Source organism: Dicentrarchus labrax, unplaced genomic scaffold, assembly GCF_905237075.1.
Source record: "Dicentrarchus labrax unplaced genomic scaffold, dlabrax2021, whole genome shotgun sequence".
Classification (NCBI taxonomy): Eukaryota; Metazoa; Chordata; class Actinopteri; family Moronidae; genus Dicentrarchus; species Dicentrarchus labrax.
This window is the reverse complement of record NW_026136701.1, coordinates 24,941,944-25,086,122: the sequence shown is the minus strand read 5'-3', so window position 1 is coordinate 25,086,122 and position 144,179 is coordinate 24,941,944. Positions and strand designations below refer to the sequence as shown.

The following is a 144,179-nucleotide window of genomic DNA, read 5'->3' as shown; positions in this document are numbered from 1 at the left end:
ATGCTTTTTAAACACACTCCACTCTGTATGATTCATTAAATAAACCTTGTTCTATTGTGTATCTCAGACCGCAGGGAGCACTTTACTGCCACACAGTTTGGCTTTTAGCTTATCTAATGGCGCTGAATGTATGTCATCACTATCACTTACAGCAAAGTCCCTGAGACAAAGCTTGGAAAGAGGCGGTCCCCCACCCCCGCTATGGGGTCATGATTATGTTATTTGATCCCATAGACGCTCAACAATTGAGCCAAGTAGCCTGATAATGCTGTTTGACATAATCCAGACTGCATCAAATACATAAAAAAGGTTTGTTTGAAGGCATTTTTTAGTTTCTGACACCGGAAGTATGCGGAAAATAGTCAAATTTCCCAAATCTACTTCATTTTTTTAAAGAATAAAGCTTATTTTGGGCATTTTGTTATTGACAGAAACAACTGAAGAGTGACAGGAAAGCAGGGAGGGAGATGGGGGATGACACAGAGAACATCGTGTGCGGGTTCCTCTCTCACCCGCAGAGCCATCTTCATCTTCACGGTGCAGCTCGGTCCCGAGTTCTTCAGGGGGAAGCGCTGGTTCAGCGTCATGTCCTCCGCCTCCAGCAGGCGGCTCAGAGGCAGCTTTAACGTCCCCAACGAACACTCGTGTTTCTCATCCTTCACCTGAAACAAACACCATGAAGTCAGTCACGGCTCATAATCCCAGATTTAACTGCCGATAAACGTGATCCACCAACTGAAGTTACTAAAGACGTACCTCAACCTCCAACTCCTGGCTCTTGGGGTTGTGGATGAGGAAGGTGAAGGCTTCCTCCCACACCGGCTCATTGGTCTTATATCTGGTCTGGAAGAGGACGCAACAGAGAGGAGGAAGAGGGAAAATACCAAAACTATAGTTAATATACAAACAGTTTAGTTCCATATTGAACATTTTGGAGAGAAGACTGATATCAATCTTGTGTCTGTGTGTTAAGTACAGAGCTGGATGTGGTAATCAGTGAGTTTTTAAGCATTTTGACAGAGCCAGTTGCTGTCTCCTCTTGTTTCCAGTCAAACTATTAAATATTTGCTAACTGAAATGTCCTCAGTGAATGAGAAGTATTACGTTACGTCAAAGCTACGTCGGCTGTAGTTCCAGTGCTTTTTGAGATAAGGTCAGTACTGAATGAATGAATGGATGGATGGATGAATGAATGGTGGTGGGTGTCGATGTGGATCATGTTCCGCTCTCACCTTGCTGTCGTAAGACTTGTGTCCGACTGTGAACTGGACAAACGGACTCGGAACGCTAGTCACTTTTTTACCGGACTGCAAAAGAAGAAAAACAGGTTTTAACAAACAGGAAAGAGCGTCTGAAATGTTTTTTTTTTTACTTAATAGAAACACAAAAATGTATTTTCAGTTCAACTAGAAACTCATTTCTTTAAAAAAAGATGCTGACGGAGTAAACTGAGTCTATAACTCTTGGTTAACCCTGTTTGAGCATCTTTTTCACCAAATATAATAAACTTAAACATGCTATTAGTCAGTACGCTACTCACTAAACCTCTAAAATGTGTATTATACTGTTAAATGTTTTTACGAGAACAGGAAATATACAGTACAGTAAGTTTTGAGCGTCGTTTCTGGGCGTGTGATATCACATCAACTACCCGCTGCTAATCAACACATTTCAGCACTGTATGGCAAAATGTGTTACTTTTATGGGAAGGGAGATGAGCAGTAAAGGACACCAGGTAAAGTGTGGAAACCCCAGATCAGTTTTAAAAGAAAAGATCAATTAAAAGTTTCAGGAGGTGTAAATGTACTTTGGATCAAAGAAAAGATCAATTAAAAGTTTCAGGAGGTGTAAATGTACTTTGGATCAGGATGTTGTTATTGACAGCACACATTGTTAGACACGGTGCACAGTTTTAGTCAACAAAACATGATTAGTGGAGTTTGTTAATGATTTCACACCAGTCAGAGAGTAAGTGCAGTTCCAGTAGCAGCAGCGCCCCCTGCTGGGTACATCACCAAGTGAGCTCTCTTCATATAAACTTAATGAGCTTGATATTTCCAAAAATCTCCAAACTTTCTCCCAAATGTACCCTTCCTAAGTCCCGCCCCCTTTTTGTCTCTGTGCTCCAGTAACAGTTCAACAATCCTCCATCAGATCCTCCGTCAACTGTCTCCTTTCCTGTGTTTAGATATGCTAAGTGTTGAAGAGAGTTAAAAGATGGAAGCGACATTTAGTCACAGATAAAGTTAAAGCTAACTTAAGATGTGACGATATGTCGCTTTTATCTTTAAACCATCTTCGAAATGTGTTCGACGTAGCACAGAGCATGTCTGCGGACAGGAAAGGAGAAAGTTCACCGAGGTTCCAGAAGGAAGGATCAACTCAACAAAGGATTCATAGTCATGTTTTAAAATATAAACTAAAACCAGGAAGTTTAATAAAGTTCTATGTGAATAATCCTCTGCATATACCTTTCACAATAAAACCATCGACCAATTTATATATGGCTTTTATTTTCAAAGGTTATATGTTGAATCAGTTCTGTGAACTTTGGGTCTAAAACTGTATAATTAAACAGTATTGTTATAATAAGGTATAAAGGTGATTATGGACATATATACTGTTTGCTTTATTTGCAGTAAACTACCTTTAACGCTGTGACTATGTGGCCAAAAGGTATGCAGACACTTCCAATGAAAGGAGATCTTAAAGCTGCAGCATACGAGGGTATTTTAGATGTGATATGAACATGTGCACAAAGTCTTAAAGAAACCTAACAGGCCCTGCACGGAGCCCTGATCTCCACCCATCCACACACACATTTGGGATGAACTGGAACACCGATGTGAGCCGGACCTCACTCATGCTCGTGTGACTGAATGGGAGCAAATCCCTGCAGCTCAGACTGCAACCAGAAGAGCGGAGGCTGTTAACGCGTCCACATACTCTTGGCCACACAGTGCAGGAATATAAATGTTTGCGTATGTAAGCCCCGTGTGTTCCTCTGTGTGCCTCCTCGGTGTCTGAGCGGTATGGGTGTGCTTCGTTTACCGTGTCGTTACCTTGATGGCCTTACTGACCGAGGCCTTCTTCAGCCCCGCTTGGTTGAACTCTAACGGATTGCGCTTTGATTTTCCCCCAGGGACAAGGCAGGAGAGAGTAAACAACACACACACACACACACAAACAGACACACACACCAGCAGGTTATTAGGGAAAAGAGGGGGGCATGCAGGGAGGAGGAAGAGCACAGGACCAGGACCACCGGCATCACCAAACGTCAGGACACAATGAAGACAGACAGAGAGACAACATGGACAATCACATGGTTAATGTCATTCCCCAATTAAACCTGGACATGGAAACTAGAGTCAAACCAATACTGGACTCAGACGTGCAGGTTTAAGAGTAAAAAAAGCATCTAAATAATATTTTTAATAATTAATTTGGTGATTATCTCTCAAATGTGTCGTTGCAGAGTTCAATTTTAATTTAAAAACAACAGAATATACTAAATTCTAGATTCTTCAGCATATAAAACATTCATAAACTGCAATTTGTTTTGGTTCTCTGCACATATTTGTGCCAACATCTGCCCAGTTTGAGCTAAAGCGTATTGGTTGGACTCGAGTCAAAATACCACAGCATCAGATGGGAGTCATTGATCGACATGTGGAGAGTAAAATGAAGAAGGAATCACTCTGACGGACGAGGAGAGGAGATGTTGCTGTTGTGGTGATAACATTTCTATATATATTGGTATGAAATACGTTGATATTCCATCATCAATACACAGAACAGCTGATAAAAACTGAGCGACAGGTATGAATGCTAATGCTAATGTTATCTCAGGGGTTCAACATGCACGAGTGAGTCTTTAAAAACTCAACGCAGCTCATGTCAGATGGTCGATGTGATGATGTTTTTTTAAAGCGACACACAGACTTATTGACGCGTCCGCAGTGACACCTGCTGGCCAACACTGAGAACTGCATTCAGTGTCTGTATCTGTAGAAATGTCTGTGTATTCCTTTAAAAATGGATCCGATGTGCTTCAGTTTTTCATAGAACTCCGTGCTGCCCCCTGGTGGGCGGAGTTAGGAGTGAAACCTCTCTCTCTCACACTCACACACACACACACACACACACACACACACACACACACACACAAACTGGGCTTGTTGAGGGAGGATGGAGGGAAAGCAATCCACAGAGAATTCAGCCTCCCTGCTCTCAGTGTCTCAGTGATCAAACAGCATTCCTTCCTCTCACAATAACTAATCTGCTGCTGCAACACATCGTACAAATCACTCTTATAGACTGTTTAACCTGTCAACTAACAAATAAATAACTCTAACAAGAACTCATTTCAGCTAAAGGGTTGGTTTTCTTTAAGCCCTATTCACAGGGAACTGGTTTTATCTGGGGACTTCTGCCATGTCTGTAATTGGTTAAGTCTAAATTTCACTGCTGATTTGGAATCATAATTTTCTATTTATTTAAGGTATTAAACTGGTATTTTAATGTACCGTATCAGAACCCACTCTTTAAGAAATCTTCTTCCAGGACCTTGGTCAACGTTACTCTCGCTTTCTGGTTTCCTGTGATTTGACTACAGTTTACTACCTCAAACATAAGTTTACGTGGACGAGTCAGGGGCTAAAATACCGTTATAATCTATCCAGGAAAACATAGATTATTTCCAGTTGTTTCCATGACTGAAAAATAAGTCTTGTAAATATCCAGGTTTTCCAGGATGTGTGGGAACCCCCCTGGTAAAGTTACTTTTTAAATGAGCAGAGAGGTTTCTGGTAGCTGCAGCCTCACACAGCAGCAGATTAGAAATTTAGAAATTCAAGTAAAATACAAAGTTAACTCCGGTGTGAATGCGCCACATGAAACACATATAACAGGTCATATTACAGGTCAACAGCACAATTCTTTGCCCAAAGATATCATATCTACTGTAAACAACAAAACAACTTTTAGAAAGCAAATAAAGAAATATATCAGAGCATGAGAACATTCCCCTGCAGGTATACTGACTGTTAGAGCTCAAGTTGTTTGTTTTGTTCTTATGTTAATTGCATTGTTATCTGCCATCACTTCATTCTTGTCTGCACTCATTAGTGGATTAATCTACTATTATTATTTAAATGTTGTATTTTCTTATTGTGTGCTTGTCCTGTGTTCCTGATGTTTAGGACCCCAGGAGAACCATACATGTGCTTTTAATGGGGATCCTTAATAAACAATAAACAACAATACATGGACTTCTGATCTCAGAGACAGCTACAGGATATAAAGTTAAACCTAGAGCTTTATAACAGCACCCATACGGGAGCATTGGTTGTTTTATCCCTTTAAAAGAACATCTTCTGAGGAGAAAGTGAAAGACAGAGAGTGTCTGCTTCCTGGGTAGTAACCCATCTGGAACTATATCAGTGCAACTAATCCTGTCAGATCAATAACTGCTTATGAGGGACGATAAAAGAGGAGGAAGGATGCTTTTGATAGTTCTAAAACATAAACACTCGATGTTCCTCCGCTCTGTAATCAGTCCAACTCCAACAAACAAACAGCCACGACAAAAATAAATGATATTAAAGAACTTCAACTCATGCACAAGTAGGGATTCATGCTCACGAGGCAGACGGTTCAAACCGGCGTTTTGTTTTTTAAAACCAAACACGAGCAAAAGTAGAAAAAGAGAAAGGAACATGACGTCTAGCAGAGGTGATCACACCTTGGCACTGCTCGGCCAAAACTAGTCTAGGATGCAGAAAACAGCCAGCGCACTCACAAATAGGGTCCTATAGAGAGAGGCAGTGTTCTCGCAAAACACCAGGCCCGCCGCCCGCCTCTCTTTTAAGTAGCCAGAGCCCAAGTTCCCCTCGAAGACGCTCTTCAGAGGGGAGGAGGGGGAGGAGAGGGGAGAAGCAGAGAAGAAGAGGAAGGTGAAGCCTGTAGAGTTCAATCACTAACAGATAAAATTCTCTGTGCTGGAAAACACTGTGAGACAGGACAGACTCCATCTTTTAACTTAAAGGTGCTGCGACAGTCTCAGAGATCATTTATTAACAGCGGTGGAGGAGGAAGTGATCAGATCCTTCACTGCAGAATAAGTACGAAATACTCGATGCCCTAAGTAAAAGTGTGTAAGTAGAATCAGGAAAATGTATTTAAAGTATTAAAAGTTAAAGTACCAGGGTCGCTGGGGGCGCTGAGACAAAGTCTGTCTATTTAATGACGTCCTATAAAATACTAAATGTTTTTTTTTTTACACAAATTGTATAACTTTGAACTTTTTAGCAGCTAAAACTGATAAAAAAACAGGCTCAAACCTCTTTCTTGCCATAAATCCCAGTAAAAAGAGTTAAATAACATTATTAATATATAACACGATCTGTTGTCTTTTTACTGCACCTTTAAGATGAGATGGAGCGAAGAGCAGAAAAGAAGACGAGTGAGAGACGGAGGTGAACAAACTGTGTCAACTGGAACCAAAAAGCACTTCATCCATTCCCAGGAGCGGGAATCAACATTCTGTAATGATAATTTCACCTCGCCGCGGCTCAGCTCGTGTCTACATTTAATGTTCGTTGACTCTAAGGAGAGACTGTAAATCGTTACTGCAGGTGCACTCTGGGAGGTCGGACCCGACTGACTTACAGGCAGGTTTCTGGCTGAATCCAGGAAGACGACGAGCAGCGCCGACGACAGGCCGTCGTTGGCGTGACCGCGATCGGCTTTGATGCTCATCAGCGCCTGTGAGGGGACGATAAAGAGCACGGTCAATGCTAATAGCTCAGCGTGTTTGACCATTCTGATGAAGGGCTCGGTTCAGGCTGTGGTTCGGTACCTGGTCCAGCTTCTCAGGTGTGGGCAGCAGAGATAACCACTCCAGCCTGAGGTGCAGCTTCCCCGTGGCCACATCCTCCAACACAAACCACTGAAGACAAACAAATGTTCCTTGTTGATATCAATATTATAATTAACACCTAATAGCGCAGAGAGATAAAGGGAAGGAGAGAAATACTATCAATCAATCAAACTGCTATGTTTTATGTTTTATATAATGTGAGCAATAACTCAACAGATGAAGTTTGTTTCTATTCCTTTGATGATGTTTGGTTTGTACTGGTTGGTCATTCTAATAAAAAAAGAGGCAAAAAAAGTCATACAATTTGATTTTTGAAGCTAAAAACCCAAATAAACTAAATTAAAACAAGAACACAGGAGTTAGTGTCCATCACGGCAGAAAAACAATGTAACTTTCAGTGCAGAGACGCCACAATGAGCAACATGTCCGCTGCTTTAACGTGGAGCCGACTGCTGGAACTCGGAGAGGAAGAGCTGCAGATTACCTCATCGACCTTCTGTTCCTTCTGCAGCTCGCCCAGATCGATCATCAGACTGAAAAACAAATCACAAACGAGACAGAACTTTCACTGAGGGGCTCCTGAACGAGGCGTGGCGGCGAGTTAACTGAAATTAAAGTCAGACACACACAACGCTGCACTCGTTAAAGCTCGCCGTGAGCTCCTCGTCACTTTCAGGGGAGGAAAAACCGCTAGAAGGTAACTGGAGTGTGAAATCATATTACATACTGTACACTCTTTATGGGAAATAGGACTTTTAAAGCACAGTATACAGAATAAATACAGTTAATCCATCAAATATAATATAATCTATGTGAGCAGCTTTTTTGTGGATTTATGACAAAATGACTGTTACAACTGATTGTCTGGAGGAGATTTGGCTTTGATAATAAAGTCCCTTCACTCATGCAAAGATACATACAGACAGTAATGTAGTGTGTAAGTAAGTAAACAGAGGCGGGTGGAGGAGAACGCGAGGTTAGATCAGGTTACTCGTGGATCAGGATGAAAGGAGCGGACGTACCTTCCCAGGAAGTCGTCTTTATCAGTGTCTTCATCAAACAGCTCCACATCCAGATTCTGTCCTGAGTGATCGTAAATCAACGCCTGAAAACACAAACACACACTTTAATATTCACAATTTCAGGCCACATTGCGTGAAAAAAAAATTTTCAGCAACGAGCACGGCTGTCAGCTGTCACACGTTTCTTCCTCTCCGCCATTCTTGTTGCAAGTTTGACGTCACAGTTTCACAATGTGAACCACCAGCAGAAGGAATCGGTGAGCTCGGAGGGACACGATTCCAGTGGATCGGACTGTTCGGAAGCAGTTTTTCTTCCAAGAGAGAGTTTTTCTTTCAAGATGAAACGTTTTGAACTTGGGCCACAGAAGAGGAATTCTGCAGACTTCATACGCAGTTATGTCTTAATGTTGAGGTCAGCATTTAACATCTCGCTACGTTTTGTTTAGGCGAAGAAAAAGGGTTCAGTTCCTGATAAAGTTCTTTAAAAACTAAAGACTATAATTTGGTAAAAACAGAAACAAAAAAAAAAGACAAAATCCAACTTTGTGCCTTTTCTTAGTGAGTATTAGTGCATTTACTATAAATGTAATGTGTAGACCATAGTAATTTATCGTAAAGTCACAGTTAAGACTGCACAATGTAAACTTGTAAACTCACCATATATTCTTAGTAATTTAAAAGATACATAAAAGTTGCTTGGTTGTGAAATAAAATCCTTTAAGTTCAGGATAAACTCTGAATATCACTTTATTGTTTTATGCAATATTGTTATTTATCTAATTCAAACTGAATGGAGAGATTATTGTAAATATCCGTCCCTATTATAGACAGACGTTTGGGCAGAGTTATAATCAATATCTGTTCGTAAATCTTTTCCACGCTCAGACTGACTCACCTCGTACACTTCGTTCCATTTTGGGTGGACGGTCTCGTGGATGACTTTGCTCTGGAAGAGCTGGGTCCCGATCTGGAGGACTCCGTACGGGTCCGACTTGCCTTTGATCAGCCCCCCTAGGAACTTGTCTTTACCCAGCAGGTCCTGGGCCTCGAGGAAGTGGATCCTCAGGACGCCCTGAGGAGACAGAAGAGTTACAGAGAGCGTAAGGACGAGGCTGGACCAGCAGAGGGCGCTAACACAGGAGGAACAAACAAAACAGCTTTTAAATGAGTTTATAGTGTGTGTGTTAGTTTCAGTGTGTGTGTGTGTGGGTGTGTTAGTGTTGCTGTGTGTGTGTGTGTGTGTGTGTGTGTGTGTGTTAGTGTTGCTGTGTGTTACCTTGGGCATGGGGAAGCGTAGCTGGGCCAGCTGGGCCTCTCCCACCAGGGGGATGGTGATGCGGTTGGGCAGCACCAGGAAGCTGTAGATGATGTCCTGGAGGATGTTGTCACACAGACCACTGAGACAGATGGAGGAGGAGGAGGAGGAGAGAGAACAGGAGAGTGATGAAGAATGGAGGGAGGATAGAGAATATGTGAAAAGCGTTTTAATCTCTCATCCTGGTTGTCATTCAGCTCTCAGTGCTGAAGGAGTGTTAAGACCTGCAGCTGTCCACAGACCGGCCTCGTACACGTCCAAACACACACACACACACACACACACACACACACACACACACAGCAGCGAGTGTCCTTATGTGACACAGCGCACTCCTCTCTGGTTCCACACACTCACAACCAGCATCTATATGAGAGACATAAAATAAAGTGTGTTTCCATAGTGACCATTTAATTAATTCATTATTTAATCCAGCAACTATTCTGACGATCAATTCATCGCTTGACACATTTTTGCAGGTTAAAACTTCTCACATGTGAAACTTTGATGCTTTCTTTAATCCTACATGAGAGTAAAGAGAATATTATTCGAAAGAATGACAGTGTTACAGGCATTTTTCACTATTTTCTGACATTTTATAGAAAATAAATTAATAAAAACCGAAGCAAAAAACACGATGGTCAGATGAAGCGATAAGGAAAGTAGTTTGTATGGAAGCTGAGGACAGAGAGTGTTTAGAGTAACGAGGACACTGTCTCAGGAAACAGAGGTTGCTGTTGAATTTAAGCTGTAAATTAATGTCTCTCTGTTGTATTGGGCTGAAAGAAGAAGTCTTAAAAAAATGGGAAAATAAAACCCAAATTATTCACGGCTGAATGAAAAATTATGTTTATTTCATAGTTTGGGTGAACTGACCTTTTAATAAAACAGTTTTTTCATGTCTGAACATGTAGCAAGTAGATTTTAAAGCATAAATATGTATTAACATTAAATATCCTCTAATATTCCACCTCTACACACAGCTGAAGCTGCAGTTCGCCTTATCTCCTCTAGAGGGCGGCAGCAACCTGCATTAAAGCACAGCTGCGTCGCTTTACTACAGAAACAACCAGCAACCCTCTCCAAAGAGCTGATCCTGGGTCAGGTTCAGACTAGAATTTGCAATGCAAAGTTGATTTTGGTGTTGACATGCTGATTCCTGGTCTGCACGCTCGCTAGAACACGCAATTATCTCCACATAAATGTTACACAACCTCAGGACTTCCTGCTGTGTCAGGACAAAATGCAAATCATCAGTGGGGGAATAATGATGGGTACCCTCTCGCTAACACACAGGAAGAGAGTGAGGAGGGTGGGGTGAGGGCAGGTCTTCACACACACACACACACACACACACACAGACACAGGCTGGGGTTTTCCTGCAAACTTGTCGAACAAGGAAAGCTACATTTCACAGGGCGGAGTCTTTTGGAAACCGCAGCGAGTTTCTGAGCTGAAAACAAACAAACAGTGAGCCAGCAGGAAACAGCAACGGGTCAATACAGAGGAGTGAGCTCAGTTAGCAGTGTGATAACGGCGCTCTGCAGGAGGAGGTGTTCACCACCTGTGGCCCGCCTTTCAACCTCTCTGTCAGTAATCTGCTTGTTGTCATTTGCTTTAAAAATTAATGTCAAATTATGGCTGAAAGTCCAATAAAACATAAAATCAACAATACAGAAAAATCTGAGGGGAAAGTGAGATCTTAAATACGACGGAGCATTAGGGCCATACTAAGAGGAAAAATAAATAAATAAATTACGACAATAAAGTCGTAATAATACGAGAATAAAGTACAAAAGAAGCTATTTCTTCCGAGTCCGTGTGGTTCTTTCTTTGAAAGAGACACAGTCGTTTGCACAATCGTTTCAAAGTCCTGACACTGATAATAATTTGACGCTGATGAGCCAAAAGATTAAGTATTTCCTTATTTGTGAAACCGATACCAAAGAATAACTTCACAAGATGCTCAACATTCCTCATTTTAACGCAGCGGGAGGAGTTCTCATAAAATTACGACTTTATTCTTGTAATTTCCCCCCAAAAAACCCATTTCACCCCACACCCTCTGGGCCCTTACCCTCGCTACCCATGTAGCCTAGCATAGCCCATGTGGGGCCCACGTCTCCTTGCTACCTGCTCACTATCATAATGATTATGTTAGCATGGTGACCCCTGGATCAGCCTGATGTTTATGATGATGGGTGAATGAGGTGTTCTTAATACTGGACCAGGACCGGTCTCTCTCAGCTCTCCATAGTGGACTCAAAGACCCTCAGAAAGTAGGATGTACACTATGTTTCGTGTGTATTTTTCTGTTCGATCTAAAGTTTGTTGCTGTGTCCCCTCGAGGTCGATGCTCAACTGAAGAAAGTCTGGAAACCCTTCTCCCAAACCTCCCCAAACATCACGTCCTTCCATAATCACGTTACTATAAATACCAACACTTAGCGGAGAGAAATAAAGGTCATAATCCATTCTGTGATCCGGTGGTTAAGGTAATGGTTTCAGCAGAAGGGCCTGAGAGCCTGAGAGTCCGCCCTGGCTGCGCGTCCACTGGGAACCTCTCTTCAAAGCTCCGGCTTCATTTTGTCATTATACCGTGCGGGAAGGATGTGCTCCTGCACGCTCCAAAAAGCACCGAGTGCTCGGCGGGTTTTCAGTTTTCCTACTGTTCTGGGTTCAGAGTAATCAGATGTGATATTTTCTGACATGGACTAAAAAAAAAAAACCTGCTTCACTCTCTAACCTGTTACCACAGCGGTTCAACCCACAGCAGCTCTCTCCGGTTCGCTATTAAAGTGTTGAACCAGCAAAACTGGGCTGATTTTAAGTGAAATATCTGAAGGTGTAAATCTGTGTGTATTTCCATCCACTACTGAACCATTATGCTAATATATTCTAGTGGACATGGCACAGTTACATAATTAATGGTGCACCAGTATCACACTTAAAGAAGTTATGTCATTTATATTTGTATTTTGGGCTTTCTGGTGGAGTGGAGGCTGCAGCAGCTGGAAGAAGAAGCAAGTACAACGACATCAATGTCTTTTTATTGTATCTCTGGTATTCCTACTTTTATGTTTATGCAGGAGTCAAACAGCAATATCTGCTGTACTGTGTTGTGTTTTATATTTCAGCTCATATGTTGGACTAAAGAGAGAAAGAACCAGGCAGTTAGAAAGAGCTGAACCGTGGATGTATAATGGGAACTAGATAATGGGTTTGAAGATGGCTCCTATTCACAACTCTAAAAAAGCTTTTTCCTCTTACTGGTTTGCACTACACATGAGCACTGACGTCTCTTTCCAGAGCCTTTCCCACAATGAGACGAGTTCACACAGAGATAAACTGATTTTCTAGGGTCTGAGAAAGCAACAAATAAATATTAAGTAAGTGTAAGTGATTCAAGGTCTCAGTTTTGTAGATGTCTCTTTATTAAAGGGACTCTTTGGGGAGATGCATAAAAGGTCACTTGTAAGTTTTTGACCTCTAGTAGCGCTACGGAGCAGTTTCTCTGAGTGGGTTCCTCTTTAGTTTGTCTTGCGTCGTCGTAGTACACATTTCTACCAATGGTTTCACACTATTCCACTGATCTAAAGGCAGATTTAATGTGGCAAGAAAGGCAGCGATGCACAGGAAACGCCTCGGAGAGGAGAAGAGTTATCGCTGGTGTAAATGGGTGTTAACACAACGCAGGTTTCAAATGTCAAAAATCTGCCTCAAGGATACACAAAATGTGTTTCTGAGAGTGAAACTGAATGTAGAAGAACTCCTTAGGGAAGATTTCCTGGAACTTAACGGACAAACTCTTCTCCGATAGAACAAACATGGAAGAAAACTGAAAACGCAGATGGCGACTAAGGTTGTTCAGAGGTATGTAGAAAGGATTCTTGTGGTTTAAGAGGAATGTAATATAATAAGGTGCGTCTGTGCTGCTCAAATTCCTTTGTCGGTTGATTAGAATATGAAATAAGTCACACATGGTTGATGCTGAACGGCACTGTGTCTCATTTAAAGGAGAAATTACAATGAATACGCTGTAAACTCATTAACAGGCATCAGAGTGTGTCCAAAGCTCACAGGTAGGTTTCAGCTAGAGCCTGATCACATGACGCTAAATCATACAATATTTTCTAGTGGTAATATTCCCACAATGCAATGCCAGAAAAAAAAGTCTGCAAATAAAAGTTTACACAGAACTAAACTATGTGTTTTTATGCCACATATAGCACACTGAGACCCAAACATAGGGTGTGTGAGGACACGTCCACACAGAGACAAAATAGACACAGGAATGACATCATGTCTCTATTACACACACCCACACACACACACACACACACACACACACACACACACACACACACACACACACACAGCTGCTCTCTCTAATAGCCAGCTAGCTCCCTGAGGAACTGTGTGAGGCCACCTGGCCATGATATCAAAGGAATCTGTGTGTGTGTGTGTGTGTGTGTGTGTGTGTGTGTGTGTGTGTGTGTGTGTGTGTCCAGGATGTGGCTGCTCGGCTCTGAACAACACAGTAAAATTATTAATTCTAATTAAAATCAATGGAAGCAAAGACCAATAAAAAAATCACACAGACAGACAGCAAATGAGAATGCACAATTTCCAGAAAACACACACACACACACACACACACACACACACACACACACACACACACACACGCAGTTACTTACTTGACACCGGGAATGTCCAGCATGTTCGTGAGTCCTGTCCAGTTGATGTCCAGCAACTGAGAGAGAGAAGAAATATGAACTAGAAAATTCCTAAAGCAATTTTGATTGTGCCTTGCTCTGGCCCATATGTTAATACCATGTCTACGTCAACCGCTAATCGCTAGCTGTGCGCTAATCCTAGCTAACAGCTCATCGCTAGCTCTGCGCTAATCCAGCTAAGTCAACCGCTAATCGCTAGCTAAGTGCTAGCTTTGGTTAATGTGTTTAATTGTATTATGCTCCTGAAGAAGTGCTAATGTAAATTAAGGAACAGCTCATAGTAGGTAAAATATTTAAGGTGTATTGTTCTTATTTTGTGTTAATATTAAAATCATTCAGCTTTAAATAGTTTGCTTGTTAGCCACCTTCTAATTATCTTTAGCTAGCCAGCTAGCGCTAGATTATTAATGCCATGTAATCCTCCCTATAGCATATTGATAACCTGTCATCCTCCTTAGCTAGCGCTAGCATATTAATATCATGTCATTCTCTTTAGCTAGCTAGCTAGAGCTAGCACACATAAACACATAAACCAAAGCTAGCGCTTAGCTACGTGCTAATCGCTAGCTAACCGCTAATCGCTAGCTAAGTGCTAGCTTTGGTTAATGTGTTTAATTGTATTATGCTCCTGAAGGAGTGCTAAAGTAAATTAAGGAACAGCTCAGAGTAGGGTAAAATATTTAAGGTGTATTGAACTTATTTTGTATTAATATTAAAATCATTCAGCTTTAAATTGTTTGCTATTTAGCCGCCTGCTAATTATCTTTAGCTAGCCAGCTAGCGCTAGCTTATTAATGTCTTGTCATTCTCTGTAGCTAGCTGTGTGTGTGTGTGTGTGTGTGTGTGTGAGCAGGCTTCGGTTGTCATGGCAATCAGGGGAGCCCACAGCAGCTGGCACTCTCTCGTCTCTAACTCCTCAGAGAACAGAAAACAATTAAAACGAATCCCCTCAAAACATGGCCAGGAACGACCAAATGAAACCGAAAACCGTGGGCGTCGCATCTTGTTGACTATAGCGCTGCCAAGTTTTAGTGGTTTAAGTTAAAAAGTACCTGGGAGATGAGAGAGAAGAGGTTCAACGAGCGTCTTTCAAGATTTGTCATCTAAAATTAACATGGGAGTAGATGGGGCCGTGAGAGGGCGTTGCTGGCCATCAGTGCGCCTCCCGCCAAAACTATTTGTCTGACAGCTTCAACAGTGGTATCACTGCGACCCCAACGAATTTACCTACGTTTCTATCTATAAATTATTTCTGTAGATAAATTTGTGGCCATGACAGCAGTGTTTCTCATTTAAAACCCCAAAACCTTATAAAATATACTAAATAATTCCTAAAAAAACATATTAATAATACATATAAATAAACACCATAATAAAATATTAATATTAAACTTATTTTGGTTAATATTAAACTGACAGCTCGTGTTTCATGACATTTATAATATATAATATATATAGTTTTAGTCTAGTGTGTAGTTCATCGTATTCTCATCCGCTCCTCACCGCTGCGTCATGAGTCAGCAGAGCAGCCGAGGAGCTTAACTCTAATTCAATCGACCCGATGATCAATACGACCCGGGCAGATTGGGTTAGCTTCATACCGACAGGAAGTATGCGGTACGGTACCCGTCTCACTGTCTTAGGACATTACATTAACAGATAAACAGCTGTTAGATGCTGCAGTAGATGAGAAAGGGAATATTGACCTGCTGATGGAGAATATTAATATTAATGAGCATTAATCTGCTTTTACTGCAGCAAACATCTCCTGATAGAACTTTAAATGAAAGGTAAGTAAAGCAGCTGAGATTCACCTGAGAGACTTTAAAGGGTTCTCTGCATGTACACACTGGGAACCATTGGAAATAAACACAGGAAGAGCCAGGGATCGAAAACCCTGCATCGTGGAACCGAATTCAACGCCTTCATGGCCGGGACGTGGAACCCTTGTGCTTCGGACGCCTATTTTCAATCTTTTAAAAAGCTGAGTGGTTTGCTTTATCTCCAGTTAACATTCAGAAATCTCCAGACGTTTGGTAGACAGAGATCTCTGATCTTCTGGTATCGCAATACTAATTTATGAGCGTCTGTGTGTGATGTCCTCGACTGCAAACTCTCCAAAAAACTCTAAACTTTAATTCCAACAATGTCTATAACCTCTCGGGTGGATAACAAAGAAAACAAACCCGGCTGACAGAGAATCCCATTAAAATACTGAACTGTAATGGAGTCTATAAAAGACACTGCTCACTACAACGCTTTCACAATTTCAATAATTCAACATAAGCTGTTCATATTGACTTTTCAAACCCTGCGAATGAGCCCTCGAGTTGTTCAAGAACAAACAGAACAGACTACACAGTGATAGGTGTAGGTGTATTTGTTGGCATTACCCAGAAAACAACGTGCAGATCAGAGTTTGCACAGGTGAACAGAACCCCTGCAGGCAGTAACCCATCCCCCACACCCAGTTTCATACAGGAAACCTCCACACAGCCAGAGTTCTCATATTCAGAATGGGAGCTTACCCTGGTTTTCTAACCCAGTTACCATGAGGCTTATGTACTTCCACATAAAAACTGGGTTACCTGAGGAACCGGATTATGAGGAACATTATGTCACTGGGTCTGACCGGAACCTCCAGCAGTCATTAAGGGAGGCTCAATCACAGCAGCGATACCTGACAGACCCACTGGATACCACAGTTACTGCTGCTGTTATATTACCAGCCACAGTTGTAGCAGCAGGAGCAGCAGAGGTGGAGTAATAAGAACAGTAGGTACAGTAGTAATGGAAGACAAAACATGGCCAAAAGTATGTGGACAGCCAAACATTGCACCCATCCAACATTATATTAAACTGAATATTTTGGGGACAGTTGTTCTCTGATAAAACCTTTATGGGCTGTGGAAACTGTGACTGTTTTCTGATGTTGTGAAGATCAAATGACTAATCTATAACACAAACAATTGTTTGTTTACGGATGTTAAGGGACTCTTTGAAGCTAATGCACAGCAGCATTCAGCAGTTCATTAAAAGGATAGTGTTATTTATGTTGAATACAATTTAATTAAATATGACCTTCATTATTTTACGCTTGACTTTGCATGTATTTGTAATATCATTAAATATGTTGTGATATTTATAGCTAAATATTGGAAAAACCTTAAGATTGTGATATATTATTATAGTAATATCTAATAATATTCATAATTAAGACTGCACAATACAGTAAAAAGATTGTATGGTGATTAATTTGACAGATATTGCGATGTGATTCACAATGTTCACTGAAAAATCTATTAAAATCCTGATGATGTGACATTTTAAATGGATAGCACATTATGGAGCGTCCATTTGTGAGTCCACATGATTTTAGGGCGGGTGTATAAGTCTGGATGGTGAGCGAGCAGCGACTACCCGGCCTGAGACAGGGAGGCTCTCCGTCCCTATAATCAGGACTATTTGATTTTCAGAGAGTAAACAAATCGATCAGAACTGATTTGTACGAGTATCTGTTTCATATTGGGAACCAGCTCTCAGCCTGCAGTGCTCCTGCAGAGGACCTGGACCCACTGCTGGTCGCCGTTCAATCATCTCCACACACACACACACACACACACACACACACACACACACACTGCACCGTCTGGCTCACGAGACAATCAGCAGACTCACGTTGGGAAGGCATCCAGCTGAAAATAACACGAGTCCGCCGCCGACCATAAAAGGAGTGTGAGCACGGCGCCGGCTGTCAACGTTAACGTATAATGTGGACTTAATGTGGAAAGACCCGATGTCAGCGAGTTTGTGTGTTAGAGCACATCACTGACATTGAAAGGTGGAGGGATCTGTGTATGAGTAAGGAAGGAGTGTGTGTGTGTGTGTGTGTGTGTGTGTGTGTGTATGTGAGTGTGTGTGTGAGTGTGTGAGAGAGATTAAGAGTGACCACAAAGTTGAAAAGGTTATAAAAGAGGCTTAAAATGTCAAATGCTGGAAGCTGTTAAGGCTGAAGTAAATGAAGAGCAAGAAACTGCTGAAATATTTCTGTAAATATCTTAAATATCGTAAAAGTAGCAATAAAACAGTGTAGAAATACTCAAAATCTTCTCAAAGTACCAAAACTCATCTGCAGAATCATCCATTGTAGAATAATATAGATTATATTAATGGATTATAATTATTGATGAATGCATGAGTGTATCACTTTAGTGTTGCAGCTGGTGAAGGTGGAGTTAATGTTAATCCCTAGAAACTCTGCTGGATCTGAAGTAAAGACCTGCAGGTGGGAGATGAGCAGCTCTCAGAAGAAAAGGTTAAATCTTAATCTAAGATCCCTGAAATAGTAGTTTTCTACAGTGGTACAAACCAAACCCTGGCTCTAGATAGGGCCACTGTAGTTTCTCCTACTCACTTGGAAGGCACACTGGTCCTTTAAACAGAACTGATAATGGACTATGGACTTTTTAAAAAGATGTTTGTAAATTCTGCAGAGCAATTTAATGTGAAAGGTCACCTATTTAGTAAAGCCTGTACTGTAAACACCAACATGTTGTCCTCACTGTGCAGAGACTGAAGCCTCAGGCAGTCTGGTGTAAGATTACTGAAGTGTTTACAGCAATAAAAGTCTCTCCATTACATAATCACTGCGAGGTCTGTCTCGGCCCTTTGAAACAACTAACGATGAGTGTTCTGGTTGTTCTGTATTGTTCCTGTTCCTTTAACGAATTATTTATTTAAGAGAACAACAGTGTAAGTCAACAAATGCACAAAAACCTCCAGAGTTCAGCAGCAGTAAATGTTGAAACGTTTCGGTGGTTGCTCGCCGCTCCCTCTCATTTAGTCTTGCAGACGGTATTTTGTACAGACTTCCTTCTCATTTTCCCGCCTGCAGTGTAGATATTCAGAGCAGTGGGGCAGCTGCCTTTCATCTGTGTGTGTTCAGCAGTGTGTTTGTGTGTGAGGACGGGAACGTGGTTGTGTTTGTATGTGTGCACGAAGACTGTTTGGACCGTCTACAGTCGCTTATAGAGGCTACAACATGCGGCGTAGCACAAAACGGCGTATTCTGTGGGTATAATGGCTCACCAGCACCACCGATATCAGACGTACAATAAAGCCTCGAGGACCTTTAACCCAACATCCAACAGGAAGTCGGAAATTTTTAATTTAGTGGTCATCTTGCACTTGTAGTTTAACAAACTCCTCCTAATGATTTGATCGGATAGGCTTAAAATTTGTTCAGTGTACTCTAAAGACCATCACGATGTACAGTTATCAAACTTTACTCGAAGGGCGTGTCCGTGGCGTGGTGCCAAATTTGTTGTAACTTCAGTGTAATTTGTCCAACCTGCACTAAAATGCACACGTTTGATAAAAGTCCCGTCCTGAACACATCTACATGCAAATGTTCAGGTATAGTCATAGCGCCACCTGCTGGAAACAGGAAGTAAGCCTTGTATGGCAGTCATGGTCTGATTTACGGGACATTTTGAGTGGTGTGCGAGTGATACACTAGAGTACGGCCCATTCACTGCTTTAATTTGTTGCTTTTACATTGCCAAATTTCACTTAACTTAGTTGAATTAGCGAGCTAACGAGCACTATTCAGACTTCATTCCAAAAACAACCCTGTTCTGGAGCATTTATCTCAGTTATCTGTCCAGAAACAATACACAAACCAAGAGGGTCTTTAACTCGTCCAGTTTGCACTCAACAGGCAGGATTTTTGGTCATTTAAAAAATTCCAGTCAGCAGGAAAAAACAGGCAGTTTGTGTTTTCTTGTCTGCGAGCCGGCGACTGCAAGAAATTGTGTGAAGGTTAACCTATCAGTCAGGTTTCCTTTGTCAGTCAGATCTACAGGAAACACATTGTAGGACAAATTACCAAGAACAGGCCTAAATATCTTTAGTTGTACGGGTCAAGCTCCTAAAACGCTGGATCCTACACTTCCCATAATATAACTCCATTGTGTCTTTACATATATCCTTCCTTCCTGGTGGGTGTCCATGTTTTTAATCCATATATCTAGTTTGTAACAGAGTTAAATATTTAAAGCTGGGCTGCTCGAGTGTTGTTACTCAGACTTATCCTCAGAGGGGAAAAGCTTCCTCCAGAGCTGTAGAGGGACGCCCTGTATCTATAGCACTTACTACGACCAATAAACTGCTCTCGGTGTGTGAAATTGGCTTCTCTTTAATCTTTATGTGAGACTTTCCCGTAACCTCGGTGCAGATATGTGACAAATTGAATGTACAGCACATGTGACCGCTGGCGTGTGAGCGTATGACTTTCTGTGGCCTAGTTAGCGCTCTAGATGTAGACCACAGTGGACCACAATGCCGCTGTGCCAGAGTGGCACAGGAAGACAATGAAGGCAGTGGGAGGGATTTCACAGAACGAGTCTTATAAAAAAATAACTGTCACTAAAAACAATGGTACATAAGATATAATAATAATGCTTTACGTTTTATTGTACACTTTCAGTTTTGGTTTTAAAATTCTCTGAAGGCTCTTTGATGACGGTGCTGGTTGTCTTAGAAACCATTTAAAATACATAAACAACCCTGTTTCATTCATTTTCTAATCTGTGAGAATTACTCAACATAGATATATAATGTTTACTGCTAACCAAGCTAACCACAATGCTAGCTGCCTGGAGCCAATGTGTTGTTAATGCAATATTCTAAATAACTGTTAATTGGGTTAACTGACTTTATGTTTATGTTTACTGGATTATTTATCGTGTACTTCATATTGATCTTTCACTGGTGACACTTCCTGACACAGCTAGAAAACACTTTGGTGAATCTTGTTGTTTCAGTGTCTCAGTTTTCAGTTTCACATTAAAAGCCTCCAAGGTTTTAATGGAAGCATTATTGGAAGTGTGTTTCGCTCGCTGCGTAGCTGAAGTGAAGGCAGAGCAATATGTCATCTACAGCGAAAATTAACCAGGTGTGGCTGACAGAGATTTTGAATACAGTTGGATTTGTTTCCTGTGTCAGTTCAAACTTCCTTTATAGAGACATTTAAGCTCCGAACACGATACAGGAAAGGGAACTCCAATTCATGCTATGTTTTAAATAATAATCTTGTGTCAAAGTCCGTTTACCTGCTTTTTTCTGGAGCATTCAACCACATCTAAAAAGAAGAGATGACTCAGTCATGGTGAAGACAAATGACAAAAAAACCCCGAATGACACACATTTAGTTAAAAGCTCTGGAAAAACACAGTCAGTATAACTGGAGTCAAGATTATTTTGTTGAGCTACTATTTCAAAGAATTAGAATGAACTGTTAAGCTCATTGACTACTGCAAGGACAAAAAAACATCGATAATCAAACTATAAGAACTTTAATATAACCACAGATTGTTTATATGAAACCACAGCAGCAGTTTGTTCATTCATCCTTAAACAGATTTCCACATAGAGGGCACTCTTTAAAGAACTTTGAACCTCATTGCTGACAAGATGTACAAATAATACATTCCAGATAAAACCAGACAATGACTGGTATGTGAATCTAATGACATCGCTGAAACAATGCACCACAACAATGCGCCACGCTTACCAGTCAGCTCAGGAAGAACAAAGTTATCTCGACGACTTAATAAACTAACTGTTGGCACAGAATGTCACCGAACGTGTTAAAGACATCCAAAATAGTCAAACAGTTCAACAAAGCTGCAGGAAGCTGAAGCTGCGTTCAAGTTGGAACATGTAAAAGCTGCTTTAGTGTTACTTTAAACAGCACAGACTCCCATATGGTTGGGATTTAATGACACAACTAAAACTATAAAACCACAGGGAATATTTAAAGGTCAACGTAACTGCAGTTCCCATTGGACTGATAGCAGCAGGGCTCATCCAGTCATTTGTGAAACAGACAATCCAGTGAAAGATACCTCCTGTGTTTTTATGAAAACAGAAATATCTTATTATATTAATACCGTGCTAATATAACTTGACTAATTCACCTGTAATGAGTTTTTCCTTTCTTTGTGACGTGTTTAGATGCTTTTTCAGCTAAAAATTCAATTATGTTTTGAATCGTAAAATGTTCACCATATACAGTACGACTGTGTTTGGGGCACTTTGGTTTTAGGGTTTGTTTAAATTTTTACAGAACACACTGAAACAAGAATAAGAGTTGCCATTGATCCTGCAGGTATTTGGTTATAAAGAAAGTAAATGCAAGTATTGAAAATTTTAGATCAGATGATGACAACCAGATTAACAAATATCCCCCCCACCTCTCTCCTCCAATTGCCAATTAAAGGCAATAAAAACCTCCCAAAAATATATATATGAAAATAGTTTTTTTTATTTCAGTCTGTAACAAAGTGAAGGACCGACAGATAGACGGATGTTGCCATCCCTCGAGCTACACAGCTAACATGGCTGTAAATTAAGTTAAAACAGTTTAACAAAAACTATTAAACCCTCTACTGAACCGTTGTGGTACGACATCAAACGAAAACAAAAGCAAGACACTGATCAACAATCAGCTGATCCAGGCCTCCAGGACACATTTCAGCATTAGCCAACACTCAGAGATAAGCTGGCTGATGCTGAGTGACACCGATACTCGACTTCCTGAAGAGACACCAAGTGGTAAAACGTGTTGTTTTGACTGTTATTTATCTTCCGATATTGTTTGGTTTGTACTAAAGTCAGCGTGTGATTTTATAGTGAACCAAACTGTGGTGTTTTTAGTTATTAATATTTAGTTTTCAGTCATTAGAATATAGCGGACAGGTGGTTATAGCACTGTAAGGCAGTTTAGTGAGCGGTGTTTGGACAGCATGGTGCCAGGTCAAAAGAAGATACACTGCAGACTCAGTGGCTGAGAAACTTGGATCTTTAGGTAACTATAAGGAGCAAGACAAAACTCCCATTTAAAGGCACACTATGCAAGATTTTTACCTTAATATAACAGCTTCGAAGTCATTTCGATGGTAAACGAACTCGTAGTATAGAGAATCATCCCGATAGCAAAGCTGGAGAGGGCCAGCAATGCAAGTCTGAAAGGGGGCGTCCCGCCACATCTCGCGAGATTCACAAATTGCTTTACGGCGCGAAGTCACATACATCAGAGAAACCCCCAGTACAGTGACAGTACGCCACCAAACAACCCGGCCTATATCTGATGTGACAGAAGTGGTGTCAGTTCCTTTGTGGCATGAGATGTGAAGATGCATCAACTCACCTAACAACAACGCCTAAACAGCGGCTTATCAGTGAACTCCACCCAGATGCAGAAGATACAAATGAACACAATCTTTCTGGACGCCTGGTGCAGCACAAAAATACATCCAGACCAAATCCTGAAATTATTTCCCCTCTCTTCCGATAATCTGAACCTGAGTTTTCCTCACGCTGACAGTTGATGATAGAAGAAAAAGATAGAATCATTCTTGGCTGCAGACTTCTACTGGTAAAACCCCACAAATGTTAAAACTGATGTCTCCTTCTAACTTCAGACTGAAAATGCATTTTTATGGAGGAGAACTTTAAAAATTCACCGTTAAAAATTCTGTTTGAGGCTTTTGATGGTGGTTCTCTTTTCTGTGGGTACCACCAGTATCAAAGTCTGAATCTGGAAGATGAAATGTGCTGGGCACAGGAAGGAAGAGAGCAGTCAGAGAGAAGGAATGCACTGATAAAGGGAGGTCTGGGGCCGGGCAACGTTCAGGAAGTGGATGTTGTTTGGTAGAAGTGTAATCGGCTGGGTCTGCGCAGTATATGTCACTGCAACATCTCTGCTAGTTATCACACCAAATTCTGTAACTTCTGTAAGAAGGGTCGGGGGTTCAAAGGTCAAAGTACTCACCGGTTTCTTGAGGAAAAAGACGGACAGGGCTCCGATCAGAGGCATGTCCCCCAGCAGAGGCTCCATCACGACTCTCATCGTTCCGTGAAGCTGCACAGACGACAACAAACATTAAGAACCAGTCAGTAAGCTCTCAGTGAGTCTGCTGTGTGTTTCAGTGTATCTCCCTGCAGCCTCAGATCCTCGGGTTCCTCAGTCCCGGCTCAGGCTGTTCCCTGCCCCGAGGGTCTGAGGCTGCTGAATTGGTGACAACTTTTAAATCACTTCTTAAAACATATCTTTAAAAACCATATATTAGTGATGGGTATTTTATGCTTTGAATTTTGTATCTTACAACTGTTTAAAACTATTTTGGTTTTGTTTTATCTGTTCTATTGTTGGTACTTGTTTTTTTATTCTTTTAATTCTGCCTCACTTCTGTGTGATTAAATTTCTCTGACTTTATTTTGCCTTATTGCCTCCTGGAATGTATTTAATCCTGGCTCCATGTAAGACACTTTGTACATTTGATTTGAAAAATGCTGTATAAATAAAGTTTATCATTATTATTATTTATGTTCATTGTCTTTTTAAGATGCTCACTGTGTCAGAACATCGTGATCGAGGTGCTTTTTGTTCCTGCAGTGAGTGGGTTAAGGAGATGTTTCAACCACTCATTGCTTGTGATCTTTAATGACCGGCATGACCCTGAAAAGGGAAGGAAAGGCCAGAGATGGACACAGGCGATAAGGAATTTCCACAGCCATGGTTTCAACACACTGTGTTCAAATGTTCTTTAAACACAAGCAGCAATACAAGAACTTAATAATTTAACATATGACTAAAATCAGAAACGATCTGATCAGAGAAAAAGCGAACAGGACTATAAAAGAGTTGGAACCAAACAACCCTAGAGGTTTGATAGTCAACCCGACTCGTGAGGCGTTTCACACACAACTTTCACTCTGGCTGAAATGATTGTTTTCTTAAAATACGTGTGGGCCTATGTAGAGAAGGGTGTTATGGGTAACAAAGAGTTGACGAAGCCCCTGAGTGAAACACATTGCTCTAATCAGTGTTAATAAAAGCTCCTCAGTTACATCTGTAAGTGTTGAGTGTGCAGTCTCCTGTGGTTTGTGTTTTTACTGTAAATAAACTGTTGTACTGGCCTGAGTGTAAAGCAAGCTGATGTTGGTGATATAAAAAGGAAAAATTACCCTCACGCACATCCACCTACGTGCACCCTGAAGAAGCCTGTTCCCGCCTTACCACACAGCCGTACCGCTGTGGTGTTTGCGTCCTGCGGCTCGCCGGTGTTTCTCTTTAACGAGTGACGCTGATAACTGGTGAATACGTTAACTAACTGGCAACTTTATTCGGATGAAAGTCGTCAGTTAACAGGGTCATGACCCAGGAGGCCGAGGGGGTGCAGGTACTGAGGATGAGACATTATTCTTACTTATAAAGTATAAATTGTTGGTAACAGAGCTGTTGATCCATCCTTAGTCACAGCGACCCCGCCCACATTTTCACTTGGGTGTTAATTTCAGACCCTGTTCTTTGTTTTTGAGAGTACCCGAATATCCTCCGTCTATCTTTTAATGCTGTCTCGAATCTTCATTTCTCTGTTTTGTAACTTCACTTAATTTTGTAATGAAATCTGCAACGTGTCGGCGTCATGCCTTTCATAAAAACAAGGCCAAACCCTTCATCAGACATTTGGCTGCTCCCGCCGATATCAGACTGAAATACTGGCATTGTGGTGGAGTCGAGAGGTAAAATCTGGGCTCGAATCAGTCAGCAAAAGAAAAGCTCTCGAACGAAAGAAAGGGATGATTATAGCAGAGGAAAAAGAACCGGAGCAGGTCGAACTGAAATCACAAACAACGGCTGATAATTGTGAAGAAAAGTGAATGTTTCCCCGCGGAGCTGCAGTGACTCAAACCTCAGATATGTAGACTGCCCGTCTGCAGCACCAAATTTGGTCCTAACTCACTCTGAGTAATCAAATACCAACATTTTGCTCATCAGAATGGGTGCTGTGGAAAGACTGAAGATAGCTTTTCTGTGTATCCCCTCCTGCCCCGGATGAGGACTCTTTATAAACCCCGTGCAGCAGATTATCCTGCATCAGGATCCATTTAACCAGAAGATGAAGAAGAAAGTTACTGATGCAGTCTGACATTTAACAGGAAGAAAAGCCTTCCTACATTATGACTCATCACTCACGATGAGCTCTAAGTTAACATCTTTAGTGTCTGATCTACTTATTTCTCTGCAGCAGCCTATGAGAAGCTGACAGCGACACACAGATATTTACTCGAAGTCGTTTCTCTCTGTAAATCTGTCAAACTCTCCTCTACACTTTCTCTCTCTCTCGCTCCCTCCCTTTCTCTGATCCCTGAACAGCAAATATGGCCTGATCCCTCTGCCAACAGCTGAGTGGATAACGTCTCCTTTATCAGTCCTGAGTCAACACATTATGTACAAATGTCTCTGGAGAGGTCACAGGTCAGTGCAGGGGTCACGGTCGAAGGAATGAGGGCTACCACCAGTAAAGGGCCACTTCTGTCTGACAGACTCTTTTTTTCTATGAATTTGGAGTTATAGCTCAGTTTTTGAGGGTTTTAAACATTGGTCATATACATTATTTGTCTCCCTGGTATTTATATGAATTATTTTCAATTTTTTAGATTTATAGATTTAAATATAATTTATTGTTGTTAATGTTGTGTTGTTCTTTATTGTTCTATACTCTTAAAATTAGTCTTAAAATGCTTGTTCTTTGTTCCATTGATGTTTGATGAGTTTCAATGTGGTTCAATTAGTTTTAATTAACTGATTTAAACTCAGTCAATCTGTTTCATTATTACTTTTATAGTATCTATAGTATTCTGATACTGCTGAAACAACGTGTCAGTTAATAAACAGTATTAAAATGGGTTGGTATGGTTACTGTTTCACTGATACCTGACACGGCTTACAGAGTATCTTCACATGACATTAAAATATGTGTTCATTCATTTTCTATTCAATATAATTAATGAACTCATAGTTTCAGCACTAAGTGAAACAACAGAGCTGCGTCTGTTAGTTAATCTAGTAACGGAGCAGGAAAGAGAAGAGACCTGCCACTTCCTAATTCACTCTGTGTGAGCCTGGCTGACAAAGCTCATGACACGGCATAAAACGGCGTGTAACATCCACACTGCCGTCGTACCTGGATGCTTTTGATTCCAGCTCTGCAGTAGTATTTCTTGATGTCCACGTCGATCTCCGTGTTCCCGACAAAGCTGAAAGGAGGATTAATGATATAATGTGAAAGAGAAGGATACATATCGTACACTCATGGCTTCATGTTCAACAGAAAGACTTTTATTCTGAAAGGAAAAGGCTGGTGTTATTCTATTATTTTGTTATTGTCAACAAATCCCACTGACAGAAACCAACAATGTGCTCGTCTGTCTCTCAGTACTTTACCTTATCTGCTCCTCTCAACCCATTCGTGATTACTGAAGGTAGAAATCTTTAAAAACAGCTCGCAAATATGTTGTTTTTGTTTTTTTTAAGGCTCAGAAATGTCCTAAAAAAGCTTTGCACAAACGTTCCTCAAAATAAATAGTAAATAGTGCGTTTAAGACTATTTGCACTGCGACAATGGCTGACGAATCAAGCCTGCAGGTCTCTATATAGCTAATTTCCCCACTTATAACAACTGTACAGGGGTAGATTATTATATAACTCACCTGTATTTATAATACAGGTGAGGCGACACTGAGCTTCATCCATTCCTAATCATACAGTCTATCTTATCAAGTCATTGTTGGTTTTTCATGGGGTATGTTGACAATAACAGAATATCGACAGCCTTATGAGTCTGTGGATGTGAGAGCTTTACTGCGTACCTGATCTGCAGGTCCATGATGACCTGCCTCTTGTCCACATTCTCCGTGTAAACTTTGACCCCGTTGACTCTCAGCGGCTGCAGATAAAACAGATAAAACAGGAAACACAAGTGAGCAAATCTTTCATAAATCTGCCCAGAGTGGAAAAGTTGGATTGCAACTCTTCAGATCTGCTGTTCATCGCCTACGTACGCCGCTCTGCTCTGAAATGTGAGCGCAGTCTGGCTCAGAACGAGGCTTAAGCCAGAACAGACAAACAAAAGACAGCTTGGTACAAACAAGAGGAGGAATGCTTTTCATAACAGATTAAAAACCCAGATTCACTTTGCTGCTTTTTGTCCTCCTGCAAACAAACGCTCTGAAACGGAGACGAAACGTTCAGTTCAGGGAAGTTCAACAGCAACAAAGTAGACGGAAATAGAAACACGCCAATAAAAGATCTTAACACTGACACTCAGCAGCAGTATTAACCAATAATACCTCATTTCACACGTTTTATCCTCAGTAATACAAATATCTGATAACTTACATACCAGTATTTCATATTTCTCAGTGTGTTTTCCCTTTAAATTAAATGATGCATCACAGTGAACATTACCAGGGTTCACACTCTTTTTTAACTAATCATTTCCAGGAGTTTCTCTTTATTTCCAGGAAATTTGGTCATTTTAATCAATTACCAGTGTTTCCATGACTGGAAAACCACTCTCTAAATTTCCAGCTTTACGTCTGCTTTTATTGTTGCTATAAAACAGTAGTTGTTAGTAGTGTAAGATGTAGGGCTGCAGCTATTGATTATTTACATTATCCATTATTTTGCAGATTATAGATTCATTGTTTGATAAATAAAATGTTAAAAACCTTGAGAAAAAAGTCCAAGATGATGTCTTTAAATGTCTTGTTTAACCCACAGATATTCAGTTTAATATGATATAAAACACAGAAAAGCAGGAAATCTCCATATTTAAAAGACTTGACATTTAAAAAATGACTTTGACTATTACTCAATTACCCAAATAGTTGGCAAATAAATAAAGTTTAAGGTTTGCACTGTTTATTGTCTTGTTTTTGCTTTCTGCGCCTTTTTTTCATGTGTGAAAAACTTAGTTTCAGTTTAAACTACAATAAAAAGAAGTGCTGTGTGCGTTGTATGTCGTCACGTCGTCACCTTGTCGCCCATGTCGATCTTGGTGAAGCAGAAGGTGCTGAGATGAGGGTTGGCGGCCTTCACCGCCGGCTCGATGGTGTCTCTGAACAGCTTGTCCACAAACTGGCAGATAAACGGCCACATCTGTTTCACCGTCTGAGGGAGAGACAGAGAATCAGTCCAGATCCCACAAAGAGCTCGTGACCACATTCCCTGTGACGCCGATACACGCCTGCGATGGTTTTTACTGCGTGCTGCTCGGTGGACTTTTAACAGGCTCCATCCCGAGGAGGAATTACTGCGTTCTCTCTTTATGTGTGGGAAGAGACGGGGAATGAGCTGCTGTCTCATTGTTTGCAGACTGTAGAGGTTGATGTTGCAATGTATTCATTAGGTCTAAATGAGAAAGGGACCAGTGTGTTGTATTTACACTGCGCCTGTAGACGGACTGCAGTACTAACCATTGTGTAAAGCACTGATAAACATACAGCAGAAGGTTCCCACTCTTTCTAAACAATCATATTCCAGGAATTTTCTTGACATTACAGGAAACACTAGCTCATAATAAATAAATAATGCAGGGTTCGTGATGTAGAGTCTCAGGTTCTTTACAGGTAGGAGGTCCATGTTTATACTGCGCAGGTTTTCAGACTAACAGCCAAGTTTCAAACACAATATGGAGTCCACAGTTACATTTTCCAGCTGTTTCCACTGTAAAACTGGTCTCTTAATGTCGTTAATATGCCGTAGTGCTAGGGATTATCACCCGTATTGATCGCCTATCAGCCCCCTCGCAGATAAATGATGGCAATCCTGATCTTTGGAGGAGTCTTTCTTATTACAGCTTTAAATCAGACCCTCTGTCCATGTAAACAACAATAAAAGACAAACACAACAGGACATTAAAAAGCTCTTTTCCTGCTCATCTGCATCCATTAACGTCTGACTGGAAGTCCACCTGGACATTTACAGTAAGTGATGCTCTCTCTCTCTCCCCTCTCTCCCTCTCTCTCTCTCTCTCTCTCTCTCTCTCTCCCTCCCTCTCTCTCTCTCTGCAGGGAGGCGGTAGCACTGGGTCAGGGTCTAGCACAGCTCCAGATTCAGATCCTATTTATATATCCTACCTGTCTTTCTCTGTAAGCTAACAGGTTAACAGCACCTGATGTAGAGCAAACCAGAGAGAGATAAAGGTAATGAGAGTGTGTGTGTGTGTGTGTGTGTGTGTGTGTGTGTGTGTGTGTGTGTGTGTGTACCTTGTTCAGCCACTCCACTCTCTCCACATCTGGATAATGGACCTGTAATGTGAGATAGAAAGGTTAGGAGTTAGATGATTTAAATACAGAATTCCCATCATCACCCAAATGTAGAATTCCACAACTTTTCCATGTTTTTTTCAGGCGCGAGCAGTACGGTTCCCCTTCAACGTGGAAAAAGAAGGGACACCTTGGCAGCAGCCTCATGCCGTAGGGAGGACACAAATCCTCCCCCATTGAGATGGGGGGTGTCACACACTTTATTTCTGCATTCTGGTGAATCTTTATGCACAGTTTGTCCTTTTTACGCATCAATTTTAAAATCATCTGCTGCTCTCAACATGAATGTTGCACCCGGTCACAGACACGGTGCAAAATGATCCCGATATGGGATGATCCTGGATTATATACAGGACAGGTGGCAACCCTGCACTGCAGTCTGCTTCAGTTAGTACAATCTGCAGTGTAAATCCAGACTGAACAACCTCTGACTCTCTCTCTCTTTTTCTTAGAGCAGTGTGATACGTGTACATTTTACATGTTCAGCTGTCATTTAGGGCGATTTCTAATCAACACACAACATCAGCAAAAGGAAATACTATATTTCTCAGTCTCTGGACTCACTGTGGTCTCTTTCCTTTATTGAGATGAGACCAGTTGCCAGTTTATTAGGTTCACCTAGCTAAAACTAATGCAGCATAATGCATTTACACCCCGCCTTCAGGAGGGTTGTCATGCTGTCTCTGAGGCTGTACTTTGTGGTGCTGTTAATGATCGTCTATATGGAGGAGGGTAGACCAATATGTGTGAAACATACACATTTCTAAACCTTAAATTAAATGAGGAAGAGAAAATAAACCAAACTCTGCAGCATTCAGCCGACTGCAGCTCATTACAGCGGTGAATGAAGCTTTAGTGGAGCCTAATTACTGCAGATACACCGCATCCTCTTTCTTATGATACTGTATTATAGAGCTTGTTCTCGTTTTTCCAATGCCAGTTCTCTCTGGCAGAGCACCCAGCTCAAAGCACAGACAGATATTCTCTGGTCCAGCTAGTGAAAGCACGCACACTGTCAGACACTTCACAACCACAGACATTACAAAAGGATGGAAACCCGTAATAATTCAGTAGCTCTTTGTTCAGTTATTCTTTTTTGGAATAACTTTCTCTACATGAATATCATATTTGGTTTTGTGTTTTCTCAGATTTTAAAATCACTCCGTTAGCAGCTGATAGCAGAGGCTGCCATGTACAGTAAGGTGTTCAGTGTGCTTCCTCGCCAAAGCGCTAACGGTGACACTCACACTCACACAGCCATCGGAAGTCACTTTGGGCTCAATGTCTTGTCCAAGGACTCGAATGGACTGGGTGGGATCCAGGAATCAAACTCTCCAATCAACAGGCGAGCTGCTCAACCACCAGAGCAACAGCTGATGGGACTGTCGTTAGGTTCGCAGGTATTTTACATCTACATTTAGACCCGATGGTGGCGCTACAGGAGAAGATAAGGAGTCGTTAAAGTTCAAATCCACCCTGAGGGGTGAACCGAATGTCACAGCAATCCATCCAATAGTTGTTGTAAACATTTCTCTAAAAACCACAAAGTCTCTGGAGGAAAGGTCAGACACAACATCTCATTGTAGTCCGTCCAACAGAGTGCGAACCAAAGCGGTGGACGGACGGACAGACTGACATCCACAGAGCCGAGCTGCTAGCATTGGTGCAAAGAGACTGATGTGTGTTTCACTTTCATCCTACTAAGTGTCACTCTCAGTCAAATGATGGATGTCTCTCAGACAAATGAGGCTCTTTGAAGTGTGTGTGTCTGTATCTGCTGACGACCTGAGAGTGAACGCCACCGCCGCCGCCGCTGTCAGCGCAGCAGCTTTAAAGCCGCCGTGGAGGACGGCGAGTTCGCTGTGACAGACCGGTTACATAACTGACACACTGGGAGGATTGTGCAGAGACACATTTGAATATAGATTACATTCAGGTGGAACAGGAAGGCTTCGCTCTCTAAATAAATAAATAAATAAATAAATAGTGTGTGTATGTGTGTGTGTGCCTCCTCATTTCACTGTTCTGCATTCACCAGAAAATGATCCATGATATATTATTACAAACTATTATTACGAAACAATTGTTAATATGATTCTAAAATCTACATTATGGTTACTGTAGAAACACAGTACATTACATTTTTATCTATATTACTGTCAAATAATTACTGTATGCTACTGTGAATTCACTGCAACGTAATTATTAGCCTGTAATTTACTGTAAAAGTACAATAATATAATTTACAGTGTTGTTTTACTTCCAAAATGGGTCTTTATTTGTTATTATAATAGTTGAGACACACAAAAATGCTTTATATGTGCATTTTTTATGTGTAAAACCTAACGACAAACGTATATTTGGGTTATTTGTGGGCACTTCCAATACATTTTAATGCTTGATTTTAGGTTTAATTCAGAATTCTGTATTATTTCTGTATGATTTGTTATACTGTATAATGTATTTAAACAATTTTAAAGTATACTCCGCACTTCAGCGTTCTCTACACGCCACTTCAGTACTTCTACAAGTGAATTACAACAACAAGACTCTTGTATTTTACACCACCACCCTTTATAAGTCTGCTACCTGTAACGTGCTTCCTCTGCTCGGGGGATGAAGGAGTACCCACTGCCGCCTGTATCTTCTCCAACGAGAACGCAAGGTCACTCTGTCTCACACTAACATGGTGCATGTGGCACATCCAGGGAGTACATACAGGACGGTCCACGTGCACACAGCCGTGTACATAAACAAACAAACTCACACCGATGCCGGCGTCAGCGTCACGATGTCTTCCTCTTTGGGTTAAAATTCCAGTTATGTGCTATTTATAGCACGCTGGCGACAAAGTCTCGTTCAGTGCTGATGGATTTCACGAAGCGTGTCAGCGTCTGATGAGCTGTTTATCTGCAGGTATTACACAGTAAAGTGTGTGTGTGTGTGTGTGTTGAGTTACTGCTGCACTGTACTACCTATCACAGTATTGGTTTAACATGGAGCCATGACCTGGAATAACATTAACTACGGAAGTGTTTTCTGCTTACAATGAGAAGAATAAATCAGATAACTACAATGGCATCATGCTGAACAGGCATGATGCCATTGTATAAATCTTTCATAAAGTCCTCCACGGCTCATTAACAGATAAAAAAGAATAAATATAAAAAAATATCTGAGTTAGCAGCCAACTGAGATCACAAAGGAGGATCCTGAACAAAAATAGATCTTGTTTTAACAACAGAAGTTGGAGCACATATAATAAGAAAGGTTTCTTGTTTTAATCATTGACAGATTTCCTGTTATAATACAAAGTTTCTTGATCAAACAGAAGCATTTGCTGTAAAAACTCAAATATATATCTGACTGGTATTTCTGCCGATATCATAGATATATCAGTACTGGTGTATAACTCGGTTAATATGTAGAAAATGCATTATAGAAGTGATACTGTCAGTCAGAGGTGAATAATAGACCCACTGTCTTCATTATTATGTTGTTGTAAAACGTCCTGCTCAGTATATGTCAGGGGGAATTTAATCAAAAACCTTTAACATTTATCTTAATGTGAAAAACAAACACTGACCGATATTTGGTTATCAATTTTATTAAGCTGTCAAACATTGATACTGGCATTGGGCCAGAGCTTCAGTCCATTTTTGGAGACAGTAGGACAAAATTATATATCTAAGAGCCTCAGTGTGACTTGTAAATATGCCCCTCGCTATTTTTTTAAATCATTATCCCGGGAAACGACAACGATTGGTCAGATTTGCAGAAAAGTTCAAGCTCACGCAAAATTTCCAGGGAAATCGTTGCGATCACAACATCCAAACTTCCTGGAAGGTCTGACGAAAAGGCCCAAAAAGATGAATCCATTCTAGGAAGAAAAGATTTCTTTACGACACAGACATCACGCGACTTCCATGAGAACCCCTGCCAGTGTCAAATTACTCAAACACAGGAAGTCAAATCTACCAGCTGACCGCGCCCCGAACATCAGGAAACACTCATCTCTGTCATGATGTCATGGGAACCCACAAAGTGACATCAGTTACTATCATTTAAGTTCAGTCTAGAGGACAGAGGAGTTACTGGACCGGGCAGGAACCTGCGCCACCAGTCGCACACAGTCAGCTACACTGGCTGCATCTGCTGCGACTTGAAAGATCTCAAAACAAACCCCAAGGAGCTGGAACCGCGGAGCAAATGGAGGAAAGAATGACTCATCTGAGCAATAAAACAGGCGGCGGCAGGAGCTCAGTTTTCTCCCCAACAACAGAGACTGCACGAGGAAAATGTAACATAAAGGAAACTCTGAACAAATGAAGAAGTGCAGTTAAAACTCGAGCGACAACCTGACATCCACGTGAAGTAAACAGGAAATAGGTACTAATGGAGCAGCCGACGTGACTCAGACAAAACTGAGGGATAAAAGTCGAGGCGGGTACAGAGATAAAACAGAAGAAGAGAAGTGTAATAAAAGGCTGTGGGATAAGAAGACAATAATGTATGTATTTGTATCAGAGTGACAAAGCAAGGAAACTGGTTCATTTCCTGGGAACTCTTTACAGCAACAATTGGATTTTCCAGAGAGAAAGGAGGGCAAAGGTTTCTTCAGGTCATTCTCTCATCTGCGCTCAGCAGAAAGCTATAACTCAGTTCACCCTCGTCCTTCCTAATCCCACCCAGTGGCTCACAATGACTGGTACCAACGTAACTACATTTCCATATGGAATAAAACCTGCAGAAGCTGTGATAGATGTGGTATTACCACCCCAAATGACGACAAGTAAAGCTTACTCGCAAGCACTGAGACAAGCCAACAGAGCAAATGAAGCTAAGAGAGCTAACAGGGTTTTCTTTTTTAGACCCCACTGCCACATAACTGAGCTAATGGATGCAACAGATTTCTTTTTTGGTTTAAAAATACTTGCAAGCGTACACTCCAGGTGTATGACTTTGTCTGAACGGTATAGTTCCTCTATTTATTTCACAATCCACCATGACACCTTCCCAGACTCCCAGACGGTGATATAGAAACTGCTATGCGATGTCTGTGCAGTGCATCTGATAAGCTTGCAAACTTATGGATGCATTACGCAAACCGGCCTCCCTGGATCGTGTTTCATCTGCCTGCAGCAACACGCCCACACCAAGCCCCAGACGGTTGCATTAACACGCAGTGCTGTTTTCAATCTCAGTGCCCCCGTAACCTCAAACAGCGAGCAGAGACAAAAACCTGCTTTCTGTAGGGGAGGTTCAGTATGAGAGGCTGGGAGCTCTCTGTCCAACTGATCTGGAACAGGAAGTCCTATTCTGCTCATAGACGTCGTTACGTGACTCACAGCTGAAGCACTTGGGCTGGTACGACACTCTCCAGGTTCAATCATCAGTACAAAAGATTAAGAAACTTAAGAAAAAGTCTCTGTTTTACTGATGGAAAGTCGAAGGTACAAGCAAAAAAAAGAGTCGGCAAAAACTACTAATAATAACGAGCTAAACCTCGAACTAAAGGTGTGTTAGAAAACTTCTCCGTGCTAACAGTGGCCGGCTCGTGGGTAGTGAGATTTGATGATCCTCAAAAACAAAGTGGAAATAATTCAAACTGGTGCCGAAGAGCCCCGTGTTTCTGTGTTTAGTGACATTAAAGACATCCTTTAAAGGACAAACACTTCCGGGAACCAGCGGCCGATCCCTCTCCACAACTCCACCGGTGATCACGGTAACGCCTGAAGCTTTCCTCCGAGTTACGCACATGTCTCTTTGTGTCAAAGCGGGTCAAGTGGGTGAGACTCACAGTCCAACTATGTAACAGCTGTTTGGAAATCCTAACCTCCCTTTCCCAGCCACACCCCCCCCCCATACAATGCATGTGTTTGTGTATGTGAGAGAGAGAGAGAGAGAGGTGTGGAGAGGATGAATAATCCTGTCGAGAGCTGCTGGAATTTATCCATTTAAACTGTAGCTGACGAGCTGAAATCATTTTATTTCCTGTCATCCTGCTGCTCGGGTTCCGGTGGGAGGACGGTGGCTCTCCTCTCTCTGAGGTGACAACCAAAATAACAAGAAAATCTGCTCGATCAGCTTCTCCTCAGACAGCAGGAGGCGCTGAAAGGTGCAGGAAGACGCAACCTATGTGACGGCTGCTCCGCGCTGACGTCTATATTTAGAGAGAGAGAGAGACGAGCTGTGGTAGGCGTGAGGAGGAGGATCGACCGCAGACTGATCAGTCGAGGAAATCCAGATCTCTACTGTAGAACCAGACTAGATATAACACAATCTGTATACGTATGTTATTGATAACCTCCTGTGGACTGCAGTGGATTGACAACAGTGTCATTTAAATTGTGTGAAGAAAATAAAGCTTGTTGTGGATGATTAGACTCAAATGGTGCATCATCAATAAGCCGATGAATAGATAAGTTATCAACTATTAATCAGCAACTATTCTGTTAATCGATTCATTATTTTGACTTTTTTTTTTTTTGAGAAAAAATGTCCAATTATGAGTATTTCCTGGTTCCTTTGGTCCTCTATGACAATTAACTGAATCCGAAATCTAAATGTGGACAGAACAAGACATTAGAGGACGTCACCTAGGGTTTGGGGAAACAATGATCAACATTTTCTGACATTTTATAGACCAAATGACGAACGGATTAATCGAGAAAATGGTCGACAGATTAATTGATAATGATAATAAGCGTTAGCCGCTACAGAAACAGAATAAGGTTCTGTTGGGCTTCCATTAATCAGTTGGAAAACATTCAGTTTTCAGCACTTTTCCTCTTCAAGCTTTAAAAACTGTCAGCACAGCTTTTGAGTATATATATTATATTAATTTAACACAGGAGTATCTGCGAGCGTCAGTCTACAGTCTGAAAGAGCTCGTGCTGGTTGAAGATAAATGTTTATGATGAGTTGTGTTGTTGAAAGCTGTTTTTTTGCTCATTCACTGTGTTTTTTGTTGTGCGTTTTCTCTATAAAACCTGTGACAAGCTAAATTTCCCTCGAAGGACAACACGGTTTGAATACATTTGAATGGAAACTGAACATTTGGCAGCGTCGTACCCTCGTCCCCTCTCAGCCAGTGAGTGACCGGACTGTCTGTAGAACTGCTGACGACTCAGTATCTGAGGCCAACGATTACATTTCGATTTTTAAAAACCTCTCACCAGTTTCTAGAAAGGTTACAGTATTGACGTATACACTTAAAACTAGATTTTCTGTTCATATTTAACATTGCTGCACTGAACTGTCTCAACATGTCTCAACGTAGGACTCACTGTGGGATACCTGACACCTAAATGTGGAAACCTAGAGGAAAGGTTTGCCTGGAGGACAATAGTTGTGACTCATCTGCAAAGCTGATGTTTTATAGAAATACAACTGATTTAATGACTTTACTTTAAATGCAAAGCAATCCAGAAGAAAGCTATCAAGCTGAAATCTACATATATTGTTGTAGTACACACTTTATGCACATTATTGTCTATTAGATGGATGTTGCCAACTATAACGAGGGAAATGAGGAAGTGTATAAAGTTTGAACATACTTTTGAAGAGAGAAATGTTCTCAATACTACCAATAAACAGTCTCTTTGCGTAGTTAATTATAACTTAAACTAAATCTGACTGTGATCCTGCTGTGAGTACCAACTAGAGTCTGAGTGACGTTTCACTTGGCTGATATCACAGACATACTGGTATCACTGTATACGTTATCCTACATGTGCCGATATGTGCCGATTGAATGCAGAAAAACTTGCTTGTGGTAACATACTGTTATCCCTGCAAAGTTTAACCTGCAGGGTGCGCTGTGATTTACAATACTTTACAATACTTACAACAACAAGTGTTTGATCGTTTCAAATTAAAGTTATTTGTTTGAGAAAGCAGCTTTCTGAGTACCTTTGCAGTCATATCGGTGCACAATCCACATAGAAAAGCTCAAAAACTCTTCACTGTATCTGTAATTGGTGGACAAGTTCTCAATTAAAACAACGACTATGAGGGTGACAGTGATCTTTAACTGTGTGTTGGGTCTGTTTACATCCATATTAAGTCGAGACTGTAGGAACTGTGGGCCTCCATCGTAGGAGAGGATAAAAAGGGCCAACCATCTGCACTCAGTTCAACAGATGTGGATGTAAACGCCCTCAAATAAAGACCAACGTCAGCACTTTCAGCCTGATAGTCACTGATGTGCTGAAGAACAGAGTTAAACAGGCTTGGAGGTGGAAGCGGGACAGAGCAGCACATTGTTTCCATTCACTGCCGCGGAGAGCTGAGCCCCGCCCTTTGGCACATCAGAAGAACAGGGAGGCCCCACCCACGCCATGTCATACGAGCACACCGAGAGCGAGAGAAGGTGGAGAGACAACAGAAAGAGGCACAGAAAGAGAAACAGTTACCCTGCGGTCCCAGTAACTTTCCACGTCTGTCCTTCGTCTGTTTCAAACCACACAGAGGAAAAGGGTTGAGTTCGCCTCCTGCACCACATCCACAATCATCCACAGACATCCCCATCCTACAGAGGAACCGGCCCAGTACAGCCAGCCACCTGAAGATCTCCAACATTCGTGCAAACAGCTAAATAATCCAGATTTCATACTGCTGGGTTTTGTAGTTCCTGAGCTTTCAGTCGCACCGAAAACGGAGAGAAATGATCAACTTACTGTCTCAATAATATATTGGCTTATCTGTTAAAGTCATCAGGAAAGTCAGAAACATTCAATGGGGTTTCATAACATTATAAATTAAATACCTTTGATTCGAGCTGCATTTCCACCCAAAGTACCCTGAACTTTTAGTGCCAGGAGCTACTTCTGAAGGAGCTAAAAGGCTCTTTCAGCCCGCTGCTGTCTGCGTTTCCGCCGCGGTATAAAGACTTATGAAGATTAAAGAGTAAAAATGGAAAAAATCTGAAAGTACTACCACCCCGAGCAGGGGCTTTTTTATGGGTAAAATATGGAAATGCAGTTTGGATGTGAGTCTGGAGTTCCTGCGCTGCTTTACACTGTGATAAAATACTTTATATATTGATTGGATTATGTAAATAATGTTACTACCTGGGCGTACCCGGCTTGGATTTGCATTACAGTTACTGGCTTTCATTTGTCTGTTATGGTTTTCCCCCCGGTTGACCTTTGCTCCCCCGACACTTCTTCTTATTGTTAAATGTGATAAAGCAATCAATCCAAAACCAATTCAACTGGCTAACAGCTTCAAGGGTTCCCGCTCTTTCTAAGAAATCATTTTCCAGGACTTTTCCAGGACATTTTCCAGGGGTTTTTCTCCTTTTGTCTGACGGTACAGGACAGCGCTTGCTCACAATGGGACGCTCCACGTTAGCTCGCTTGGAAATAGCCAAATACCAAACCAAAATACATCTGCTTACGTGTTAAAAGAAGTTTAGAAAGTAGTTTGCTGCACATAAACTTAACAATTATCATCCACAACAACAGATGTAATCTGACTGAGTGGCTAAATTACAGGATATTTGGTCATTTTATTCCATTTCCGGGTGTTTCCACGACTGGAAAACTAGTCTCTAAATCTCTTTGGGTTTTCCAGATATTCCAGGACGGCCTTACATTAACAAGAGTCGGGGAGGATAACCACAACATCTCTCTCTCTAAAGACAGAGACGCCCGTCCTAAGCCTGGAAAAATCCTCCACATAAATGTCTAGTGCTCTGTGCTACTGTGACGGAGGTATTTCAGTGACACCCAGTCAAAACACTCAGTATCAGCGTATTATACAAACGTCTGGCTCTGATATATATTTATATCTCTCATATATCAGCTGTAGTATTGGATTCAGCTCCACGGGAATGTGGTTGCACTATATAAACATTATTAGGCAGCCGTAAAACGTCCAGACCAACAGTTTACTGACCTCATTCCTCTTCAGTGAGGCTGCTGTTGCAGACATTTCATCATACCCCGACCCCATCCATCACTCCCTGACACCCAGCAGTCACCTGGGATTACCTCTGCTTCTACAGTGTTTATATGTTCCTGCAGTTGTAAATCCATTTAACATAAGAAATGTAAAGTTCAGTCAATTCTAAATACACAGAACTGATTGGACACACTGATATCACTTGTGTTTGAGCATGAAAATGTGACAATTTGACAAATAAAATGTTATTTTCAGCCAAAGTTCAGGACAAAAAAAAAAAAATAAAATTATATTTCCTGTCATGCATTTTAATCACATTAAGAGCTTTAAAAGGTTGCACGCTGGATTCTTATCTCTGATCCGTTCGTCACAAACTTTATGATTTTCCAGCTTGTATGGATCAAAGGATTACGGAGCAATCGAGTTAATGGTGGATGGACGCAGTGAGTTACAGAAAACTGAGACTGAAACGACGGCGTAACTTTGATATTAACGTTTAAGAACTGACTGCGACCGTTATCTGTGGAGGAAGACTCTGAGATGTGGTTGAAAGCAGAGCTGCCACTAACTAAATCATTGTTTTCTCCATTAATCTTTTGGTCTACCAAAAAAAAACAGTGAAAAATACCCAACACAACATCCCAGAGTCCACGGTGGCGTCACCAAATGTCTTATTTTATTTAACCAACAGTCCAAAAACCCAAAGATATTCAGTTTATTAATGTAAGAGGAAGAAAAGCAGCAAATTCTTACATTGAAGAAGCTGGAATCATCCATTTTTTTTTACATTTTTGCTTGAAAAAATTTATCAAATAATCTTTGATCTGGACTTTGAGTTTATTTTGTAAACAATAATGAAAATAACTGTCAGTTGCTGCTTTAACATTCTTATACTTTGGCTCATGAAGACATTATCTGTTAGTCAAACTGTAAATTAAACTATTGTTTTACCCTTTATAGAAGATTTGTCGTGGTGTTGCATTACGTACAGTGTCCATAAAACATCCACATTAATAATTTACAGGCCACAAATGTTTGTTTACTTGTTGCTTATGAAAGCCACAACAATTGCATGACCTTCTACACCGCTGCCTCCACTTCAGAGAGTGTCTCTTTGGTTGTAAACACGCATTATTTCTGATCTTTAAAAGCTCTTATCTGTGTGTACGTTGATTTTTATGAGCCAGTCGGTGGTGAAACTCATCAAAACTGTACATTTTCCTGAAACTGAGCCAGTCCAGATGCATCAGTGTGAGTCTGAGAGCAGCGAGGGACTCAGTTTGTCTTCACCGAGATAAAAGTGTAGCATTACCTCAGGCGTTTGTTAACTACGAGCTGCTGCCCACGCCGCCTATCAGGCCTCATTCTAGGCATATTTTCAGCGAGCGCGAGCCAAGGCGACGGGCTCTCCACCAAAAATCCATATTTCGGTGATGAGAACAGTTGCTTTACACTGCGTGCCAATACGTGCAGATGTGGCTCATTGTGTTCATTATACAGAGTGCTGGTTTTATACAGTGTGTCTGCTGCTGACCAACTGAAGGGGAAACTGTATGAAATCAGCCCAGATAAAAACCCACCTGTCGCTCCCTGTGTTCAGTCTAAATTGAACAGAAGTGATGCATCCTTTAGACAAATAAATGCAATGAACAGAACTGCCAATTAAAACAAAAGTACTTGTTGAATTTTTGTGCTAAAATAGTCGATTAATTAAACAATTAACAGAACATTACGACTGAATACATGTTGCTGGTTTTTTTTCTTGTTTTTATATCATTATAAAGTGGAAATCTTTGGGGTTTTTGGGTGTTGATTGTGCAAAAAAAAGTCACATTATGATATTTCTGAACATCTTCTGGGACTTTATAAGGTTTATAATGAATCACTTGGTTGATTATACTTGTTTTGAGCACATTCCTCATGTTACAAACCCAATGACACACAATGAATTTATTGAACGTACCTCTCGGACTGAGGGCTAACGTTTAAATAATCTCTTAAAAATTACAATTAACTGGTCTTTTGTTAGTACAACGGCAAGTAATTAAACATCAGTTAGAGATTAGATTATTTTCTGAAAATGTTGTTAATCTTGGTATTCACCTGCCACCTGAAGAGAAACATTTAATTTCTGCGTTCTGCGTTTTAATTCATGTGAACTGAAGTGAGTGAAGTGCTCGAGAAGCTGCGGTGGACTTATAATTACTTTTTGGAAGTTTTACAGACTATATTATTTCCACTAATGACGTCAGATTAAACACAATAGTGGTTATTAATGGTGGTTATTGGCTGCAGAGTTCTGACTGAACTGCATTATGTGTCTCTCTGTCTTTCTATGAGCTTTTAATCATTGAGGTTTGAGGTTAGTGTGTCAGAGGGGAAACAGATCAAGTATCTTCTATGAGTGACGGGGACAGACTGACACCGTCTGAGCGTCTATCAGGGGGTCAGAGGTCACTGCTGATTGTCTGGCTCATTATCAGAAGGACACATTAACCCTTTGACATCCTTTCACTGGTTTCTCAGTTTCCCTTTAATCAGGCTAACAATGAGCTGTCAATCAGCATCGTTTGCTTCACACATTCAAACGTCATTAGCTGTGTCGCTGGGGGTTAAAACATCTGTCGCACACAGAGTCGGTCAAACAGGGAACATAAAGACAAAAGATAAGCCTGCTGACTCACTACACAACAACCCTGACAGCTGCTCTACCGTGTGGCTGCGTACGGCGTGCAGCATCGGGCCCGCGGGGCTGCTGCTGAGCGCTGTGTTTCTCAAGGTCTGTGTGATAATGGATGCGTTGATGGGACGCTCTGTGACAGGAGGGAGGGGCGCTGTGTTTGGGTCTGGCTGCCATCCACTCAGCCTCTCTCACAGTTTTCTGCCATCATCATCACCGTCGATAACAGAGAATATTACTGCAGAACGCCTTTTTATTACAGCGGCACTGAGCCTGTGTGCAGTCTGGGGAACGGGCGATAAAATGCATCGTGATTACATAAAAGATCTTTAAAAGTTCAGAATCAGATTGTTAAAGACCCGACTGCATGAGATGCCATAGATCAAGTGTCAGTTGTTAAACTATTAATCTTTAAAATAATGTTGAAAGTCAGTAACTACAAGATAAAAACATTTGAAATGCTCCTTTTTATTATCTATTGTCCTCAGCAAATAAACCTGTTTTTAAAGTAACACAGCGTGGTAATATGAAAACCACACAGCGGCCACTTCATCAGGTACGCCTGTATGATCAAATGCAACCGAATACTCTTCTGATCGCTCCTGAAGGCGTTAATACAAGCATGTTCCCACACATGTAACTCTGTAATCCAGCAGACAAACAGGGACACTTCTCACACAGCCTCTTCAGCGGGGTCTCCTCTCTCGTGCGGTACTTTAACTTTAACAGTAAGAGTTTCTGTCTTTGAGCTACAGGCAGGAGTGTGCGAGGTGCACCTGAAATAAACTCTCCAGTCATTGTGGATTTAACAAAGCTTGGAAATTACAAATGGAGCCACGCACTGCTGGAGCAAAGCTTCCCATCCATTTCCCTGCTGTTAAAAAAAAGCTTTTGGGAAAACATGGTGCTCTAATGAATCTCCGTCAACACCGACTAAATGAACTCACTGGCAGAGTTAGCTGACGAGCTATTGGTTGTTTTAAGTACACACCCTGCTAGGAACTAGTCATTTGGGCTGGGTGAACTCACCACATGTCAAGACCAAAGAATGTAATAGAGAGAGAGAGAGAGAGAGAGAGAGAGAGAGAGAGAGAGAGAGAATGGCAGCTATGTGGAAGGCGTGTGTGGCCGGGCAACCTCATCTTTTCTTCATACCGGTTCCTTATTGTGGCGTACTCTGACGGGCAACCGCACCAACAGAAAGTGAAAATCAGGACAGGTTTCACGAGCTTTAATGGTGGCAGCCCGCGGAGGCTCAAAGGCCAAGTGTAAATTATTCATAGAGGACTTCAGGCGGTGGTCAACGGGATTGAAATGATCAAAAAGAGCCCTGAAACTGAGCCTGTGTGACCTTTCTGACGTCTATTTGTGAGACAACAAAGACTGTTTCTGTGCTGTAAGATGAAAGTGTCAGAGTATGATGCGTGCCTTTATTCCTGGTCGTCCAAGGTAAAACTGCACCATCTGAGAAATGTTCTGGAGCAACTCATGGGCTCACGCTGTCGGCCGTTTTGGAATATCTAACCTGCCAAAAGCTATTTATTTTCTGCTTTCGTTGCCAGCTCCACTGCCCAAAAACTGCCAACTCCACCAATAAAATCATTTAGGATCATTTCTCATAGGAGTTTTCACACACAAGAGTTTGGAAAGGTTAACCACTAACCCGAACGAGGAAATGACAGGGTACTGGTCTGATTGTTGGATTGGTTCTCTGGTTAGTAAGTAGGATAGTGTTATTCCCCCAGTACATTTATTCTGAGTGATGAAAACCAGTGGGACGAACAACTACAGCTCCATTTTTGGCCATGGCAGTAAATCTCTATCAGCACAGTTTGGCAGGAAAACAGTGGATGTTGACGTCCTTCCCTCGGCTGGAAGGACAGCCGAGGGAAGGAAGGGAGACAGCGATAACACGGGGGTAACAACGGAGGACCTACCCATGGTGGCAGCTCGGCAGTGGGCACACTCTGCTTCACCACTTTCTCCTCGTGCTCCAGGAACGCTAAGGCCCGGTTTATCCTGTAGTCCTTGCTGCCGTGGTTCTTCCTCCAGTAGAACAACATGGCGAGTCCGATCAGAACCCAGCTGAAGCTGAACTCGAAGTATCCCAGGATGTAGATCGGGAAGATGATGGCGAAGGTCTTGCCGAATTTAATCCACATTTGGGTGACGTCCGTCAGGGACGACTGGGACTCTTCCTCCAGCTCCTCCGGGGACAGAGGCGGGCCGATGGTGGAGCCCACCGGGGAGCTGGGCGCCGCGATGGGTCCGTTCACCCTGGCGCCCGGTCCCGCCGAACCCTCCATCCTGTTACTCATTTCCCTGCTGGAGAGAGAGAGAGAGAGAGAGAGAGAGAGAGAGAGAGAGAGAGAGAGAGAGAGATTTAGTGTCTGGTCACACAGCAGAGGCCTCATGATGCAAGATTATCTCCAGCGGTCAAAGTTCAAACAACTATATCACAGACATGCAGCAGTTAGAATAAAACAGCATTAAGCATGACAAAGAAACAACAAGCCGACTATTGAGCCTCTTAAATGTACTAATGTATTTAATATAGGTGTAAATGCATGAAGAATATAGACATAATATTCACTTCCTGTTAACCAAAATAAAACTGCTTGTATTTCAGAATATTATTATATATTACAAAGGTGTAATTACACTGTAATATCTACTGTGAAGTATCACTGAAGATCTTAACATTTGAGAATATAATTCGTTATATATTCATTAATCAAACAAGGATATAACACATAATTATTCAGTAATAGGACAACACTATATTTCTTCAATAAATTGGGATTAAAAAGTTGCAAATGACTGATTAACGTCACTAAAACCTCAAATGGCTCCACATTAGACCAAATATTATTTTATTATTTTATCTGTAAACTACATTAAAATACTGTTCTTATCGTTTACAGATTGTTTTCCCAGTCTTTACTGCATATCCATACAGGCTGCTGGTTGAACTGTCATGCCTGCCTTCCTGTATGGAGAGGACGTCATAACGAAACTCCCTTCACAAAAATGTCCATTTCTTTTAAACCTTTATTCCTGGGAGAACTGGCAACGGTACGCGCCTAAAACAGAGGATTTTACTACATACTACGAAGCATTTAGAGGCGATCTCTAATTCGGCATACATCCAATACACCTAAACACTATAATTTAGTGAGTATTTCAACTTTGAAAAGTGCCTCAGCCGTTGTCAGCGAAAACAAACCGCCGTGGCTGGCAACGATTAGTGTAATGAATAACTTACAGGTTGTACTAAAATACATGTTGTTTGGTTTGGTTGTATGTGTGCCGAATTAAAGAGCACCCGCTTCTAAATCCAAATATCACCTCGGTTACTGGTTACGGTGTGTAAAACGTAACCGTTAAACACGGCGACTCTTAACTGCCACGTTTTTTGAACGGAGTCCGTCGTGACGTTCTCTCCACAAAGTGACACGTATCGGGGGGGGCTTAACCACCAGCACTGCGTACACCAAACACAACTTATTCCTCCACGTTAAAGAAACACACTCACCGTTATCCACCTGCGACATTCGCGTTATCCCGTATAAAATAAATAAACCGAGGTTCACTGTGGCAGCCCGGTGCTCTGCATGGCGGCCAGCTAAACTCTGATTAAGCCCGTCTCCCCTTCAGCACATCTCGCTGTGAGGGCGGCCAGTCCGTCGGTGTCAACCAGCCCGCAGGAAACTGTCATAGCGGGAAAGAGGTCAGCCTCCGACGGGGAGGGAGCTTCGAATGCAGCAGCTCAGCGGCGGTTCCCGGCGCCATCTTGCGGCGGAAATAACGGTTACCGAGTTTAGTGTGAATCCGCCGTCAGTGTGTCACAGACGTTAGTGTTTTAGTTTAGTGACTGCCAATGTGACTAAAAACGATTATAATGAGAAGGTTTCTCAACACAATGAAAAGGGTTCTGTTATTTTGAGATATTAAGTCATTATTTTGAGATATTAAGTCATTATTTTGAGATATATGTCATTATTTTGACCGAGTTTAGTGGAACCGCCGTCAGGTGTCACAGACGTTAGTGTTTTAGTTTAGTGACTGCCAATGTACTAAAAACGATTATAATGAGAAGGTTTCTCAACACAATGAAAAGGGTTCTGTTATTTTGAGATATTAAGTCATTATTTTGAAATGTATATTATTATTTTGAGATATTAAGTCATTATTTTGAAATTTAAGTTATTATTTTGAGATATTAAGTCATTATTTTAATATATTAAGTCATTATTTTGAAATTTAAGTCATTATTTTGAGATATATGTCATTATTTTAAGATATTAAGTCATTATTTTGAAATGTATGTCATTATTTTGAGATATTAAGACATTATTTTGAAATGTATGTCATTATTTTGAAATTTAAGTCATTATTTTGAAATTTAAGTCATTATTTTGAGATATTAAGTCATTATTTTGAAACTTAAATTATTATTTTGAGATATATGTCATTATTTTGACCGAGTTTAGTGTGAATCCGCCGTCAGTGTGTCACAGACGTTAGTGTTTTAGTTTAGTGACTGCCAATGTGACTAAAAACGATTATAATGAGAAGGTTTCTCAACACAATGAAAAGGGTTCTGTTATTTTGAGATATTAAGTCATTATTTTGAGATATTAAGTCATTATTTTGAAATTTAAGTCATTATTTTGAAATTTAAGTCATTATTTTGAGATATAAGTCATTATTTTGAGATATTAAGTCATTATTTTGAGATATTAAGTCATTATTTTGAAACTTAAATTATTATTTTGAGATATATGTCATTATTTTGACCGAGTTTAGTGTGAATGTGTGCACAGACTTAGTGTTTTAGTTTAGTACGCCAATGTGACTAAAAACGATTATAATGAAAGGTTTCCAACACAATGAAAAGGGTTCTATTATTTTGAGATATAAGTCATTATTTTGAGATATTAAGTCATTATTTTGAGATATTAAGTCATTATTTTGAGATATTAAGTCATTATTTTGAAATATAAGTCATTATTTTAAGATACTAAGTCATTATTTTGAGAAAGTTTCTCATTATAATGACTCAAAGAATCTTTTTTCCCCTGTCACACTGACAGAAATGGGCTTCCATACAATAATAATTCCATAATGGTAATCTAGTCCAGGGTTGACGATTATAAATTTAATATATCCTATTTACATTTATGCTTACGATCTCAGACAACAACTCTTTTTTGCACAATACTTTGGAAACATTAAACTTGGCAGATACCATATACATAGGCTTACTATATTCTACTTTACTGTATTTAATACAGACGTGTTACTCTTTGTACATTCCCCTGTACTGCAGTGCATCACTGTTTGAATTTCCCCTGCAGGGATCAATAATTTTATTTTATCTTATCTTATCTAGACCTCTGGTCCAGTGTGGTTGATGGAGAAAAAGCAGCGACAATCTGCTCCTTCCTGTTATAATTAATAATAATTAATAGTATCAAGTATTTAGTCTCTATATTAATTAATAAAGTTTGACAAATAGGTTCCAGTTAATTGTTTAATTATAGGTATTTTCTATATATATTTATCTACTCTTCTCAAAGCCTCCAAAACACTCCTAAGAATTAAACTTGGAATATACTGAATCATTGACTATTTTTACTGTTTTATGTTTGTTTCAACTCTAATTTTCCCTTTATAGCCTACATACATATATATATATATATATATATATATATATATATATATATATATATACAGTGTACATATTATACAGGTGATCGTACAGGTGATTGTAAAGAGGCCAGTCGGGTGTTTTAAAGAAGATAATTTAGTCTGTAAAATCCAAAGAGGCCATTAAATAAATGAATTTAGAAGAGATTTAAGGTGCCGTGCTGGTTGCACAGAGGACCTTCCTCCACTAGATGTCATGGTAGAGTGTATCACAGCTGATGTGTAGTATAAATCTATACAGACAGTTAATTATATTTTGGAGGAAAAGAGGGACAAGTATCATTATATACTGTAATTATATAGTTATTGTTCTGTTGTTTACTGAGGAGAAACCCAGCTCAGCATAAAGCGAATTTAATAACTATTTTAATTGTGTTACGGCTCAAAAACAAGTGCAGAACAACAATCAGAGGAATGAAATCTATTTTTAAAATCACTCAGGAATTCAGCGTTGAAGCTGCTCGCAGTGTCCTTTTCTCTGGGAAGTGAATGAAATCAGCAACAAAAACTTTAAAATAAAGAATTCAATTATGGAAAAGAACAGAAAAACCTTCACACTTCGCAGTTTGTTAATACAGGCCAGCTCCTCCCCGACTGTCTTTATGTATTATGCTCCTGTCTTTATTAGTAACATAACATTAATATGGACTGAATGTTCAATCAGTGTCCATGCAAGTTGGAAAGTCTTTTTTTTGGAAAGTTTCATTGGGTAGTTAAAAGTTGTGTGGGGGTTAAAGGAGGAGAGAGAAAGAGGAACAAGGAAGGAATAAGACGTGTGGGGGAAATGTTCTGGCAAGCACCTCAGATCAGTTGTTCCTTTAAAGAACCTGTTTTCTATCATTTAGTAAACTGACTCTATTGTGACATATTTTATTGATATTTCATATTATATTAAAACATTGAACTCAGTAACTGCAGGAAGTTTGCGTGAAACGAGAGATTTGGATGAATTTTGAGCAGATTATTTCCTGTTTTGGGAACTTTTTATCCAATTATCTGTCTGTATTGTGTATTTTTTTTAATTATTTTTAACAATCACACAGACTTAATATGCTTTTTGACAAATTCATAGTTTTCTTGTCCCTGACGGATGACCGTTGTTCTATTAGACACTTTACTTTACTACACAGAAGTGAACCAAATGCTGAGATATCAACCTACTGTGTGTATTTTTTAGGTTTTCTAGCGAGAATCAAGAAAGCCTTGCGACCCCCTGTGAAGCTTTGGCGACCCCTAGTGGGGACCCCGACCCCCAGGTTGGGAAACACTGCCTGTAGTCAGATAAGCCAGTCACAACTCTAAATGGGTTGGATAAAACATATTGCATAAGTAATAGTTTATTATTTATTTAAATTAGATGTAAAAGTATTAAGTTTGGATGTTCCAACAATTCAAACAAACAGAAATTCAAAATGTTGTGTTTACTGACCTGCGTCCGTCCGGTGACGTCCCATGGGGTCTGAGGTTGGCCTCAAGTAGGAGAAAACAAGGACAACAAGGGGGCAAATAAAGGGTAGTTCAAAGAGTGACAAATGGATGAAAATAATAATAAAAAAATGATGAAGATGAAGAAACCCTGGACTAACGCAGCTGTCCTTACCTGGCGCCTCTTCTCTTCTCTCCCCCTCACCTTTTTTTTTGATTTTATTTTTTCCTTTCTTCCTCCTTTCCTCCTCTTCCTTCCCCCAATTACCTCAATCCTGCACACTCACAGTCTCTGCACACACACCCACACATACAAATGAGGGGAAGACCTGGATATCTTACCTCTGAATTAATCTAAAGTAACCCCTAAAGTAAGAATTAATTTACTGACTATTGACTTTAACATGTAGTTCAGCTGGATGGACCAGTATTATATATTATATATTGTATTATTCGGATGTTAAGAGTCAAACACGAGCTTCCTGGTGCTTTGACACACCTGTAATAGCTGTTTTTCCATAAGCGTATATAACTGTATCATCTGCATACATCTGTACGTCTGGTCTTGTCGCCCTGGTTGCATTGATGTCCTGTCTTAATGTTAATCACATATCTTGCGTCAATAAAAAAAATAAAATGTTTATCTCCTGTTGCACTCCCTTTAGTTCCCTCTAGACCAAATAATCAAGCTGAAACGTCTGTGTTAATAAAAGTAAAGTGGAATTGTTAGCTAAAGGAACAATAAACTGTGATGAAAATGCATTTGTCTGTCATGTCTTATCCGCGCCCACACATCTTTATTTGCCCACCATTTGCCATTCATGAGATTCCTGTAGGTTAATTAGATTAGTTTGGAGTCGTTCTGGTCTCACTGTCCGACTCCCACAAGCACTTTGATGATTGGGTGGATCACAGCAAGCTAATTTGAATTCGGGTACGCAGCGATGCAATCACAAAGTAAAGTGAGACATTAAGATGAGTATATTTAAGCAATGACAAAAAAATAATGATTCCATTGATCCTGTAGGACACATGCAGCTGCTGCTCCATATTCTGATTTTATTTCCCTCTCCTCTCTGAAACTGTGCAGGGTAATGACAGAGGAGGAAGATGAGGAGGAGGAACAATGTCCTTCCTTAAATGAGGGTGGGAGAAGAACAATTTGGACGCAGCAGCAGTGAGGCAATAAAACCTCATCCTGTGTCTCCGAGGTAAGAGTAGGCAGAACAGGGTGGGTTTTATTTTCAGACTCGAGGCCAAAAGACTCCCAAAGTTTCCTTATTCAGTCTAAAGTTGTAACGAGTGCAAACTCACGTACATGCGTCTGTATATTTAATGTGTGTGTGTGTATAAAAGAAAAAGGGAATAGAGAATCATGAAGGAGGTCGTTTGAGTTGTGAAGAATTTGATGCTAAACTTTTACTTTTTTATGTTTTCTCTTACTATTATTATTATTGATATTATTATTACAATAGTTACTGTTTTCATTCATTGGTACTACAATATTTGTTTGATCACGCCTGCACAATTAATCGCAGTAAATGTAATATCCAAATCACAGAAGTTGCTATTTTTTGATAAAAACCTACAAATTGTAAATATGAAAAACATTTTGGTTTTGTTTGTTTGTTTGTTTTGTACAGACTTCAACAAATGTCACAAAAGTAATAGTTTTTTTTTCAGGGAATCACATCGCAGACGCAGTATTTGTCTAAATAATCGCTTTTAACCACATGGTGCAGCCTTATTTTTTATTTCTTTATTGTTTATCAGTATTGTACGGTGGCTGAGAGGTATCCGACATCTCCAGAGTTACCTCTCGTAGTCCAACCAGTGGAGAATAATCTGATTCTGTAAACTGAACTATGAAATACAGACTTTATGGCATTGATATTTTACGTATAAACGCAGCAATTATAGTGCAGGAAAAGTCTGCACACAGATTTAAAACAACTCTGTATACTGTGAAACACAGAGAGATTTAAATGGCGGCGATAATCAGCCCTCGTTTGGCATGAATGTAACAGACATTCATTTCTATGTAAAAGCTTGAGCAGCGACTGCAAACACTTAAAGACATAAGAAATGATGCACTTGAACACAATGAACTGTTGAGCTGAATTAGTCTGAGTCAAGTTGGCCGGGGTTGTTGTTGTTTTGATCTTCATGCAGCAGCTTTAATCCCCCCAAAAAAGAAAAAGTAAAATTTTCATCTACCGTATGCAGTGTTTCTATAAAAGTCCCGTACAGCAAAAAAGGGACATCGAGTCTCTCTGTGCTGAAAATTCAATAAAAATGCAAATGTGTTTGGTTATAGCGGTTCTCAGAGTTGAGCTGGAGGATTTCAAGTTTCCAAATCACGCTTGTGCATCAAACCATGACAGAAAAAAATAAATACAAATAAATTCTCTTACATTCACATCTTAAAATCAAGTCTCAGGGAGGCACAGAGAAACGTTGGGCCACTCAGCAGAAGAATCTCTTCACATACTTCACATTATTTTGTTCTAACATCAACGGTGAGAAACCTTGAGAAAACCTTTTCCTTTCATATGATTTAAATTCCTTCTGTAGAGTTACAGATTTCATCGTGGACCTGACAGGAGGAGGAGGATGTTACTCGCTGTATGATACAGTCTCTATTTGAGCTCCGCTGTGGGTGATCATGTCTGAGATATACTCCCTACAATGAGGGGAAATCCAGCCTTTATTCTTTAACATCTCTTTAACAGAGTCAGGTGTAAAACGTGATTTTGTTTGAGTGGTTCGATTTAAAGTCGGAGCTTTTTTTTCAATCATCTGTCGTTCTCCATCCTGAATGAGTCCTGAAATGTGAACCAGGAGAACCGCCGAGCTGATTTACCTCGTTTGCTGTAGATGAGGTGCAGTCTGTATTATGGGGGTTCACATTTATTCAATAAGCATCTACGCTGAATACTATACTACTGGGAGCTTCCTGCAGACATGCTGCATCTGTTCTGTTCATGTTTTATGTGTTTAGGGTCCTATTAGTAGGTTTTTGGGGATTGTTACAGCCTAAAATACCTGATGAAAATTGTGCTGCATTTTGCAAAGTTTTTAGGCATTTTTTTGCTGTGGAAATTGCAAAAATTGTTGCAATTATTTTTATAATTCATTAAGAATTCAAGGTATCTTATTCTAATTATTCTAATCAGATATACACCAGAAGTTTGTTAAAAAAGAGAGGAGTAATTGCACGGTGAAAAACCAGACCAAAACTCTCTCTACACACATTTGTTAGAGGCGATGCAGCACAAAAAGTAAGCAACAAGTGAGATAAAAGAAAGTTAAAAGGTCAAAAAAGTAAGAAGACGATGGGAGCAACTGCAACAGGCAGCGTGCACGGTCAGCTCATGTGCTCTAGCAGTGTCTGCAGTGATTGTTAAGGTTGTGCAGAATTCACAGGGATTGGTTGCGTGAAATGTCAGGACTGAATCATGTCAAGAATTTCACTGACAATTTAACTTTATCTCACTGAAAAATTGTGTGTGACTGGGTCTAAATTACAGAATAAAATGGAACAGCTTCTTGAGAAAAATATAACCTTAAAGCTGCAGTAGCTAATTTTTCTAATATTTTTTTGGTCATATTTGCTTTCACTATAATCTGACAGAAGCACATGAGACAGATAATCTGTGAAAAAATCAGGTTCCTCTGCCTCATTGTAGTGCTCCTACAATGGCTGAATGAAAACAACCAATCAGAGCCAAGAAAGATAATTGATGGTTGGGTCTTCCCAGGGCGTCAAATACAGACGCAACAATCAGCAACAATCATCAACAATCAACTTTCTTTAAGCCTCCAAACCAAAGCGTTTTTCTATCTTTCTCGGCTCTGATTTGTTGTTATAGTTCGGGCCCGGTGGATTCTATCATTAGGAGCACTAGGATGAGCCAGAGGATCCTGATTTATTTACTGATTATGTGTCTCGTGTTCTACTGTCAGGATATAGTGAAAGTTTAATCAAATATGACAAAAAGAAACTCATATAAAAGTTAAAAGTTACCTGCTGCAGCTTTAATAATGAGCAGTCTGTGTTTTCTGTGTGATTCAGTGTGTTATCTTACAAGTCCAAAAGATGAACTAATTTGACTTAATTTAATCACTATTGTTTATAATTTGCAACAGGTTATTAATTTCATGAATATGAACAATTGGAAATGTTCAGCAGGAGTTGGATATAATCAGTGACGTTAGAGGAAACTTTTATCAGGTTTATTAATACGATATGAGGAATAATAATGATACACAGATAGGTAGACTTTTAATAAGATAAAGATGGCCTAAATTACAGATTAATGAAATGCAGTTTCACATTATAGTTTATGTATGAAAGCAGAGTCAGGCAAAGAAAGCACAGTGAAAACCTTTGGCTGATCACTGAGGAGAATAACTTTATTATTTACAGTTGTGTGTACATTCCAGCCACAGTGCTGTATTCTCAGCCTTCACTTTCACACCTACGTGTCTCTTCATTGAAATGTTGCAGCACGCTCTGTTTCCAGATAACAACCTTCTGTGTTGTTGTTAATAATAAGAAAATGATGTGCTCTCGAAGCCAGATTACATATTTAAACGGCCAGTAAACCCACACACCAATCTAATATGTAAAAGCTTTATATTATGTATTCAGTGTGGTCATGAAGTGGAGACCTCATACTGTATGATATATGATCCTTATTAGGAATATCTACAGCACATTAGGAGCTTAGAAATGTGATCACATAAACTTCAGATTCATATAAATATGTTTATTTTTCTAGGTTTCTGTATTGATGAACATATGAATTTCACACAAGCTTTGGTGAAAGCAGAAAAGCTGATGGATGTAAGTTTTTCAAGCTTGTGTGTGTCCAGTGCTTGATAATTCTGCTGGGTGTTTGGGCTCTTAGATATATTTCCACACGTGAATCAGTGGAGAAATAAATAAATATGCATCAGAGTTGGTGATAGTGGGAGGATGTGAGGATGGTCTGTTATGGAATCGGACGAAAGCAGGCTAGCAAGAAATATATTTACTTGGAATAAACAAATTATTGGTTCTTGGTCTAAAGACGTATATTTGCTTCTTCAACTATGGGCTTAGAGAGGCAAATAATAAAGATCCACATTCATCTGTTCAGAGAATCTGTGTTTTCTCTGAGTAAAGAACGGCTGGCTGATTAATGGATGAAATCGCGGACAGGAATGTAAAATGTGAATACGGCACTGAGAATTATGCAGTTTGTCTTAAAAGTGAAGATCTTTATGTGGGCCAGCTGAGAGCTGGTATTTTTACCACTTATTGTTGAAACTGGCTGTCAGTCTGGGATTTGCTCAATGTGCTGTCTGAATGTTATGAACAAGGAGTTACAATTGGTTTTCTATTGACCTTTTGTACTGCTAAGTTATTTGAAAACAGCCTGGGAGATGAGAAAAAGACATTCATCAGGATAAATTGTCGCAGTTCTTTTCACTTCACAATTCATTCAGACTTTTTCCACCCAAATTGGTATTTTAAATAATATATAAATACGTATAATGTTGCAGAGGTGGCAAAAGCACACACACTTTATTTAAGTACAGAAAGACTCTAGTAAAAGAAGAAATATGGATTCAACTTCTTTAAGTAAAATTGAAAAGGTACAGGTTCTGAAAATGACTTTGTTTCTGTTTGTTTCTACTACAGCCAACGGAAACTTCAAAAAGGGTCGAGATGTTACGTCTGTCAAGGACCGGGCTTTAATAATTGATAATTCCTCTTAATTGCATTAAAAGAAAAGATGATGGCGAGAATAGTGCGCATATACCGGCATTCTGGCCATTACCAATCGAAGTGTGGCTGTGCAGTATCACAAACTTCACTCATTGATTGGAAAAGTTCTTACTCAGTCTGCACGCCAAATCGCATACCGTTAGTAGAAGTTAGTTTCCCCAAAAGCCACAGTACAGTTGGCACATTGCTCAGTTTGTCCCTCGCAGCAAAACCCTAAACTGGAACGATAATCAGTGAGAGTTAAGCTCAAAGGTTAATCAAATCAAAGCTCTTTTTATTAAATTGTTGCTCTGTCTTTATCAGTTTATTCACTTCCCCAAAAAACAAGGTAAACTTTAGTAGCAAATTTATCAAACTCAATCAAACTTTCATTAACTGTTATCATTTAATTTCTGCCCACCACACCTTGGTTCTCTCCTTCCGGCACAGAGGATTCAAAAAACAAACCTAACAACTACGTGACGAAGATTAGACGATACTTTCTTCCCCCTCATCTGAAATAGGACTCTGTTTAAAAGTACGCTCACACCACGGCGCTGTTTAAATCCCAGTTTATACACAAGCCATAAAGCACTTGGAGCAACTGGACGGGGAGAGACTGCTTTCATTTTCTGTCTGCATATTTGAATGTAGTGTTGATACTTTCGCCCACAGCAGGGCAGCCCATGGTCTTCGGCTTTGTGTAAATATGTGCCAATACTCGCTCTGCTTTGAGGAGTTTACTGTACGAGACAGAAAGCATGTACACACCGGAGAGTGTGTGTGCGTTCAGGAAGGAGAGAGCTCGAGGTTTTTCTGTGTGTGTGTCTGCTCTGCTGTTCAGAAGCAAGAAAGTTTTATCTCAAGAGGGTTTGAGGTTCCAGTTTCCTGATAAGATGGTTTCTATTTCATCGTGGCGGTTCACTGACCTTTACTTTATAATCAAAGACAGACTTTCTATGAGCTCAAATCTGAAAAGCTCACTGAAGTGGAGACACAAAGGAGAACCGAGCAGGATTGTCTCACTACATTCTCTCAGCATTCAGAAGAATTCAGTTTAAACGTCATTGGTGTTTGTGCTAGCAAGTTGAAAAGGAAGCTAAATAACGCTCCGACAATAAGGCTTGGTGATGGAGAAACTGGCCTGGCCATTTTCAAAGGGATCCCTTGACCTCTGACCTCAAGATATCTGAATGAAAATGGATCTTAGGGGTACCCATGAGTCTCCCCTTTACAGGGATGCCCACTTTATACTAATCCCACGCAGTCTGGGGCAAAAAACATGCAGATTTAAGCATGTGGTATAAACATGTGTTTGAATACTTCTGCAGACTGGGGTTCATAAACAGTGTTGGAATTGAATAAATTGGGAATGACTGGAAAGCTGAGACACATGATGCTAAAAATAGCCCGATGGCCACACAGACAGTTAACCAGCCGGGATGCTAACACAGTTAACCGCCGTTTATCTGTGATTTGATCTCTCCCTACATTAATCCGTCTGTAATTTAAGCCGTTGTCAGAATAATCCCTCGTAATGCGAATACTTTCTGTATGTTACTGCTTTTTGTGCTTTGTGACTTCGTACAACAAGCACAGTAATGGAAATAAGTCCTGTGACATTCTGGTGTTCTTTTAACTGTGCACGTACATTGGTGTTCATCGTCCTGTAAATGAATCATCAGATCAACAAAATACAGAACAATTTACCATCACCGAGCTTCCAGAGACGTTGTGGTCTCGTTGATAACGCCACTTTAATGCCTGGCTCCAGGTTGTGGGTTGTTACTGGGGAATCTGAGCGTTTGGACTTCACAGTGTGAGTCACACAAACAAACCCTAGGCTGACCCAGCGCCCTGTGTTCCTGCTCAGCTGTCATCTCTTGTGGGGGAAACATGTCACACTGGCCTCTGATTGTCTGGACAGGAGAAAGAAATGGTGGGGATTAAAGGATGACTGGATTAAAACACCCTCTGTAGTTTAATGGTAATTAAAGTGAAGTGCAGGGTTAACAGCAGGCCAAGAACTACAAAAGGAAACAAAGAGCAATTAAGTATTTTACAAGATTATTATAAGGAAGGTTTTAGGGCTGCAGAACTCTTTCAGGAGGAGGTCCGGGTGGAGGGTTTGGACTGGACCCTGAAGATCTGTGTTTGCATCTCCAGAGTCAACGTCCTGATTCTCAGGGCGACGTTTTGTCACACCCCTTACATCTCCATACAGACGCACAAAGTGCCGTCAGTTTGAGGCGCAGCGGGCTGTAATGTAACCCATCTGCAGGTGATGTAGTGTAAAGAGCGGGAATATCCACATAAGGAGGCGAATGGATGGGTCAGACTAACACAGCACTTTCACTCAGGAGACTCGGGTGGAAACCTTAGTTTTATGTTTCATAATGTTACTGTAGCAAGACTCGCTACTACCGAGGGTTCTCCCAGCACACAGACCAACAACAGGGATGAAAGAACAAGACAACGTTATTCTTTTTTCTGTCGCACACACTGTTAACGCACCACTTAGCCTGCTTCCAAAAGTTCATTAAGGTCTGCTCCGGTTGTGTCTTCACTGTCATGAGTGTCGGCCTCGAGGACCAGCACAGTGCTGCCGTAAGAGAGGTGAGTGAGTGTGATTACTGAATGAGTGCAAACCACACCCATCTCCACAGTTACATTGCATCACATAACAGACTTATTTTAAGTCAAATCGTGTTTTTTTCTGAACTTAAACAAGTAGCTTAGTTGCCTAAAACTAACCAAACTGCAACCGTTCCACAACATTAAAAACGTGTTAAAGAGGCATCTCCCACAGACGCCGAGGGGGCGTGGCAAAACTGCGTAGATATTTGAGGACCCCAGCCATGATCTTAACAAAGTAGTTTTAGTTGCATTTTGTCACATTTTCTGAAACTTTCACTATATCCTGACAGTCGCACATGAGACAGATAATCTGTGAAATAATCAGCTTCCTGTGGCTCCTCCTGTCGCTCCTAACGTTATCTACAGGAATCCACCGAGCCGCAATGAAAACAACCAATCAGAGCCGAGAAAGATAGTCGATTGTTGAGTCTCACTCCCACAGCGTCAAAGTGTTCCAGAGAAAAATACAAATTTAAACACCTACAACTTCTAAAAAAACCAAACTGTATTGTTTGAGGGTACACACTGTTTGTGAGCCACAGAGGACTGGACAAAGCCCCGTTATTGAACCACTGCACAGAGGCATTGGAAGTGTCAGACCTATTCAATATACATTGGAAAAAAAGGGAGTCTGTGCATAAAAATGAGTGTGGTTTGCGTCTGCATGTCCACTGCTGTATTTACTTTATTTAAAACCTTTCCTCTCTCAGTCAGTCTCAATTATTCTGCTGTCAGTTTACTCCCAAAGCAATTTCCTACAGAGTCAAATCAATTTTAAAGACAACACTGAGACTGAAGAGTTGTTGAAGTTTTGTTTGAAAGTTTTCTCTCCTTTTCACAGCAATAGCTGTTCTTCAGTTGAGGTGCTTTTAACCATTAAAAGGTCCAGTTTGTAGGATTTAATGGTGTCTATTAATACAAGTATTAGGTTTGTCTGTTCTGGGCTACTGTAGAAACTTCTGTGGACCCAACTGAATTTCTACTTGCAACCCCTTGTAAGAGGTTGTGCATCGTAAGCAGGAGTTGTTTTTCTTTCTTAGATTGTTTCATTTCAAGGATTTTAGGCCAGAAGAGGAGTCACAAGAAGAAACATTATTTATTTAGTTCCACAGAAATATCCCCGAAAAGTCTTTTCTTTTTATCCACTTTCTGCTTTTTACTTCAATTATGTGACAGATTGAGTTACTTGTTGCTTTATACGCTTTATGCTTTATAAGATTTGTGCACACAAAGCTTATGGAGATCTTATAAAATATTATATTTTGGACTTAAAAAAAGTATTTTGAAGGTGTTTCTGGGGAATTGTTGATTGTCAACTCACTATTTTCTAACATTTAACAACCCAAACAATCAGAATAAGAGATCCAATAATCAGCAGATTGATCCATCCTATAGGCAAGGCAACTTTACTTCTATATCTCATACACCAGTTAGGGTAATAAAAGTGCAACAAGGACAAAATATTACAAATCTTAAAAGTGCGAAAGTGACAGAAGAGATAAAACATTTTAAATGCAGTTTAAACGGACTGAACCTGCTCTCTCGTACAGCCTACATATACCACTGTGGTCCTCTGTGGAGGATGGACAATGTGGACTAATGTACTGATACCACTTAAAGCTGAACCAAACTAGTAAAAAAATAAAATAAAAGTAAATGAATAACAGACAGGAAGTCAATGCAAAGATGCTAAAATGCTTCAATTTAACTTGTTTTTCTAACTGTTGCAGCTGAATGTTGTGGTGCCTAAATTAATAAAATAATACTGAATTTGTTATAAATCGGAAACTAGATGGGAGTCTACCTCACAGTAAACCCTCAATAAGTTGTTTTATTTTGAAATCCCGCAGCGGAAGTGTGCGCGCTCTCGGCACTGTGAGCTTTACGCGCTGAAGGCAGCTGCGGGAAACTGATGTGTGTGCGCACATTCAGCGCTGTGCAAGTGACCAGCGTGGATTCAGGGGCATCCTCTCTCTCTCTCTCTCTCTCTCTCCATCCCTCTCTCTTTATCTCTCTCTCTCTTTAAAGGCGGGGTTTTCTTTCCCACATTCATGGAATTAATCAAATATCCCGATAAGAAGATGCTGTTTGGATGGAAAAAGTCCGGAGTGGAGTTTAAATGAAGAGTCCGGGACAGAGGCTGAGTTTGTGCCGTGAGGACCCCTGACTGCGGAGGGAGGATGAAACTTTGGCTCCTGGTCAGCCTGTGTGTCTGCATGTGTCCGCTCCTGGTGAGTCGCTTTAAATGAATTAAATACAAACTAAAAAGACTTTTTTTAGAAGATTTAACAGACTAATATAAGCTCAGAGTGTCAGTGCACACCTTAAATGCCGCTCTATAATAATATAATAATAGTTAATGATAACCTCTGTGGCGCACAGTGGGCTGGAATTTGGGATTAAGCTCTTTTAATTGTGGTGATTAATTATAAGGCTGCGAGCTAATTATCTTCATTATCAATTCATCTGCTCATTATCTTCTCCATTGAGGGTTTAATTGATTGGTCTATTCACGGTCCCCCCCCAGCAGCACGAGGTGGCAATAACTCACTGGATCATTATATTAGGAATCATAATAAAACTCTGCTTTGTGTTTGAGTTTCTGTTGTTTTTATTAGTTTTATATTGAGTTTTATTAAATATCTTCAGGTTTAGGAGTCAGGTTGGACTAAACGATTAATCACTAAGCAATAAAAAACTAAATATGTTCAGTTTACAGCAAATTTTCACATATGAGAAGCTGCAGTTGGAGGACATTTGAGTATATTTGCTTTAAAAAATGAGCTTAAATTATTAATTAATGGTGAAACTAATTGATTATTGACTGATTGTTTCAGCTCTGATAAGTTATATTATACAAAATCAATCGATTAATCAATTAGGAATTTAATCAGCAACTATTTCGATGGTCGATTATTTTTTAAGCCATTTTTCAGGTAAAAAACACCAAATATTGCCCCAAATATAGTGTTTAATATGTGAGGATTTGCTTCTTTTTACTCTTTATGTGGACATAAACTGAATATCTTCAGGCTTCTGGAAATAAATTTAAAAAAAGAAAGAGGAAAATTACAAACATCTCCTTAGGGCTCCACAAAAACGTTTTCATGACCAAATAATTGGCCGAATGATAGATAATGAAAATATGAGTTCCTGTAGGGAACGATGGAGCAGATTCAGTCTTCAGGCTTCTTCTCTTTTCATGAATTAAGATCCCCTCCAGCTGTTATGCCACTGTTTCTCACACATGATCTGCCCTTTCCTCGTGTTGATCCTCCTCACAGGATAAACAGTGCACACACACACACACACACACACACACACACACACACACACACACACACACACACACACACACATCCCATAAGCCTCCTGTGACTAAAAGCAGCAGACTGGGCTGTCAAAATGTTCTCATCACCCAAAACACATGTGAGGGTTTAATTATCCAACGGATGAACACTGCCACCCAAAGTACACAGAAAAAGCCTTTTTCTTTAGCCGTCTCTTTTTCTCTGAGGGTTCAGTGTCTCTCTGCTGCTCAAGGGCACTTCAGAAAGGATGAATGGATACTGACATCAAACCGGATCGCTGGCACCCGAACATGTTTTTAAAATTCAAATGTTCCTTTATTATCGCTGTAAACTCCTAATAAAGTAAATGGAGTTTGGAGTAAATGTCTGATAAAGAATAGAGTTTAAAGCTATAATATAGAGCATTACTGCACTTTACATGTCTATAAACTCTGGCTTTCTGTTCTCTATGTAGTTGAGTTCGTCCATTGTCCCAAATGTTTCCAACAATGTTCAAACTCAGAGAAATCTGTCAGATTATTCAGGTAACTTATAGCATAGTATTTGCCCCTGTGTATGTTCCAGTCTGTGGGTGTTGTCTGCAGCCTCAGTGCACCAGAGGACAGAGGGGACTCAGGTGTGAACAGGCTCCCGGCCACAGCGGTATATTAAGCTCATCTGTCTGAACAGGGGCTGCAGGACAGCCTGATCCGACTCAGCACCATGGATTTTAAAACCCAAACTCAGTTACTCGAAATGAGTACGCAGTAAAAGCAGAGGAGGGCTCATGTCAGAAAAACTTTTAGCCAACGTTCAGACTCCAGGTCATCTGTGTTGATTCTGTCTGGCAGAACAAACGGTGCCCGACGCCTGGAGTCAGCTGTAGCTGGTGATTTTTAGATAACACTGTTAGCTCACGTCTGCCAAAAAATGTGTTTTCATTCAGGAGAGCAGAAGAGAAATCTGGTTTTATCATCATTTGTGTGTTTTGGAAGTGCTGAACCACTGAAGAGATTCACTAAACTTAAAGAGAGTCCAGTGTGTAACATTGGCAGAAATGGAATATAATATTCACAGGTATGTTTTCATTAGTGTGTAATCACCTGAATATAGGAACCATTGTGCTTTTATTACTTTAGAATGAGCCGTTTTTATCTACAGACAATGTAAATTTCCTTCCATGGACTCATATTTCTACAGGAGATAGGACCTTTGGTGTTTTCGTGTTTCGCAGCCATTGTAGTTTTTCCTCCACGCTTCACAGTCCATTCTCATTCCCAGGTTGTCAAATACACATACAAGCAGTAACTTCACTGCTAGATGCCACAAAATCCTACACACTGGTCCTTTAAAGCAGTGGTTCCCAACACTAGGGGTCGCCAAACCTTCTTAGGGGGTCGCAAGGCCTTCTTGATTTTAAGGTGTGCTAGAAAAAAACTTAAAAAATACACACAGTAGGCCTAAACCTCAGCATTCGGTTCACTTCTGTGAAGAAAAGAAAACAATGGTTGAGCGTCAGGGACAAGAAAAAACATTGAATTTGACAATAAATAAGCCTATTAAGTCTTTATGATTGTTTAAAATGATTAAAAATACATATTACAGACAAAGAATTGTATAGAAAGTTCCCTAAACAGGAAATAATCTGCTCAAAATTCATCCAAAATCACTGGTTTTACACAAACATCCTGCAGTTACTGAGTTCACTGTTTGGGTTCATTGTACAGTTTTAATATAATATGAAATATCCATAAAATTATTATTATTAGGGGTCGTCAGTTTAATAAATAATAGACAAGAGGTTGCTTTAAAGTCAGTCGTGGGGAAAAAAATAATTTCTTAGAAGCAAAGCTGAAATAGCATAAAGATTATTTAATTATGCAGGCAAATCATTTGTCATATGATTCAAAGAAACTCTGCAGGCCTGGAAGCATTATCCCCTTATTATTAGTTAATTATTATTGACAGGACATCTATGGGGACACCTGGAAGGCACATGAGGTCTGTTACTCTTTAAATCATGAACTTTAAAACCACAATACTTTAACGTTCGGTAAAATTTAACCCATTTTTTCCAGTGGAACTCCAGTGTCATTCACAAGGCATAAAACAAACCAGGAGGAGAAAATAAAGCTTTCTGGATGAGCCCGTTAAATTTGAATAAACATGCAGTCGTTCCATCGAGCTCTAATGCACCCCAAAGAAAATCCCTGTAAGAAGACGTGAAAGCCCACACTGTTTGACTGACAGGTGGTTGACTGGCAAGGATGAAGGACGGACAGCGATGAAGCAACTCAGCGATTAAAGATAGAAACCAAAAAAATTGGAATCTCACAGGTTTTCCATTTCGGGATAATCTCTTAATGCCAATTAGGAGCATAAGGAACTGAGGAAAACAGGCTCGGCTGCGTGCAGCATGTATAATTCTGTTTCAGGTTTAAGTTAATTTGCACGTAACATCCGTTCATTCACTTACTCATCACTTCTAACAGAAAGTTTTCACACAGAAAAAAGAAAATAAACTGTAACCAGTTTACTCCGTGACCGACGAGGAGCCGAAGCAAAGGGAGACCTTACGCTACCTCCCTGCTCATCAAAATGAATAAGTAACACAAAAATTAAAATGAACTGATCAAAGAGAAAGTAAAATAAACTACACAGCCTGAGAAATTCAGAGGGTCTACGTTCTGCAGCTAATGAACGTCTCCCCAGCCTCGACCCTGTTAGCGGCGTTCACTGTGCAGCTGAATGCCGATAGAGGAGCTTTGCATTCTCTCCCCTCTCTCATGACTGAGGGACCATAAACCCGCTGACATTCATCATGAGTCTGTGCCTGAGCTGCAGTTGTCAGTCTGTGCGTGTGTCAATTTCAACTCAGTTAAATTGCTTTACATAAAGAAAACTGGCTCCGAATTGACTTTCTCAGTAAGAAAGAAAAAGGAAAAGAAGCTTTCATTGTTTTAGAAAAAAGCCAAAAATCAATTACATAACGATGTGTACCTTAAAGCCAGCTGTTCTCCCCGTATAGTCTGCTGATTGGCCAGACTCTGAGCTGTCCACTCAGCCGATTCTAATTGGATGTTTAGACTAAACCCTTCGTAACAAGCGTGAGAGTTTCTGAGAGGCGAGATTAAATGGGACGCAGAAGCGTAATGAGAGGAAACAGTCCGATTGTTTACTTCTCAACGGTGACAATAGCCACCTGTTCAGTCTGTCTCTGGGTCCAGGATATGCAGCGGGGTGCTATGACAACATCACACTGCTTCCACCATCAGAGTCCCAGAGTCGCTGTTTATACGACCACGAGAGGAAGATTATCAGAAAGACATAAAGATAGATGGTGCTGCAATAAAAGGTCGATACCAAGCAGCACGAACAAACCTACAGTACTGAGGAACTAAAGATGATTTAATACTGAGGGTAAGTTGTTGCCTTTAGTTCTGGTCTGGTCTGTGGTGGGATAAAGAATATGTGTGGGACAATCTGGGACCTAAAATGTTATAATGATATAAAGTTTATCTATCCTAAAAGTTAAACACATATTCTACCCCTCTGCTCATAACATCACTACGCTTTGCTCACTGGTTGATTCAGTGGAGGACTTAAATACATTTTATTTGAATGCAACTTTCCCAGCTCCCACGCTAAGTAAACACAGTATGCATGAAAGGAAGCTGAAGTTTCACAGTTCTCATTATAAGTCTTATGCCACTGTCGACCGCCGCTGTTATAAGTAGTTTCCCTCTCTTTGTTGAAGCTGCATCCTAATTTCCATCATATTCCGTCTAAATCTGCATAGCTTGAGACTTTGTTTGACTTTCCACATTGGGCTTAGTCAGTGCCTGAATTGGACCATAAAAAGGAGGCAGTACCCTAATTCATTACAGCCATAACCCTAAACACAACATAACCCTAAACACAGCATAACCCTAACCCTGATTCTTTGGGCATTTTACATGCTTTTTAACATTCAGCAGGACCTCACCAGTGAAAGGTTTTAGAAATACAGCGGTCCAAAAACTGAACTTGCTAGAGGGAGATTTGTGGAGTTCATGCATTAAAGCATCAAAGGCAGTATTCAATAAGAAGTAAGGGTACTAATATGGAGAAAACTAATAAGTGTACTCAGTACTGGTGAGCGTAGCAAAGAATGGACAGGTGAACTTGGATCTGTGTGTGCAGATTGATTGGCACACAGCCCTGTGATGATCGTCTTCCCTGCTTTCTTTACAACCATTGTGTTCAGAAACACATCTATCCTGCAGTGGTTTGACTTTTGAAAACTAAAGCCAATCAAAATGCGGGACATTCAATATTTGGGACGTGGGACAAGGGATTCAAATGCTGTGCAGTCTCACGTAAAGTGGGACACCTGCACCTATTGACAGCGAGTCACGCAGCACTTTACTTTGAGCCTTATGTGTTAATTAAACTTCTCTGAATTGACAAAGAGCTCATGAAGAAATAACTGATTGTGAGTATTATTAGCTGAGACCAGAACTGGAAGAATTACAGACAAGTAGAAACTAGAAGGGAACAAGGCCTCTTGTACTGTCATTTTAGGGTGGGAACAGTTTGTCACTGGAATAGTTGCACTTCTTAAATAACAGTTGAAATCCCTTCACTCCCAACATGATTATACGGATCCCTCATGTTTCCTTGACAGCCGATGATCAGATGGTTTTAAAGGTGTTTTGAGGGATGACATTGCCAATACTGCCTTAAAGTCACTGGGTGTTTTCAATGGATTTTTGGTTAATTGCCTGAAATAAGGTCTGTGGTTAACTCAAGCTTAAGAGATTGTGATGTTTATGTAAAGTTAATCACCTCAGTAAATACCCCACTTGCTTCATTTTGAAGCTTTCATGCAATGTGACATTAAACATCAGCCAATCACAGAGACTTCATTAGTCTGCCATACAGGTTGTGTTTGTACTGGTGCTCTTGCAAAGTCTAACTTTCCAGCTTGTAGAGTTTAATTACACAATTTCATTGCAAGTTGGAAGGACTTCAGAAATCCTAAAAGTTGTGTTAATTTGTAAAGATTATCTTGCTGAACAAAACGTATAAATATCATAAATGTCCGTTCGCCATAGAACTTATTTTCCCATTGGCGTTCTGCAGAAGGAACCAGGGTTATCCCTGCAGGCCCTCTATGAGCCAGTGTGAACACAAACCAGATCAGAACTAAAAGGAAACTTTATTTTCTGCTTGGTCGGACCCATTGAAATGAATTACGTGAAACTGAGTATAGAATTTATTTTTCTAAATCTTCATGTCATTGGGTTAAATTTAGCCTTTTTTTTGACAAACCACAGAATCTGTTGTTTGCATCTCCTGCAGTATCAAATCATAAAGAGCGCCTACATAGAGAACTGACGGGGCTGATAGAGGACAGCAGGACGGATGACAGCAAGTATTTCCACCTCCAGAGGGATCATCAGGAAGCTTCAGCATCCACAAAACCTACACGACGCCCACGCTATTATGCTCGCATCGCAGGCAGTAATTCATCCAATTATTAACCGAATGCTACCCCGAGAATTTTAATGCTGCCTTTCAACAACGAGACATCAAGGCGTCAGTACAAAAGTATATGAACTCCCACTTCAGCAGTGATCTAACACACCTTCTTTAATAGGAAACAACAAGGCAAAGAGCTCTAAAGCGAAACTGACATTCTGCTTCAAGCTTCAAGTAACACTTTGAAGTTTGATCACCGTAACATCTCACTAAAAGCTCCAAAGGCTTTTATAAATGCAAAACGGTTGCTTGCCCAAACACAACTGATGTTCAAATGGCTGATCACACTTTGGAGAGTAGGGTTGACAGTAATTAACGTATGAAATGGCAACATAAAGCTGGAATCATCAAAGCAGGTGCATTGATGGATATATTTACATTACATTTACATTTATCAATTCAACACTTTTGTCCAACGTGACATAGAAATGCGGTACGGCTCAAGCCAGTGAGCCGGATGCTGGGTGCGGATGCTAAGCTTTAATTAATGGTACCGGCTGATAATTGTGGTGCTTGTTGGTGTTTTCAAGGAGACAAATTGGATGAGTCACCTGAGACTCACGGCGGGATCACATAGCAGGGGAACAAAGAGCTGCAGCTGCCTTTTCTCTCATATGGAAATGTATTGATTTATCACTGCCAGGCCATGTGGGGACACAAACTCCTGTAGTCAGTTTACTGCTGTGTGGAAAACTCCAACATGTTTTCACTTTACTGGAAGGATAACAGTATTTTTCTTTCTGCGCGTTGATAGAGGTTTTGAATGGTGGAAACTCTTTAAAGTGTTGCATGGTGGTTGAGATAAATATAAAGCTTATGTTTATTTTCCCTGCGTCCAACCTACTGTTAAACCTAACCAAACCTTACTGTTGTCATACAAGTTCATACAGTTTTGGAAGGTCAAGACAAAAATGATGTCATCCAGCTGATAGAAGTCGTTTAAAGGTCCAGTGTGTAACATTGAGGAGGATCTATTCTCAGAAATGGAATAGAATATTTATAGGTATTTTTTCATTAGTGAATAATGACCTGAATACAGGAATCATTGTGTTTTCATTACCTTAGAATGAGCTGTTTTTATCCACAGAAAGGTCACCTTCCATGGAGTTCGCCTTGTTGAACCACCATGTTTCACCTTTCAGGCCAACCTAGTTTCTCCCCAACTCCCCAACCTGTTCTCATTCCCAGGTTGTCAAATACAGACGCCTGCTGTGTTCAATCCTACACACAAGCTGGAGTGTGGAACCTTTACGTATAAATGAATGTCCGTTTCATAAAATGTGGAGTCTGTGGTGACTCTGTAGCACCAGCATTGATATGTCTTACTTCAACCAGCAATGCCGGGGTTTTAAACCAAAATGGATGTATCTAGTCACCTGTGGAAGATCAGTTAGTATTTCACCTGTTTCATCAGTTAGTATTTCACCTGTACCCACTCCTCTTTATACTCCATGGGCCCACCATCAAATCGACCATTCCCTGGAGCTGACAGCAAAGCCAGACTACGGGAGGTAATCCAGAGCTGTTGGAGAATCACTAAAGGTAGTCTATAAGAAACAAGAGGCATCACTTCGGTTCATTTCTTTTGGCCAACGGTTGTTTTGAGTATCAAACTGAGTATTTTTGTTTGCTTCCTAAGAGTATTTTGTCGAGATAAAGAGTCATTCATTGTTAGTTGAATTGTGGGTTTTGTATTGAGAACACGTCTTTTCATGCACATTTGCACAACAGTCGCGAGTGGCTTCTTTACAGACAACCACCAGGGCTGAGGGAGCATTTACATCAATAATTCAGTGGACGTCCATCCATCTAGTAGTTAAAGTAAGCTGATCTATGTTATAGGAAGGTTTCTGAAGGCCTAAATGAAAGGCCTTTCTACTTTTATTTAACTAGTGCAGTGCCTGTAGGAAGTATGTATTGCTATAGAAAATGGGAGGTTAAGTAGCTTTTTCATGGATGGCCAAATGAGGTTGTGTTTGAAGGTGGGACATCAGGGACATTTAGGTTTGTTGTGAAATGTGTAGATTGATAACTATTGTGTTTTCATATAATTTGTCTTTTAGCAAGGACACTGTAAGGAGATGAGAGAGAGAGCAATCGCAGTAACGGTTTCCACATCAAAAAATTGTTTTGAAACTACCAAAATAGTGTGAACGGATAAGCCGACCGCACAGAGCGAGGGCGTGTCGGTCAGACAGTCTGATAACTGCACAGGTTTCTCACTCAACTTAATAAAGAGAAATGTCCCACAAAGCAACGTTACAGGACCAAACAACAGTAACGTAGTAACTGTAACTGTCTTTGGAAACTTACATGAGAAAAAAAAATACCACAGCTGTACGTGGAGAAGCGTCTGTCCTCCCGTCTGTCCTCCTGCCTCTCCTACCGACTCTCCTACCGACTCTTCCGTTACATTTCTGCCCGAAAAACAGCGTCTGTCACTGGCGAAAAACTTACGGATTGTTTGTGATCAAAAATCACCACGACCGCCAGCCCTCCAGACCGAGACATCAGTTTACTTTCACTTTCCAGGATGTTTGGGCTCTGCAGTGATTGGCTCTGGCGCGCACGTGGCTACGGTGGCTGTCGTTGACAATGCTAGCGGAATTCGGAAATAATTTAGGAAATAATAAATTATTAACGGTATCTTTATAGTCCAAACAAAGCCGACGTTGCACACCCTTAAACCACACAGCAGCCATGTTGAAACTCTCAGGTCAGTCTGATCCTGATCTGCAGAGATATTTGAGCCACACACACACACACACACAGACAGACAGACAGAGATTTCTTGCTTTATAGATAGATAGATTATTGTCAACCAATCACCTAATGAACTAAATCAAACTAGTACAACTTTCATCATTATCATCTCCGTCAAAAAAGGTATAATAGCCTATGTAACATTCCCATATTAAAATGTCTAATGTGATATGTAATAATACCTTTGTCATCACACAGTGTCTAAAATATACTGAAATAGTCACCATTTGGTCAACAACCCTTTAAAGTTGCCAATACTACATGCATTTTTAATTATAGAGTACAGGTAATTATTTTCCAAAGCGAGAATACCTTGTTTTGGAAAGCTGCTTTGTTGTCTTTGTATTTAGGCCACAGAAAGCAGCGAGGCATAACCCACTATGATTAAGCATAGTGCTGTGATTCTTGCCGTGAGCATGAACATTAACACAATGGGATGAAACGCTTGCTTCCATTATAGGCAGCCAGCGCACAACAGAGCAGAATAACAGAGGCACTAACAATATTAACAGCTCTGTTTGGTGTCGGTGTCTTGTAGTTCCCATAATCTGGTTTAAATTTAGTCGTATTTTCCCTGATGGAGCCTTTATACTGTAAATCACACAGGATAAAAGCATCAGCTATGTAACACTAAGTGGGACACTGCTCATTGTCCCGAAGTCGGTTCTTCTTTTTACAGCCTGGTGTTATTATCTGCTCGATTTTTCTTTTCGTCAACATGAAAAGACCAAAACTAACAATGTGTAATCATTCTCGCTGATCATGGAAAAGCTTTAAAAAAACAGCACACGAACGTTTATCTAAGAGTATTTTCAGTATCATTAGAAAAGTGTCCCATTGCACTTTGTGAAGTGAACGTACAGTAGAATCTGCAGCCATTATATTCCCAACATCTAGCTATACCAAGTGTGACTTTATTTGCTTCTTAGATAAGTCAAAATAATGCTATTCACAGAAGGGTTGGGCGATATGTTGGAATTTACCAACCGGAAACCGTCAGTCCAACACTAACGCCGGCGCTGCTGTAGCTGGGAGGTGAGCGCTATGTGCAAACAGCTTTAATAAACAAAATAAACTCACCAAATGTAAAGAAATGAAAAGAAAAAACACCTATTTTTCACATTAAATTGAAAAATACAATGAAAATATTCTGTCTCTAAAAGCTTTTGCTGCCTCTCTGCTCCTGGCGCTCCTGGTCCTGTTACATGTGCAAATACACTCTACAGTGGTTTTTCCTTTTCAGTTGTTCTTTGATCAGCATGTGCACAGTGCCACTGAGCGTTACTGAGCGGCTCTCGTTCTTCAGAGGCAGACCATTGAATTAGCAAAATAAAATGACAAAAAAGGTATATAATAATTGAATATCTGCTCTTCTAACATTCAGTTTTATGCTCACTCAGTGGTTCAGTTGACAGAGTTATACTGATGTGTGTAGAGTTGGCGTTTGAACTAAAACATCTCTTTATATTCTATATGGAAGAATATCAGGGTGTTTGTCCAGTGACAGCTTTATTACAGTAAAGGGAGGTTTGGTGAGTCTGCTCTGACGTTACACTGAATTCACTGAGTGACTGTGAAACCCTGAAGCAGATGGTGAAGCCGGGGTGGAGTCGCACCTCGGGGCCCAACTCTGAGGTCAACAGTCATTTCTGTGGATCCTTACGGAGCCTCGTTTTATTTATGACTTATATTTGGGGCAGCCGTGGCCTGAAGGTCAGAATAGCAGGCTTGTTACCCAAAGGACCAGCTGGAGCAATGAATGAGCAGCAGTCTTCCCTCCAATCCGCCGCTACCGGCTCTGCAGAGTGCCCTTGAGCAAGGCACTGAACCTTGAACAGGTCAAGTCTAAATTGCTCAGTAAAAAAAGAGATGATTTTTGGGACAGCAGCTGCTTAAATTGGAGATTTAGGACTTTTCTTTCCACAGCTCATGTCATCATTAAGTTACCACGTCAGACCTTAACCAGGAGATTTTACAGAGTGAACCAGAATGTGAGGTTGTAGGAAGGAGTGGGGGCTTTGTCGTGCTCTAAGTCGCCCCTGCAGTGTGATTATGGTGATAAAAGAAATCATGAAACCACATTTTCCATTATCTGTGTAATCTGATATACTGTCTCCTAATAGGCTTTGCTGCCCACAAACAAGGCTCTGATAAGGTCTGTGAACACTTCTTTATATGAAGTCTTTGCTTCCGGGGTCTGTTGAACGACTACAGTTGCATATTTGTTGATTTTGGCTGTTACACAGAGTGAAGAGTATGAATCATCTGTTTGTTTGTTCCAACCTGCTGCTTCAACAGTGTGGAACATATGACATAAGATAGTGGATTACTTATAACTTAGCAAGTTAGATAAGAGGTAATTGAAGTGCTTAATGTATTAAATGTCAAGAACATAGGTGCATTTTAAACTGCAGCTTCAGGTGAAACAGGACTGACTGACGCCACTTTCAAATGGATTTCTAACCAAGAGTAGAGATTCTGAATAGATTTGACTTAGTTTGAAACATACTAAGGCCTTAAAAGGTTTTATAGATGAGATTTAAAACTTTAATATAGAAGCAAACAACTATTTTCTCTATAGATATGAAATATAGTGAAGTCATGGCGTCTCACTCCCTTTACCTGTGTTGCTGTTGCAGCCTCTCTGTGGTTTGTTTGCTCCGTGTGTCGCTGAGTAGAGCGACTGAAACTGCTGTTTTTATCATCTAGGTCGGTGAATTAATGATTTATTTTGACAAAAGCAGTGTTGGTGATTGTTGGAAAGACTAACAAAGGTCCTTTTTGGTGAGTTTTACTTTGTTTCTGTCCACTTTGAATGAATTTATGATTGTTACGACCATCTGTGAGGTAAAATGTGTGTTTTTGTCTCTGGAGTCTGGTGGAGAGTGATAGTGATATTACGGCTGTTTGTGGTTAAACTAAAGGTCTATCTCAGAAGGGATCTTTTCCATAATGCTGAAACTGACAATAACAACCTGAGTCTGTCAGTGGCACAAACAACTACGGTTAGTGGACAGACTTTGACAGGTATATTGTCCCCAAGGATTAATGTTAGCTTTTCAAAGGTATTTTTATTCTAATTCGGTGAATTAAGGGTTTATTTTGACAAAAGAAGTGTTGGTGATAGTTGGAAATACTAACAAAGACCCTTTTTGATGAATTTTATCCCTGCACCATCGTTTTGGTCTGAGGTGCTGGTGCTCTAATGCGACATCCAGTGGCATATTTAACCTTTAAAAGCTTAAATCCTTAAGACTTTTCTTTACAGGCTGAATTCTGTTTACTGGTTGTATCAGAAAGTGTGTTTTAATGCTACAGCGAACACATGTTGAACAGAGGAGCAACAATGCAGCCAAACGAACCAACCATCCATCCATTAGCGATACTTGCTTACCTTTAGAGCGGCGCCGGGGGCCGGAGCTGAACGGGGTCGCCACTCATTCACAAGGCGGACAACAATTCACGCTCACATTCAGTCACTAATTTCCATCGTGCTGCAAGCAGCTGCAGCCTGATTTCACGCTGCATAAGTGCTTCTCCACAACAACAGCAGGACAAAGTCAATTTGGTTAGTTTGCTGAGGAGTTGATCGCCGGCAGCCCCGCATCTAAGAGCTCACTGTGGCCGCTTCCTTCCTCTTTTACTCCCCTGCAACATTTTAAACTGATCACTGACCGTGTTTGGTTTCGCGGCGCATCGCTTCCTGTGAATCCCTCGAGCGTGAAGCCAGTTCCAACCCTATTATATAGAGGAGGTTATACATATAGATATTACCAAATGTAAATACATGGAATGGCTGTTACTGAAGAAAATACTGAATATAAATGATGATTTTAATTAAACTCGTGCAGATTATAACTTAAAGGATGAGTCCAGCTACTTCTTTCCAACGAAACTCTTTGTTTTTGGCATCTGTAATCCAGCATCTCATTCTGTGAATCCCTCGAGGCTCACAGCCGTGGATGTTAACTGATTTGCCATTAGGCTCACCTTCCTTTCCACCGGGAACAGTCTGGTAGAGTGCATTACTGCTGATGCTGCACCAATCTGCCCGTTAGCCTCACGTTTTATCTTACCTTCACAGGAACAGTTAATGAAATAATCGCATATTTACACTCTCCCATATTCCCACTTGCACTCTCTTTGATGATGATCTCGCTTTCTGACAGCTGATCTTTCCTGAAAAAGAACAGATGGTGTTAAACTTCAGTAAATTGAGATATATTGTTGTAAGATAGCATACTTTTAGGATAATCCTACAGAATCCACACCTCAAAAAAAGTTCTAAAATATAAATATAATTGGTTGCAGACAAACATGATGGCCGATAGATTCAGTGTTAAATGTTTTCTCTCCACTGACGAGTCATGTGACTGCAGAGACTTAAAGGTAACTTCTGTATTTTCATGATTTTACAATGTTTTTCTGTCCCTAATGTGGATTTTGTTTAGGATTTTAGTGGCATCTAACATTGTAGTTGCAGATTGCAACTCCCTCACTTCACCATCCCCTTCCAAAGGGCGTAGGAGAAACTACGGTGGCCGGGAAGCATGTGAAAAACTCAAACTAGGGATGCAAGATATGGATTTCTTTCCCCAACCGATACAATAACCGATAATTTCACATTATTGTATTCTAACAAGAAGTTCGTAACTTGTATTTTACGCACACTTGATGGCAAGAAAGGCTGAGATGTAGTGAGCAAAGATGGAGGATTTAATATTCCATAGCTCTGTCTCTGGGCACTCAGAGCTCTTTGATACTTCATATTTACAGAGAGGAGATTGCTCAGAGAAAAGTAAATTGGGCGATCTGGTAAGTGCTGAAAATATGCGTCAGCTATCGATTTTACTTTGAACTAAGTTACCATAGCCCTGATCGATCTGAACTCCACTCAGAAAACCGGCATTTTAAAAAGCTGTTTGCTCGTCGTCTTGCGGACTGACCTGACAAAGTGTGAATTCAGACATTATCCAAATCGGCTTCAGACTGTAATTATTTCTGCCTCATTTCAATCCACTTCTTGCTGTTAAATCACAGCAAAATCTGTTAAATTTGGGTTCATACCACCATAGTAAACAAGATTTAAGGATGAATTATTTAATATATTAGCTTTGTGTTTGTTGGGAAAACTGTAGGAACTTAAATTAACATATTTACATTCAGTGCTTTTAATCAGCTTTGTAGAAATTTGGCAGAACGAGCCTTTAAACCAATGTGAAGAAAATTAACTGGCCTTTTTAAAATGAACCCTTTTATCCCCGTCGATCAGTCGAGTTATAAATTCAAAGTCTTTTGTTCACGCTGACCTTTTGATCTGCTGTACATTAACATTTCTGTTTTAAGCATGTTCTCCCGCTAAAGATCACATCGTGTGCAGCGATTAACTGCTCCTCATCTTTCCTGTTATTATCAGAAGGAGAAATGCTCTTTCTCCTTCTCAAATTATTCCTTTTTTTCCACTTTGACTTGACAATTTTGTAATTTACTTTAGCAATTCTTACACTCGACAAAGAAGCAAAAACAAAAGCACAACCAATTAATGAGAAAGTGCACTTAAACAGCAGTAGATGGCATTTCCTCTCCACTGCTCCATTAGTTTTTGAAGAGACCTAAACTTTTTCTATTAATCTGAATATTTTTCCCATTCTAAGGCTGGCTTTACACGAAAATGCTCCCGGGTGAAACCGACAAAATATTTTATCAGATGTGCCTTTCGTTTAAACTGCAACGGCGTTTTCGGGGCTTAAAAACGCAAAAAAATGAGCCCACCCTTCAGAGTGGAAATCTTAAAAACACCCCACTGTCGTGTTTCCGTCTAAAGGGTTAACAACGCAAAAGTGTCCTCTGATCTGCTCACGCTGGCTCTCGACGCGTACGTCTACTAAGGAGAGAAGTACAAGGAAGTTTCAGCGCATGCGCGCGCTCTTGGTGTTGTTATGTGGCAGTGCTCCACAGTACCACCTAGCCACCTGGCATGCATGCTACAAATTTTACACACTTTTGCGACACCGTTTGCACGCAGATTTCCCCCCAAAGACGCTACGAACGCAACGCCACTTTTGCGGTTTGTGTTCAGATCATTGTCGTCTAAAGCCAGCCTAAATTATCCTACTTGTCTACTATTTTGTTTTTTTGTGTTTTCTCCAGTTACAAAATGGTCTAATAATCTTCTTTACTATAGGTTTAACTTTATGAACTTCAGTTTAAGCGTGGACCCAGACGCAGAACACAGACAAGAACGGATGAAGTTTAGTTTTATTGGAACGGTACCAGAGAATAGAGGAGAGCCTGTGGCAGAGATCCCATTGGCTGCAGAGGTTAAATAACTACAGTAACATTATAAAGTTTATCCTGAGGCGTACACACACTGCGGTAGAACAACAATGTGGCACTGGATGCGTGTAGAAGTGCGGGCGAAGTGGTGAAAACTGACGAGCTGATGGCTGACAGGTGAGCCGTCCGGGGGTGGTGATGAGCCATCGCAGACAGGTGTGCTGAGGAGCAGCGCTTGGAACCAGGAAAGGAGACCACGCCCACATTCACAGACACAGAGAGACAGACAGGAGACACAGAGACAGACAGGAGACACAGTGGAGGGGTATGTGTACACGGCTTCTGGTCTTATGATATTGAACTTCTAACAATGTCTGAGAGTCATCTGAATCCACAACATCCCAAACAGTGACTAGTTCTGTATTAATGAACTATACCTGTTTCCTCTAATATTATCTATAGTGTCCTTTAGTATTTTCTATAAGAGACAAAGAAATCTGTTGCAGGAAGTTCTAGACAGGACTTTTATTTACTTTTCAACCACATTAGGAACAAATGAAGAGGTTTACCATTGCAGGTGTTACTAATGTCATCAGTTTTTTTGCATTGCAACACAGAATCATCATTGACTTTATTTATCCCACCTGTGCTTTTCCTGCTATAACCCATCAAAAAGCTGTGTCCCAATTCCACAGTAATAGACCTTTTACTGATTATCATGGGTAACACCTGTGTTTAACCTATATTTCATGTCCAAATGGCTGCTGTGAGCCCAAACTCTTCCTAAATCGCACTCCTGTTTGCTCTGTGAACGGTTAAGCAGTCAACCTTCTCCTTTCCTAAACATAGACATGCTATGTGCTAGAAATGACAACTTCATTTTGAAGATAGATAGATAAAAGCAACGTGTGATAACATGAAAAATGTGCTTTCAATTTGTGAAAATATCTTTGTTTTTTTTTGTCAAACTTAAGTTAAAGCAGGTACTGAATGATGAACAGTGACAACAACCAATGAGAAGCACTGGGTGTTGACATATTGTTAACATCTTAAAGCTAATTTTTTAACAATCTTTTCACTCATTGTTTTACGATAACTAACTACCTAGCTAATTTGCATCAATCGTTAGTTTAACTAACTTCCTAACATTAGATAACTGAAGATGTAATGCTATATACGTTGCTTTTATCTTTTAACCATCTTCAAAATGTGTTTTTTTAACATGAGCCTAGCATCTAGAATATCAGTCTTTCTCAACTGGAGGGACTTAGGATGGGTCAGTTGTATACAGTGTGTACTTTATGTTAATATTTATGATAAATTGTTGTAGTTTGTAGAAAAGAAATCAACATACTTTCCAGTTTTAAAGTTACAGGACATTTGACAACACAATGTGCTTCACATTTGGTAGCTTTCATTAAGATAAATGCATTGTAGTTTTACAAGTAGGAAGTTGAGATTTCCAACTTTTCAAACAGGGCTGGAATGCATCAGACATCTGGTGAGTGTCTGCTTCTTGGACTTAATCACACGTCACTTGTTTTTATGTCTGGTCTGTAAATCTTACGCTCAGAGTTTATGTACTGGATGTGACCACGGAGGCATGGCAGACCTGGACGTGCTCGCTGCTCAGTCAACCTCCGGCCGTAATAACTAATCCAGCAAACTGTAAACAATCATCTCCCAAAGCTCGTTTGATAGCAGCCTGCAGCCTCTGGTGCACATCGCCGCCGAAACGAAGCCACAGCAGGACAACATGAGGAAAGAAGCTGATAAGACTGATTCATTAGCATTTCTAAAGCTCAGACATAACTGAAGGGAAACTCTTTAATAAATGTGCTCCTGCTATTATTTATTTATTCCCGTTATTCACTTGTACAGAACTTTTATGGTAATACAGCACCGTGTGTGTGCTGTGTTTTTCTTTAGACATCTAAGTTGCACCAACTGTCTCCGTTCGTGACGAGCTTAAATAGGATGAATTTCTTAGTACTTTTCTAGTAAATGAAGGTAAAGCTCTTATATGAATAGGGATTCAGGGATTATAAAAGCACCGAAAACTTTCCATCAGTATTTCAGACTCCCTACAGTCTGGGTTCAATGCGTGACCGGTCATCGCCGTGACGGTTTGTCGGACGTACTGCGTGTTGATCTGCTCTCATTGGCTGCTCAGTTGTGACTCGACTGTAGCAGGAAACAATGGTGGCTAATTACAGCTAAACTGTACACTAAAATATGTTTCTGTAAAGATTTTAGCTGAAAAATAAACGACGCAGTAACAGATTCTGGATTATTTCAAATTTGATCAGCACGGCCTATAAATTGACACTTTGATGCGTTGCTTTATGGTCTGTTTTACTCTAAATGGGACCATTATTTACTAAATGAACATCATACTGTATGGAATAAGATTGAAACTAGAGACTGAGACCATAAACTCATGAGGAAACTGTTTACTGAGCTCATAAATCAAGAGAGAAGTCGGCTCATTTCTCCATAAGACTGAATGGTAATGGAGCTGCCCCCTGCTGGTTGTTACATAAACTGCAGGTTTAAGACACTTTAAGATTGGGAAGCTCTGTCCGTTATATAAACTGTCAATGGTTGATGATTGAGATCAGAATATTACAGCTACTATCCCATTACAGTAGAATATACAGTGTGTGTGTTGAGAGAGAGAGAGAGAGAGAGAGAGAGAGAGAGAGACCCAAACTGTGTTTCCATCCAGCCCTGAAATAAATTTCCCTCCACATTCACATGTAAATAAATGTCAGTTCCTCTGGCTGCTGTAATACCCCAGTGATTCAGCCTGTTGTATATCCAACTTTTTCCATGAGCTAAACAATCGCTGTCAGAAAAAACTGCCCCGTAATGCATTTTTTATAGTTTGCTGGTTGGTCTTGAAATCAGTAGAAGATAAGGAGGAAGAGGAAGCGGTTAATCCGAGCAGAAAGAACCGCCACGGTTAGCGCTGCCTGCTCTGTTTGATTGACAGGTAACCTTTGGGAAGTAGCAGCGCAGGAACAACCAACAGCATCAGTGTCGTCTACTTCACTCTTTCATCCACAGATGAAAATGAAAGAAATGCAAATAGCAGCCAGAAACTTCGGCCCTTCAATCATCTTTATTGGCGTAATGTGGTCTGATGAAGGCATTTGGGAGCGAAAGGACGACGGAGGTGATTGAAGAGAGCTGTCATCCTGAACATTTGTCTCCTTTGTTCTTCCTCTTTGGACAGAGACACACACTCGCCAATGCACAACAATAGAATACGACCAGGACGAGGTTAAACATGCACCTCAGGAGGTCGTTGGACGTTTATGTGTGCACGGATGTTAAACAGGCAGATGTTGCACATCATTTTATGTTTGATTAATTAGTTTCCGTTGCTACATAATGTTTTAACGAAGGTATTTGTGTGTCTTCATTGTGTCTTTGTATTATTGAAGCCACAAAGTGCACATATGGGCTTTGGTTTAAGACTTAAAAGTAGCAATAAAACAATGAAAAAACCCTTACTTAAGGTTGCAGTTTGTAACATTTAAGAGGCATTATTGGCAGAAAGTGTTTTCATTAGTGTTTAATCACCTGAATATAGGAATCATTGTGTTTTTGTCTCTGATGCTGTTTTGATAGAGCTGCCACCGTAGTTTCCTCTTTGTGCTTGGAAGGGAAGGGTGAAATGAGGGAGGGAAGATTTAGGAGGATCTATTGGCAGGAATGGAATTTAATGTTCATAGGTATGAGGTTTGAACACGTTCTCATCTCCACACATCTGCATGAACCAAAACCAAAGTGGAGTGTGCTTGCACTTTGTCTGAAGCATACATGATGCCTTCAGGTGCTGAACATGTAATCACAATGTCACAAAGTTCAAGTCCAGCCAGGGGAACCTTTGCTGCGTGTCGTCCCTCTCTCTCTTTGTCCCCTCATTTCCTGTCTACGATGCTAACTTATGAAGCTGAAAGTCTCACAGTTTTGGTTTTGATCCTCCTCTTCTATGTCTGCAGCGACACCAGTGAGCTCAATGTAAAATGTAAGATAAAAGCTCACTGCTTTACCTAAACTGACCTTTTAGGAACTACATTTATTCATTATGAGCTTTCTGTATTTTCACAAATCTCTCTTCATGTTGGGAAGTGAATTTGAATTACAGCCTAACCCAGATTTAGTGATTTGCAGGTCGCAGGCGGGGTTAAGTTTGATCATTTTGGTTCCATGTAACCTTTGTTTGGACAGCATTTCATTTACTTTCTCTCAGCCTGTGGTTAAATACCTCATTCAGTCATATAAATGCTCTTAAACAACAGCTGTATGTAACCTAGATGACTCAATTTTCACTTTCTATATAGATTAAGCTCGTTGTGAATGTGAATGTTGATGCTTTATGCCCGGAAAATCACCAAATCAGTGGAGGTTAAGAGAAGGTGGTTTCTCTGTGTGTGTGTGTGTGTGTGTGTGTGTGTGTAACCTCCCCTCGCCTCTCCCTCCAGGCTGTTGCAGTAAATAGAAGTGTCAGGTTTTAGTCATCTCGTCTGATGAATTTCACAAGATACTGCTCCACGTTACAAAACACTTTCTGTCATCTCCGCGTTCACTTTGAGTTGAGAATTAGCGGCTCGGCTAATTTGCACGTTCTCGCCATTAAAAGCTGAATCCTAATCCTTTATTCCTGTTTTTCGATAAAGGTTTTTGGTGTTTGATGCACCGAAATGCTCCTCGGCTGCCACTTTTGGCTCGTGGTCTTGCAGCGACTGTGTGCTCGCTTTAATGTGTGTGTTGTCTTGATGACAGCCAGCCGCTGCCTCAATGCCAGGGGATAAAGGGCTGCAGTCTGTCTAGGGGGATTTGGGAGTGATGGGCAGTGATCCAGTTATTGGCAAAACTACCGGAGTAGAAGGACCACATTGGATTTAAATCCTTACACATAGAGTAAGTAAACATATTATTGTGGAAGGGCTTTCCCTGAATAATGATTTTCCCAGTCAATAGTCGATGTTTATGATATTAATGTAATTATGTAAATATATTTATTTAACAGCTGTCTGGTAAATGATAATGGAAAAAGCAGTAATGATTCTGAACACAGTGTAACATCACAACTTCCAACATCACTGAAACAAATCCTGGCGGACTGATCGATACGATGGATGATGGATAAGGTTGTCTCTGGAACAAGTTCCCTTCGTTTTTTTTATTAATTATACAAATAAAAAACGTTGTTTTCAAGTTTCTCTTCCTCCCAAAATACCATTGCAAAAAATGCCTAAAAACATGGAGGGACTGATAAAAAGAAAATAAACTGGTTGCGGTCTCTGTCTTTAATGCAGATATCAGAAATCAAGTTGGCCATTAAATGTTGCAAACTGTTCAGGAACGATGAACAAAACTATGAATTTATCTTTCAACTTCTAAAAGTTAAGTTGCCCTTTAAATATATCATGTAACAGTTCCTCGCTGTCCCTGCAAACTCATTGATTTTTATCTTTGAAACTCACTGCAGTGAATGCAGAAGTTTATATTAAAGGATTTAATTCAGATTTCAGCAGCATTAATCCGGCTGTGAATGAATAAAACCACACATACATGTTGTTTCCTCATGTAACCGCAGTCTGCTGTAAATCAGACCACAGGCTTACCTTTCTTTAACAGATACACACAGATGGATCTGTGTATGTTGTATGGCTTTGATTCACATTACCACACACACACACACACACACACACACACATTGTATTCGCTGATATTCATATTCACAAACATGGAGGATGGTTTGCTGTTTGGCAGGGTCTCAGAGTTTTCTCTGCAGGATTTATGTGGCTCACACACTATTAGTTCATCTGCTTCTCCAGGTTTTAACCACACACACACACACACACACACACACACACACACAGTCACAGGGGGAGCGTTGGCTGATTGGTTTAAGCAGCTTATCTTGACCCTGTATTCATTTGTCAATCATAACCTTGACTTTCCCCGTGTGTATCAGCTTGAAATCCCACCAGTTATCTTTTAAGATGAATACAGATACATACAATGAGCCATTTTTAAAATTATAATTCAGTTGATTGCAGCCATATGAGGGTGTATTGCTATAAAATGTGTGTTTCTGCTGCACTCTGATTCGGGGATCATCACTCTGCTCTTCAGTTGAGGGCTGATTTAAGCTGCTATTTAAGCAGGAAAAGTAATTTTACTTTAATAAACATTTTAAATTGGGACAGATTACTTTGCAAGGTCGCGTTAAAGAGGTTTACTGAAGGCATCATAGTACACACGATCATCTTAATATGACAAATCTGTACTATAAAAACACAAGTACGTGCCGACACTCACGCAGTTATCTCAGTTAGTCGAGTGTGAAGCGGGATCACAGCCGTGGTTCTCTGCTGGATTGGGAGTGAGTTGATGCTCCAAGTGAAGGAGTTCAAGTATCTCAGGGTCGTGTTCGCGAGCGATGGAGCATTGAGCGTGAGACCGACTGGAATTGGACCAAAAAAGGCCCCAGGACCCTCATCCAGCGCAACCCTAACCCTAAACACAACATAACAATAATTCTTTTGCCATTTTTTTTGTCTTTTCTCATCTGGCTTGGGAACGGAGAATGTTGATGCACAGACAAATGTCTGCACCGCCTTTCTTAGCCTGGATATCTACATGTTATAAATAACTTCAGTTAGGAGTTAATTTACTATTTGAAAAGGAAATAATTCCACCAGTTTGGTCAAATTGCTAGCAATCTTTCTTTCGCTGTTCTTTCTGAAAGGAGACGGTCACGCATGAAAGCAACATCAAAACCTATAAATCTGATTCTTGTACCTCTTCCTCTGCAGGTTGACGGACGACATCCCACCTGTAACTTCCTGTTGGAGGTGGAGAGAGACCAGGCGGAGTGTCTCAGGAGGCTGCGGGAGGAGGAGGCCGCCAGCAGCCATAAAGGTCACAATCACTCATTACACTACAGTTAGAAACTCGCAGCAAAGACAGAACTTGGAAAACTTTAAGGAAACCTTCAAAACAGGAAACATGGAGCACAGAGTCTGCAGATTCAAAGCTGAAACTGTATATATGCACGTAGTTTCATACACGTATACGTACTATACACTCTATAGATAGATAGATAGATAGATAGATAGACTTTATTAATCCCTGAAGGGAAATTGGGTTGTTTCACAGCCAGATACATTAAAATACAGTAAAATACAATAGAATAAAATACAATAGAATAAAATACTCAGAAAATATAAAAAAAGATAAAAGATAAAAAGGTAGGAAAGGTGCAAATTTTTTATATCTATATATTCATACCTCTGCCATGTGAGGACGTGAGCAGCTTTCACATTGCAGATTAATCTCATTTTGTATTCTATGCAGCAGATTCCAGTTCAGGTTACTTCCTCTTATTGAAATGCTGGCAGGTCACTGAGAACCTGTGTGACGCAGCCGTATAATATATTGCAACTAAATCATACCTGCAACTAAATCTGGATACGAGACTCACCTGTTGTGACCTCTTCAGTTGACAAATCAGATTATATCTCATGTTGAAATATGAGATTATTTCTCTGCCTGGCAAAATTAATATGAAGCACACACACACACACACACACACACACACACACACACACACACACACACACACACACACACAGAGTTCCTGCCCGTGTTTTAGAAATCTATTCATCTTTTTGTAAAGGCCTTATTCAGTGTGCAGTGTCTGTGATAAAAATCTATTCACTGAATTATTTTGCATTTATTTAGAGTCTTTAGAAGGTTAAACTCTGTGCCAGCGACAATCTCCTGAATAATCTGTTACTTTTTTAGAAAACCGTAAATACAGTGTTTGTTTGGCTAAATACTGTTTGACCTGATATATTACTGTATTTAAATACTAATATCAGCTGCTGCCTCCAGGGCCTCCAGTACAATGTGGGATAAACAATTTAAAACCAATTTTAAATTGTAGAATAGATGACTGCATACGAAGCTCCAATAAAAACGACCATGACCAGCACCCGGTCTTTGGTGGGTATTCACCAGACAATCCTTATGATTGGCAATTACAATACAGGATTGTAAAACCAAGCTCAACTCAACTGAAAAATTACTAAATAAAAGCCTAGTCTTAATGCTAAAGCCTGGGACACTACAATACTTTCAAAGTTGTCAGATCTGTTTTACACACTACAAGATCTTTCAGAAGGAGTCTCTCTGGTCTCCAAACTACTTTTTATGAAGTCGTTATTAACACTATTAATAAGAAGCATATCGTGTTTAATTAGGAAAGTAGTTTAAAAGCCATTTACAGCACGCTGCCCTTAGAAAGTAGAGTGAAATTAGCTGATAATTAGCCTGATCAGCCAGCGTCTGTAATCAATACACACATTATTAAACCATTAATCAAACTAATATCCAACAGCGGTTAAAGTCAGACAACATTATCATACTTTAACAATTCCTTTTTCTGTTCCTGTAGCGGTGATTCAACTTTAAAAATGATACATATAAGCTGAAAAAAAAGCTTCCTGCACCAAACTCCCTTGAAGCAATACAACGTTTGAACAAATCCTAAAGTGGACTGTGAAATGATGATTTCTAACTAAAATAAGTGCAGCTTGGAGGATCAGATACATCCACGATGCGAATTAAACACCGACTCACAGCACTTAATTCATTATGTGTGTGTCGTTATCTGAGGAGCTTTTTCCAGCTGTTACCAAACTCACAACCGGTTCGCTGCTTCCTGTCTGGTGTTGGAGAGAGAGGTTACTGGCTCCCGACACCACTAGCTATTTAGCTTGCAAGCTATTTTTCTGGGGCCATGTTGTTGGCGATCTCCCAAAATAGCCGGCGAGTGGAAAAAAGGGCTCAAATAGTGACTTTAACTGACCTTAAGTTAGGCTAACCGAGTCCCGCCTCCAGCTCTGTAACACACAGAGACACTTTGTGCCTCGGTACCAGTGAAAAAAATCTATTTTTTAAACGTTTTTAAACTTTCTTCGGATGGTTCAGACAGCAGCGTGTATGTGCTCGGCTCTACAGAGATAATAAATACATTATTAACCTGCTGATGTAGGTTAATAATGTATTTGTGTAATATAATAAACAGATGTTTAGACGGAAAGCTTGTTGTGGTAAGAGATGAAATTAACTGCTGCTGCTTTTCCCTCAGAGGAAGTGGCTCATTTAAGATGTAACCTACTTCTTGCATAATTATCCCAAACTGCACTGAACTGGCTCAACACTTTAATACATCAGACCTATTGTCTTACTTTATTATACCATCAAATTAGTTTGAGGTTGAACTGAGGAAAGTTACCAAACGTTTAAAGTTTTATCCGCACAACCGCCTTTAAAATACATGTGTATAATGCCATGCATACTACATGACTCTACATGTTAACACACAGTTTGTGGTCTGATCTCTGAAGGGAAGAGACCCAGGAACAATCGGTTTCATTCTGTTGTTCTCTTTATCTGCCGTAGACTCCCGACTGCAGCCTAAAAGCACGGTTGTATTAGCCTGAGTCTTCCTGCAGCGTTAACGAGGCCGACTTTGCTCTCCAGTGATGCGAGCTTTGGACGCTGAGTCCCCCCCCCGCTGTGTTAATTAAAGCTCAATGACATAAAGTAGAGCAAAATAATAACATGGCTCAAATTCTCTACAGTGGAAAAAATCTTCCGGAGACAGCAGTTTTCTTACAGAGCTGCTTCGTTCATTGGACGAGGCTCTCTGGACTCGGTCAGGTGATCATTTAGATACAAAACAGTATCAGATTTAAGTCGCTCAGCCCCAGTGGGAATCAAACCCTCAACCTACGAGTGTCAGCGCCTTGCTCTTTAAAATTCAGCAGCACACAAGGGGCTCAGGTTTGGACTGAAGCTCTCTTTGTTGTGGTTGAAAGTCAAGTTTCAAATTTCACTCTAGAACTGCTACAAGATGGATCTGGAGGTGAGAAAGACCCTTTAAGCCAACACAGAGAAGAAATCCTAAAAGTTCCCAGAACAAATGAGAAAAAATTCCTTGGCAACAAAGTAAACTGAATTGATAACTGACATATTACACCACAAATGAGGTACAAATCAAGACGCAGTAGATCAAGTCCAGACATTATATACATACATTTGTAACAATATGTTGTTTTTAACGTATCAGACCTATCAAAGTTAGATAAAGATGTCTAATTATTAAATATTTAAGATGTACAGCCAAGAAAGTAAAACTGGATGTTATATTTTTAATCTTATGTATTTAATCTTAATCTTTTACGTAATTATATTTATTGTAACATGATTTTATCAGGTACAAATTTGAGTCTCCAGTCAAGTCAAGTCTCAAAATAAGTCACTTCTCAAATCCAAGTTAAATCTGGTGTAACTGTTGCATAGCTGACTGAAACAAGTGAGAACTAGCATGCTAAAACTGTATATGAACTCTTTAGAGGGAGACAGTCAAAGTCTTTATATGAAATATGAACAGCACATCTGACCTGACACTTGCAGCTCATCAATTTTGTAAAAAGGGGTTTAGAAAGCATGTGTGTGTCATTTGTTTTGTGGAAGTATTGGATGTAATCTGACAAACTGAAATGTCTGCCTGATTGATGGTTAGGGATCACCAAAGTTGACTTCGTCCTGCAGGGAACATAAATGTCGGCACCAACTTCCACGACAGCTTCAACCAATAGTTGTTAAGGAATATTACACAAAATCAAAATCCAACGATGGCGCTACAGAAAGTCACAGAAGTCTTGAGAATTGAAACCCGCTCCTTCTTCTCACCTGTCAGGAAGGTTAAGGTGCACCAGGATTCACTCTGTTGCCACTGGGTCCCGCTCATTTCTGTGCTTCAAGATCACAATCCCTCACTGATCTCCCACCACTCAACACAGCCAGTTGTGTTTGTTGGAAGCTGCAAGTTCTGACTGAAGTCCCTTTTATGAGATATTCAATCTGGGATGTTGAACATAAATACAAATGGAGTTTGCCTGCAGAACGTTGGATTCACTGAAGTAAAGAATCTGTGGCTGAAGAAGGTTAATGGGATACTGTCACACAGTACGTATAAAAGAAATCCACTGGTTTAGATAACTGCATGTAATTGAATTATAGCGGTGCTGGGAAAAAAAGGGCACGGTGCTCAGTCAGCCATCGATGGTAGTGGATCGAGAATAAGAAGACCAGAAACCAGAGAAAGAGGATGTCCCTCCAGATGTGTGCTGCTGTGCGTTTGGTGTGTCGTTGCTTTAAGGCGATGGTCCCGTCTGCCTCTGATGTGTTTCTGTGAAAGCGCACAGAGAAAGGATGGATCACTTAGCGGGTAGATGGAGTTTTCCTCATGCACTGATGAGTTTGGATTTGTGTTGGAGCCATTTTTCCCCCAAAGACATCTGTTCTCCCTCTTTTGTCCTCTCTTGCCCTCCATGTCTCTGGTGTTTCTCATTTCCTCTTCCACTTTCTCTCTTCCTTTTTAAATCACCTTCTTTTCTTCTTTCTTTTCCTCTTGCTATCTCCTATCTTTTGTTCTCTTTTTCATGGTTTTCTCTAATGTTTCCCTTTTTCTCTAAACAGGGCTTCCACTTGCTTTTCCCGTCTATCTGGTCTTCTAAAAAACCTTTTCAACAGTCTTATAGACTGAGTTTTGTATTTTCACAGTTCGGGCCACTTACAGGGAGGTTACAACACAAATAAGCTTCAGTTCCTACTTTAGAAATACAATCTGCAACTGACTGTAAGGAAATGGAAGGGCAGAGCAACTTCACCAAGACAGCAGATCAGAACAAATTATCCCGCGTTCTTAGTTTCTTACATTTCTGACACGTGAGTTGGGGAAAAAAAAAGGGAAGGAAGAAAAAAGAGAGGAAGAAGGAAGGAAATACAAGAGGGAACAGAGAAAACAAAAAAAATATAAAGCTGAATTTTCCTAAAAAAAAGCCACATGTTTCCTGATGCCTCGGAGAAGACATACTGTACGCCTCAGTGACACTTCTGTCATTAAGTTCCACAGAGGATGCAATCTGCTCTGCTTTCCACCCAGCCCTCACCCACCTAGACACAACCGACTCACATGTGAGATTGCTTTTCATAGACTTTAGTTCAGCATTCAACACCATAATCCCACAACAACTCATCTGTAAACTGGACCAGCTGGGGCTCAACACCTCCCTTTGCAACTGGCTGCTGGACTTCCTCAGTGAGAGGCCACAAGCAGTACGAGTTGGCAACAACACCTCGAGCAGCATCACACTCAGCACAGGGGCCCCCCAAGGCTGTGTGCTCAGTCCCCTGCTCTTCACCCTGCTGACTCACGACTGCACACCAACCTACAGCACCAATCACATGGTGAAGTTTGCGGACGATACAACTCTGGTGGGTCTCATCACCAAGAACGATGAGACCCACTACAGGAAGGAGGTCAACCTTTTGACCACGTGGTGCAGAGACAACAACCTCCTGCTGAATGTCAGCAAAACCAAAGAGATTGTTGTTGACTTCCGGAGAGGCCACACCGAACACCCACCACTGACCATCGATGGTGCTGCTGTGGAGAGAGTGAGCAGCACCAAATTCCTGGGGGTGCAAATCAGCGAGGACCTCTCCTGGACCACCAACACTGCATTACTGGCGAAGAAAGCTCAACGGCGCCTCTACTTCCTCTGCAAGCTCAAGCGAGCGAAAGCTCCCCAACCCATCATGTGCACATTCTACCGGGGCACCATTGAAAGCATCCTGTCCAGCTGCATCACTGTGTGGGGCGGGAGCTGCACTGAATACAGCAGAAAAGCACTGCAACGCATAATTAACACAGCTGGTAGGATCATGGGTGCCCCACTCCCTTCCCTGCAAGACATATACATCACCCGCCTCACCCGTAAAGCTACCTCGATTGTGAGCGACGCCAGCCACCCTGCACACAGTCTGTTCAGCCTCCTGCCTTCTGGAAGAAGGTAGAGGAGCCTCCGTGCCCGCTCCACCAGACTCACATTCATCCACCAAGCTGTCAGTATGCTAAATTCTCTACCCTCTCTCCCCCCAGCCACATCCTCCAGGCTGTCAGAAAGCTGAACCCCCCCCCCCAAAACAAATCACTCCGGAATCTGGACATACTGTCTCCTGCACTACTATTATAATTAGTTTTACCATTACTATCACCACATACCACATGGATTAAAATTGGCTGCTATTTATTTATTACTATACTGTTTATACTGTTTTTTTTTGTGTGTTTTTTTTTACTGACTGTTCTTTTGCAATGTTACTATTACAAATACATCTTACATAATTTTTCTGCTGCTATTACCATTTTTGCACTACATTAGTATTGTATTGTATATTTTTATATTATTGTATATTTTATATTTTATAGTCTGTTGTGAAATTGAATGTTTAAATTTTAGTATTACGAAATGTCTTGTCTTATCTGTTGTGCCTGTGCACTTTATCTGTTTCATCGCGGGTGAATGAGAAACGTCCTCTCGATTCCTTGTATGTCTGGTGCATGTGAAGAATTGACATTAAAGCTGACTTTGACTTTGACTTTCATACACAATATTTGTTGTGTATTACAAACCTACGTGAGTACACACAGGAAGAAACTTGTTTTTACAGCCCAACTTTTTCTGAAAACAACAATGTATGCGGTGACTGTGCTTGGAAATAAAGTGAGCGACAACAGAGCAAAACCTGATAAATGCATTGGGTTTGTAGTGTTAAAGCAGCGCAGGTGATCACAGAGAGCAGGAAGCAACAGAGTCTGTCCCTGCATCCGATTGTCATTTTGTTGTTTGGAGGAAGAAGGATGAGATTTTCTTGTTGTTGTGATCTTTTCAAAACCTGCAGTGGAAATCTGACAGGAGATGCTGGTGATTGGCTCTGCTGGTGCTCAGACTTCTGCCTCTCTCACACCTCAAAGTTACAAGTTTAATCTCTGCAACGCGGAGCGAATCCATCAGCGGTCCTGGATCTGGACAAAACAACAATGCTCGAGTTTTACAAGTCGCTCTGGATAATGAAGTCGTCAGCTTGACACTGTTTGTCTTTACCTTATCATTATGAAGTAAATGGTTGCACAGTGTGATGACTGTAGAGTAATGACTCCATCCATGTTGAGACTGGTTCCCTATAAGCAGGTAATGAGTGAAATACAACCACTCAAGTTACTGTAATTAAGTGATTTCTTTAGGTACTTGTATCATATGTTTTCAAGTGTGTAATTTTACTCTAAATTAAAGCTCCAGTGTTCAGAACTTAGTGGCATCTGCCGCTGTAGTTTCAGCTCTCAACTCCCTCGTTTCCCCCTCCTTTTCCAAGCACCAAGGAGAAACTGCAGTGGCCGCGAACACCCCCATCTGGAGCTGGCGTTTAGTTCAGGCTACTGTAGAAACGTGGCTCATTGTAACGAAACAATAACATAATGATTCCCATATTCATCCGATAATTTCTTCACTGAGCTCTGAGGAAAACGTTTAGCGTTTGGTTGGGGGCAGGGGGGTCAAATGGTTGTCTCCGTGTTAATTGTGTGCAATTGTCAAACCGTTTCAAACACTATAAGAGCCAAAATTTGGGCAAAAAAGAATTAAAGAAAGAGGAAATGGCTGGTTTGTTTCGCTTCCTACCTCCTCTGGCTATGTTACAACTTGACACTAATAGGTTTCTTTTACTTGCAGTTTTTTTGTTGGTCCTCTTTACGGTCTGATGCCCCGGTGGCTGGCTGTGTTTCTTCGGCAGGGATGTCGGAGACGAGGGCTACATTTCACCAAGCACACTGTCGCCGTTCATCTATCGCCAAAAAGCCTTGTTGACCGCTCAGTTTGCCATCAGCACTTTTGCACCCATTAAGGCTCATGCTGAAGAGCTGGGAGAGCTATTCTGGGAGGCAGTTTGTTTGTTTTGTCTCTGGAGGGTGGGTGGGAGTTTTTGTATTCATTCAGGGCCACTCCTCCCTTGTATTCTGCTCTGATAGTGTCTAAATGTCAATGTATGTCTCCAGAAACACCAAATCCAAAATGTAGTACGATTGTTTTAAGCAATGCATAGTTTCTTCCACGTCCTATTTTAATGTTTAATTGTTTTAAATGAGCTGTTTGAGTTTTATCCAGGTCTCTGTTGGGTTAATGTATCTCACAGGGATGTCACTGAATAAAAATGCATTACTTGGATATGAAGAGAGGATGTGAACAGCATCTGAATTTGTGCAGTAACATTTGGGGGTTTTACTCACAATTCAGTCCACTTTTGTTTTTTCACCTCAAAAACTAATTTGCAAAAGCACATTCTGACAAAATCCTGTTTTCTATTAACAAAATGAGGAAATTATGTTATTAATGTATCCTCAAACCTCAAATATGGTGATAGTAAACATATCAGAAAAATGTTCACTGACATTTGTTTTCATCCAGAATAACAGTATTGGCCTGTAGTGATAAAGCATTATTTCCCTTTAATAGTTCTGTTTAGGCACTGGCAGGGCTTGGTTAAGGTTTGGGAAAGATCTGATTCAATACAGAAAAAGTCTAGAGAGTCAAGACATGACATTAACATTTAATTAAAACCAGGATCTTACCTAACCTTAATCGAAATGCTTTCGTTGCCTTAATTTAACCACAGACTGGACTGGAAACGCCCAACATCCACCCCAACCACCTCCTGATGATCACATGCTTCATTGGTGCTTCATTCAATCAAACAAAAAGTTGACACTGAACGTATCCAAGTAAGCAATTACAGAACATTTGTCACCAAAACGCAACTGAGAAAGCATTTTAGTGAAGTAGAAACATGATTTCTTTTAGTTGGAAACTTTAGAGTCACAAGAGATAAATATAGAAAAATCTTCTCTCATTATCGTCAAATTTAGACTTCTTCAGAATCAAATGTAATCCAAATAATTGTTGTCTGCCCATGATTACAGTGCGAACAGGAACTGGTGGCTAATGCGTCGTTAATGGTGAAGATTCACCGAAATATAAAGAAACATTGGCCATAAAGACAAAAAAACCCCCACCGAAGTTAACATAGTTTTTTATTTTTTATAATTCACTTTTTATTGCTTTTCAACGGTGCAACAAAAGAACCAACATACATGAACTTGAACAAGAAGTTAACATAGTTTAAAGCTCCAGTGTGTAACATTGAGGATGATCTATTGGCAGAACTGGAATATGTTTTCATTAGTGCACAATCACCTGAATATATATAAAGGTTGTGTTACCTTCGTCCGCCATGTTTCTACAGTAGCCCAGAATGGACAAACCAAACACTGACTCTAGAAATGTCCTTTACACTGTATTTATTTCAAGTTTGTTTTAAATGAATCATGCTGCCAGGTACAAAACACAAAAGAAGTTGCTGAATTTTACTGAACTATATATGGCCATTAATTTAGGGGACTTTTTAAATGCACTGCTCTTCAAACTATCTTTAAGTCTTTTGAAGGATAATTACACTTGTCTTCTGATTCTTTTTAACCATGTGTCTGTTGGTCCAAAAATGGAAGACAAATTTTCTTAAAAATGGAGGGAAATTATCTTATCAGAGGTTAATTTTTTCTAAGGAGGAAGCAGTCATTCTTACAATGACTGTCAGTTAGTTTGAATATAAATTATGTTAAATTGCCAACAAATTATGAATATTATAGGGCGTATTGTGAGTGAGTCACTTGAAAGCACACTGAGAAGCTCTCAGACTTGTATTATGCTGCAGCTGTTATTTATTAAGGAAAATATATCAGACACTAGAGAAGCTAAATCTGTAAGACATAAGAAATATTACTTTACAAAACATTTTAAAAGTTTTTAATTTCGATCTGGAGCTACACCAACGTGAGGAAGAAAGTCATGAAATGATGTCGAAGAAGACAATGTTTAAAAAATGTCCGCTCCCTCATTATGAAGCAATAATTGGAAAATAATTCCTTCCTCCGCACTGGAAACAAATGGCCGACATTTTCAGCACATTTAATTCAATTATTTCTGTCAGCTGGTAACAAATGGGACAGAAAACATGGAGATGTTTTAAAAATAGTGACCACTGTGTCTGCCTTTGCTAATGAACATACAGTGTAGATATACACTACTCACAAAAAGTTAGGGATATTCCACTTTTGGGTGAAATTTATGGAAAATGTTAAAAGTTGATGCTACAGTGATATATCATGAAAGTAGGGCATTTAAGTAGAAGGTCAAATTAAGATCACCTAGAAAGGTTATAGTGCATTTTATGTACATTCTGAAATTTCATCCGAAAGCCGAATATCCCTAACTTTTTGTGAGTAGTGTGTATAGAAGTTTAATCACCTTTCAACTGAGCCTCAGTCGTGGTCAGTGTTGCTGATCTGGTAAACGAAGGTCGGCTCGGATCCCTAGACGGTGTGATACACACACAGCTCACACAGGAGCTGCCACCCACCACCACCACCGTCTGCAGACCCGGTGAAACTCCTGATGGTCCTCCTGCCTGTGAAGTCGAGAATTCAGTGTACGATTTTAGAGATGTTGTTTAATTCCTGCTCCAACTGTACGAGTAATTAGTCTGCAGCGTAAAGCCAAAGCTCACGATTTACTTGCTCACACTGTACATCCTGATACATTTTTATATGTTTGATATTTTATTAATAATGCAAGCAACTGTCATTAATGAGTGAATTTCTTATGTATTAGTTGTTAGACAATAATTTTACTTTAAGCTTGTCTATAAGCTACGACCTGACAACTGTCAATAAAGTTTTTGGTGGAAAGTTCAGAAGCATACAGAAGTTTGTTCTGCTAGCAATTGCTAACAAGGCAGAAACATGTTGCCTTGATCATCCGTGCCATTGTGTGTGCTGATTGTCAAAAGGAGGCGGGAACATCAAAGCTCACCAGCCCACCACGTGGCCACTTTCAGACGCTCTGTTTGCCACTATGTGCAGGCGCAGTGAGAAAAAAGGAACTGACTTTGGGGAATTGACTCTTGGCTTTGCTTCAAAATGTCTGATATGATAGAAATGAATCCAAACATCCGACGGCCGTTTGGTAGCAGTTGATCGGTCCTCGCTGCCCTATAAATACTGCATCCTAAACAGCGCCTACCGAAGCTCTAAAATGAGCTGTGTGGCTCAAAGATCGGGTCAGCAATGGGCTGAAATCGTACAGTGTACGTCCAGCTTTACACTGACAAACACCAGACCAGATTCAACACCCGGCAGTAACACACTGGTTTATTTACCGTACGTATATGTGACGCTGCAGTTGAAGCTGAATGTGTTTTACTCGACGTGGCATCGATTAACCTTTGCATGGACGTCCATCGTGTGCCTGTGACTAACGGTGTTTGTCTGGAGAGGAAAGTCTTTAATTTATGTCTCTGTGTGAAAATGTACTCACAAAGCCACGTTTGTTTTTTTACAGAGCCGGGATGCAAAGGAGAATGGGACAGCATAGCGTGCTGGGAGCGAGCTGAGATCAGAGCGATCATCACCATCCCCTGCCCGCGAGCCCTTAAGACTGTATTCGGCAGAAATGGTAAGTTATTTATTCATTAATTAATAATGAGTTACTGATTTGTTTCAATTTAAAATATACAAAGATTAACATAAAATGCCATTTTTATAACACAGTTTTTCTTATAAATTGAAACATGAATAGCTGATAGTCACAGATTATTCAGGAGACTTCAAGAGAGTGGGGAGAGTAGATTCAGACTGGTTGACCATCAGATAAAGAGAACCCTATCTACAGCCAGTGTTTGGTTTGTCTCTTCTGGGCTACTGTAGAAACATGGTGGTTCAACATGGCAGACTCCATGTAAGGAGACCAAAAAACTCATTGGTTGGTTACGAAAACACAACAATTGAAAGATTATAATGATTATAAAGTGATTATTCACGAATGAAAACATACCTATCTTCTGCCAATAGATCCTTCTCAATGTTACACACTGGACCTTTTAAGAGGTTTGCCTGTGGCTTCTGCCTGAGTACTCTGATGTTATTTCTGCTACACAATTTCTACGACTAATATATAAGACTAGGGATGAGTAAGACAATCAAAATCATTGTTTTATAATTCAATTGAAAGTTTTGGAATGATAAAATTGAATTGCTGAGATAAGATAAGTAAGACGTGAGTACTGGGTTCCCTCGTTGAATCCATCAGCATGGAATCCAGCCAGCGACCAGATGGCGGTTTGCATTTACACTCAGAGACGTGCTCTGATTTACATCGATGACCGACCATTACGTAAGCACCCAGCGGCTCATTTGGAGCCAAATCTGACACCGAGGCTTTCCTGTCTGGGACGGATCCAAACCTCCCTAAAGTTACGTACATTTTACAGAAGTAGTAAAGACTCATTATGTAAGATGTGGCATCAACAGTGGTCTGAACATCCTGAAGCTGAGAATTTTATTTCCCCTAATATCCAAAGGGAGACATTTGGCACAAATAATTGTATTTTTTTTCTTCAATACACAGCCAATTAAACTGTAAAAAAAAAGTTGGAGGAAACTTTGAAAGGCTTTTACTTTATTTAGTTGTACTGAGCAATATTTTCTCTCATTAACAGCAAATGCCATGAAACGTAACAGGGTTGGCTGTATTTGCCAATCCCTCTGCTCCCAACCCCTCGACCTGCGTGTGGCTGCCTCGCAGTAATGAACTGTCAGATTAGTGTAGTGCAGTAAAAAGTAGAATATTTCCCTCTTATGTGTAGTGGAGTAGAAGTATAAATGAGCACAGCCCCAATCGCAGTATGTTTGCTTCCTGCAAAGAACCAACATGGTGAACTCGAGGCTTCAAAACAGTACCCCACAAACCAATGGGCGACGTCTCTGTAGGTTGAGATATACTCAAGTAAAATCCAAACGTCCACTTTCTCCTGCAGCCAGCTAAGTAGGGTATTCTAGACATCCCTCTCATCAACAATGTTATACAGCTACAAGAGGAGCTGGAAAGTAAAATACAACCTACCTCTAAATTGTATTTAAGCACTTGAGTAACTGTAGTTCAGCAGGTGGTGGATCGCTAATGCAATGAACAAGGTTTCAGGCACTGATTATTATACAACACTGCATGAATGTGCCATGGCAGGATGTGATAATTACCTCCCATGAACACCTTTCTTCTTGGACTTGGGTGGCAAATGGAAGACGTTGTTTTGGACAACCAAGGGTCTGTTGATTTCCTTCATAGATGGTGGCAATCAAGGCTTTAACTTAGAAAATATCTGTTTCTTTGATGAAAAGTTGAAAATACAGGCCTCTGGACTACCGAGGTGGATCCACTGAGCTCTTGTGCTCCAATAACGGAGCCAAAGAAGCTACAGATAAATGCTGTGTCTGGTTTCTGTTATTAGTTTAAATGCATTCACTTTCACATTCTGGGTCAGTGTCGGATGATGGTGATGACTCTCGCCTCGGGGGGCCCTATAGGCAGGATATTCTTGTGGGGCTGATAAAACTGAAACTATAAACTATATATAGGTTCACTTTATGTGTTATTTGTTTTATGAGGACATAGCGTACAGAATGCATTGCAGCATGAGAACAGGTGAAAGTTTTGATCTCTTCATTAATGCGTGATGTCCGGGGCAGTTCAGTAAATCGGCTACCTTTAAATGACCGGACTGTTTTTAGTCTGCCGGTGAAATAAAGTCCCGTTGAGAGGGTCGACCTCTCTCTCTCTCTCTGACAGTTCTCCTGTGCACACTCCCCTCTCTCTGGTTTTGTTCTCTTTTTTTGGTTATGCAGTCAGTGATTCTGTACTGGGTCAGAGGCATTGATTGGCTTTATGTCTCCCAGCGACTTTCTTTATATCTAAAAAAAGTATTCAGCACATAGGGGGGCAGGACGTTGCTGGTATTTGTCCCCAATTTGTAAAAAAAAGTTATTAAAACACTGACATATAAGACTGCAAAACTGGGCCGGGAGTATTTGCAAATTGGCACTTAACTTCTGCTGCTGGACCTAAGGCAGTAAAGATCATTAAGAAACTAACATCAGCCACAGAAGAGGTGCAGATTTTACAAACAATACCGGCCATCGTACGAGTGAGACAACTACGTAATTGTAAATTTTGAGTGAAATATTCCTTATTCCATCCACTCTTAGATATGCCTTTTCCATCCGCTATGTGGGGTTTGTCATTAAATCTGCTTTTATCACCTCAAAAATATTGCAAAAGTGCAACCATTTCTCTCTCTGAGTGACACAGAGAAACTAATGCGTGCTTTTGTCTCAAGAAGGCTGGATTACAGTAATTCACTCCTTTCTGGTCGACCCCATAAAGTCACAAATCTGATTCAGAGTGCTGACCAGGAGCAGAAAGAGAGTTTTAAAGTCCTTACATTGGTTGTACTTCGGTTATCCCATTGATTTAAAAATTATTTTACATGGTTTTAAAGCAGCGGTATATATGTCAAACATGCTCACAGAGTATGAACCACAGCCTCTCAGATCCTCTGCCACGAGCCCAGTTAGTAGCTCTAAAGTTCAGAACAAAAACCTTTTGACGAGGCACCTTTAGTTTTTGCACTCTGCTGAAGGATCTAGGAGCAGCTTTGTAAGTATTTCTAATAGATTTTATTTCTTTGTTATTTCTACCTGCTTTCTTAATTTATTTTATTTAGTTTTTAGTATTAAACGCTATCGTTATGTCTCTAAAATCCATTGTATTGTATTTTATTGTCACATTTATCATTGTATTTTTAAATCTACCTTATTTACTTTTTACTCCTTATTATCATCTTGTCAGTCATCTGTGACGCACTAAACTGTATAAAAAGGTGCTATACAAATAAAGTTTGATTTATTGATTTAATAAAATTCAGCTTACAGAACACTACAGACGTGTGCACACCTGCTACAGACTGAAAAATAAGTCTGTGTACATCTGGTATTGTAAAATGTAGAGCTATCCACCTAATTTGATTATCCAGGAGACATGCTGCTATGTTCAGGAACATTATATTTATTTTAAAATCATTCAAAGAGAAGTTAAAATGTGCAGTCTTGTAAAATGTTTCCAGAATTTAAATCTCTCGAACCTTTTCCCCTCAATGCTCTAGGAAGGTTTGTAAGAAGTTGGGCATAAACTGCTTCGATATGTAGATTAATAAATGAAGTTTGGTCTTGTGGGATTTTCCACAGACATCAGAGCAGGGTGAGAACAGTTTATAGCGGCATTAACAACAGTATTAACATCACTACTTGTTAACTGGCACACCTTCATATAAATCACTGTTCCTCATTAAAAGCTTCTCTTCACCTCGGCTGTGTTTACCCCGCTGTGACACTGGGAAGAGGGTTTGTTAAGCGTAGTGAAGCAGAAGTGTGGTGACGTTACTTCCAGTCAGTGAACAAGAGATGCTCCGTGTTTTCTACAGTGCAATCTGGGAATTTCCAAGGGATATGAACTTCCAGTGCACTGCAGCGATTGTAGCTCTGGGACACCCAGAAAATGTCCCCTGGGAGCTCGCTGCCTACTGGACAGGGGACTCATTTAAGTGATACTGAGCTTCACTTTACCATGCCGAGTTCTGAGTACCACTCCACGCTACTGGAGAACTTTATCTTAGACTACAATGTGTGACAAAATGCATGATATCTCAACACTTTGATGGCTTGATTTATAGTTGTGCATCGCCCCTACCCACGCCGTTATGAGCGTTTATACTTTATACTAAAAAACACTGACAAAATGCCAGTTGGTGTGTTTCTCTGCCACTGTGTTGAGTTTTGACCGCCTGTGAAACGAAAGGACGAGGGAATACTAAGACAGACAAGAACATGTCATTCAGTGAGGCAGCGTCCCGTGTGTGTTTGTTTGTGTGTGTGTGAGGCCAGATGTGAGTGTGTGTGTTTGTTTGAAGAGGGATTGTTAACAGCATTATTAACCCACCTGGGTTCTGCACGAATCGCTTCCCATTCTCAGACAACGCACGCACACACACCGAGCCGACCAGTCACAGATGTTGCGTTTTGCCTTGCTGCGATGTGTGGTCAAATTTCTGGGTAGGTGCATGTAAGGCTTCGGCGTCGGGTCTATGTAGAGGTATGAATCAGATGTCAAATACTGCAGCTTGATCAGTGGCCCTTTGTAACGCTGTAGGTGGCCCCTAAAAGGTCTAGTGAATGGGTCGTCCCCTCTACTAAGTAATGTGATTATTTCCCCCTACTGGCTGGGCCCTGAAATACTTTCCCCCTTTTTTCCCTTCTTTATAAGCAGCCCTGTCCCTCTAGTACCATTTCTGGGACACCTACATATAAATCACTGTTAGCCATTAAAAGGTCCTCTTAGCTTCAGCTGTGTTTACCCCGCTGTGACACTGAGAAGAGGGAGTGTAGTGAGGAGGACGTGTGGTGATGCCAACGTCAATGGATGCGACCACCACTCAGTCATTTTTGTGCCTAAACTAAACTAAACTGTTTCACAACATCTTGCACATGAGCTTTATTTTGAAAGTCTAACTGGACATTTTATATTTTTTATTGCTACCTCGACTGTGCAGCCCTGCGCTTCCAGAGGTGGCGCTAGAGGGACATCTACAGCGTCATGTTTGGAAGCAGAAGGCTGCTGACCAAGCGGTGGTATTTGAGGAGTTTGCAGTGAGAACGTGTTCATATATTCCACCCAACCAAACTTTTAAACCAAACTGACACTTTTGCTAACTTGTACCTGTTCAGTTTGCAGTGAACACAAGCGAAGGCGGAATAAAAAGTCTGTTTTTATCCCTTTGACGTCACTGATTCATAAGGAGAAGCCTCTCGGTGGGTGCGGGGGCGGTGAAGTGTGGAGCTAATTTGCTGTGCCCTGCATCTCTTCCTCTCTCGCAGGTAACATTAGCAGGAACTGCACGTCAGCGGGATGGTCGGATGTTTTCCCAAACATCACCAGCGTGTGTGGGTCGGACACCAGCCAGGACAAGGTACAGTAAACCGCTGCTGTCCTCCACTTCCTCTGTGTGTCGTTGCCATAAATGTCAGAGCAACGTCTGACTGTGCAGCGGGGAAAGGAGCTGCAACATTACATGGACCATTAGCGGGCTGTAATTGACGAAGCCTGCAGGGTCGGATGTTAATTAACACCGGTTAGTGGTGAAGGGCTGCATCTTTAAAAGGTCAATATGTCTAACAATAGTACGATACATGTTTAAATGTGAGCAGTTTGGTGTGTGTGTGTATGTGTGTGTGTGTGTGTGTGTGTGTGTGTGTGTGTGCTCCCCTGCCTGGCTTTTGCGTCATTGAATGGAAAAAGAACCCAGCATCAGCCTTCACTCTCTGCAGTTCCTCCTCCACACAGACAGTTTTCGGGGAAGCAGAAGAAAGTTTTCTGTGAGGAGAATGTTTGTCCTCGTTTGGCTTCGGCGGTGATAATTGCTGCTCCCGTCCTCTTTCAGTGCTGAGGTTCAGTGTGGGTCATCCACCGGTCTTATTCTGAATCACCCATTGTGCTTGTTAAATTAACTGTCTCCCCGCCTCTCCCCGTCACTCTTTTGTCTTCTCATTTCTCACTCTTCCACTTCTGTTTCTTTAACTCTTCTCCTCTTTCGGTCTTTCTCATCAGGGGTTCGAGTCCCGCAGGGTCTGACGGTCGATTGTTTTTGTGTGTTTATTATTGTTTGTTTTCTCGTGCTGCGGCTCTAATTGCAGTGAGCTGGAATGAGCTAGAAACATGAACCCTGGCCCGATAACTGGAAATGGTGAGCAAGTGCTTCCCAAGAAACATGAACCCAATCAGCCAGACGGAGGCGCTGTAAAGAAGACACAAAAATTTTATTTCAGAAAGGACACACCCCTCGCACCGTAACCCCGAAATTCCACTGAGCACAGTTTCATAGCGTCATGTTTGCAACGCAGTTTAGCTCCGTGATCCACGCGTCTTCAAATCCCACTGAGAGCATTTCAGAAGTGGAGCATCTTCAGATCGTGCTGCAGGCCTAACACTGTTTACTTACGTATTTTTTCCTTAAAAAGGGTATAAAACGGCCTGTTTCTCTGCTTCAAATCTCCTCTAACCTACCTCTGGCTGATGGCCTGGTGCCACAGTGTTGATATAGGGGGAAAGTTGATCCGGAGTCTGCACGCGGTATTTTGTTTTGAAAGTTGACCAGATTCACTAAGCTGTTTCTGTGTCTGACTTCCTGCCAGTGCGATCTGCTCTGTGCTGCTCGATGCGAGTGGGTCGCGGGGTTCCGTCAAAAGTAGACCAACTACGTATTCTACTTTGAGCAGAGCGGACGATTCTGGGATGCATCTGAGACTGGTGGATTATCGAGCGTTTCCTAGAACGGGCGTGATCAACACCAGAGACCACGGTGGAGCCGGAACGTGTCGCGGCGATGTCTGGTGGAAAAAACTAACAGACAGTCCAAACTCAGGTCCAGTCATCACAAAACTCACAGGATAGCTTTAAACATACCCTGAAAGTTTCATTGAAAGCGACCATTGGAGAGCTTTACAAATGGGCAATCACACAAATCAGACTATGAGTTTGTCCAATCATTACAAAACTTGCAGGATATGTTTCATAACAATGGTGAACCACATGTGTAAAACCATTTTGAAATTTCAGACCATCTGTGTCGGCTCAAACCCCAGAAGGCCACTTGCGGCTGCATTCTTCATTTGCTTTTCCTCTCTCCTGTTTCCCAGCCTGAGCAGGTCTCCCGTCTCAATAAAATTCACCCAAAACACCCTGAACAATATTTCACGTCTGTCAGATCAAAGTGGTCCACCTTCAGCTGTTGCAGGACAAAAGAAGAGACGCATTCATTGCTTGCAGACTCCTGGTGTATTATTGCAATACTTCAATGGCTGTGTGAAAGGATTCAAAGGTGCAAGAATCATAAAATTCTGTCAAAGCATGAATGAACTTGAGCTTCTTTAATTCAGATGAGAAAGAGAAGTGACAAACCCGTCTGGGGAAAATTCACAGTTCATTGCTTTTCTTGAACAAACACTCTGTGGTAGATCAGCACAGCAACATCTGTTGGACAGACGCCATGCTTTTCTTTTGTAAAGTGAATTAGTTGACCTGAAATCAAAGAGAACTTCAAGCTGTTGAGGAATGTATATGTCCCTTTTTGTTTACTGAAAGTTAAAAAGAGGCAAAATGCCAACTGTCATCTGGAAGATGTTTTTGAACTGTCTGTGATGACGTCATGAACACAAGACTAGACTTATAGGTCATACCACTGGTTCCCAACCGATTAAAGTTTAGATTATTATTTAATATATATAAATTTAAACAAAATCTGACAGGATAAGACAAAGTGAAGACCTGAACACAAGTTACATTCACATAAACAGCCTCAACCTGCATTCAAAAGGTTAAAACAACAAAAGAGCTGATAGAACAATGGCCGTTTGATTGTTAGAAATAAAAAAAATACATAATACAGACACAAAAGTTCCCATAAATGTCAGGAAAACTCATCTCTGATTCAATATTCACAGGAAATAAAAACCAACCTTCCAAATTGCTCATTTTACCCAGCTTCCTGCTGTTATTGTGGTCACTATTTTGGGTTAATTGGATTTCCTGCATTGAATATAACATGAAATATCCATAAAATGTGTCACTTAGTCACTTTACTCAATGATTGATAGGTTGGGAACCACTGGTTTACACCACAGCACAAAGAAAAACAACATAATTGGAAAGAAACTAAATGACAGACGAATCAACAGAAATGCAAATGTGTTAAATTAATAAACCGAAACTTTACACTAACATAAGATAAGATGTTCCTTTATTGATCCCCTGTAAGGCAAATTCAAATTGGCACAGAGGTACAGAGGAACATACTGCAAGGAGTAAAAAGGTAATACAGTAAAATAAAATATAATAAAACATGAAATAGCAACATGACATCTTAAATGCATCTTGCTCCTGTACATGTTCATAGACTGCTGCAGACGAGAGCGCTTTTTATTTACTGTACTGATGTTTCTGGTTGCATGTTGTTGCATCTGTAGTGTGTGCAATCCCTCCCGTCTGACACAATGTTTGATTAAGAAACCCACAAAACTCCACTTTAAAAATGTGTTTTCCTTCTTGTTCCTTCACTCAGACAATGTAAAACCTCACCAGTTAGTTCAACTAAAATATCCTAAGTACTTTCAACTAAGTATCAAGTATTTATTGTTGAGGTAAATGAAGTTAATTGAACTTAAAACTAATAAGTATATTACACTCATATGCAGCATTTCTTATATTTAAAATGTTTTATTTATCTGAATAAAGTAAGCCTACCTTTAATGCACCTTCTTTATACAGAAGTTACCACTTACATTAATGAGACAGCCTCACATCTGTATTTGACGGTTTGGGAATGAGACTCAACAATCAACTATCTTCAAGCCTCAAACCCAAAGTGTCTTTCTATCTTTCTCAGCTCTGATTGATTGCGTTCGTTCAGGCCCGGTGGATTCTTATAAATGTCATTAGAGGCCCTAGAACTAGTCAGAAGAACCTGATTTACAGATTATCTGTCTCATGAAAGATTCAGCAAATATGACAAAAAGTTATATTCCTATTCCTACTGCAACTCTGTAACACTGTAAAAGCTACAGTCGGCTGTAAAGACTCAATTTTGTGTCCAAACATGTTGTCATAAATTGTTGAGAAATGTTTCTGTGTATTGCATATATAAAGTGTACAATACATTAGTTTCCCACTTCCTAAACTCTGCTGAACCGGCCACAGAAGCTTTCTGTTTGTTGATAGGGAATAATTCTGCACATTATCTGACTTAATAGCTGTTATTTTCCTCCCACTATCACATTATGTTGTGTAATTTCTAGAATCTACATGCCTCTTGCACACCAAAATCCCATTTCAGTGCTCAGACATGCTCAATACGTACAATACTTTATTTTTCTGGTAAAGATGGATATTTTTGTCATTCACAGGTTTCTTTGATGTAGAAGTATGGCTTTAGTGAGGTATGCGGCCACAATGCTTTGGCATCTGGAGCGCGGAAAATCAAACATGTAACACCTTTTTCTGAGGAAGCAAGATAACAGGACACACATACACACACAGACAGAAGGACAGAAAGCATTTATTGGCAGATTTCAATCTCTCTTTCTGTTTCCAACAGGAAATTATCTGTTCTCTTCATGCCAGGAAGTTTTCTCAACAACAAAACACTTTCCCTCTTTTCATCCTCCAACACTTACAATATAATGAGCCTCAGATCTGACGCAAACCTTCATTCAAAGCACAAAAGCCTTATTGCGTCACATGTTGAAACACACGAGACACATATTTCATGTCCCGATGAAGCCTCTGAGAGGAGAAAGCTCTAAAAAACTGCGCCTGCTTTATTCAACAGCCGTTTTTCCATCCTCTGATTTCTGCTTCATTTCACACTTGTGCACAAAAATCTGAAAATATTTTTTAATCAGTTTAGTCAAACCTCAGAGAGATGTGTAATTCCAAACAGAAATCACTTAAACTAATCAATCAATGTCATGTTAAGAGACAGATTTGGGACATTTTGCATCAGAATGTGGAAGACAATCAGGATGGAAACTGTAACGGTTTGTTTCATTGTAAATCCTAACAGCATATCTTCATTAAAGAGGTAAGTTAACATGACTTAATCCTCCAAAACTGAATTCCTAATTCCCAGAAATTAAACACAAAAATGACTCAGTTGTTTTTTGAGGGAACTTAATTTATATTTTAAGTATTGGTGATGTAATTCCAGTTTGATCCATTAACTCACTTAAATGGACTATATGTTATAACTGGCTTATTTGCATTAGTGGATTCAACTTTCTTCTTTAAAACATTTGCATAGAGAAGATGCATTTAAGTTACTTTATACATATACATTCTGTAAACACGTTGAGTGTAATATACTCACTCATTTTAAGTACAATTAACCCTAACCCTAACCCTATACCTTAACAATAAATGAGTTGCTTGTACTCAAATCAAATATTTTTTATATTTAAATATGTTTAAATAGCTAAAGATAAAGATTTTATCTCAGAAAATGTGTTGTTTTGGTAAAATATTTTGTAACATTTTAGGAGTTTTTTAGATATTTCGACTTCTGTGATAATTCTTCTGTATTTGGTATTTAATGGCTTTTTGTCTGTGAAACCAAAAATAGTTATTTGATAGTTGCTGTTTATATATATATATATATATATATATATATATATATATATATATATATATATGAAATGTCACTGTAATCAATTTTTATTTATAGTAAAATAGAAAACAAAAAACAAATAATATAAAAGGAGAGATTCTGCAGGATGGAAAGGTTAAACCAACTTAGAGAAAATAACATCAAATCACTCGGTTTTATTGTCTGAATCAGCTTTTATTTACTGAGTAAAAGGAATTTGACCTGGTTAATTGGTGCTGACACATTACAAGAAATATCACAATACAAAGGGTCACAGAGAGTTGATGTGCTGTAGGACAAAAAGAACAAGTTAAACCTGATAAACTGTGAGTGAGAAACACCTCATTGTCTTTAAATTACACAAATAAATCCGCTTTATGTCTCAGCATTCTCATTATTTGGAATTATTTCCCTTCTTTTACAGATAGTTTGTAGAATATTTTAAAGATCTTCTCCATTAATGCATGTATACAAATAGTCGGCTTGGAACAATAATGTGTTTATCCCACATTAAAATCTCTAAGAATGCCTCTACTGCTTCTACCTAATTAAAATTTCTAAAGTTTTCCTGCTGGACACAAGATATCTTCTACTTTACAGTAAACTCCATTCTCAGTGTCTGTGCACTGGTGGATCTCACTTGTATAAGTTGCATAGTGGACCAGGACTGACCTCCAAACTAGTTGTGATTTTCAGTGAGCTCAGAGAAACTTTCCACGTTCAGCAGATGAGTGTGAAAGCATCCTTCTAGAGTCAAACTCTGCACATACATCATTCAAACACCTCACTGTAGGAACAACAGTGATTTCTGAGTGGAGGAGGACTTTCAGATGTCTGTAATTATTTCATGTTGAAATCTAACTTCCTTGGACACTAATTAGCAAGCGAGTAGCTCTTGGGTTGCTGGTGTCGGTCTATTTCAGCGGTTCCCAACCTACCAGGGGTTCCCAAAGCTTCAAGGGGGGTTGTAAGACCTTCTGAGGGGTGTAGGAAAACTTGAAACCATACTAAGTAGGAGTCCTATATATCTCAGCATTTCATTCATTTCAGTGAAGAAAACTAAATTATTTTTTAGTTTATTTTATTATTTAAGACATAAAGTAAAGAGAAAGTGGTGAAGACCTGAACAAGCTGTATCCACAGAATCTCATCAAAAACAGCCTCGTCCCGCTTTGGAAAAGTAATTAAAACAATCAAAGCGCTAATGGAACAATGGCGACGTGTCAGGGGGAAGTCAACACTGAATTAAGTCTGTATGATTGTTAAAAATGATAAAAATATCTAATACAGGCAGAGAAAAAACAGAAAAACTCATATCTGATGATGATTATGAATATTCAGTCACTGTTTGAGTTAACTGTCATAATTAATCAGAAGTCGTTAGTTTACTCTGTGATAGAACAGGGATCCCTTAAGGAAAACGTTTGGGAACCTTTGATTTTTGACATTTGACATTCATTGTCCCCACAGAATGACGTTTGCATTACATTTACATTATTGAGTGAAATATCCCTGCAACCATCGGATGAACTTCAGATTGTCCCATTACTTTTAGTTTACCTGCAGAAACATTACCAACTTCAACAACAAATCAGCGAGTTATTAAGAGCCTGTTAGCATTCTTAACACAGCTGTATGTAATGAAAGATGATTTATTTATTGCTATAATGCCGTATAGTATAAGCAACAAAAATAACAAAAGCGTAATATTTCATCACTTGTGCTCGTCCCATCAGGACAAACCTCTGCTGATATGTCATTGTGTCATTATTTCCCTTCACAGTGATTCCTCTCTGCTTCCTGAGCTGCCTCAACGTGTTATTTTAGCAGACCAAAGTAGAACAAATCCTGGAAGAAAGGTGCAGTTTTATTGTGATGCCTCATTATGCAGCCACATTATCTGAAGAGTCTGAATCTGCAGACGTTTGTCAAAGGATTATTCTCGTAGATGTGCGGTTTAATGGAAAGAAAAGAATAAGAACTATAATTTGCGTTTTGTGAGAAAATCAATTCAAGGTAAAGTGCTTAAAGATATTGTTTATTATTGAACTGAATCCAGATCCATATAACGAGATGTCTGCGGTCCTTGAATCAGTGCTATGGAGGTTTCCGTGTCTTTGTCCTCACGTGGACGACCTCTGTGCACTCCTGGTGTTTGGCTCGTTGCTGTTGTGTAACTGCAGCTTCCTCATGCTCACTTGTTTGGCTCGTTTTGCGTCACAAATGGCACCGCTGAATTGGCCATTGTGCTTTCTCTCTCTCTCTCTCTCTCTCTCTCTCTCTCTCCTGGCAGTGAATTCAGCACATATCGCCAGACCCGCAGCTGTAACCGAAAACAATAACGACAATAACACAACGATGCTGACCGATCACAATTCCAACAACAGCTTTTATTCTGATTATTTTTTGGTTTCAGACTTGCTGCATTTTTTTTTTTTTTTTTTTTTACAGCGTCCTTCCAGAAAGAACTGGTAAGATTAGCTGGATAATAACTTTGCTGTGGAGGGGAAAAAAAGCCACTCATAAATTGTACACATCATCAGAGGCACAACAGAAACACATGCAAACATCAACAGCGCGGGTGTGGTGAGCCGTCTCTTGCTTGTATTGTTTAACAGCAGATTACATTCCGGTGTAATGTTGCCTCCAGTGTTTATTTATTTAAGCAGTCTGCATGGTGTTATGGGTGCTGTGGTGGGGAATCTTTTGGTTGGAGGTGGAGAGTGGGAGGACAAGTGGGAGGACAACAACTGTAAACCACTTCCGAGGATCCTGTTTGTCAGACTGGATGGAGTTCACTCTCTTTGTTAGTTTTCTTTTAAGTGCTGCTGAACAACATCTAATGTAAAGGTTCAAAGCTTGCAGACTCAACCACAGAGGTAAAAATAACACATTTACTGTAAACCATATGTGTTTGCATGGGATTGTGGGCTTTTCTGCAAAGGGGAGACCTGTGGGTACCCATAGATCCAGTTATCATTTAGATATCTTGAGGTCAGAGGTCAAGGGATCCTTTTGAAAATGGCCATGCCAGTTTTTCCAACGCCAAATTTTAGACTAACTTTGGAACGTTATTTAGCCTCCTTCCCAAGATGCTAGCATGACATAGTTGGTAGTTTCATATGATACCAGTTCACTTTACTCTAGCTTTAGAGGAGTGGAAGACTTTCCCATGCCAACACCCTGAAACCAAAGTATTGGAACAAATTCAAATTTGGACCTGACGACGGGAAGGGGAACATCAATCAAATTTTACGGCACTACAAAAACAGCCTCTCTAGAAACAAGCCAAATATTCTTAAACATAATAAGATTTTCTTGTATTGAGCAAAAAAGATCTGCAGTCAGTCAGTGGGGTTAGTCAGTTTTGCTTGTCTAGAATTCATGAAACAAGCATAAAAATCTATCCACTGAAAGACTGTAATGGGCCTTAGAATTTACTTTAAACTATAGCGCAATAAAGACTTTCTTAAAATAAGTATTTTTGGTCACTTTATTGAGCTGAATTTAAGAATATGTACTTTAATCTAACGATAAGACACAATTTATTAACATAATAAAAATAAGTGACTTTGTCTTAAATGAAGGCACCAGAAACATCTTCTTTTTAACATTTTTAAAAAAACTAAACAGCTGCTTTATTTCTAACACTGGAACCAGACGACTTTCTCCTGAACTGAGACATTGTGCGAGTGGCTCTTTAAAATAAGGAAAATAATCTTGTTCCTCTGTTGGGTTATTATGCAAACCATTGTTGTAACTGAATGGAGCTCAATATTAGCTGTAATATCTTATTTAGACAAAGATATGTGTTCCTCAAACGAGATTTCCTTTCTAATTGACAAGATTATTTTTCATTTTATACAAAAAATTAGACTCATTTCACAGAAACAAAGCTTTTTAACTTTCTTTAGATTCATTTTTTACAGTGTACAGCATAAAACACTACATCATCCGTAGAGAAAAGGATAAATGTACTGAATGTGCTAACCTAATAATATTAATGTGAAGAAATAGAGTCACCTCAATATGAAAAGACAGCTGCTAACGCTCTGGGTGCTCCTCTTTATCTGACCAGCGTATAGTACAGCTTCAGTCCCTGCTGATTCGTTAACTTCACACCACATCCAAAGTTCTGTAAGTTCGGAGACATCTTCCTCTGGACCAAAGTGCTCGAGCGACCTACCAACTTGCAAAAGCTTGAGTTGCTGTCACGATTCAGATAATTAGAATATAATAATAACCCTGCTCCTCTTCTCTCTCTGTGTGTCTGCAGCTGGTCTTCTACGTGGTCGTGCAGACGTTGTACACTCTGGGTCACAGTCTGTCTTTGATCGCCCTCACCACAGGGAGTGCCATCCTCTGTCTGTTCCGGTAAGACCAAATGTTACAACATTAGCACACGAGATGAAACCTCAGTAGTGCTTGTGGGTCTTCAAGATACAAAACCTTAAAAGAAAAAAAAAGGCTGATAGCAGAAGAGTGGGTGGTGGTAATTTCAAGCTCAGTTTGGAGGTCTTTGTTTTTTGGTGTTTGTTTCTTCATGTGCTGATTGACGCGTCAGCAGAGTCTGAGGAAAAGCTGTCGGTTTTAAATGAACAAGCGCTGGCAATTTCACAGCTTTATCATTAATTGTCAAAGGATGTGTTTGTGTGCGCGCTCAGTTTACACATTAATTGGATTTAGTTTTATTCCGTTTGTTAATTTAAATTATGTTGATTGGAGCTTTTTATTTTCCACCTTTTTCTTCATTTTGCTTTTGGGATTAGTTTTAAAAAGCCACTGGAGGTTTGACCAGAGCTGTAACGTAGTAAATATGCATAAATCATGTTTGTGAGAAGATTTCAGAATCCAGATACATGAAAAAACTTAATTTTATGGCTCATTATATCAAACACTTTAGAGGTTGAGTAAGAGGCTTCTTTTTTCTTTTAAAGACTCCATTAATTAACATTATCACTGTACATGTGTTTGATGATGGTTAATCCTCTCCTCCTGGGTATCAAAACTATCCATACTGACTCTTTATTCATATAGTAGTGCTGTCAAACGATTGAAATATTTAATCGCGATTAATCGCATTAATGTCATGGTTAACTCGCAATTAATCGCACATTTTTATCTATTCTATATGTCCCTTGATTTTCTCATTTTAATGCTCTCATCAACATGGAAAAGTGGATCGGCTTGCTTTGTGCAAATGTTGTTTTTATTGAAAACAACATTGGCATATACTGTAGTGTTCAATTTCACACTAACATTCTCACTTGGAGCAAATAATCTCTCACACAATGTAACACTGTCCATCAATAAAAGGATGAAAAAAATACTTTGTCACACAAACAGCCCCTTCAACAGCCCTTTCTAAGGGATCAAAACAGGGCGATACAAAATAAAATGATAAAGTGCACATGTAAGGTCAAATATAGGCCTATAGTGCAGTTAAACCATGGCTATATACTTTTTTCAAGTTTGCTTTGAACATAGCAGTCAGGCTACTGCTCTTTATTCACCAGAGGCTCAACCCTGCCTCTTATTTCAGAAAGAATGAACAGTAACGGTTACCAATAAAAGGTAAGCCTACTACTTCTTTGCTTTGAGCCAGTTACTCAAACAGACAAGCCTGTTGACATTTTCAGACAACAAGGAATCCATCCATTTCGGCGTCTCGCGCTCGCAGTCCACTCAAAATGTAACGTCTACTACTCTTAAACAAGTGTGTGCGGCGTGCCTGTTGTTTTGTTTCCGGTCTAGCTAGATCCGGTGTGGTGTTGTAGTTTTTCTAACATTACTAGTTGTTGCAACAGCATTTTTAAAAAACTACAAAGTGTGCTAGGCGTTAACCCCCGATAAAAAACATTGACGCCATTAAAATGGGTTTGGGTTAACGCGGTTAATAACGTTACTAAGGTAAACATGCTTTCAATATGAGGCCAGGGGTGTTCCTCCTCGTCTGTGTCTGCATTGCCGACGGTTGATTCTGACATTTTTGTTTGCTACGACTGTAACGCTAACCCGTCCCGCCGCTGAGATTGAGTATGGTCACGTGACGAGACTGCACAACTACGTTTGATTGGTGAAACACAGTCACGTGGTAGAGCAGAAGTCTCTCTCTCTGTCAAAATAAATAAAACATTAAAATGAGGCATACGCGGGGGGGGATAAAAACAATGACGCGTAGAATACCAAAGTAACGAGCTCATTATAGCCTAATGTTGTGGAGCAAGAGTACAGTTTCTTCTTCACAAATTTACTCAAGTAAAAGTAAAAAGTATAGTGATTTAAAACTACTCCTAGAAGTATATTTTTTTCAAAAACTTACTCAAGTAAATGTAACGGAGTTAATGTAACTCATTACTACCCACCTGAATATGATATGATATAAACATGGATACAGGTGCTTTTTGTCCAGTGATTTAGTCAACAGCTCTACAAATATGTTTAAGTGTGTAATACCTCTTTAATATTGGCACAAAAATAACCCAACTTCAGTCCAAAGAAGGAACTTTTCAAACTTGAACTGTTTCTATAATCTGTTTATTGTGTATCTGCGTAACATCTATGCAGGAAGCTCCACTGCACCAGGAACTACATCCACCTCAACCTCTTCTTCTCCTTCATCCTGAGAGCCGTGGCCGTGTTGGTGAAAGACGACATCCTCTTCAACCGAACATCGCAGTGCTCCAACCAGCCATCGCTGGTGAGTTCGCCACCTCTGTCTTCACTGAGCCTCGCCGTGTCCCACGGCAGCGAAGAGGACTAGAAGCTACACACTCATTTGTTAACAGCTGTCACAGAGGGAAAACTGTTCCAGTGTGATGCTTCCAGCCACAGTTTGTAAAATGAAATGAAAATGTAAATTAGGTGTTAGAGAAATTAGACTTTACATTTTTCTATTTACTTGAATTTTTTTCGCAAACCTCTTACATAATAAAAACTGGCAAACCATCTAGCGTGACGGTTCATTTACTGATACCAGAATTTAATTTAGTCGGGATGACTTTGTCTAGCACACAGTCGGGATGATGGGAAACTCCTGACTGAGGCTGCATATAGTTTGACAGCTTTTGACAACAGTGCTAATAAGTCCCAGATTTCTGGTACCAATACCTAAACAATATGTTTTCTTGTTGCTTTTTAAATGAATTATTGGATTACACAGCCAAAAAACTATCAAATGGTCATTCACAGACTGACTCACAGCAGTTACTGTGGGTTTGTAGCTATTAGGAGGCACAGATCTCACGTACAAGACCTAGAACCAATCAGTTTCATATTTCTCATGGACATTTATGATCATATGCTCAAGGACGTCTTGCAGTTGCGTCGTTTCACAACCTTGAAAAAAAGATTTTATTGACTTAAAAAAACTTGCACTATAACTTCCACAAAACTTTGCAAACCTCTGCTGGCGGTTGTGGCGGTATTACAGTAGGTGCTTTTCCATCTGTCGCCTGGTGGAGATCTGTACTCTTCTAGTCTGAGAATGGATTGGCCCTGTGGCTTTGGGGTTAAGATGACAACTATGAACTGCAAACGGTTTGATTCCAGCCAGGGTCCTTTGTTTCCTGTCATCTCTCTACTGTCACTGTCGAGCAAAGGCATGAAAAGGGCCCAAGAAAAATTATATAAAAGAAGAAAAAGACTAAAAGCCTAAGAATCTCATTGACAACTTTTAGTACTTAACAGCCTTTGACACTTGAAAACTTTTAATGCTCTGAAGCCTGGATATTTCGCTAACTCTTCCTCCATTACTTGCCCTCATCATACAACCCTCAGTGTCTCTGTGGATGTAAGAGTCTGTATCAACACTCTGGTCATGTACATCCCTGCAAGGACGAACAATAGCATGTGCACTATAGATTCATAGTAGAAAATGACTTAAAGGTTAATTCTGTGTCACTGCTAACATTGTCACATAATTGCTGATAGTTTTGTGACATTTAACATTTTAATATTTAGATACAAAGTCCATATCCTATTACACATCTTTGACCTTTGTACGTGTTTTTAGGTGGGATGTAAAGCCAGCCTGGTGTTTTTCCAGTACTTCATCATGGCCAACTTCTTCTGGCTGCTGGTGGAGGGCCTGTACCTCCACACTCTGCTCGTTGTCATCTTCTCTGAGAACAGACACTTTATCGTCTACATGTTCATCGGCTGGGGTAAGCTAGAAGTTTGGCTCATTCAGTTTTCATTTAAAGGCACAATTCTTGATTTGGTTCAGTCGCAGCGCTCTTGTCGACCTTGTTTCCGGCGGTGGCAGGAAGATGTTTTCATAAACCCACTGTACACTACGTAGTCAGCATCAACAGTTAGAGACTATCCGGTGGAGAAAGTGGAGCTGCTAAAGAGCCAGATTTTTATTCAAGAGTTGGTGGAGACCAAACCAGAGCTTGAAGGAGATTAAATATTGGATTCATCAGATGGACACAAATAGTGTATTTGCTAAAGCATTTCACGTATCTATCAGCTTATTGTGGAGTTCTGGTGTATCATCTTTATATTTTGATACTAGGGTTAGAGTCAAGACTTAAGTTGAAAGAGAGAATTCAAGCTTTGATGTCAATTTTTTGTTAGAAACAACATGCTAGTGTCTTGTATCTAATATCGTTGAAATAAGTGTGCAAATTGTAATCAAGTACATTTATGTTGATACATTTTAATTTTGGGTATAGAATTTAATCATTAAACATATAGATAATGTTTTACATCCATTACATCAATGTTTTCCCCGTGGCATTTTGCAGGAATCCCGACCGTGTTCGTCTTTGCGTGGGTGATGACGAGGATTTATCTGGAGGACACAGGGTGAGTGCCGCCAATCAATCATGAACCAAACATTCGTATACATCATACAGTGATTTTATAATTCATACATTAACTCGTATATCACATTAATCTGCATGCATCTGTTATTTGCTATGTGTCAAGGGGATAAATCAACATACGTCACACACTCTTTCAATCTGTTTATTATTTTCTCCTTTATTATGAGATAGAACACGTGGAATTTAAATTAGATGAGGCAGTAGCACTCATTTCTATTCAACAGGACAGCATCTGTTATTTCATTAGTTCACAAATTACATTTTATCGATTAGATTCTGTCAGCAGACAATAACCATATGGGAATGTGGCTCAGTTTCCAGAATAATAAGACAAATATCCCACGTGTCAAAGAGTACTTCATTGAATTAGTCAGCCGGTGGGATTTGCATTGAGTAGTCATTATGAGCCCCGGTGCCATGGTTCTGCTCGGCTTCTGTTGCATATCATTACAGCTGACACAGCAGCTCATTATTGAGCGAGTTGTACTGAGTGGGCGTATTCTTAAAAAGACTTTGTGAAACAACTCTGCAACAACAATTACAGAGCAGCAGCTTGATAATAAAGGACAGCAAGGATAGCGCTCCACAGTGTGAGGAGACTGCGGAGAATGATAATGAAGCTCAAGCCTGCAAGTTTCACTCCTGACCTTGGAAAATAGTAGCTTGACGAAATACCTCAACGCTTGTTCTGGACCAAACTGCCTGAGATGCAGTTGAAAGCTCCAGAAAAAGCTAGACCTTGAGATAATTGAGTGTGATTTTTGTAGTATTCAGGGAGGGATTACTCCACCTAATCTGATCTGGAGAGCTGGAGGACATGGTTGAGGATGCCCGGATAAGTGGCCTAGAATGAATGGATGGATTTGTGACTTAGACTTGCCCTGAAGGATATGAGACTTGAGTTAAGACATTGAAAAAGAAGCTCTTGGCCAGATTCAAACTGGCAAACTCATTTTTGACATCAAGGCTTAAGGTCTGGCTCGGCTGCTTCGAGCCATCCGCACTGTTCTGAGGCTGTTTTGTTTTACAGATAAGTTTACTATAATAGTTACATTATGGTAATTTATGGTTTCCCCTCAGATGCTGGGAGACAAACGACAACCCCATACCCAACTGGGTGATCAATGGACCAATCGGATTCTCCATTATGGTAGGTTGAGGTTCATTACCTTCTGTTTGTCTGCAGGTGTTTCACATGTTTGTTGGTTCAGGTGCTTCCAAATGGAAAAATGAATGTTGGTAAGTATTAGGGCTGCAACTAATAATTATAAAATAACCCAAAGACATTCAGTTTACTAAGGACTAAAGAAACCAGAAAATATTCACATTTGAGAAGCTGAAATCAGAGAATTTGGAAATGAATTGATCAATTGGTTAATAAAATAGTTGGCTATTAATTTAATAGATGACAACTAAGTGATTAATCGATTAATCGTTCCAGCTGTACAGTAAAAGGCTTTTTCTAGCCAGCATTATTTAGCTAACGTTAGCGGCCTACTCAAGAGCAAGAAAGTAAGTAAAAAGTGTGTTGTTTCTTTAATTTAGTAGTTTTGGGATTTTAAGAGGCAAAAATGAAGTCACGTCTTTTAGAGACCAGTTTGTCTTACTAGCGCCCCTATACACCACTTTGGAATGTTATAAAAAAGCTTGACAGACCTGCCATGGCCTTGTTATCCCCTTTTTTCATTAGCAAAAGCCCCAAAATTCATATATAAGGTTAATTTCACTCAACTGTTCACATTTGTAATGCGTGAAAGGGAAGCTTAACGTCAGTCTATCCACTCATCACTGGATGGATCACTCACTCACTGAGACTCTTATTGTCTTAACTTTCCATTCGTTGCTTTCCGTGGGTGGAAAAAAAATGTCCAACGAGCCAAAATAAAATCTCCCCTTGTGGGTGTTCTAATATTTCTGTTATTTCCTCCCTGTCCCCAAGGTGAACTTCATCCTGTTCATCAGCATCATTCGGATCTTGGTCCAGAAGCTGAGGTGTCCTGACGTGGGTGGCAACGACCAATCACAATACAGGTATCTCACACGGGGCCACAGATTTAATTATTTTTGAGCAGCAAAAAGCTACACAGATACAAAAATCCCATCTTGGTTATGTGCTACAAACCATTTTTTTCAGCTTCAACTTTTAATAAAAGTTGACAGATTGTGTCAACATTTATGTGTCATTAAGCAGACACTACACCTGTTCAGTCAGTGTAGGCTACTGGGGATAAAAGGAGTCAGCCAAAAGCCTCAAAATATAAAAAACAGATAATCTGAGACGCCCAGAACATTTTTCATCCCCTCTGTGTTTGCTGTCTGGAGAGATAAGAGTGGTGGTAACGCTCATGCAACAAGACAGCGTTCCATGAGGCAGCCTTTGTGAAATGGAGAGTGGGGCGTGAAACCTCCGTGGAGCGGCACATTCTTGCACGATTCAGTGTCTGCTCGAGTCTTGGCCCAGTCAGAGGCGGTGTGTTTAATCTTCGGGCATTTTTAAGGGAAATCTGAGCTGTGCTGAGTTGTCAGGTATTCTCGTGTCCTGCAGCTGCAGGGATCCGAGATTCTGAGGCGAGAGGTGATGAAAAGCCTGGACATGCTCGGTTTATTCCACAGAAGAATCTCCTGTTAGTGTACCGGAATATTCAGTGTCAGGACAGTGTAGTCGGTGTAGGGCTGATCAGAGTCGACACCTGGAGAGTGATACTACGAGGAAGGATTTGATCATCTTTTATAGGAGTTGGAGGGGTAATATGACGCCACATGAGTAGCTTTTTTTACATAACAGTAATGGAAATGTAACATTTTCCCGCTTTTCAGCCATGCAGATGTATTCGGTTTTATTTGCCCACATTTTGAGATATCCACTGCTGAGATTCTAGAGTCCCTAACGAATCCACTTGGGTTCTAGTAATCCAATGTCTGACCGATCAGATCCAGATAGTGTGCCATTCCCTTCCAAGGGGTTTTGTGCATCAACATGTCTCATATCCAAGTGGATTCTATGAGCTCTGATTACGCGATGCATCATATCATATCATCACTGGAGAAACGTGTTTGTTGAGTCAGGAAGAGTGTGTGAACATGTATTGCTGCTCTGTTCGACCAAGGCTGTCTTACAATCGAGGAGCACCATGCTAATGCCAGCGCTGGTGTTCTGTCACTATTTGTGCCTGTTTTAGCTGACTGCATTTTAGAGCTGCTCTAATAATCCTCTGGTCCTGTTGTAACTGGAACACCCACAGAAAACAGGGCTCAAAAGCACCACCGGAGACAGGATAGGTATAGGAAATGATAAATTACTGATGAATGTTTTATGATACCCATTGTCTCTGAAAACACACATTGCTGTTCAGTTTTTTTAATTTCCATCTGATAAATACTCAGAATATAGCGAGTAAGTGGACTTTCAGTTAACACTCTCAGGCAAACCACATTTCAAGTCTCATGAACACAGATTATAAAACCCAAATGGCACAAACGTGGGGCCAACTGACCCTATACAGTAAATCAAAAATATATGCTTTCATACAACACGAATACAAAACACTAGATCTGTTACAGGTAAACAACAAATAACTGTTTTTGTCTTTAGGAGGTTGGCCAAATCTACTCTCCTGCTGATCCCACTGTTTGGGATCCACTATGTGGTCTTCGTTGCTCTCAGTGAATCCATCGCAGAAGATTACAAAATATTCTTCGACCTGGCCCTCGGATCCTTTCAGGTGCCGTATTATTAGTCCCTCCACCCACATGTCTACTACTACGTCGTTGATGTTGAATTACGTCTGATGTTTGTCATTTTTTGTTAAGATTACTGTTGTTTTTTTCAGGGTCTGGTGGTGGCCATTCTCTACTGTTTCCTAAACAGTGAGGTAAGCTTTCATTGTATGAAATGACACAGTAAAAGTGTTTAGTAATATTAGTGAGAAGTGAGTGAAATGTGTCACTTCTCATTAACATAATTTGTATAAAACACAATTTCCTTTTCAGTATTTTAAAATAATATATAAAATATAATTAATATATATAATTATAAATATATAATTAAAATATCCCTATAAATATCTCTGCACTCAGCTGATAACATGCTTTTTAAAGCATGCTTTCTCATTTAAAATACACAGCTTAATTTCAATGTGGTCTTAAGTGGAAACATTTAAGCAGCAAATAAGCAGTAAATTATATTGGCAATTTCTTTGGTTGGAGCTAAAATTTGTGAGTGTCCTAATCTCATCATTAGATTTTTGTAATTATATAATGCGAGCAGCATGTTCTGAAAAAAGCAGAATGGCTTTCGTTTACACATACTGCCACCTCTTGTATGTTGCAAACACTCTTTTGCACACTGTAAAACAGGGAAAGTGAAAGAGGGATAATGATGTTGTCAGGTGGCGAAGCACCTTGTCATACGTCATACATGCCGTTAAAGTCACCAGCTATGATTGGTTGGAGTTCGGTGTGTAGTCTGATATGTCTCTTGGCCAAGTCACAGCAAGAATTATTGACTCTATAGTCACCTATTCTGAGCCACAGGTTTGATTATATCTGTTTGTAACATTTAAATAACTTTAAAAAAATATTAATCGAATTTTTCAGGTTCAAGGCGAGCTAAAGAGAAAGTGGCGGAGTATGTGTCTGGACTGCCGCCTGAGCAGAGATCACCACTTCAACAACACCTTCGCCTCCAGGAATGGTTCAGACCACATGGTGCAGTTTCACCGCAACTCCCGAACCCAGTCCATTCTGCAGTCAGAGACCACAGTGCTGTAAGGACCTGAGGGATCTTTAAAAAAAACAAATACAGTCTCCAGGTTGACCTGGGTTGAATAATTTTACAAAATGATGTGAACACAGAGTTGAGGTGAAGTACCACATGGGTGGGACCTGCACATTGTTTCAGAGCAGATTTTGGTTTTAGCTTTACAAATCTCTGTGAGCCTTCAGCCGTTCTGACCCAAACTGTGAAGGTGTGCTTGTGTTTTCTGCCAACAGAGAACCATTTTTATTCAGTGTGTTTATGTCGTGTTTACGTCTTGAGCCAAGTAAGAACGGGTCTTGTAGGCAGTCTTTGCAACATCCGGAACCTGATGTTTAGTCCGTTTATCCTGGACCTGTGCGCATGGGTGAAGTAAGAAATGTGCACGTTACATGCATCAGTTAAATATTTTTAAAGAAAAGTGTAAGGAAACACTGCCATTCTTCTCTTCACATTCAGCAGAGCTGTAATTTCGAATCGCGTTGCAACCACGATGCTGCCGTTATACTGCCATTTCGGAGCCATAATATTACGTTACATATACATTGTACATCAGCTACAAAGGGAAATCTTGCAATACTATTGTGTTCACAAGTGTTCATAGTGTGACTGACTTGGAATACATACTTGGTATATTAACCTAAGGAGAAACTGTCCTCCTAATGTCAGCATTTCAACATCTGCCCAAAAACAACAGATGTATGCTTTCAAGTGAGTCCTCTAGTGGTTGTAGGGATTATGACTCTTATCCATTGGGAGCAAAGGAGGAAATAGCGCAAAGTTGTTGACAACAAAACGTCAGACATTAACACTCAGTGACCACGGTCATTCCCTAACCCTAGCCAATTAGTTCTTGTGCCTAAACCTGACCAAACCTTAACCATAGCGGTGTCAGATCAGAAAACGTAGTCTTGAAAAGGTGATTTGTAACCGCTTCTGAAGGCACTGACAAACAATGTCGTCCAGCCAATAGTGGTGTCAGATCATTTATGGTTTAATTTGAAGGACTTGTTGAGGCAATAAGATAAAGGGTTTAACTTTTAAAGACTGTTTCTTTGGGTCCACCCATTGATGTTTCACTCAACCAAGCAGCAGAAAAGCAGGTCTGCTTAGTTTTCAGACCTTCTTATGCCAAGGTCGAAGTTTTCATTCCAGCTCAAAAGCTTTTTTTCCCACCAAGTTCGCAGGAAAACTGTGACAATTTGTTACTTAAGTGACGTATTCTGTGGTCCATAGTGGCCACACCCACCCATCTGATACTTGAAGCTTGTTAAAATCCCTGCTAAGAATGATTCACAACTGCATTTTGACCCAGGTCAGCACATGAGCCCTGGTTGTCTGGGCTACTGGTGAAAAACACTGGTAAAACAGGGTTGTTTTGTACTGATTCAGAACCCAAACTGTTCTGGCATCATTTTTAATGTACATTTAATGAACTGCTGTTGTCGAGCAGTGCTGTGCATGCTCCAAACCCTTTTATTTGTGTTACGATGGCACTGACACTGTGCTGTTATAATGTAACAATGAAGGTGTTCAGACTGAAGAGGTCACGTAATTAAAAGGGAAACTTGTGTGTCCACCGGGCACTTCTGTTGAGATTGGTGGCATAACCACTTTAAACTTGATTTAATGACAAGCTCAATACAACCACTACAGTTGTCATTTGCACACATACAGGAGTCTCAGGCTGGAAGAGGGCAGGATGTATTTCACAGACTTGTGAAATTTGAGCAAGACTGAGGTCTTAGTGGGAAGCCTGCGAGGGATCACATCCCACAATGCTGCTGATCTGGGAACACTGCACACAAAATAATGAAACAAATTAATCTAATCAAAGCCTTGAACAGGAGGTTTGCACAGAGCTGTTTACTCAAACCCACACCCAGCTAATGCAGGATTTGCATCCACTCTCCCACCTGCTCATGTAGCCATTTTGATCACTCCCACCCAAAATACTGCTTTCTGTTGAAAATCCTCTCTTCCCCATCCCACAGGGAAAATAAAAACCATATAACCACTAGGGAATGTTTTTGATCTGAAGAAATGCAAATACTAAAATTTTTGTTTAGTAGGCCAAATCTTAAAGACTTGAACTGAAAACAAACATTGCTAGAAGGCGTTGAAATAGATGAAACGTGAGGGTTTGCAATCCAGATTTTGGAAGGTTACATTGATATTGTTATTGTTCTCCAACAACGCTCTATAGCATTCGTTGTATGTGAACGGTGTGTTGAGCAGATTTGCCTGTGGGAATGTCTTTGAATAATGACAATGTTCAAAATTACATTTAAAAAACCAACAAGTTTAACATATGAAAAGGAAGTGAGTGGGTTGGTGGCGAGAAACTGCATCTTTATTTCTTACACCAAGGAGATTTATGTTTTTTTTAGTCCAGTTTGTCTGTCCTGACTGCCCAACAGATATCAGTGAAATTAAAAGGTCCAGTGTGTAACATTTAGGAGGATCTACTGGCAGAAATGGAATATGTTTTCATCAGTGTTTAATCACCTGAATATAATATAATTGATGTGTTTTTGTTACCTTAGAATGAGACATTTTTATCTACAAACATGGACTCCACTATTGTCTTTTTACAGCAGCGCAGATTGGACAAACCAAAGAATGGCTATAGATAGGGCCTTTCGCATTTTTCTGGAGCTTCGTGGCCACCGTAGCTTCCTGTACATAATTCACAGCCCGTTCTCATGCAGGTCATTAAATACAGACGTGAGCATTGTTCAGTTACTTTCAATCTGCAACTTCACTGCTAGATGTCACTAAATCTTACACACTGGTCCTTTAAGGCCTTGAGCAATGCAAGAATGGGTGATTTGTGTGTGCAAATAGAGCCCCTGAGTAGTAATTTAAAGAGCTTCACATTGCAATCACAGGCAAAATTCTCAACACTGCTAAATTTCTATTTAGATACTGATATTAAAGAGCAACTTAACACACCTGAAAATCTTATATTTGCTCTGTTTTTAAAGGTCCTATGTGTAACATTTAGGAGGATCTGTTGGTATAAATGGAATATAAAATGTATAGGTATGTTTTTATGAGTGTGTTATCACTTAAAAATAAGAATCGTTATGTTTTCGTTACCATACAATGAGCCTTTTATATCAATAGATGCCGCGGGCCACCTTCCATGGCGTCTGTCAACATCAACTTTCGTGTTTCTACAGTAGCCCAGAAGCGACAAACCAAACACTGGCACTAAACTTCTGCATCTACTGTAGTTTCTCCTCTGCGCTTGGAAGAGGAGAGTGAAATGCTACAACGCTAGATGCCACTTAGTCCTACACACTGGTCCTTTAAAACTGGTATATGTTGTAGAATAAAAGCTAATTTATAGTCAACATACTTCCACTCACTCCAGCAGAAGCATCTCTTACAAGTCACCAGTTAAAGCAGAAGGGCCAGGTTGATACAGGAACCTAAAAGAAAATAATACTTTGCTTATTAATGGGAATAATGTTTGTTTTATTCATGCAATCAAGTGTTACACAGCAGTTGCATGATATTCTCAGTGTTTTTGCCTTTTTTTCATTGCTGTTGGTAAATGGCTGTCAATGTGTCAACTTCTTGTAGAATCTAATGTAAATTTTGTCAAGAGATAACTAGAAAAAAAAAAGAAAAGCTTGCTTTGTGCAGCGTGATATATTTGTCCTTTATATGTTGTCTTTAATTGTGGCCACAAGACAAAACAATCTGGTGACACTTGCCTTAAGGCATACACAATAAGAGTTTATTTTGAGTAATCACATTTTCACACTAACAAATATAACTTCTTCATTATCTCTAAAATGATAATTCCACCTTTTAAGATCTTTGGTGAATAAGTGCGATAACTTTAGTACTGTCTTTAAGTAAGTCAGTCCTAATTTTAAATAATGTTATTCAAAAATGATAATAACAATCATCTTTAATGAACACGGCACTCAAAACCAAACATGCATGCAAATATACATCAACTCGGAGCCAGACCCCACTGTGCCTTAAAAGATATTACTAAACACAGATCTGGACCAAATTCACATTTAGATTAATGCCTAAAGTTGTTATCCAGAATCTGTCAGATAGAGTTGGGGAAGCAAAACAAGGAAATAGATTTGCCAAATTTGGTCAATTTAGGCAACATCAAGGCAGTTTAGGGTCCTGGATTCTCCATGCACCGGTTTTATAGATACACCTGAGCATCATTTGCATAAAAGCAGACATTTTGTCTGTCAGATGTTGTTTCCATGCATGTAGATTGAGAATGACAGAGGACCAAGGATTAAACATTGTTGAACACCACATTTCTGATGGTCTGCAGAAGATCTTGGCTTGTATCACAGCAAAGGTTAGAGAATAAGGTTTAAATATACCATTCAATTTCAGTTCCAAGGCCTCATGATTGTCAAGTGCTTCAGCCAGAATATCTACATTTTGTAAAAAGGGTTGGAGTTTTTGTGGAGAAGAGGTTGGATGAGAAAGCAGCAGTGTGTTGTGCTGAGAAATCTTAATTAAACAAATTGTCCTCTTTAAGGCACAATATCCTCCTAATACAGATTTTTATATCTATTACACGTTTTTTGGAGGATATAAAAGTAAGACATAAACAAACACTGTAAAAGCTTCATCTGGTTTAAGATATTCCATTTTTGTTTTACTTGACAGCTTTGGCAGAGCTGCAACTAACCATCATTAATCATTTGGTTAGAAAAGTATAAAGAATGCAGATTTTCCACAAGCCCAAGCTGTTGTGTTCTGATGTCTTATTTTGTCTGACAAACAATCCAAAACCCCAAAAGGTATTCAATTCACTATAATATAAGGCAGTAAACATTTTAAAAAATTTTCCTGCTTTTTTAAAAAGAAAAGTAATATTTTTTTCCTGTCCATTCACTAATGAATGGATAAAGCAACTGTGTCACCTGATGTTGCCTGGCTTCTTATAAAAGATCCTGTCAAACATGTCAAGGCAAAGAAACTAAATTAAAAAACAATACAACCTTAAAATGGTTCTGATAGCTTCCATACAAATATCAAACATTATAATCCAACACAACTGTATGCCTTAAGACAAGTGTTACCAAATATATTACAAACAGGATGTCACCGTGTTACTGTATCATAAGACATCTATGTGACTGTAAGTGGTTGAGAGTATACGTAACACTGAAGACCATATACAACACTCACAGTGTTGGTTTGTTGAGTGATTTCATATTTAATGTTGACTGACATGATGCTGAGTATCATGTCCTAATTCAACACATGTATTTGTATAGAGACGCCATGAATGTCATGCAAAAGAAGATTGATAAAGGCTATCTTTGTAAGCATTACACTGTGTGAATGTAACTCTTTTAAACTCAGCATTTTGATATTGTGTGTTCATTTAGAAGCCTATCCTTCTTAATGTTAGGAAATGTGATTTCTGGGTAACAAAGTCCCTGAAAAACAATCTAATTAAAACTCGCTGACACACCCCTGAAAGCCATTCTATACTTTTGGGAAACTTTAAAATTATTATACTAACATCTTATCAGCTGTGTGTCCCTCAGGCACATCTAGCCCATCTAAGCAAACAAGTGTTAATGCCTCATTCACATCATGTGGGATGGAAGGTACTGATGTTGGATTCCCGTGTTTCTGCAAGTGTTCACGTTATCGGACAACTTGAGAAAGCACCAGCCACTCTTAATGTGCTCTTGCCTTTTACTCTTTAAGGGAAGTTCTAGCTGTCTTACTATCTTACTTTCTCACGTTTAAATCCCAAATACGAGGTCCACCAGATGTTACCGTCATGACTCACATGTCCACTTGAGGCCTTTGAGAACAGAAACGTCTTCAGACAGTTTGTTCTTCAGCCGGCAGAAGAGTTGTTCTGCCGACATCTGCCGTATTTTGTTGCGTGTTGAAAACAGATGTGCAGATATGCTCATTTATGATCGATGTGGTTACAGATTTTGCTTTAATAGTCTCTGCACACCTAAATATGACAGGTGCGCTCGAGGAAAGCACAACTCCTGCACACTGTTTGCTCACATCTACTGCTGGTAGATTAATCCATTAACAGACAGGTAAATACCAGATGTGCATCAATCAGACTGAAACAGCGTTTCCCAAACATAGGCTAGCTGCCCCTGGACACATGAGTGTTTGAAAAGGCTGTGTGTTGTCAGAATTGTGCAACACTATCAACAAACCCTAACCCTGCACATTGCAGCTACAGTAATGGTTACACTTAGGCAGAGATTATGATTATGGTTACAGGTAATAAAAACAATAATGTTAATTGTAGGCCTGTGACAGTGACTGTGGTTCCTGTTCTCAATATCCTGGATATCTGGATAAGCAAAATGTTTGTTAGTGTCTGTCAGTCTGTACAAGGTGACCATATCCTTAAGGTCACCTGACTCTGCCTGTTGCTGCTAAAAGTGGCAAGTGGTGCTTGCTAACTATAAGCTGGAATAAAATATATAAATGTAAAGGAATGAAACATGGCATTGCTTTTCTTGACTCGATGTTGGCAGAACTGAGATTACAACAGTGCTTATCAACACCAGTTGTATGCCAAGTCCTATGGATCAGATGTCATTATCCAGTTAATGCACCCAGATCCTGATCACATGTGGGCACCTACTGTCTGCCTTGCTACACAGTATAGTACACTACTTTCTTCATTTGAACTGAACGTTTACTGGACTTTAATTGCCTTGAACGACAGACTTTGACTGATGTTAGGCCTCCATGTTTGTTGGCTTTTTCAGGCACTTGCACATCTTTCGGGGCCAAGTTGTATACATTTGAGCTTTTAAAGTTTTCCAGTACAAATTAGACGCTGACGTGAACAGTAACATTCAGAAACTGGTAATTACCGTAACTCCCACATGATGTGAATACAGCAGCAAAAACACACTCAGTCCACCCACACAAGTGTTTTCACGGACGCCTGATTGGACCTCGTTTTGCTCCCTCACTCTCCTGCTGCACAGTCTTACTTGCGTTTAGGTGAGGTCTAATCAGTAATAACTGATAACACCTGTGTGGGTGTGTAGGCTATTTATCCTCATGAAATCTCATGAAGTACGTCAGTAAGCCCAGTGGGAGAAAGCAGTCCCTTCATACAGTACCCGTCTCGTTTGATGTGTTTGGTTTGCTTTGTGAGTCTAATGTTAGAAAGGTTGAACTGCCTGTCAGCCAGATGTAGTGTACATTGTCACAGCTTCTCGTCCCATTTTGCATCCTGCTCTTGAATGATGTTCTGCACATTATGGAATATTTATTAATAAAGATGGATTTCTGAATGAGTCGGGGGGTAGAGCATTATTATTAATCCATCCAAATGAGCAGTGGCTCCACCTCCTTAAAGCACGCTGTCTGTCAAATGTCCTCCAGTCCTTTTAACTGCCCCCTAATTACGCTGCTTTCATTCATCAAACAGCATGAGCAAAAGACTGCAATATTTCAGGCTCTTCAGTCAGTTCATACAACTGCAGTAGGAAATGCTGCACACAGACACACACACACGGCTCAGGCAAAGCTTAATTTTAATGAAAAACTTGAGAAATGCATAATGAATTTCAGTTCAACTGCCTGGGGCTTTACAGCCTTTCACAAAATCCTGTGTATTGATTTTTAAAAAGAGAGACAACAAGAAATCTCATCAATTAAAGAAACATAAATCTCATTAGAGGACATTCATCAACACATGAAATTAACTTTTCTTTATATCTGACCAGGATGAGTGCAGTAAATTACTGATTGTGTAAATTAAAAGAGAAAATGTTGGGTCGTTAAACTGTTTTTGAAAAGCAGAACGCGAGCTATGATAAGCAGAAGAGTCTGTGTTTCATTTAGTAAAAAGTAAAATTTAATTAATGATGATTTATTGCAGCCCACTGCTGTGAAACAACGTTACTTAAGCCACTGAAAACACCTCCATGACTTAAATGAAAAATCTTAAGCTTTTAGAAATGCTTGGAACACTTGAAACGCAACTTGCATAACAAGATGATAAACTAATATTTATCAACTTGGTGAAATTCAAATCAACTAAAAACCTGAATGCATTTGAACATGCTGTTAATACTGACGATAAAAAACATGTTTTAAAGGTCTCATGTTATGTGATTAATGCTGCAAATCCATACATCAATCAATCAACAGTATTTTTGGATTGAAATGTTCTTTATGAGTCTATGTGTTGAAACTGAAATATCCTTTATACCTCCTTAACTCCGTCTTTCAGAGGCGGTTGTGGGCTCCGTTTTAAAGCTGGAGGGAAGATAGTGGTATATTATGAAACTAGATGACCTAATGCATCCATTGGTACCAACCGTGTCGGAAAGGGGGCTACATAATGCTCCAAAGTTAGGCCCAATTTTGGTGATGTAAAGGCTGGCATGGGCATTTTCAAAGGCATCCCTTCATCTCTGACCTCAGGTTTGCAGAGGTGCCCACTTTATGCTATCCCATGCAGTTTTTGTAGGTTTTGTGGTACAAATGTGCTAGTTTAGCCTAGTGTATTTGCATATGTCTGCACAATGGGATCCATAAACAGTGTTGGAATTGCATAAATTGGGAAGTCTGAGACACATACATCATGCCACCCCTGCACACGTCAGTGCCCCAATTGTGCCTCCCCAGTCAAAGAAAGTCTTGAAACAACAGCAAGCAGTATGGACAGAATTCAGGCTGAGAGACTGTCACAGTCCACTGCCTCTGCTGAAGCCTCATTAAGCTAATGCTAATGTAAGCTAACCACTGTCATGGCTGTTAGTGCAGGTGGCGACTCGGGGGGGGGGGCTGAAGTCGCTGTCATTGCTTTCAATTGGGCCGGTAAAAAAAGACACTTCAGGTGTGTGAGTGAGCCAGCACCGGCCCTCATACAGCGATATACGTTAAAACAAGAGCTACATACACAGTTATATGAATGTATATGCAATCTGCCCGAGTCGTTAAGTGGTTAAACATAAATGGTACAAGTATACCTGTAAATGCTGAAATGCCCTTGAGCCAGGCACTGAACCGTAACATCAGCTGCTTCTCACTCTGATCTCTCCTCAGAAACCCAGCTGCTCTGAGCCCTATGTGGGTGTATCTAGGAGGTATAAAAAGACCTGTTTGATGATTATACATAGTTATTTACCCCTATAAGCAGTTTACAGCAGTGGTGGAAGAACTCAGATCTTTTCATTAAGTTAAAATATTAATACATGAATGTAAAAATACTCCATTACATGTAGAAGCATGTTACTTGCTGAGGTGGAGCTAGTTTTAATAACTTTATATACAGTTTGATAGTTAGTCCAGTGGTTCTCAAAGCAACAATGTTAGAAACTAATGGTTGCTAAAAAAAATCTGATCTGGTGGCAGGCATTAAGAATAACCATATAGACACAGCCAGTCTTCTCACTGTTGGTCTTGTTTGTGTAGAACAGTGGTTCCCAAACTGGAGGCCAGGACCCCCAATAGGGGTCGTCAAAGCTTCACAGGCAGTAATGAGACCATCTTGACTTTAAGGGGTGCAACAAACAAACAAAAAGATATAATACACAAAAAATATGTGTCAAATGTGTGTTAAGTAATCAACTTAGAGTTACATTTAGTAAATATGGGGATCATTGGCAGGATCAGTTGTCTTTAATAATACACTGAGGTCACATTGTCATCTTATAGAATACACCCACATCAATACTTATTGATATTTATGGTCTTTATTTGCATATTTCGTATTAAGGTTAATCCAAAAGTAGCTGGAAAGTAATCAAGTTGCATTACTTTAATATTGTGATACTTGGATATGGTTACTAACTACATTGGCAATTGTATCGGACTGCATTTATAAAGTAATAAACAATGGAAAAACTCATGTCAGGTACCTCAAAATTGAACTTTAGTATGATGTAATACTCAATGATTTATAGTCTGGTTGCTCACGAAAGAAAAGGGTGGTTCAGTTTGCGCTTCTGAATTGTCTGAAGTTAGCAGAAACTTACAGTTGTTTAGCCCAAACTTTAACAGGAAAGAGATTCCAGTCAGTCTCAAACTGTTTGACTGACTAACAGCAACATAGATGAAACACGATAATAAAAGAAACATGATCTCGAGGGTTACAGCTTCTTCATTTTTCCTCATTTTTCTTCTTCCTCCTCTCTCACGTCCTTTCCACATATCGGCTCCGTCCTCGGGGCTGCCCAGGCCTGGAGGGGGCGAGCTGGATGTTCAGTCATCTCTGAGAAGACGAGCAACCTTGATTGGAGCTGACAGAGCGACTTGAGGCAAAGACGCCACTAATTGGGAAGGAGAAGGGCTCGGCAAGGGGTCCGCGTTAGGGCGATGACTGAGCACTTGGCTTCATTTCGCTGGTTGCTGTGTGTGGAGTCCTCCGGAGGGGGGAAACTCAATCTTTCTTGCGGTTTCTTTATCAGCCAATAGGAAAATCCGAGGACTGAGAGAGCGTGGACGGTGTCGATTCTCGCCTGAGATGAAAACATTCTAATAGAGGAGATGATAAAATCCTCGAGGCATTTTACTGAACTGTGCTCGAAGACTGAGACTTACGAGATCTGCAACAACACAATACATTGTACGTGCTTGGATTCAAGTTTTAAAAACACCGGCAGCATGTACATGCAGCTTTTCAAGGGGAGTTGTGTCTGATTCGATGAGATAAATGACTTCCAGAATTGATGTAGCATTTTAATTCATCAAAAACTCGGCAGGTGTAATAAAACAGTCCGACTACACATACAACGTCGATAATCTTGCTTAAGAAATTAGCTGTTTTGTTTTGGTGATAACTTTCACTCCCTCTGTGCAATTTGCTTGTTAGCATTGTGCTTTTGTTTCAGAGCTAGTGTCAAGTGTTAACATAATGGTTGAAAGGTCAACTGTTGGTTTTTAGTTTCTCTAATATTACCTATCTACGGCGTGAATATAATAAAATCTGGTTATTTATGGTGGAGGGAGGGTGGTGCATTTTCCACCAGTCACTCAGGGAGGTTTAAGGAAATAATTGTGTATATATATATATATAGTAGGGTCACACCTCAGCCACCCCCTCCCCTCTGATAAATAAGAAATGAGTCTACAACTCACCACACAGACAACCGTGAGTCATAACCGGCACGCTATGAATTCATGTCACAGAGATTTAAAGGAGAGCTTTGGAAGATGAGCAGACATATCAGATCAGTTTCCCTTCCACTTCATCTCTGACAGCTGGGACCTCGTTCATGTCTCCACGTGGTACTGTACAATGAGAGCAGCAGCTTCAGCTTTTACCCGGCAGCTGTGAGGCTGAACTGAGCCACACATTGAACCTCTGACACCAGGAGAGCAACAGCATGTTTCTGCCTCTTCTCAGAGTAAGTCTGGGACAAAGCGGCAGTACCCACTAACAAGTTACTGATACACAGGTAAGCACGAGTTTGACCACTGCATGCACATCCTTCCTTTCGTATGTTTATCAAAGAGACCGCTTAGATTCTAATTTAAACTTTATTTCAGACTCACAAGGCGGTCTATGGCAGTAAAAAGTTAAACAAGACATGCATGAAGCCACAACAATTCTTTAGGCAATTCTTCAGGCTAGGTTGATTTTAAAAACAGCTCATAATGTATCTCAACTTTTTCTGAGCCTGGATGAATAACGAGATCAGCTCTTCCTAGGCCTGATGCTGTTCTCTGACTCATCCATACAATTGTACATCAGATGTCTTAGAAGTGCCTCACATATAGGAACACCAGGGAACACAAACAGTTGACTGGCACTATGCCACCTCATTGTACTGTAAGCCACTATAGAAGGAAGCTCTAAATAATGAACACTGTCCAACTTGCAAAGCCACATAATCGCCCAGAGCAAATCACTTACAACACAGTCCATAAATATCTCATCATTCAAATCACCAGTGCGAAAATAACCATAGTATTTTATTTCCTTGTATGCTATGAGAGGAACAAATGTCCTATTGCTTCTGCTTATGACCATAATAACATTACTCTTTTTGGCATTCAATTTAATGTCATAATCTGTGAACACACCGTTAGTAACTGCTGCAGCCCACCCCAGTAATACTGTAAACTATTACTAACTTGTGATTTATGCATTACTAAAATAAAAGCGGTTGCAGCACAGAGATAAGTTACAACATCAGTAACAACACAAAAATGTACACATACACTGTAAAACTAGATAGCTGCATTTAACATTTTAAGTAAACTCTGAAAACAAATGTGTCAGTTAAAATTACGAGTAAAAGCTGCTTCATCAAGATTCTTTTTTAACTTAAAAGTTACAATAACTTATCGCATCACCAGTGTAAAGTTTGTTTAACTCAAAAATTGTTGAAACTGATTACATCGAAAATTTTGAGTGAAACCAACATTTCCAACAATGTCAGCAGGAATCTTTCCAAAACTTTAGAGAAAATATTGGCAAGGTGCAACAGGTCTATAATTATCCATGCTAATTAGTTTACCAGCCATGTCCTTAATAACAGGCACCAACCATACAGAGGTGATCAAATCTATAAAACCATGAGCCAGTAAAATAGATTTAAGACTTATTTAGGTGGTAGCCTTGTTGTCATCTATCATCATAATGGCATCGTAAACATCATCTGATCTGACTGCCATGTTCTCAGGAAGCTGGACATTTTCAATAACGCAGTCGAATATATTCATAATAACTCTCACAGCACACCTCTGCTATTCTGTCTGCGCCACATGCCCCCTCACTGTTGGATGGTAATGAAGTTTTACAGTTATTCATAACTCTGACCCTCTTCCCAGAAATCACTATGGTTATTCTGCGGCTTCCTGCCAAGTGAATCGACTCTCGATGTGTTCTCGCTTCTTTTAATAAAACGAAGAATATATTTAAATCTTGCATTGGTACATTTTTTTATGTTTAAGCAATGACCCCTGTCTACAGCAATGGTTCAAATCAGGGAGGCCTAAAGCTTCTCTGGCTGCAGCATGTTGCTCAGCCACAAAATCATCCGTCCAGGTTTAATGTTGTTAGGCATTAAGAGCTGTCACAATATTGTCATAACTGGCACATAGTTCAGGACCACGATGACACTAACCTTGTGAGGCAGTTGCACTGATGAGATCCTAAAATCATACAAGAATCCATCCTAACAGGCTTCACCCTATGTGTCTGTGGCTGTTACAGTTGTACCAAACCAATCGGCATCCTTTTCCAGGAGTTTTTCTTGACAATGCAGGACAGCAGTTGCTCACAGTGGTGGTCAGCGTTTATGGGACACTCTGCGTTAGATCGCCTTGATGGCGTGCTTGGCTGTTCTCATGACATGGAAGCAAAAATGAAATGTCCCAACATGCAGCTTATCCTCCCACCAGCCGAGTTTCAAACAAATTACACACCCAGGTTTATGTAATCTGATAGAGGGGCTAAAATACAAGTAAGATTTAATGGAATAATGGCTACACTGACTGGGACTCAGAACTAGGTTTATTTTATGTATATTTTCCGATCTGAAGTTAATGAGATTGTGCAGCCACCCTCAAGCACTAATCTTACATCAACAGTAGCCCAATTTTAAACATAATCCAGAATGATGAAGATATATAAAAATAGAAATACTTGGCAAAAACAGCAAATATAAAATTTCACAAATCATGTTTTAAGGGGAGCTCATGTCTGATTAAGAGGAGCTCACCCTGGCTCCCCTGTAGTTTGCACCCTGTTTGTTAATCTGACTGGCTGAAGTTGACTCGTGATAGACAGACGGTTCATCCGATCACCTGCTGAGTATTTGTTTGCCTTTTTCCAAACAGTTTCCAACGCTGACTTCCCAGATGGCTCTGTGTAACCAACCATCTGCCACAGTCCTGTTGGGTTTTTACTGCTCGTGTTAAAACACATAAAAGCATCCCTAGGTTGTCAGTTCTAGAGGAATATCTGTTAACAGATATAAGTTGTATAGATATTTATGTCCCTAAACATTGACCTCTAACCCAATCATCCAATCAGCATTCAGCCTTACCACCTTCAGCAGTGGGTCATATTTGCTATTCCTATTCCATTGCCACTCCACCAGGTATCCTACCTTGGACTATTTTTGTGCTGAGATCAGTGGTGGACTCAACAGCATCATGAACTCCTTACGTTCAGTTTATCCATCAACCTGACAGCCATGTCTACTTCCTGAACCGTTTGGCAGAAAAGGGGGAAGAGTTCGAAGTGCCCTGCAAATCCTCACGTCTCTTCCTCTTTCCAATGACCGTGTTCACTGCTGAACTACACCATCACCTCCCTGAAGGATGTGATAGACGGTGTGGCTCCAGAGGAGAGACAAGAGAAGTGTGACTAAAATTTGAATTAAGTTTTCAACTGCCAGGACAGATTTGCTCGGAGTTCCTCGGAGCTTGATCGACTGTTCCTGCACCTCATTAAGTCAGTGTGTTAAAGTGGTAAAGTTCTGACTTTACACTCTGATATTAGGGGGTATTTACATCTACATCAGATATGAGGGAAATGTTTACGTCCTCATAAACATGTTGGTTAAATTAAAATAGGATTTAAAATCTGGTTGCAGATACTCTGTAGTCGCTCACTGCCTCAACTCTCTCACCGACTGATATCCACAGATACTTCCAGTCAGCCCCAGTGATGCTCTACCATCATGTACTATGTATAAAGTGCTTTGCTGGCCAATATGGATGCGCACGCTGTCCCACTACTGTCTACACTGTGAGCTTCACGCGTAATATCATTTTCTCATTCGGGTTCTTCACTGAACACGTCACATTTCAAACGGCATGCTTTTAATGAGCAGCTGGTGAACTAGTGAGAAACAGATCAGTAAGCATGAAGAGTCGGACGCCTTCAGCCATCTGGTTGCTCCGTCTGTCAGCGACAAACATCTGCTCACCCGTGACTTTCATCTCAGGAACTAGAACTCACTCTGTGAAGAGGAGTGACAAAGCACATCAGGAGCTCAATTCACACTCAGAGACCGTCTCTGGTTCTGATCAGGACTGCGTGGTGCCATTTGTTAACCGGAGCTATGGCGCATGCGTGCTTATGTATGGCTCGTTTAATGGGTCATGTAACCACCGTTCCTATCCTGTAAGTTTACATACATTGTTCGACTATTACTGACCACAGGCCTACAGGCTTGACCATATAAAGTCTACTGCAGGCACTGTGGCCGAGTTCAACATGATGTTACTTTGCAGATGCATCACAAACAAAGAAACCGTCAGAAGACTGAACAATGTGCTGTTCTTTGTTTAAACTCAATAAGAAGTATTGAAGATTACTTAACGTCAGCTAGATTTACAATGGAGAAAAAAAATAATTTAATTCACTGAGCCACTCAAAGACTGGAGGCAGCTGTCTGCAACTTTTAAGGTGGAGTGTTTTCATGTTATTCAATGCATGAATAGACATTGTGAATCAATCAACACATCTTAAACCATCAATATGACAACCTTAACTGTTACATTTGTTTTTATTGGGTCTCATGCATGAAAAGTGATGATTGGATCTTCAAAAACGTATTTTTTTTAATTAATTCCATCTAAATCACTCCTTCCACCTAAGACACATTACCAAAATTAAATCATCTTTGAGTTTTCCTGACGTATATATGCCTTTGTCTCGCGCCTGGACTACTGCAACACACTGTTTACTCACCTTAGTAAATCCTCAGTGGCTCGGCTTCAGCTTCCTGCCTTCCTTCATTAGTTGATTGATTTTAGTCTTTTAATAACTTATAAGGCCCAACATGACCCCAGCTATATCACGGCGTTACACTCACAGTCGTAATCTGAGATCCTCCAGCCTTCCTTTGTTATCCATCCCAAGGTCAAGTCTGGTGACTATGGGTGACCAGGCCCCTATAGGCTCGGGAATTCCCTGCCCGACGAGATCCGGCTTGTCAACACGTTACCTGCTTAAAATATGTTTACAGGAAAGCCTTTTGTGATGTCTGACCTGTAAATTCTGGTTTTGAATATTTTGAATATTTTGTTTCCTCACAAAAAAAAAAAAACAGGTCTGATATACAAACCTATCTAGTCATTCTCAGCCTTCTAAATCCGTCCCACGATTCAATCCACCGGCACATCATTTCATGTAAAGTGTTTTTATCTGGATGTGTATGTGATTTAATCCACTTTTATTTGCCATAGCCATATCACAGATCCCCAGTCTATATGCAAATCAAGGTCCACTCCACTGGAGTCCGGAAGGTGGTGGTAAAGTACCTAAAGCTGTTTGGCAATATAAAAATATTTAGTTGACTTAATTCAATTCAATTCAATTTTATTTGTATAGCACCAATTCATAACAGAAGTTATCTCAGGACACTTTTCAAATAGAGCAGGTCTAGACCGAGCTCTTTATAACAGACCCAACAGTACCACCATGAGCAAGCACTTGGCGACAAGGGCAAGGAAAAACTGCCTGTTAAAAGGCAGAAACCTAGGACAGATCCTTCGGCTCTAGGTGGGTGGTCGTCTGTCTCGACCAGTTGGGGTCAGAGAGAGAGAGAGAGAGACAGACAGACAGACGCACAGCAACAACAGTATTGGCAATGGCAATCTTAAGCAGTTTATTTATTACAATAACAGTTTAGCTAACTGCTACCCTCAAACTTACACAAACACATGGATGTCTTGCAGGGATAGACTCCAAGTGAGAGAGGTTTTTCCTCTTTGGGGGATAATTACCAATACAGATCAACGCTCTCATTTCCCTCACACATCCATGGTTGCCCTGATCTGGGGTCAGATAAAACCCATTTTCATCCTGTTGCTTTAATGAGACGCTGAACTCACAGGCCAATGTCAGTGCAATTGTAGTAGCAGTCGACCATCCATCAGCCAGATAGACTTCTGAATGTGCGTATCTGAAGACCGATCACTGAGCCCTGTTGTTTGTCTGCAGAACTCCCTCTCCTTTGTTGTGGTTGTGTATGATTGAACTTTTTTCCAAAATACATGAAAACAGTTGTAAATGTGTGTTCAACCTTGATCCGCCCACAGCTGTTCTGCATCTTTCCCCTGTGCTTCAGGTAACATGGACTTTGGAGTACAAACTAACATTGCGTGTGTTTATTTTGCAGGTGAAGCAGCCATTTGTTTTAGGCCATTAGCTCCTAAGCCTCGACTCAGGCCTTCATGGCTCTATTTTTGGTTAGAGCACAGTTTTAGTAGTCAGTGTGGTAAGCTAGTGAAAGATTATTTTCCAGATTTCTAGGTTAATTCTTTTTGTCTAACTGAACCCCCCGCGCTCTCTGAGAGGTGGTTGAGTTTTCTGATGTGACCCCAGAAACCATTAACAATGTCAAAACAACCAAAACTTTCCGGTGCCCAGGAAAGGAAAGAAATAAAAGAAGAAGAGGAAAAACACAACAAAGACAGAGGTACAGTTTCTTACTTTATTTCTAATTCTAATTTATTATTTTCTTGTTAACTGTTTTGATTGAGCAACTTGTTTCTCTAAAAATAAAAATAATAAAATGTCAAAGACAAAGCTATTCAGTTTCTTGCGTGAGTATATGTATGTATATAACTGTCAGTGGAATTTACTGCTATGCAAGGGGGGCACCACCTAAAATCTTGCCTAGGGCGCCAAATTGGTTAGGGCCGGGCCTGAGTACAGCTTTATCTCTGTGACCTGTCAGGATAATGACAGAGGAGAGGATGTGATAAGTGTCATTATTCGTCATGATGCATCATTTCTACAATGTAGGCAGGTGGAGGCAGCAGATACTAGCTGTCTCTGACTCCTCGACATCCTGCCAGTCATTCCTCTTAGTTACTTCAGCAGTTCAATATCAAACCCCTTCTATTTCTGGCGCCTGGACTGCTGCATTTATTACTCTCTGGTGGATTTGGCTTCTTCGTGTTCTCAGCAAGCAATAATGTAATGTGTCTGAGTATCCCAGCTACCGTATTCGGGTTTCTTAAAAACCAGGATGACAGCTTATCCAGGTTAGTGACACCAGGATGTGATGTTTGTAATGACTTCAAATGTATTTTATTCTCCTGCATTGGGTGCACTCACACAAATACTGTAGATGAGTGTATTTATTTATTATTTACAGGGTTTTCCCAAAGTGTGAATCTGTGGTGATGATTTGAAGACTGGATTTTGGGATGTTTTTGCAGCTTAAAATGACTGATTTAATGGAAACTTTTCAAAGCAATTGTGATGTATGTTGCAATGTTTTTGCATTTTTGTTTTGGAATGATAAAGCAGGAGAAAGTGACCATTGCAAAAATAGTAAACTTGTTCCAGTGAGAATAAAATGGGGGACAGCTATGGTTGCAGTAATTTTTAAAAAGTGCAAGGTCGTGCAGAATACACACAGGGTGGCTAAATTTTCAATAATTGTTGCAGTGTCACAAATTCCTGGAGGAAGGTACACGAAGACCCTCTGAGCAGAGTTGAGTCATCAGGGACATTCAGCTCACCTGGTCTGACTATATAAGCTGGAGGCAATCAGCCAGTCTTTCTCTCTCCCCCAGTTATGTAAAATAAACTTATTTTTAGTTACAGCTCATGTGTGTTCTTTCCTTCTGTGTCCAGCCTTGAGCCGGGTTGTGACAAATGGCACACTACTGGTACACCAAAATATGTTTCTGAGAAGATTTCAGGCTAGAAATAGGCAATGCAGTAACAGAATTTTGATTCATATCCATATGTATCCACAACAGTGCAACCTCAGACCTTTTTTGTTGTTGTCGTAGCCTCTCCATAAAGCAATAATGATATTATCTCCCTTTATCTAGAAATCAACAATGGGGATTTGTTCTTCTATTCTTTAGTGGGTTTGCTGATTATATATAATGTGTTTAAAGGACCAGTGTGTAGGATTTAGTGGCGTTTAGTGTAGTTGCCGTTTGCAACTAACTGAACACTGCTCGCATCTGGGAGTGAGAACGGGTTGTGTGTGGGAGGAGCTACTGTAGAAACATGGCGAACTCCATGGACAATTTCTGCCAATAAATCCTCCTAAATGTTTCACACTGGACCTTTTAAAAATTCAAGAACCTTTATTTCACAACATCATCATCCCAGCTGATGTTTTTGGATGGTGGGGACACACTGCTCCAGCAGAAGTCACCTCTTCTCTACCACCAGAGCACTGAGTATTTTTCTCTACTTATTCTTTCTGATGTGTCCTCTACCTGTCACTTGAATGTGGTGAGATTTTGTCTCAGAGAGCTCTGAGGGGACGTGAAGGTTCTGTGTTTTGTGTGTGTATAACTGAGGGGGAATGGTTGATAAGACTGACAGCCCAGCGTGGGCAGTTGGTGGCCAGTGGAGGCTTGACGTCGTCAGGGTTCAGGGGTTACCGGCAGAGTGCGTTGTTACGGTAACAACCAGAGGGGTTGGGAGGGTGAGCTGTCACTCCGCCTCAGCCGACAACAGCCGAGACGTGTGTCTGAGACCGCGGCCAAACCTGCAACTATCCAGCCTCCGTCAATCATCCGAGACAACACTCTACCTCGTCACCTTGGAGGAAGTTCAAAATAATCGATTTAAATGAAAGTCAAATTTATTTTCTTTGCTTTGGAGCTTTTGTTGACCTTTACCCCGTCAACAAATGGGCACGCCATGTCCTTTTCTTTAAGGATCTCAGTCAGACTTTTTCAACCTGAGCAGAATGTCAAATGATCAAGCTGAAAGTTCCAGCTGCCTTGAAATACATATACTGTACACACGAGACATGAACGATAACACACACCCACTTCTAGGAATTCTTCTTTAAGAGTCGCAGTGAATAGACATGAAATATAATATCAAAGGATTTGTCATCACAGAGAGAAAAAGCTATTTCAGTTTGGCTCATGATTGTATAAAAAGAACTGGATACAGCATTGGAGGCTATGTTCAGTCCAATGAAAGCTGCTTCGTTACACATGAACCCAAAAAATCCACGTCCGGCTGTAAAGACATGACCCAGATAAGCACCAGCGGCGGCCAATCTGGCTAACTTTCAGTGTAGCCTTCTGTTAACTTGATTGGGAATAAAATACTGTAATTGGCTTCTAAACTTTCAAAAATATTATCAGACTGAATGGATCCCGACAAAGTATTTGTAACACTGTTTGGCTCAATTATTCGTTTTCAAAACCCCACCAAAGCATTTTAGAAGGGGAGTGTCTTCAGAGTTTGTTGCCTGCCATACATTGTGTATTTTGTCCTTAAAAAGGAAACAAAACAGTGTATTTCTCTGTTTCAAATCTCCTCTGATCAGCCTTTTTACTGACTGACATCTGGCCTTCTGCCACAGTGATGATCTAATGTGAAATTTGATCCAGAATCTGCATGCAGTGTTTTATTCCTACAAACTGGATTTTGTATGCCGTTTGTGTTTGACCTTGTGCCAATATTATCTATTCTGTGCTGCTTGACACAAGTGGGTCGTGGCTTCCATCAAAAATAGACCAGACGTGTATTATACGCGGAGCTGAGTGGTGAGATGCTTCGGGGACGCCCAGTGAATTTCGAGCATCCTTAAGAACGGGTGCGATTAGGTCTGGCAATCCGTGCGGGGGAATTTGGGGATAAGACCAGGAGACCACCTCAGGAAGGAATGACTGGTTTATTTCTAATCTGCTGCTCTGTTATCAACTGTCCAGACCTCTCAGATGATGCTGTCCCCAAAGTTCAAACTAATGAAACTAATGCTCTGCATATCTGTAGTGAACTCCCAGAAACATGAGATCTGCTCAACCTCTGTTTCCTCTGTTATTCTTCAGTTTGATCTATTTTAGCATACTTTCTATCTTATATTTATTTGCTTTGTATTATAATTCAACAATCCTCATTCATTCCTATGTTTGATTTTCTTCATATTGTCTTCAAACTTTATTGGAAAATGTGTTTTCTGTTTGTTCACCCCCTGCTTCCAGTATTAATGTCACCTAGCTTGTTTTTAAATGATTCCATTAACCATTAGAGGAGTGATCTGCTCAGAGGCAGACGACAGATTAAAGAAACTGCTTTAAACACTCGATAGAAAGTCGACAATCTGGATTTCACGGCTACATGTGAAACCCGTGTTGTATCAGCAGTGAGGCCTGCTGGACCCTTGTGTCAGTCTGTGTTACAATCAAGATGTCTTCAGATGACACACACACACACACACACACACACAAGCCAGGCTAACGTCCTCAGGATAACATCACCACTCACTGTCGCTGTCACACATGAAAGAATCTTTTTTCTCCGATTATGGACGGTCCCTCAGAGCTGCCTGACAGCAAATTAGTATCTCCTGGCGGGAAGCTCTCAAAAAATTATGTTCTCTGTGAAAAGACGTGCCCTATGAAGTTCATGAAAGTGCCTTTTGTGTTTTTTGTTTCACAGTTCACACTCGTCACTGGTGCAATTTAGATTTGGCTAAAAAGCAAGGGGGGGTTTTCGATCTGGTGGCTTCATCTGAACGATAATGGCTCCATTATATTTCAGTTTAAAGCTGCAAAATTTTTAATTTTTGCGTTTTTCGTATTTCCTGTGGAAGACAACATATTTTATTAATAGTACTTAACAAAAAGGGTAATCACAAAGTGCTTTCCAGGGCAGCAGATAGATGACATAAATGCACATTAAAAACAGGACAGAAAAAACAAATTGTGAATCAGTGAAGAATAAATGAGTCACTCAGTGTTCCCGGCCATCCATTAAGATTCAGCTCGCCCTGTAACACATTTACAGAAATCCACATTAGCACAAGTTCATGCTGTGAGAAAACAGTGACAACATTAATGTGGACAGCTTAGATTTTCATGTCAGCAGATAAACATAATCAACAACTGCAAATGACTGAAAATATATGTTTATTTGAGTAATTTTAGAGGGAAATCTTTATTAATGTCTCAGATTAGCTGTCAGCATCGTAGGTCCATCAAAGATCAAAGCCACGTTCCCTTGTTTCATTCATGTGTCCATTTCCTGTTTTATTTTGTACTCTCGTTTCAGATCACTCCACTTCCTGCCCTGATGTGTTTTCCTGCATTTGCCCTGCCTTGATTTTTCTGCACCTATATCTAATTAGTCCCCTCCTCTAGACTATATATTGTCTGTGAAGCAGTTAGTTTGTGCCAGCAATTCCCTGGAGTCGTGTGTAGCTTTGGTTTTTTAATTTTTCCTGCCTTTTTGACTCTGCCTCTGCCTCATTTTGGACTTGTATCGAACCTCGTTCTTGATCTCGTACTTGTGTGTTCGAGTTGTGCATTTGAGTCCTGTTTCCTGGTTCAGTCTTAACACGTTTGTGTTAAGACTGTGCTTTGCACATAAAAGCCTCTGACGGAGTGACAGGAGAACACTCAGGTTTAATCAGAGCGGGGCACCTAATGAGTAACACCTGACCCCCTCCCAGCTGTACGATTTGAAGCTACAGTGACCAGAGACTGGAGGTGTCACAATTTAAAGCATTACATTTTGATCACCAGAAGCAGGATTGGTGATTCTCCCAGTGTTTGTTTTCTCTTCTTCCCACCTACTCTGCATTAATGCCTTTTTGTATGTATGTTGTATGTGTTCATTGCCTGAGACTCACTTCCCACAACAGACCCGTTAGTCTTACAATTTCCCAATGAAAGGACAACAGCAGAGAGGTGGACTGAGTTAAAGATTGAGCTCAGTGCTTGAGATAGTTTTCCTGATTGAACTTGCACTGAGCTTCATTAAATCGTGCCCCGGTAGCTCACCTGGGAATCCGCCTCGTACCTGTACATTCAGTTTTATAAATATTCTTCCTAACCTGATTGTGTTATAGATTTGCTCATCCCTACATATTGATATCAAGTCATTTCTCTAAACGAAGTAAAGCCAGCAAGTGAGTCCAGGCTGCTACATTCTCCTCTCACATATCCAACACAGCCCTGAAATCATGGTGGTGTATTTAAGCCATCAGTGCTCTGCTCATTCTTTTTCTGTATGCCTGCTGCTGCCACCACTTGCGTCAGGATTTCAAAAGCCCCACCGCCCTCCACCCCACCTGTAGGAGTCTGTTAGTATATTTCTAGCCTCCCCCTACTCCCTGCTGAGATGAGGTCAGTGTTTCCTTGTGAGGAGTGACGAGGTTAATATAATTACATCCACAGGGCTACAAGGGTTCACGTATTGGTGCCGAACTGTCACTGTACAGGGTTCATGGTCCGATGCACACTGCCGCACACAGACTGCATGGGATGTAGATTGATGAACATAATGCGGAACCAAAGTTCACACACGCCGGTAGCAACAAGCTGATTGCATGGATGTATAAAGGGAAGTGAATACAGTGTTGGAGACAACGCTCCATTCATTCCTATGAAAGCTGCTCAGTCGTGCATGAAGCCAAAAACGTCGTAAAGAAATTACCCGGATGAATGCATAGCTGGCTAACTTCCAGTTTAGCCCTCCGTTAACTTGATTGGGGATAAAATTGTTTAATTGCACAGCTCTTCTAGACTTTCAAGATATTATCTGACTGAATTGATCTGATAGTCAAACAAGTTATTTCGGGGGTTGTGACGCAAAAAAAAAAAAAAAGTCAGTGTTCAAACACTCAGGGTTTGGCTGATTGGCGTCTGAGTTTACCTGTTGTAGCATTGTAGCCTTGTAACTTGGGATGGGGCCGATCCGATCCAGTATTGGTATCGGGACCGATACCAGCGTAATTCACGGATCGGAATTTCCCGATCCAACCCGCGGAGATATCCGATCCATGAGCCATGTCTGCGCTTTAACGTTGTCTGCTGAAATGACTCCACAGGTGATCCCTGCCGGCCAGTCTGCTAGCTGGCTGCAAACTGTGGAATGGATTTCCTGAACGGAGGCGCGGCTCAATGAGACACAGAGTTATGAGACACGCCCCCCGCTCAGGAAATCCATTCCACAGTTTGTAGCCAGCTAGCAAAGCCGTGATTCAGAGAGGCGGAAGCTCCCTCGCGTCGTACAACACTAAGAACGCGATTTTTTAGCCAGGGGGCAGAAAGACAAAAGGAGCTGTCAGGAATCACTTCTGGAGTCATTCCAAAAACAAGGTAAACTCCAGGCAGACAACGTGAAAGCTAAAGGGATTAGTGTGTGTGTGTGTGTGTGTGTGTGTGTGTGTGCATGTGTGTGTGTGTGTGTGTAAGATGTTTACACTTATTGCACTTTTCTTATATTTCAAATGTTTGACATTTTGGGGATTTAATAAATATTGATATGACAATAAATTTAAACCCTTACAGTTGCATATTTGTTTTCAGGATGGGATTTTTTATTTTGCCTGTTGAGAGGAGTTTATTTCAGCCTTGTATAAAATCAACAATAATGATAATAATAATATTAAAGCAAACACAGCTCTGGTATCGGAATAATATCGGTATCGGCAGATATCCAAATTCAGATATCGGGATTGGATCGGAAGTGAAAAAATGTGGATCGGTGCATCCCTACTTGTAACATTGCTCCACTATTGTATATTAAAAGTAAGGTAGTATATGTGTTTTATATGTCATTGTTTTTACTGCTGTGAGCTCCACAAACAAAATTCCAGTCCCATCTTTGATTTCGGGGTTGGAGGCAACAATGTTGGAGAGAAATGTCAAAACCTGGACATATAAAACCAAAACTACCCTGATGGGCAGAGTTCTTGACCTTCTTGAACTTGACCCTTTTGCTGAGCTTTTTTTCCCGCTCCGCTTTCAATCTAATAAAAAACAAACAGCTGCATCTGAAAGGTTTCAGAGAAGCAACTGATGCAGCATTTAATATTAAAACAATATCTCTTTCCTGGATTTTATTTTTAGGGTTGTTTTTTTTAGCAGTGCTGTACTAATCTCCTCATCAGATATTGCAACCTGGATTAATTCAAACATAATGGGATTGGGAGTGGTTATGCAGCTTCTGTCCTTATAAGTTCATAGTATGGGTCAGAGGTTTATTTTGCTTTTCTTTGCTCTTTATTTGGGCAGTGTTTTATATGAAATTAATCCGATTTTTATTGTTCTAACAAGAGTTATTTATAGTGTAGGATGGTCCTAGCGGGATGGTGGTGACCTGCTTGCTCTTATGTTGGACTCTGGAAGCTTTTTTTGGGACTGAAGAAATCTCCCATAATTAAAGTTTCCTAATTATTCCAGGTCGGAGGTCAGCAGCAGAGTTTACAGTTGCCCTCAAACAAAAACAGCCCCCACACTAGTCTGCAAACAGTTGCTTGCAAATTCAATCTATATTTAGATACAATTCTTCCTGGAGTGAATAACATGGACAGTATTGCTGATGCTTTTCTGTGGCATTCTGACTTTGTTTGTTCTGCCTGCATAATCTAATAATAATAATAATAATAATAATAATAATAATAATAATAATAATGTAAGTCTGTATTTA

At 40.2% G+C, this 144,179-nt stretch overlaps 2 protein-coding genes across 5 annotated transcripts in view; one reads left to right on the top strand and one right to left on the bottom strand.

Moving 5' to 3' along the window:
* The window catches only part of LOC127353164 (extended synaptotagmin-2), a 51,830-nt gene extending 5,397 nt beyond the window's left edge, over positions 1-46,433 (bottom strand). The window contains exons 1-19 of one of the 4 annotated variants that reach the window (XM_051382250.1): positions 46,263-46,433; positions 44,665-45,052; positions 30,079-30,120; positions 28,847-28,981; positions 27,679-27,755; positions 26,994-27,066; positions 23,795-23,884; positions 13,921-13,976; positions 9,182-9,302; positions 8,801-8,977; positions 7,906-7,988; positions 7,368-7,416; positions 6,863-6,952; positions 6,673-6,768; positions 5,804-5,905; positions 3,063-3,125; positions 1,233-1,307; positions 757-843; positions 513-662 (exon numbers count right to left, since the gene is read on the bottom strand). In XM_051382250.1, the coding sequence (XP_051238210.1) occupies positions 513-662; positions 757-843; positions 1,233-1,307; positions 3,063-3,125; positions 5,804-5,905; positions 6,673-6,768; positions 6,863-6,952; positions 7,368-7,416; positions 7,906-7,988; positions 8,801-8,977; positions 9,182-9,302; positions 13,921-13,976; positions 23,795-23,884; positions 26,994-27,066; positions 27,679-27,755; positions 28,847-28,981; positions 30,079-30,120; positions 44,665-45,045 (1,947 nt within the window). In that variant the 5' untranslated portion in view covers positions 45,046-45,052; positions 46,263-46,433. The remainder of the gene's footprint in view (positions 1-512; positions 663-756; positions 844-1,232; positions 1,308-3,062; positions 3,126-5,803; positions 5,906-6,672; positions 6,769-6,862; positions 6,953-7,367; positions 7,417-7,905; positions 7,989-8,800; positions 8,978-9,181; positions 9,303-13,920; positions 13,977-23,794; positions 23,885-26,993; positions 27,067-27,678; positions 27,756-28,846; positions 28,982-30,078; positions 30,121-44,664; positions 45,053-46,262) is intronic. The other 3 variants (XM_051382326.1, XM_051382408.1, XM_051382490.1) reach the window with 3 other exon arrangements.
* Positions 46,434-60,208: 13,775 nt separating this feature from the next.
* Positions 60,209-124,309, top strand: vipr2 (vasoactive intestinal peptide receptor 2). Its single transcript, XM_051388794.1, has 13 exons — positions 60,209-60,487; positions 82,945-83,050; positions 94,498-94,611; positions 99,921-100,012; positions 109,515-109,612; positions 111,806-111,938; positions 113,253-113,403; positions 113,989-114,049; positions 115,150-115,219; positions 116,009-116,100; positions 117,662-117,791; positions 117,900-117,941; positions 118,666-124,309. The coding sequence occupies exons 1-13, from the start codon at positions 60,437-60,439 to the stop codon at positions 118,837-118,839; spliced, it is 1,314 nt and encodes a 437-aa protein (XP_051244754.1). The 5' UTR covers positions 60,209-60,436; the 3' UTR covers positions 118,840-124,309.
* The last annotated feature ends 19,870 nt before the right edge of the window (positions 124,310-144,179 follow it).

What these genes read in the sequence shown, in the direction of transcription:
- vipr2 (XM_051388794.1), top strand. Translation starts at nt 60,437, where the DNA reads ATGAAACTTTGGCTCCTGGTCAGCCTGTGTGTCTGCATGTGTCCGCTC. An exon ending in GGCCGCCAGCAGCCATAAAG is followed by an intron (nt 83,051 to 94,497) that starts GTCACAATCACT and finishes GTTTTTTTACAG; the next exon opens with AGCCGGGATGCAAAGGAGAA. An exon ending in GCTCCAACCAGCCATCGCTG is followed by an intron (nt 111,939 to 113,252) that starts GTGAGTTCGCCA and finishes ACGTGTTTTTAG; the next exon opens with GTGGGATGTAAAGCCAGCCT.